Genomic DNA, 144,179 nt, shown 5'->3' on the forward strand with positions numbered 1-144,179 from the left:
TGCTGGATGAAAAAAACAAGACCCAACTATAAGTAGAAGGATGGTGAAAACATATACCATGCATATGAATCAAAAGAAATGGAGTTGTTACAATAACATCTTGACAAAGTACAATCAGAGCAAAGAATGTGATCAGGCGCCAGGTGTGGTGGCTCACACTTGTAATCCCAGCACTTTGGGAGGCCGAGGTGGGCTGATTGCTTGAGCTCAGGAGTTTGAGACCAGCCTGAGTAACACATAGAAACCCTACCTCTACAAAAAAATAGAAAAATTAGTTGGGTATGGTAGCATGTGCCTATGTTCCCAGCTACTTAGGAGGCTGAGGTGTGAGGATCACTTGAGCCTGGGAGGTTGAAGTTGCCGTGAGCCGTGTTCGTGCCACTGCACTCCAGCCTATGTGACAAAGTGAGATCTTGTTTCAAAAAAAAAACAAACAAAAAGAAATTATCAGGATAAAGAGAGACATTTCACTATTTAATTGCTAACTCATAAAAGGATGTGCAAATCCTAAATGTAACCACAATCAATAACAGAGCTTCAAAACACATGTAGTTAATTGACTTTTTGTTTGATGTTGTTAAACTTGTTATTTTATGAAGTTTTAGATTTACAGAAAATTTTTGAAGATAATTCAAAAAGATTCCATATATTTTGCATGCAGTTTCCCCTATTATTAACATCGTCCACTGAAATGGTACATTTGGCATAATTAATGAAACAATATATTAACATTACTGTTAACCAGGGTCCATAATTTATTCAGATTTCCTTCATTTTTACCTAATGTCCTTCTTCTGTTCCTGGATCCTATATCCACAATACCACATTCCATTTAATTCTCAAGTATCCTTAGGTTCTTCTTGGCTGTGACAGTTTCTCAGACTTTCCTTATTCTGAATCACCTTGGCAGTTTTCAGGAGTACTGGCATTTTAAAGAATACCCTTCACCTATAATTTGTCTGATATTTTTCTTATGATTAGACTGGAAAAAAGACCCAAGAGGTAAAGTCACATTTTTATCATATCATATCAAGGGCACAGAGTATCAACATAACTGTTGATGTGAACCTTGACTGCCTTGGCTGAGGCAATGTTTGTTGGGTTTCTTCAGTGTGAAGTTACTTGGGCAATTACATTTTCATAAAGGTGCTAAGGTGACTTAATGGAGGAGACAGAAAGACTTTTCAATAAAAGGTGCTTGAACAATTGGATATACTTATGGGAGAAAATGAACCTTGACACCTATAGCACATGTAAAAATTAACTTGAAATGTATCATAGACCTAAACATGAAACCTAAAAGTATAAAACTTCTAGAAGAAAATCTTTTTGATCCTGAGGTACGCAGATTTCTTAGAACACAAACATCACAAAAAATAAATTTTAAAATTCATAAAGTTGACGTCATCAAAATTTTAAAACAACTCTTTGAAAGTTGCTAAGAACATGAAAAGGCAAACTACAGATTGGAAGAAAATATATCTGTCTCCTTGATACAGGTCTTTATCCAGAATAATTCTTTTAACTCTTACAATTCATTAATAAGGCAAACAATCCAATTTTTAAGTGGCAAAAATTTGAACAAATACTTCACCAAAAAAGATATGCAAATGACCAAAAAACACATGAAAAGATGCTCATATCATTAGTCATCAAGGAAATGTAAACTAAAACCACAATAAGATCCCATTACATACTCATTAGCATGGGTAAAATTAAAAAGACTCACCATATCAAGTGTTGGTGAGAATGTAGAGTAATGAAAACTTTCATTTTTCTCTGGTGGAAAAGTAAAATGAAGCAGTGGATGCAGTGGCTCATACCTGTAATCCCAGCACTTTGGGAGGCCAAGGTGGAAGGACCATTTGAGGCCAGGAGTTCCATACCAGCCTGGGCAACATAGTGAGACTCTGTGTCTACAAAAAATAAAACAATTATCTGGGTGTAGTGGTATGCACCTGTAGTCCCAGCTACTCAGGAGGCCAAGGCATGAGGATTTCTTCAGCCCAGGATTTCAAGGCTGCAGTGAGCTACGACTGTGCCACTGCACTCCAGCCTGGGTGACAGTGAGACCTTGTCTTAAAAAAGAAAAAGATAAATAAAATGATGCAACCACTTTGGAAAAGAGCTTGAAAAATGTTAAACATACATTCACTATACAACCAATCAATATTACTCATGGAGTTTACCCCAGAAAAATAAAAACAAATGTCCATCTAAAGACTTGTACACAAATGTGCATAGCAACTTTATGCATAATAGCAAAAAACTAAAAACAATTCAAGTGTCTTTTAACAGGTGAATGAACAAATTGTGATACATTCATAAAATGGAGTAGCACACAGCACAAAATGATATGAACTTCCTATACATACAACAGTTTGGATGAGTCTCAAAAGCATTATGCTGAGAAAGATGCACCAAACACAAGAGTGTACAGACTGTATGATTCCATTTCTAGAAAAGGTCACTCTATATGGACAGGAAGCAATGGTGGCCCAGGACCGAGGGAGTTGACATACAAGAGGGAACACTTGGGGGTGATAGAAATGTTCTTTATCTCGACGTTGGTGGTGCTTCAAACCTCATTGAATGGTAAACTTTAAATTGATGTGCTTTATTGTCTTCCTCGATTAAGTTGATACAATGCAGTATCAGAAGTCAAGAAGCTCTGCTCCCGGGAGTTGACGGCAGTCCAAAGTTTTCTGTGACCCTTGGCTCCACCCCAGGAGGTCATTCTTTCTCCATTATCATCCTCTTTGGCTGCATCTGAAGAGAACATTTGAAAATATGACCTCCTTAGGGGCTCAACAGAAGACAAAGGCCTCCACTATTGTTTTAGGTCTGGCACAGTCAGTCTCCGGTAGCAACAGGACTCTCAAACATTCAACCAAAGGCATCTTTTATTTCGGTTGGAGCTGCGGCAGTGGGTGTGATCACCACCTCCTTGATTTGGTACTTACCACCTCAAAGAGATTGAACCAGCCTTTGTTCCTCAGGACACTTCTTCCTTCTTCTGTTTTATCTTCTTGAGAGTGACACATTACTTCTGCTGCATTTCAAAGGTCAGAGCAGGTCACATGGTATCAACTTGGGGGAAAGAGAGTATAATCTTCCTGAAACAGGAGAGTTCCCTGATTCCCTTTGCAGGACATGTGACAGGGGTGTGGCTCACCTGTTTGGTCACCCTGCAGCTCAAACCCCCAGGGGGAGCAAGCAGATGGGCAGGTGCAGAGGCTGGGGTGAGTGCTTTGGGCTCTCGGCCCCCACAGTAGTGTCTAGGGGTGGGTGCCTGCAACCCCAGTGTTACCAAGCTCTTCCAGCTTTGTGGTCTGCAGATGGCTTGTGTGTTAGTCAGCTCAATAGACCCTCTGCCTTATCGCAAGGGCAGAGGGCCAGTATGACAGCCTTCTGCATCCCGAGCTCTTGTCCAGTGTCCTGAAAGAATCCGGTCATATGCAGGCTGAAAGGATGAGTGCAAGGTTTAACTGGTGGTAGAGAGGGCTCTCAGCAAGATGGGTGTAGAGCCAGAAGGGAGGATGGAGTGGGAAGGTGGTCTTCCCCTGGAGTCGGGCCACCCAGCAGCTGGACTCTTCCCCAACCGCCCTCAGTCAAACTCCCCTGGCATCCAAACATCTCTCCTCTTCTCTTTCTCTTCCGTGTCGTTCTACCATCACTGGTCTGCTGGTCTTGACATTCAGCCACTTGCGTGTGTGCCCGCTGAGCTGTTGGGTTTATATGGGCACAGGAAGGGTGGCATGGCAGGTCAGAGTGGTCTTGGAAAATGCAACATTTGGGCGCAAAAAGAGGAGTGCCTGTTCTCACTCAGGTCCATGGACACAGTCCCGAGGGTGGAGCCCTCACTAGGGACCCTGCCCTTCTATACCCTTCACTTCCCTGTCCCATTCCCATATCATTCCGCCCATGGACGGGCAGTGGATTTTTTTAAACAACAATAAAATCAACCACATTCACCAAATCCTAAAATAGGAGTGTACCCAAGATTCTGTTTATTATTTGCAGTGAGGTAAGTTTTGGATAAATAAAATTAAGATGGCATAAGCCAAATATAGAGTTTGAACAAATCTTATAAATAGGTCACCTATCTTACAAATAGGTCTGTAACCAGGCTGTGCAACATAATCCCCCAGGAAACTTAGAATCATATAGGCCCCAGAGTCTGATTTAGTAAGTCTGTTGGGATACCAGGAAATCTGCATTTGTATAAAGCTCCCGGAACTCCTGGGACATCCGAGTGCCACCAGCCCTGCACCAGCACTGCTGCCAACCCCCACATCCACTGTCTGGAAACCACTGCATCCTCTGATCCAATTCACACCCGGCCCCTCTCATGCAGTGCAGGATGCTACTACCTTAAACGGGGGTATCAATGAAAAATAGAAGTGAAGTCAAATAAGACCTGAACCACAAATCTATAAATCTCAAATGGCAGCATAATGGGAAGCAGTGATGAGAACCTGAGGACTATGAAAGGGTCTTTAGTCCTGAGATTATGGCAGCCCCCCCATTGGCATTGCATGGGCACCAGAGCCCTAGACTGCTGAACACAGATCCAGAGAGCCAAGTAACTTTTATAAAACCAAGTAAGGAAAAAAATCCTGAGTTGGTATCCTAGCTGCAAAAAAAGGCTAGCAAATGTCGTCTTTTAACTGGATCTTTTTCTACCCAAAATAAGATTGGAGTTCTGTTGCAATTGAAAAAGGTGAGAAGACGTATGGAGTAGGGAAACTCCATAATATTGGTTGAATAAATGAGTTACAAAGAAATGAATAAAATATATTGATATATTTCCTTGGGATAAACATTTTACTGAAATATTAGGTTTCTGACATTCTTAATTGTGTCCAGGTAGGCTGGTTCAGTAAGAAGCAATTAAGTTGGCTGGGTGAGGTGGCTTAAGCCCGTGACCCCAGCACTTTGGGAGGCCGAGGTGGGTGGATCACCTGAGGTCAGGAGCTCAAGACCAGCCTGGCCAACAGAAACCCATCTCTACTAAAAATACAAAAATGCTGGCCGTGGTGGTGCATACCTATAATCCCAGCTACTCGGAGGCTGAGACAGGAGAATCACTTGAACCCAGGAGGCAGAGGTTGCAGTGAGCCAAGACAATGCCACTGCACTCCAGCCTGGGCAACAAGAGCGAAACTCGGTCTCAAAAAAAAAGAACAAATTAAGTTGAAAACCAGAAATAGTGACGAATACGTGGACATCTGTTATTTTGTGGATCCTTAATCAGCAAGATTTTAGCTGAGTCATGCCCCAATCACAAACTGGAAACAACCCGCTTACTACCTGTACTAAGTATTGTTTAGGTGCTACAGAAAATACAGAGTATTCTTGCTGTAGCCTAAGTTCCCTCTTACAGAATCCCCACCTTCCTAAGCAGAGCCCAGCTCCTGCTACAGAACCTAAATGTGCCAAATCTCTGCTTTCCCAGCCTCTCTTGAGGCCAAGACAGGCACACATGATCTTTGCTCTGCAACCACGGGTACCTGATGCACTTCGCTTTGTAGTCAACAGAAAGAAGTGGGGACTGTAAAGAATCTGGGCCTGTGACAGGGCAGGCAGCAAGGACAGTGATCTAGCAATAGCATCCAGGCCCCAGTGTGTGCCATGCGGGAAAAGCTCACTGTGAGTCTGAGTTCAAGCCCAGCAACAGCAGTGAGGACTCCACCAGACCAAATCTGCAATGGCATGAGGGGCAGTTCCTTCCTGACTTTGTGGACGCTAAGCCTGGTTGTCCTACTCTAGAGAATATTCTGATTACTAAGCTGTATCCTTGACATAAATTTCTTATCTGCCTAAATTAGCTAAAGTTGGTTTCTTTGCTTACTAGATAAATCATGCCCTTAAGGAATTCATATTCTAGACAAGAAGCATAACACAGACTCCCTGAAACAAAAGGAAACAAAAAAGAGTAATTACACAAGTAAACTGGGCAGAATAAACCAGAAGCAAGAGGGATCGTGCGGTGATCCAAGGATTTTGACAAAGGCTTAGTGTGGATGAGCCATTATCAAAGTAGGAAGTGAGCTAGGCTCCTTCCCATGGCCACAGGGCTGTGAGAGCTGCAGGCCCAAGGACCACCCTTTCCCTGAGGGTCCAGAAGAACAATATCAGAGCATCCATTGCTCTTCAGAGCCAGAGCTTTCTTGGCAGTCCTGGGATGAGCTGGGGTTCACTCCGGGCAGCTTCTTAGGGCTCATTCACTGAGCAGTGCTGCTGTGATCTGGAGAACCTGCTAATTTCATCATTCGAGGGAGCACAGCCCCCTCCCCAGAGCAAGTTCTTCCCAGATGTCTCTATTTCCTACAGGTCACCCTGGTATGAAAGTAGCACAGCACTGAGAGGGACACAAGCTCCTCGAAGAGAAAGGTTCCAGTCCACCCATCAACACATCTCTAGGAGTACATACAACAAGCAAGCACAAGCTAGATTTCATGTGTGGAACACTGTGATGATGTGAAATAATTTAGAAATAGATATTAGATCTTCCTCTCCAGCTCCTGGTCAGAGTTTCTAGAACGCTTATGATTTTCTAAGTGCCGAAAGTGGAAGGAGCATCTTTTGTTATATTCAGTTTTGTCCCCAGTTCCTGAAATAGCTCCAGGGTGATAAAAGTGAGAAGGGTGTCCTGTTATTTTCAACCACAGCTGAGTTTACATTAATGAAATGATTTTTGGGAAGCCCCTAAGGATGGGGGAGCTGGTTGCCAGGGGAACCAACCACATGATGAGAGGACTGGATTTAGTTTTCCCCTCCACCTCCAGGGCTGGAGATTTACTTAATTACCCATGGTCAATGATTTTGTCAATCACACCTTTGTAAGGAAGCCTTGGTAAAAACCCTGAACAACGGGGTTTGGTGCCAGGACAGTTGTGTGAGTAGGTAAAGATAAACTTTTTTTTTGTTTTTCTTTTTTAAATTTTAGCCTACAATCCCAGCACTTTGGGAGGGAAAGGCAGGAGGAGGGGGAAGATTGTTTGTGCTCAAGAGCTCAAGACCAGTCTCCAGCTGTGTGCAGTGGCTAATGCCTATAATCCCAGCACTTTGGGAGGCCAAGGAGGGTGGATCACTTGAGGTCAGGAGTTCGAGACCAGCCTGGCCAACATGGTGAAACCCTGTCTCTACCAAAAATACAAAAGTTAGCCAGGCATCATTACATAATGGTAAAGAGATCAATGCAACAAGAAGAGCTAACTATCCTAAATATATATGCACCCAATACAGGAGCACCCAGATTCATAAAGCAAGTTCTTAGAGACCTACAAAGAGACTTAGACTCCCACACAATAATAGTGGGAGACTTTAACATCCCACTGTCAATATTAGACAGATCAATTGAGGCAGAAAATTAACAAACGTTAATTTTTTTAAAATATTTGGGACTTGAACTCAGCTCTGAACCAAGCTGACCTAATAGACATCTACAGAACTCTCCACCCCAAATCAACAGAATTCTTTTCAGCACCACATCGCACTTATTCTTAAACTGACCACATAATTGGAAGTAAAACATTCCTCAGCAAATGCAAAAGAACGGAAATCATAACAAACAGTCTCTCAGGCCACAATGCCATCAAATTAGAACTTAGGATTAAGAAATTCACTCAAAACCGCACAACTACATGGAAACTGAACAACCTGCTCCTGAATGACTACTGGGTAAATAACAAAATTAAGGCAGAAATAAATAAGTTATTTCAAACCAATGAGAACAAAGACACAACGTACCAGAATCTCTGGAACACAGCTAAAGCAGTGTTTACAGGGAAATTTATAGCACTAAATGCCCACAAGAGAAAGCAAGAAAGATCTAAAATCGACACCCTAATATCACAATTAAAAGAACTAGAGAAGTTAAGAGCAAACAAATTCAAAAGCTAGCAGAAGACAAGAAATAACTAAGATTAGAGCAGAACTGAAGGAGATAGAGACAAAAAAAACCCTTCAGGCTGGGCACGGTGGCTCACATCTGTAATTACAGCACTTTGGGAGTCTGAGGCAGGTGGATCACGAGGTCAGGAGTTCGAGGCCAGCCTGGCCAACATGGTGAAACCGTGTCTCTACTAAAAATACAAAATATAGCCAGGCATGGTGGCAAGTGCCTGTAGTCCCAGCTACTTGGGAGGCTGAGGCAGAAGAATCACTTGAACCCAGGAGGCAGAGGCTGCAGTGAGCCAAGATCATGCCACTGCACTCCAGCCTTGGCGAACCCTTCAAAAAAAATCAATGAATCCAGGAGCTGGTTTTTTGAAAAGATCAACAAAATTGATAGACTGCTAGCCAGACTAATAAAGAAGAAAAGAGAGAAGAATCAAATAGATGCAATAAAAAAAAGATACAGGGGATATCAGCACTGATCCCACAGAAATACAAACTACCATCAGAGAATACTATAAACACCTCCATTCAAATAACCTAGAAAATCTAGAAGAAATGGATAAATTCCTGGACACATACACCCTCCCAAGTCTTAACCAGGAAGAAGTTGAATCCCTGAATAAACCAATAACAAGTTCTGAAATTGAGGCAATAATTAATAGCCTACCAATTAAAAAAAGTCCAGGACCAGACGGATTCACAGCCGAATTCTACCAGCGATATAAAGGAGCTGGTGGCATTCCTTCTGAAACTATTCCAAACAATAGAAAAAGAGGGAGTCCTCCCTAACTCATTTTATGAAGCCAACATCATCCTGATACCAAAACCTGGCAGAGACACAACAAAAAAAGAAACTTTTAGGCCAATATCCCTGATGAACATGGATGCGAAAATCCTCAATAAAATACTGGCAAACCGAATCCAACAGCACGTCGAAAAGCCTATCCGTCACAATCAAGTAGGCTTCATCCCTGGGATGCAAGGCTGGTTTAACATACGCAAATCAATAAATGTAAAAATCCATCACATAAACAGAACCAATGACAAAAACCACAAGATTATCTCAATAGATGCAGAAAAGGCCTTTGACAAAATTCTACACCCCTTCATGCTAAAAATTCTCAATAAACTAGGTATTGAGGGAACGTATCTCAAAATAATAAGAGCTATTTATGACAACTCCACAGCCAATATCATACTGAATGGGCAAAAACTGGAAGCATTCCCTTTGAAAACCGGCACAAGACAAGGATGCCCTCTCTCACCACTGCTATTCAACATAGTATTGGAAGTTCTGGCCAGGGCAATCAGGCAAGAGAAGGAAATAAAGGGTATTCAAACAGGAAGAGAGGAAGTCAAATTTGTCTCTGTTTGCAGATGACATGATTGTATATTTAGAAAACTCCATTGTCTCAGCTCAAAATCTCCTTAGGCTGATAAGCAACTTCAGCAAAGTCTCATGATACAAAATCAAAGTGCAAAAATCACAAGCATTCCTATACACCAATAATAGAGAGCCAAATCATGAGTCAACTCCCATTCACAGTTGCTACCAAGACAATAAAATAAAATACCTAGGAATACAACTTACAAGGGATGTGAGGGACCTCTTCAAGGAAAACTACAAACCACTGCTCAAGGAAATAAGAGGGGACACAAACAAATAGAAAAACATTCCATGCTCACGGATAGGAAGAATCAATATCATGAAAATGGCCATACTGCCCAAAGTAATTTATAGATTCAATGCTATCCCCATAAAGTTACCATTGACTTTCTTCACAGAATCAGAAAAAAACTACTTTAAATTTCATATGGAACTAAAGAGCCTGCAGAGTCAGGATAATCCTAAGCAAAAAGAACAAATCTGGAGGCATCGTGCTACCTAACTGCAAACTATACTACAAGGCTACGGTAACCAAAACAGCATGGTACTGGTACTGAAGCAGATATATAGACCAATGGAACAGAACAGAGGCCTCAGAAATAACACCACACACCTACAACCATTTGGTCTTTGACAAACTTGACAAAAACAAGCAATGGGGAAAGGATTTGCTACTTAATAAATGGTGTTGGGAAAACTGGCTAGCCACATGCAGAAAACTGAAACTGGACCCCTTCCTTACACCTTATACAAAAATTAACTTAAGATGGATTAAAGACTTAAATGTAAGACCTAAAACCATAAAAACCCTAGAATAAAGCCTCGGCAATATCATTCAGGACGTAGGCATGGGCAAAGACTTCATGTCTAAAACACCAAAAGCAATGGCAACAAAAGCCAAAATAGACAAAGGGATCTAATTAAACCAAAGAGTCTCTGCACAGCAAAAGAAACTATCATCAGAATGAACAGGCAACCTACAAAGAAAATTTTTGCAATCTATCCATCTGACACATCCAGAATCTGCAAGGAACTTAAACAAATTTACAAAAAAAAAAAAAATACCATCAAAAAGTGGGTGAAGGATATGAACAGACATTTCCCAAAAGAAGACATTTATGCAACCAACAAACATATGAAAAAAAGCCAATTATCACTGGTCATTAGAGAAATGCAAATCAAAACCACAATGACATACCATCTCATGCCAGTTAGAATGGCGATCATTAAAAACTCAGGAAACAACAGATACTGGAGAGGATGTGGAGAAATAGGAATGCTTTTACACTGTTGGTGGGAGTATAAATTACTTCAACCATTGTGGAAGACAGTGTGGCAATTCCTCAAGGATCTAGAACCAGAAATACCATTTGACCCAGCAATCCCATTACTGGGTATATACCCAAAGGATTATAAATCATTCTACTATAAAGACACATGCACACATGTGTTTATTGCGACACTGTTCACAATAGCAAAGATTTGGAACCAACCCGAATGCCCATCCATGATAGACTGGATAAAGAAAATGTGGCACATATACACCATGGAATACTATGCAGCCATAAAGAAAGGATGAGTTCATGTTCTTTGCAGGGACATGGATGATGATGGGAACCATCATTCTCAGCAAACTAATACTGCATGTTCTCACTCATAAGTGGGAGTTGAACAATCAGAACACATGGACACAGGGAGAGGAACATCACACACTGGGCCTGTAGGGGGTAAGGGCCTGGGGAAGGGATAGAATTAGGAGCAGTACCTAACGTAGATGACGGATTGATGGGTGCTGCAAACCACAATGACACGTGTATACCTATGTAACAAACTTGCACGTTCTTCACATGTATCCCAGAACTTAAAGTATTAAAAAAAAAAAAAAAAATTAGCCAGGCATGGTGGTGCACACCTGTCATCCCAGCTACTCAGGAGGCTGAGGTAGGAGAATCGCTTGAACCCGGGAGGCAGAAGTTGCAACACGGCACTCCAACCTTGGTGACAGAGCAAGACTGTCTCAAAAAAAAACCAAAAACAAAAAATCCTAGCCTGGGCAACATGGCAAAACCTTGTCCCCACAAAAAATACAAAATATTAGCCAGGCAAGGTGGTGCAAACCTGTAATCTCAACTACCTGGGAGGGTGAAGTAAGTTGGATCACTTGAGCCTGGGAAGTCAAGGCTGCAGTGAGCTGTGATTGCTCACTACACTCCAGCCTGGGCAACAGAGTTAGCCCCTGTCTCAAAGAAAAATAAAAAAGTTTTTTATTTTAACATGAAGTGTAAAGTACACTCCATGCTCTCTGAGAACTCATGGGTTGCAGAGAGAGGTGGTTTACCTAACAAGCCCACTATACAAAACAGGAGTTAAAGGAGGCTCTGAAGAGCCCTGCAGGCTACTTCATGGTCGACGTGGACTTTCTCAGAGTTCTACAGGAACACCACGGGCACGGCAGCAGTCACAGGTGTCCCCAGCCCTGCCCTCTTCCTATGCTTCTATAACCTGCACTGCCCCTGATTTCTGCCTGAAGCAGCAACTGCGGCAGCTGATGTGGACCATGGTAGCTCTGCAAGTTTTCTTCAAGTAAATGCTTCCCCAGTGGTCCAGCAGCCCTGGGTCCCCAAACCCACTGGAGATTTGTAAAAGGTTGTTACTGTCACAACCATTCTAGTTCTGAAGGTAGAGAGTGGGTTTGTGGGTGCTCATTTTACTATTACACTGCATGTCTTATATATTATGTTTTTATTTATCAAGCATTACACAGTATGTATGTATATATGTACATATGTATGTATGTATTTATTTATTTTGGGATAGAGTCTCTGTTGCCCAGGCTGGAGTCCAGTAGCGTGATCTCAGCTCATTGCAACCTCCACCTCTCAGGTTCAAGCGATTCTCTTCTAAAGTAGCCTTTAGAGGCTACTTCAGCCTCTAAAGTAGCTGGGATTACAGGAGCACACCACCACACCCAGCTAATATTTTTGTATTTTTTGTAGAGAAGGCATTTCATTATATTGGCCAGGCTGGTCTCAAACTCCTGGTCCCAAGCAATCGATCCACCTTGGCCTCCCAAAGTGCTGGGATTACAGGCATTGAGCCACCACCACATCTATCCCAGCATCATTTTAATTGTTTTAAATTGTTTTAAATGCCAATAACTATAGCCAAAGGGGTTGTTTGCAAAGTTCTAAGGAATTTTGCAAAGGATACTGTTGGCACTAGAGCTCTCATGGCTGATCCTCCTGCCTGTCAATCGACTCCTGCTTGTAGCCTGCGTCAGATGATGGCGATGTCAGCTGTCCCTGCCGCAAGGACGAGTGAGACAGATTCTGTCCCTGCTGAAGTCCTGCTTCCTGGGCCCGTCAGTAGATACTTGTGGAGAGGCTTGACTGCCTTCCCTAATTGAAATCCCCTACTCTTACTATACCTGCTGTTACATTTCTGTTTCAGGGATGTTTTAGATTTTCCCATTTCTATGTGTTTTCACTGGCAACTCACTAAGGTCACATCCTCCAACTCTTGCTTTCACCTTTTTGGTCCCAAAGAAGGAAACCTCAAGAATGCTGTCACTGATGGTGAAGAGATGTCCACAGATGATAACTATGAGGCAGCCCTAGAGAAATGCTAGTCCTAATTGAAGCTCTAAGATGGAGGGCCACCTCCAGAAGAGTCACTTAATGAATGGAACTGAAAGGTTGTCGGATGTGACTGACCGTAATGAAGAAATTTTACTATTCTGTTGCAAAGTTGGGGGCTCAAATAAGAGCTACACAGAAAAACAAGCAGATGAACATATTGAGGCAATTAACTTCCAGGAAAAGGCAAAAAAGTTGTGTAAGAAAGAAAATTTACAGAGGTGGCCCAGCTGTGAATAATGAATTAATCAAAAGTTATGATTTACTTTCTTCAGTGAATGGGTAATAATGGTGGTAGTAGTGATACAAGAGAGCTAACTCATCATTTTCCAGAGTAAGAAGTCAGTAGATGTCTACATTTAATAATAAAAGAACAGAAGAAAGATATGGCAATATGAGTATGCTATTTACAAAGATGAAGATGTAGGTTAACCCAGAAAAAACAGCTAAGAAACAGGAATGGGAGTGGAAAATGGGGAGGTAAGAGACTGTTGTCTTTCATCATAAGCCTCATAGTAATGACTTTTTAAAATTAAAACTTTGAGATAATTATAGATTCACATGCAGTTCTAAGAAATTATACAGAGAAATCCCAGGTACCCTTAACACAGTTTCCCCCAACAGTAACATCTTGCTAAATGCTAGTACAATATCACACCAGGGTATCCATATTAATAGAGTCAAGATAGACAACATTTCCATCCCTAGAATAATCTGTTACCCTTTTAGATTCACACCCACTTACCTCCCATCCTATGCCATCCCTTGGCAACTACTGATCCGTTCTCCATTTTTGTAATTTTGTCATTTCAAGAACATTTTGTAAATAGAATAATCCATCCTTTGGGAATGGTTTTTTTCACTCAACATAATTCTCTAAATGTTCATCAAGGTTACTGCATGTATTAATAATTTGATCCTTTTTATTGCTGAGTAGTATTCCATGCGTGTATTACAGTTTATTCAACCATTCATCTGTGAAGGACATCTGTGCTGTTTCTAGTTTCTAGTTGGTATAAATAAAGCTGCTATAAACATTCAGGTACTTTTTTGTATTTCTCTGGGATAAATGCCCAGGATTACAATTGGTGGGTTAAATGGTAAGTACATATTTAGTTTCTTTAAAAGGAACTGCCAAACGGTTTTTCAGGGTGGATGTACCATTTTACATGCCCACTAGCAATGTGTATATGTGGTCCATTTTCTCTGCATCCCCACTAGCAGCTGTCACTATTTTTTATTTTAGCCTCCCTGATTTATGTGTGGTGATACATCACTGTGGTTTTAATTTGCATTCTTCTAATAGCTAGTGATGTTGAACATCTTTTCATGTGCTTATTTGCCATTTGTACATCCTTTTTGGTGAAATGCCTTTTGTCCATTTTCTAATTGGAATTTTTTTATTGTTGAGTTTTGAGAATTCTTTATACATTCTAGACAGAAGGCCTTCATTGGATATGTGGCTTGTAAATATTTTTTCCCCATCCAAAACTTGTCTTTTTATCCTCTTAACAGGGTCATTTACAAAGCAAAAGTTTTCCATTTTGATGAAATTCAATTGATCAGTTTTCCCATTTCTGAATTGAGCTTTTGGTGTCAAGTCTAAGAACTTCTTGATTAATTCCAGATCCCAAAGATTTTGGTTATTTTCTAAAAGTTTTATAGCTTTAAAGTATGTAGTCCATTTTTAGTTCATTTTTGTACAAGGTATAAGACTTGGGTCAACATTCATTTTTATGTGTGTCCACTTTCTCCATCACCATTTGGTGAAAAGGCTAGCTTTCCTCCATTGAATCGCTTTTGCATCTTTGTCAAAAATCAGTTGTATGTATTTGTGTGGATCAATTTCCGGGTTCTCTTTTGTTCCACTGGTCTATGTGTCTATCCCTCTGCCAATACCACACAGTCTTGATTACTGTAGCTATAATATCTTAACATCAAGTAGACTGATCCCTCCCACTTTATTCTTTTTTCAACATTGTTTTAACTATTCTAGTTTTTCTTTACACATAAACTTCAGAATAATCTTGTTTGTATACAAAAATATCCTATTGAGATTTTGGTAGAAATTGCATTAAGCCTGTTAATTTTAATAAAATTGAGGGAGAATCAACATCTTTACCATGTTGAGTGTTTCAATTCATGAACATGGTTTCTCCATTTATTTAGATCTTTATCAGCATTGCATAGTTCTCAGCATGTAAATCCTATACATGGTTTTTAGACTGACACCTATTTCTTTTTTTAAGTGGTTGTAATTGGTATTGTATTTCTAATTTGTGTTCACACATTCATTGCTAATAATAGAATTTTTGTCTGTAGAGCTTGTATCTTGTGTCCTTGCTGGACTCATTTATTCGTTACTTGTTTAAAAATACATTCTTTGGAATTTTCTACATTGATAATCATATCATCTGCAAATAGGAACCATTTTGTTTCTTCCTTTCCAATCTGTATTTCCTTTTCATGCCTTATTACACTGGCTAGAACTTTCAGCATTATTTTGAAAAGAGTAGTAAAATCAGACATCCTTGACTTGTTCTCAATCTTAGGCAGAAAGCATTCAGTTTTCACCATTAGGCATAAAATGTTAGGCGTAGGTGTTTGCTGGATGCTCTTTATCAAGTTGAGGCAGTCTCCCCCATTTCTATTTTTCTGAGTTTTTATCATGAATGGTTGTTGGATTTTGTCACGTGCTTTGCCTGCATCAATTGATATGACAACATTTTTCTCCTTTAGTCTGACAATGTGGTGGGTTAGACTGATTTTCAAACATGAAGTCTGGGATTCCTAGAATAAACCCCACTTGCTCATGAGGTATTTTTTTTTATAGGTTGCTGAATTCCAGTTGCTAATGTTTTGTTAGGGATTTTTGTGTGAATATTCACAAGGGATATTGATCTGTAATTTTCTTTTTTTTGTATTATCTTTGAGTTTGTATTAAGGTAATACAAGTATCATAAAACGATTTGGGAAGTGTTTCCCTTTCTTCTGTTTCCTGGAAGACTACAGAATTGGTGTTATTTGGTAAGAATTCTCCAGTAAAACCATCTAGGCCTGATATTTTTGGGATTTTAAAATTAAGAACCTAATTTCCTTAATAGTTATAGACACTCAAATGATCTATTTCATATTGGATGAGCTATGGTAGGTTTTCAAGAAATTGGTGTTTCAACTAGTTTGTCAACTTATGTGCGTAGAGTTGTTTGTAGCATTCTCTTATTATCCTTTTGATGTCTGCAGAGTCTAGTGATCTCCTGTTTCATTCCTCATATTGTTAATTTGTCTTCTTTGTGAGTCTTACCAAATGTTTTTCCAATTTTAATTTTTCCAAATAACAAGCTATTTCATTGGTTTTCTCTAATGCTTTTGCTTCAATTTTAGTTTCTGCTCCTATCTTTATTTCCGTCTTTTGGCCTGCTTTCAGTTAATTTTTTTTTTTTTTTTTTTTTTTTTTTTTTTTTTGAGACAGTTGCACTCTGTCACCCAGGCTGGAGTGCAATGGCACAATCTCAGCTCACCGCGACCTCCATCTCCCAGGTTCAAGCAATTCTCCTGCCTCAGCTTCCCAAGTAGCTGGGATTACAGGCATGCGTAATCACGCCTAGCTAATTTTTGTATTTTTAGTAGAGATGGGGTTTTCACCAGGTTGTTCAGGCTGGTCTCAAACTCCCGATTTCAGGTGATCTACCTGCCTCAGCCTCCCAAAATGCTGGGATTACGGGCATGAGCCACTGCATCCGGACTTGCTCTCCTTTTTCTAGGTGCTTGAAGTGGGAGCTTAGAGTATTGAGATTTTCCCTTTTTTCCCTAAGGTTTGCATTTAGTGCTATAAAGTTCTCTTTCAAACTGCTTTTGCCATATTCCACAAACACTGGTGTTTTATTTTCATTTTCATTCAGTTCATGGTTTTGTTAACTTCCCTTGAGACTTCTTTGACCCATAGATTACTTACATTGTTTTAAGTGTTTGGAGATTTTCCTGTTATCTTTCTGTTGATGATTCCTAGTTTGATTATATTGTGGTCAGAGAAAACTTTGACTTCTTTTATGCTTTTTGAGTTTTGTTTTATGGCCCATGATACGCCCTATCTTGGTTTATGTTGTTAGCATTTGAAAGATACATGAATGTTGCTGTTATTGGATGGCTTATCCTATAAATGTAAGTTAGATCTTATTGGCTGATAGTAGTGAGTTCTTCTATATTCTTGATTTTATGTTTAATTCTATTGATTGCTGAAAGAGAAGTATTATAGTCCTCAAATATAGTTACGGATTTATCAGTTTTTTTTTTTCTCCACATATTTTGCTGCTCTGTTGTTTGGTGCATACACATTTAGGATTCCTATGTCTTCCTCATGGACTGACCCTTTCATCATTATATGTTCCTCTTTGGTATTTTCTTTGCTCTGAAATCTATTTTGATATTAGTATAGCCCATTACTGTTTTCTTTTAATGTTTACCTTGTATGTATCTTTCCATACTTCTTTCAGCTTGCCTTTATTGTTAAGTGAGCTTCTTGTAGACAGTATACAGTTGGGTCATGTTTCTTGATCCATTCTGCCAGCATCTTTTAATTAGTATACACCATTTCTATTAATGCAATTATTGATATGTTAGCATCTAAGTCTCCCATTTTCCATTTACCTTTGTTCTGTTGTTTCTGTGTTCTTTTTCCTGCCTTATCCTAAGTTACTTTTTGAGAATTCTCAACATTTTTGAGAATTTCATTTTGATTTATCTGTAATGATTTTGTGTATACATCTTTGTATACTTTTTTCAGTAGTTGTACTAGGAAGTTCATTATATATTCATAACATCACAGTCTACTATTGTCATTTTACCAGTTTGAGTGAAATGTAGAAAACCTATATTCCTATAGGTTCTTTTACTCTTACCTGTTTATAATTGTTTTAAATATTTCCTCTGTATACATTTTGAACCACCTCAGGCAGTGTTATAATTTTTGTTTCAACTATCAAATGTAATTTAGAAAACTCAAGATGAGAAGGAAATCCTACTTACCCATATTTTTGCTTACCATGTTTTTTGGGTGGTGTTTTTTTTCCTTCCTGATGTTCCAACTTTCCTTCTATCATTATTTCCTTTCCACCTAGGGAACTTCCTTTACTACCATTCAATTAAGGTAGGTGTGCTGGCAATGAATTCTCTGCTCTCCCTAAACCCCTCCTGTCCATCTGTCTGAGATCCAGTGGTGGCCCAAAAAACTATCAAAATATAGATGTGGATGCCACTCCGAAAGTAGGTCAGAACTAATGGAATTATTCTTTTAGAATACAAAGGGCTGAGGAGAAAGGGCATTACAATTTATCAGTGAGACAACAGGGGTGGGAAAGGTTTGAAGAAGTGATGGAGATGTCCTCAGCTTTGAGACTGCCATTTGTAGGAGAGTTGTGATGTGGGAGGAGATGGAATTAAGCACAAAGAATTAAGGGGCAAGAGCAGAAGGCAGAGAAACACACAACTGCCCTTTCTCCTGAAGTGCTCCACAAAGGAATGTTTTTCCTTTTTCTCAACTGAATGCTAACCTACTCTCCTCTTCAAGTTCTGGCCTAAAATACTCTAAATTTCAGGTTAGCAAACAGGTGAGAAGAAATCTCTCAGCGCGATAAACTCTCTGAAACTCACATCAGCAAGCTTAGAAATCAAATGTTGATGTGGTCATGTTACATACAAGCCATTGCCATAGAAGCAACTTACCTGACCACCATTCCCCTCCCATTGACCCCCATTTCACAGAGAAGGCAGATGGAAGAGAAACAGCTTTCCTTATCCTTAGCTGGGCAATGAAAGGGTCTCCAATTTCCAATTTGTACCTCTCCTTTAAGCATCCTGGTTCTCATAATCCCCTAGCACCCATCTCTCTGATCACCATCACTCCACCTTCTCCTTTTAAAAATGAGAAAAGAATGGGGATTGTTATTCCAGGGTCATATTTTAAATGTCACATTTCCCCTTTCAATGGTCACAAGGCAATAAAGGAAAATGCTGACCTAAAGTTTGAAAATTCTCTAAGTGATTAGAAACTCTTTCCAGATCCAAGACATCCACAAGCTTAAGAAAAAGAATGAGCACATAATGATTTAGTTGGCTTTCTCTTTTAATCAAAAACATACTTTGTTACAGAGTTCTCAAGAAAGGTTCAACTATTTTTTAGCCACAGACTTTAACCAGGCAAAAGTATACAGAAAGCCACAAACGAACTCCTGGGACTTTCAACTGACCAGTTGTCCCAAAAGCAGAAGCTAAGAGTGGCTCTTCTCTGGCTTCTGGCATAGCTGCATTCCTCTGAATTTAGGGGAGGAAACAGTTGGGAAATACCACCACCAAATCTGTCTCCAACCCCCAACTCACTTCTTCTAAACTGGGCTCTGCAGCCCACCAGGTTTTCATCATCTATAAGCATTCACACTTTTCCCTTAAATCACATGTCCAATGCATTGAACAGAACTCAATACTTGAAGAAAGTTTGCCAACTCCATGTATAGTCTTAATCAATCCAAGCCCATGAGTCCTTCTATCAATGACAAGCAGCCTTTGCAACAGCAGCTGGTTTCATCGCTTCCTCTCCAGCTACCACAAAGCTGGCCTCTACCAGGACTCCCCAACCCCCCACCCTCAACCTAGCCCCAAGGAAGGCTCCCAGGTCCTTGAAAATACCACGTTCATTAATTGTACTCATCCAAGGTAGACTAGAAGAGAGCTCTGAATGATCCAGCCAAAAGTCACTTAATCAAAATGGACCTAAAAAAAGCCAAGAATAAAGTTAATAATCATCTACTGGTATTGTTTTCTTGAGTCATATAAACCAGTTTAATTGACGTGGTTCAGGGGAATTTCCTTGTTTTGAGCATAATATCACTAGGCATTAACAAGAGGTTTTAAATCCATTTTCACTGAAAAAAAAAAAAAAAATTACCAGCACCCATCACTTAGGAGGGTGGTGTCACACACACCAACTCGAAAGCTAGAATGTCATGACTCAAAGAAAGCCTTAATAAACTCTGACCAGAGATGACAGAAAAATGAAAGCTTTTCCCTCTCAGGGGTGTGTGTGTGTGTTTGTAAAGTGTTTATTGCAGCTGCTAAGGTGGTGCTAGGCCTTTGGTTAAAATTAAGTCTTAAGGGCATACTATGTAACTTTTTGTCCATAGAAGAACAGTAATAAAATATCAAGCCCAGTCTCCTTTGAATAACATGGAAATAAGTAAAAAGCCCCCTCAAATAGCAGAACAAAGATAAGGAAGAAATCCAAAACTGCTACAAGGTAGCCAAGGTCACTTAGAATTTCAGAGCTGGAATAATCAATCTACTCCAACTCCCTCATTTTACAGATGAGGCAGCTAAGGCCCAGAGAAGATAAATGACTTGCCCAAAGGTCACACATCAAATTCGTGGCAGAGGGCAAACTAGAGAGTGTAACTGTCTGGCCCAACCCAGAGCCATTATTTTCAGGTTGAACAAGAACACTGGCTCTGGACCTATTGAGAAAGCATTTAAACAAACAGTGTAAAAAGTATCCACATCAACAAAGAGAAATGATTGTCTTCACCAAAGGTTTTCCTTAGTCCTTATTACATTAAAAAAAAAAAAAAAAAAAAAAAAAAAGGAAAAGAAGTTTCATTCATTCATTCAAGTCTGATGTTAAAAATCCCTGAAAACACTAACAATTACTTTAGCTACTCCTTGGGGCAGGATGTCAGACCCTCAATTCTCAAAAAGGCACCTATAGGTCAAAAATATCTGTACAGGAGTAAGGCCAGAAGGCAGGGCTTAAAAGGGGACACCAAAACAAAACAAATGGCCTTAGTTTCCCAAGGTTTGTTTTGTTTTGTTGTGTGTTGTTTGCTGGTGTCCTCCAGGCAATGGTATTGCCTCTGGCTACTGATGCTAATTTAGTAACCCTTGTAACCCCAGTTTTTGGAAGAGCAGCATTCAAGTGGAAGCAATGAAACCTTTCAAAATATGATTCTAAGGGGGAAAATATGAATATGACTCACTTCTCTCTATCTCAACTACCTGAAACTCAGCAAGAATCAGGAAGCACTCTAAGCTACATCAAACTGGTATCAAATGCCAATGCAATGAGGTCCTTTTCAGCACTTCAGAAATGTCTTGGGTCCTGTCCCAGAGTTTGTACTTGTGTTTTAAAGAAAGTTCTACTAAGTTTGGTTATCTGGTTTCCTGCCTAAGCAGTCAGAAATGAAGAATCAGAAAGAGAAAAGGAGACACACTAACACCCACATATGAATGGTAGCTATCAGAGAAGGAAGAGACCAGGAGGGGAGAAGTGGGTTAAAAAAAAAACTAAAAATTAAAAGCATAGCTGTCTGAGACCATTTAGTAAAGGCAACACAGTCCTGCCTGTTTTAGAAGCCCCTGAAGTCCACGAAGATAGCCAAGCACAAAAAGAAATGTTACATGTAGTATATCCTCTGATATGCATATTAAATAACTCCGCCAAAAAAAGGCTAAAATTAAAACATTTTACTGCTTAAATAAGGCAATTCTGGATTATGTGGAAAATTTCATTCCACAGTGATTCCAGATAAACAAGATAAGCAACCTAGCAGCACTGGGACAACTGCTAGGGATAAGGCTGGGCCTAGGATGCCACTTTGCAGATGAATGAGGCCATGGACTTTTTACATACTTCTTGGTATATTCAAAGAAATTACTTAGTTATCACAGAAAAAAAAAAATGGAAAGGCTTGCACAAGATTCTCATAGCCTATTCTCTATAGTCTTTGCAAAAGAGGATATAAGATTATTTAGATAGCTATCTGCAACAAGATGAATTCTGCCTTTAAGGAAAAAAAAAAAAAGCATTTGTTTAAGCTGAGTGTACACCACCTACAAAATAATTGTTAACTGGCTTTAGAGGTAATTGCTTTCATACACTTATTTACCTCAGTAACCTAAATTTACCATTTTCCCAATATGCTATCATTAAATAAAACGCCAATAAAATTGGCAATAATGAAGGGAGCAAACTAGAAATTGTCAACAAAAAGAATTCTGTTCCACTCAGAGAATAAAACTGCTTCTCCCAAAAGGCTCTCAGAAAGGGTGTGAACTAATATGACTCTGCATAAAATAGTAACTATTAACCAGTTACCATCAAACCAGGCACAGAAACATTTCTTTACCACTTTATTCTTTAACCTCCATAGACACTTAAGGAGCATTATAGTAAAATGTAAAATTTTCCTTCCCCAGATGACCACAGTCAAAGATACCTGCAACACACCTTCCTAAAATTAGCAATAAACTAAAAATAATAAGATATATATCATCTGGGAGACAGGACATTTTATTTTGCCTTCAAAACTTGTATTACAAACACCCCCCTTTACACACCACACCCTGCCCCACAAAAATGGATTTTAAGTCTGAAACGCAGCACAGCTAATATGAGTTCCATTTACTTGGATGTCTCAAGTATGGCTCTCCTTAAGCCAGACCATGCAACCTGTAAATCTGCACTGTTCACAGGAGGAATGGGATAGGCAACCTAGTTAGTGGTTACAGCAATACAAATGAGCCATGTTTCTGGAAAAAACAAGGTTATATGGCAGTGATTTATTGTCATTATCTTTGCATACCAGGGGCAGTAAACTATTAAAAATGAGACAGACCATATCCCACAAAAGGATCTACTCCCCGGAAAACAAAGGCGACACCATGAAGGATTTCCTTTGATAATGAACTGAAAGGCACTGGACAAACGTGGAACGAGGTCTTACGGTGGGTGAACATGGCTCATCTCTCATTCAGCTTGCACTGAAATTGAACATTTTGAGTCTTTGAGATATGAATTAGCTAGAGAAAACCCACCCAGAACCATATCCTCATAATTTTACCCTTAAAGTAGACATAAAATTTTAAACCTGTGAGAATCTTTAGTCTTATTCATCAAAGATGACTACCACTAAGAAATAGAAATATAGATTAACCACCAAGCTCTCAAGAATAGCTGATCATAACATACTAGATGTTTTCTCAAAAGCATGTGAGTAAATCTAGTACAAATATAAGCACTTAACAACTAGAAGTATTTCCATACTTTATGGCTCTTAGTAGAAAGAAACCAAGACAGGTGGCTTGGCTCCAAAGAGATACTTCTTAACAAATATTTTCCACATACTTTCCCCAGATGATTAAACATGAAAACTTTCCTTAAAGTAGAAAAGGGAGCAATGAGGCCACCACCACCACAGGTACGGCGGTGGCTCACGCATGTAATCCCAGCACTTTGGGAGGCCGAGGTGGGCAGATCACTTGAGGTCAGGAGCTTGAGACCAGCCTGGCCAACATGGCAAAACCCCGTCTCTACTAAAACTACAAAAATTAGCCAGGCATAGTGGTGGGCACCTGTAATCCCAGCTACCAGGGAGGCTGTGGCAGGAGAATCAGTTGAACCTGGGAAGTGGAAGTTGCAGTGAGCTGAAATCATACCACTGCACTCCCGCCCGGGCAACACAGCAAGACTCCATCTCAAAAAAAAAAAAAAAAAAGATGCAATGAATTATATCAATGTATGATTAAAGTTTTAATCAAATCATCTGGATTTTTAAAAATCTGTTATTCTAAAACTCACTCCTATTCCTCATTCACAGTAAAATGGACCTAAAGTTAGCAATTTCTAGAGAAGATGTCTTTTTATAAAACTGCCAATAAAATTTAAATCACCAAACTTTTACAGAAGACAATTAGGCTTTTACTGAAAGAATTTGTAAGTACTCAAGAGTACAAATGAGTTGGTAGATAAGTTATTTAAAAACAAAGGTCATGTAACTTGGATCAAGATCTATGTTTAAATCACAGAAATAAGCAAACTCAGTGGTTTCCAGGATGGTCTATTTAAAAGACCTTCTGAGCAAGGCAGTAGAAGCTGTGTTCATTCCAGACGATATAAGGAGGACTATCATCACACAAGTGTTTCTATAGCTAAAAGTCCTCCAGGCAAAAGTAGAAGCATCTGAAAGATAATCCTTGATTTTATTTCACACTATTTATCCTGTAGACAATCTATTTATCATCTTGTAGACAATCAGGCCTATTTCTGCTATAGTAAAATAAAAATTCCAAAAATAACCAACTCTACACATGATACACAATGTCCACGGGGAAGTCCTGGTAGAGCGTGAGGGAAAAAAACAAAGCTGCCCAATAAAACTGGCTGTTGCCTGTCATTTAGTAGAAGGTACCTCACCACTGAGATTGGACTCAAAAGTGCAAAAGAAAAAAAATCTTAAAAATCAAACCTAGAATTCAACTTTGTATGTTGAGATTCAGTTTTATTTATGCTACCAGCTAGGTAAAAAGCATACATATTGTGTCTGTGGTACAGTCAATACATCTGCAACTTTTCTACTTAAATTCTCTATACAAAGTCACTGCCAATTGATATGATCATTGATGGCAAAGGGCTTAGAATAACCAAAAGATATAAAAAAGTTTGCAGTCTTGCCCCAAGATACAAAAACTGAATTTTAAACAATATCATAACATACATGATTTAAACATTATACCAAAAAAAGTCACATCAAATCAAGTACAAAAATATCCAAACTACCTATTATGAACTGTAATGTTTCCATTATTCTGCACAGTATTTAACATAGAATTTAGCAGTTTCCAAAATATTCATTATTTAGTTTAAGCATTGCCACGTTTGCAGAACAGTGAGATATTAGGTAGAGTGACGCTGCTTTTAGTGTTTTAAAAAATACAAAATCTTTCCCTATGAATGAAGGAAAAGAAGTTCCTCTTATAGGCTTCTTAGCAACCAACCTTGTGCCTAGAAATACAGAAGAACACAACTACCGTTTCACAGGGGAAAAGTATACTTCTTGATAAACAGTCATCCATTAGGAATAACAAATGTAATTTTAAATGACTTTTTTTGTCTGGTAATTTTAAGGGATTCTCAATATACACACAGATTTGACTTTTTTGCCTTAGCAAAAATAAAACTGAGGTTGCAAGACAATCTGAATTGAAATCATCTTCACTAATATAACTTGCAAAAAATATTTTGGATGAAAGATTACAATACATTATTAACTTACTTTTTAAACACAGAGTAAAGTTACTCTTGGTAAAATTAACTCACCCACATGGCACATTATTTTTGAAGTATGTTCAACAATAACAACTTGTACACAAAATAACATAGGTGAATTAACTTTGAGAACTTCTCTGCCTTTAAAATCAGCAATACTGGATTTATTCTGTAGAATGATATACATATCAATGTTCTGCAGATAAAAGGCTCTAAGACATTTTAAAGGGCTAAATTTTCTAGCACTGGAATGATTCCTTCATACATAACAGGTGAAGAATTAATAAGAATGTGTTTCTCCTAATCTTCAAGCTCTGAGCCATGCCTGAAAAGTTCTAAATAGGAAAAAAAAAAAAAATTGTTTTAATCCAGTTTCTGTCTGCTAGGAGCAAGGCAGCAAACACATTTTCAACCCTTTATGAAAAGATAAAGCAGAACAAAAGTGAAATATATCTTCAGATTATAAACAGGATTGTATTTTGTAGTCCACCATCCTGATAAGGTTAAGGGCCCCAACGGTAAAAGACACTCAGTCTAAAGGTTGTGGGTCTGCAATCGGCATGGTGTGAAGTACTTCGTCTAGGAGCTGGAGGGCCCGGTGTAAGTGAATTTCAATCCAGCAAGGTGTTTCTTTGATGCTCTGTCTTGGGTAATCTGGTCCCCAGCCTTTCACAAAACTCATCCTGAGTATGCATAAGCGACGAAGGTCATCAACACCGATTCCAGCAGCAGCTGACAGACCTAACAGAAAAGATTTGGAAGACATTAGAGGGACAGGGTGATCTCTTCCATCCTCCCTACATTCTAAATTAATCAAGTGACCAGCTTTCTGTATTTCATTCTCCTCGGCATATAACTTTCTCTGCTAAAGTGCCAAGAAGTAACAGTAGATCTAAACGTTATCAACAAGTTGAACACTTTTGGTTAAGGAACTTTACATTCCACATGTGTCTACTAGCTACAACCAATTATAAAGTAAATTACCACAATCCACCAACACCTCACCTATTTTTCTCTTTAGAAGTGGAGGTGAAGGGATAAGAAACAACTTGTTTTTAAGAGATAGTGCGTGTCCACAGGTTGCTTCTAAAAACCTTACTGTCTGAATAGCCTAGTTCAGTATAAGATATAACTAATAATGAAGTAGTTAATATTCTTAGTTCCACTAGGACCTCTTAGATGACCAAGATGAAGTCTCTCTCTCAATTTCAAAGTGTAACAGAGTAATACACTATTACTCAGTGGTGGCAACTGATGAGAATATGAAATTTAATAATAGTTCTGGATTCTTCAGTAAAAGCACGTTTATAACACCGAAACTAGCAAATTAATGGTTTAGATCCCCAAATTTTAAAAAATCAAATTATCTCAATGAATATGCCTCATCTACCTGTAAATTGTAAACTCCTGAACATAAGTCACAATGGAGACTGCATCTAATTTTCCAGTCAGAACATACAGTCATATAGTCCATCTGCATTCATCAATATTACAACGAAACTAATGGGAGGAATTTGCATGTACTGTAGAGAAACCTGCAGGGCCACTGCAGTTTTCTTAGCCAGTGTGATTTGCTTACCACACTGAAGAGGTTAAGAACAGGGGTTGAATGAATCACTAGTTATGCCTTCAGACGTGGAAGATGGGTGCCACGTGTTTCCATCATAAAAGTCTATAGTCAGGAGTTTAACTCTGCAGTAAAAAATTCCCCATCAGTGTGAAACCTGGCACACAGTTCAATTTTACCCTAAAATTAAAAAAAAGTCTACAAGTTATCAAAATACCACCCTCACTTAGTTTTCTCTCCACGTTTAGCACACTTTAAAAAAAAATTGGCAAGGTGTCCAATTCTGAAATTGAAATATGCTTTCCTTACTAGAATAATGCCAAGCACTTCGGTGATTACAACCCACCCTGGCTGGTGAGGCAGGAATTATAATAAGCATCAACAAAAAAGGAGGAGATGGAACAGTATAATATAATATAATCATCCCCTTTCTCCTTTATCCCATACTCCATTTTTGATACAAAAAGAATGCAAACAGGGTCACAGGCAAAAAGCAACTATTATAGAAGAACAGATTTCACCAATTCCAAAATGTTATCGTCCCAGTAAAAAGAACTTTAATTTCTATTATTGCTCAAAGAAACTAATCAACTGAGTAAATCAAGATAAAAATTTCAACTATTACACCTTAAAAAAAAAAATCAAAAGCATACTTACTGATAGCTGGAGCTATTCCACCTACTGATCCCGGGCCAGGGATGTTTCCTGCCACGGCTGCTGCCTGGGCAGCTGCTGCAGCTTGTGCAGTGGCCGCCTGCTGCTGCATCTGTCGATGACACTGACGCAAATCAAAGACCTTTTAAGAAAAAACATTTCATGAGTCCATAAAGAAAAATTCCATACATCAAAAACCAATGCCTGACTTACTTAAAACTCAGTTTCATTTTACCTCTCACACGAAAATAATTAATTAAAACATGTAAACTTTTATGTACATTATGATGGTCTAAAACTAGTTAGGAAAGGTGGCTTGGAGCTGACCAAGAAGATCATGTCAACATCATGATGGCTTTGGCTGCCACACGCCTCTGTATCTTTTATCTAAGATGTTCAATGTGGGTCAGCTGTTACTGTCCTTGTGAAAATCTGTGTAAAATGAATAACTAAGAAGTCCCCCTCCCCGTTTTATAACCAAACTGCTGAATTTTCCTTAGGCTGGAGTTGATAGCTTTGCTCGCCTGGCCAACTTTTTGTCTTATTTTTATTTGGAGGAGTTTAACAAAATGGCACTGTCACTATATAAGAGACATCAACATTTTTCAGAGATGCGTGCTTTAGCAAATAGAAGCAAAATAATATCCAGGACTTGCTTTAAAATACTTAAGAAACGAAAAAAAAAAAGACTAGATCAAACAAATATAAAATCATAACTACTTAATCCGCAGGATGGGTACATGGAATTTCATTAGTTTCTCTTTATATTTGTTTGAAAACGTTCATAATTTTTAAAGAAAAAAAAGTCCAGTTTTAAATCCCATCACTGATATCTACTAATTATATGGGTTGAGTTTCTTTTATCTATAAAATTGGAATGCTAAGTGTACATACTCTCATGAGGTTGTTGCAAACTTGGCATAGTATACAGTTACTTATTTTGTTTTTAGCCTCCCCTGTAATCATTTATCTTTCAGGATGAGTTAAGGAGTTAATAAATAATTTTACTTTTATCAACCAAGTGAAGAACTGGCAAAGTAAGGAAGGGGTTGCTATATCTACCCTTATATTCATGAAAAGTACTGGAATTTTTTTTAATATGGAACAAATTACAGATAATAAATCACATCTTTTTTTCTGGGGAAAAAATCTTCCTAAAATATTTGCTTATTTGCATTTTTAAAAAGCATTGGAAGATTACACAAAAATAATTTGTAGGAAAGGAGGACAAGGACAGGGTAGAAGCAAGGTTGCTCAATGTCCACTGTTTTTAAATCACTTTAATTTCTGAATCATGTGGCTATACTCCCTATTCTAAAAGGACATGAATATTTTTTAAAGTCCTATTATGTACATATGGGGCCCAATATAAGCAAGCATAATTAATCTTGAAAATAAGAGAAATCTGAGAATGCCTAATTTATTAGTTGATAAACAATAGTTTTTGAACTTAAACCATAATTTTCAGACGCTTGAAAAAATTCTATCTTCAACCGTGGTATTTACATGAACCACAAAACATACAATAATATGCTCTCTCCAAATAACAAATCGCATTCCTACTTACTCCTATCTCTCTACTCAGTGTCCACCTCCTCAAAAAACCTTTCCCAATTAGCACCAGTGAAGGATAACAGTCAGACTACCCCATTCTTTGAAGAGATACGAATGTGTCAAATATACATGTATGTATTTCCTGGACTATTAGGTCCTAAAATACTTTAGTAAAGAAAGCAATGATAGGGGCATTGTGGCAGATGCCTGTAATCCCAGCACTTTGGGAGGTCCAGGTGGGAGGATCACTTGAGCCCAAGAGTTTAAGATCAGTCAAGACCCCATCTCCATACAAAAAATTAAAATTTAAAAGAAAGAAAGCATGACAAAGTCAGGTTCCAGAAATCAGAAAGCCCACAATACCCAGAAGTGAAATCACTACTTTCTTGGCATTACCCAGTACAGAACAAAACAGAGACTCAAACATTTGAAAAGGTAAATAGCTCTACAACCACTTTTTTAAAGAAGTAAATTAATGAACTTTACTTTTTAGAGCAGTTTTAGGTTCACAGCACAATTGAGCAAAAAGTACAGAGTCCCTGTCCCCACATACAACCTTCCCCCACTATCAACATTCCCACTACAGTGGCACAATTGTTACAATCAACGAATTTATGCTGACACATCATTATCACCCAAAATCCAGTTTACATAAGGGTTCACTCTTGATGTTATACATTCTATGGGTTTGTACACATTTATGATGCTGAATATCTTTTCATATGCTTGTTTGCCATATGTGTATCTTCTTTGGTGAGGTGTTTGTTCACGTCTTTTGCCCTTTTTTTGTTAAAATGGGGTCTTGCTATGTTGCCCAAGCTGGTCTTGAACTCCTGGACTCAAGCAATCCTCCTGCCTTGACCTCCCAAAGTGCTGGGATTACAGGAGTTAATCACTATGCCCAGTCTATTCTGCCCATTTTTTAACTACATTGTTTTATTTTATTGTTGAGTTTTAAGAGTTCTTTGTAATTTTTGGATAACAGACCTTTATTAGATGTGTCTTTTGCAAATATTTTCACCCAGTCTGTGCCTTGTCTTCTTGTTCTCTGACCCTGTCTTTCACAGAGCAGAAGTGTTTCATTTCAATGAAGTCAGGCCTATCAATTCTTTCCTTCATGGATCACGCCTTTGATGCTGTATCTTACAAGTTCTTGCTTTTCCTCTTGGCTGGACACAGTGGCTCACATCTGTAATCCCAGCACTTTGGGAGGCCATGGCAGGCGGATCACTTGAGGTCAGGAGTTCCTGACCAGCCTGGCCAACATGATGAAACCCTGTCTCTACTAAAAATGCAAAAATTAGCCAGGCGTGGTGGCGCAAGCTTGTAATCTCAAATACTTGGGAGGCTGAGACAGGAGAATCCCTTGAACCTGAGAGGCAGAGGTTGCAGTGAGCCGAGATGGCGCCACTGCACTCCAACCTGGGCAACAGAGCGAGAATCCGCCTCAAAAAAAAAAAAAAAAAAAGTTGTCACTTTTCTCTCATATTATCTTCTAGAGGTTTTATAGTTTTCTGTTTTACATTTAGGTCTCTACAACCACTTTTTTTAAATCATCACTAACCAAGTATGGTATCTATATATAATGTTATTTGGGAGTGGGGAATAAAACTTAATTATAATATCCAAGATTCAAGTATGCCTTTAACATTAACACTCCCCCACCCCCACCATGAGTCATTTAAAAAAATAACCAAGTAATATGTCACACATAGGCTCTCTCCAATGTGTTGCACATAATCGCGATTAGGATTGTTTCAGCCTGAATCTATGCGAACGTCAGCAGCACATATTATAGGTTACCCACACGGATTAAACTTTATGACCTGCATCTGCAGATGTAGTAAAAATGATTCATTAGGCACCTCAGCAAACCTCCCTTCCACAGATTATTTACTTAATTATAGCACTCAAACCAGAAGACCTAAAATTATTCAGTTAGGCTCACTACTAAAACCTGAGTTGCCTCCTGACTTCACACTGTAACTAATCCATTGATAACTGATACCATAACAGATTCCATTTGTTACACTAGATGATAAAAATTACAGCTATTATTGAAATGCTACCGTCTTCCTTTCATAATTTGACTAAATTGTTGAAAAAGGCAATTCAAAGTAACCAAAGGCGTAAAATATTCTTTTTGGCTCAGATCCAAAAAATATTTCTGACCACCATTCCTGAGCTAATTTCTGCTTTAATTTATTTAACCATGTTTTGTGAATTTATTACAAACCCATTACTTAACAAAGACGCATGCCTCATAAAGATTACTGTCAACATCTTTAGGTCATTGTCTTTTACAACTGGGAGTCAAATTTTGCCATTTTCCTTTGACAAGGCTTAACTGCAATACTATATAATCTTAAATTAACATTAGGAAACAGTAATCCAGAATGAAAAATGCACCTGAACATAAATAAGATTGCACTAAGGACATTCTAAGTTCTGCTTGACTTACGGAATCACAATATGTGGTAACTGGGAATAAATTTAAATGAGGTTCATAATACCCTCTGACCTAGCCCACCAGTGGTTTAGAAGCATCCACTGTCCCTTCCTTTAAAATAAATGTGTTCAAAAAAACAAACCCAACTCAGTATTATTAGAGAAAGTTTGCAAATCAAAACTACCATAGTAAGATTATACTTCATACCTACTACAACGGCTAAAATAAAAAAAGACAGTTAACAAGTATTGATGAGAATGTAGAGAAATTAGAACACTTGCACCCTGCTAGTGAGAATGTAAAGTGGTGCAGCCATTTTGTAAAACAGTTGAGCAGTTTCTCAAAAAGTTATACATAGAGTTACCTTACAATCCAGCAATTCCACTCTTAGGTATGTACCCAGGAGAAATGAAAACACACAAACACTTATACACAAATGTTCATAGTAGTATCCTTCAGAATATAGCCAAAAAGTGGAAATCATGTCCATCAATGGATAAACTGATGAACAAAATATGTGTGGAGTACTATCCAGTCATAAAAAGGAGTGAAGTATTGATATGTGTTAAATGGATGAAGCTTGAAACATTATGCTTAGTGAAAAGAAGCAAGTCATAAAACACGACATTACATAATTCTCTTCTATATAAAATACCCTGAGTAGGCAAATCTATAGAGACTGAGAGTAGAATAGTGGTTGAATAGAGCTAATGGGCATGGAGATTTGGGGGTGATAGTTAAAAGGGTATGGAGTTTCTTTCCACAGTCATGAAAACGCTCCAAAATTAAGAGTAGTAATAACTGCACAAAGTTGTGAATATACTAAAAATCATTGAATTGTACAACTTAAAAGGGTGACTTGTATGTCATGTGAATTATCTCTCAAAATCTCAATAAAGCTATTATAAACCTGGAACGCCCAGTGCTAAACAACACAAAACAGATTTACTTTTGAAAGCAAAAGAACAAAACCACTTAAAGAGAATTCAAACGTGCTTCATTTAAAGCTTGTAAAACATCATTTCATTACATCAGATTTTCATAAGTATAAAATGACTACTATGTCATGAGAGAATCAGGGAAAAAAGTCAACTTAGAAGGGGAAAAAACCACAATTGAGTACTAGCTTCTTGGCTTATAAAATGAAATTATGGCTCTCCAAGTCTGTTTTCCTCATTTTAATTAAAAAGTGTGTGTGTGTGTGTGTGCGCGCGCGCGCGCATGCGCGCACGTACGTGCCCAGGTATGTGTACTCAAAGTGTGGGCACTCCTTCCAGGGATGCATGTTATCTACATACAATTTACCCCAATAATATCATCTCCCATGAAAATCTGACAACCTACAAATCCCTTAGTTACTGCTACCCAAAAAACAAGTGAAGAAAATGCCAATGGTTAAATTTTAAGGTATACAGTAGTCCTCCCTTATCCATGGGGGATATGTTCCAAGACCTCCAGTGGATGCATGAAACTTTAGATAGTACTGTGCATATACTATGTTTTTTCCTATACATACATACCTCATAAACCTCATAATAAAGTTTAACTTACAAATTAGACATAGTAAGAGATTAACAATAGGTAATAATAAAACAGAACAATTTTAACAATATCCCAGCATCATTACCCTTGCACTCTGGGACCATTATAAACTAAATAAAGGCTACTGGATGACAAGCACTGTGAGACCATGAGAGTCAATCTGATAACTGAGCTCGCTACTCAGTGACTAACGGGTGGGTAGTGTAGGCAGCATGGATTTGCTGGACAAAAGGTTTTATATTCCAGGTAGAATGGAGTGAGATTTCATCATCTACTCAGAACAGTGCACATTTTAAAACTTATGGAGCTAATATCCAGAACCTACAAAGAACTCAATCAAATTTACAAGAAAAAAACACAAACAACCCCATCAAAAAGTGGGCAAAGGATATGAATAGACACTTCTCAAAAGAAGATATTCATACAGCCAAGACACATGAAAAAATGCTCATCATCACTAGCCATCAGAGAAATACAAATCAAAACCACAATGAGATACCATCTCACACCAGTTAGAATGGCAATCGTTAAAAAATCAGGAAACAACAGGTGCTGGAGAGGATGCGGAGAAATAGCAACACTTTCACACTGTTGGTGGGACTGTAAACTAGTTCAACCACTGTGGAAAACAGTGTGGCGATTCCTCAAGGATCTATAAATAGAAATACCATTTGACCTAGCCATCTCATTACTGGGGATATACCCAAAGGATTGTAAGTCATGCTGCTATAAAGACACATGCACACGCATGTTTATTGCAGCACTATTCACAATAGCGAAGACTTGGAATCATCCCAAATGTCCATCAGTGACAGACTGGATTAAGAAAATGTGCCATATATACACCATGGAATACTATGCAGCCATAAAAAAGGATGAGTTCATGTCCTTTGTAGGGACATGGATGCAGCTGCAAACCATCATTCTCAGCAAACTATCGCAGGAACAGAAAACCAAATACCGCATGTTCTCACTCATAGGTGGGAACTGAACAATGAGCTCACTTGGACACAGGAAGGGGAACATCACACACCAGGTCCTATTGTGTGGAGGGGGAGGAGGGAGGGATAGCATTAGGAGATATACCTAATGTAAATGACGAGTTAATGGGTGCAGCACAACAACATGGCACATGTATACATATGTAACAAACCTGCACATTGTGCACATGTACCCTAGAACTTAAAGTATTAAAAAAAAAAAACTTACGAACTGTTTCTGGAATTTTTCATTTAATATTTTTGGACTTTGGTTGACCATAAACACCCGAAGCCATGGAAAGTGAAATTGTGGATAGGGGTTGTACTTGTAACTGTCTCTTTCTGACTAGTAAGACTCTTCTAAAGAATAGTAATATACTTGGTAAACAGAAATAATTATTTTAAAATCTTAGTTAATATAACCAAATGAGATTTTTTTTTAACTTCAAATATCTTGTCCAACAAGATATTTATCTACCGTTCATGGTAAAAGTATGAGATCACTATTAAGACCTGTCCAAGACAGTGGTTTATCAAATGATGACTTGTCTCACACTTTGGGGCCTTTTCAAAGGCCATCTGTACCAAAATATAAATAAGTCACAATATATTTATTTGACAATCCAAGAAATTACACTTGCAAGACTCCACATTTTAAGCCCAATTGTTTTAAATACTACTCCATATCTGATTAAGTTTATAAATACTATCTGGCACATGGTATATATTCAACACTGTAGTTCTCTATCCAGTCATTTTAAATTACATAAGTAACATAAAAGACTTCTCAGTCAAGATGGGTAAGTGGGTATACGTAATCACCTTCTCTCTCTGCTCCAACCACATACAAATAACAGAAAAACTATTTAAAATAGTTATCCTCTCCAAAATGATCATGGAATTCATACAGAAACAACCCATACATCCAAACTGATGATAAATAAAACCCACAGTGGAGAGCAGAGACTAAAGATAGGAGGTACTAGGAGTACCAAGACCATAAACAAAGGGCAGGGGACAGGAATTTGACTTCTTGGAATAATATGGAGAGAGACAATAGTCAAACTCTCTGGGGGCTACAACTGGGCACCTGCCCATAAATCAAGTGCTGGCAAAATACAGCCAATTCAGAAGTACACCTAGGAATAAAATACTTGCCCATGGCAGGAAAAAGTTTCAGAGAAATCTAGGCAATTGGGAATTAGGCCCCAAGCATACCTGCAGAATGGAACTCAATTTCCTCAGGAGACAAAATCCCCCTACTTCCTAAATTTATAAGATTTGGTTCTGAGATGTGAATCCCAGATGCCAGGGTAAGGCAAAATTGCCACATGGGGTGAAGCAATGACAGGAAGAAAAAATAAAAAATAAAATGACTGAATTCTCTCAAAACAACCTTGGCCAACAAATACAAAATGGACTACAAAACATATAAGGAAATCCAAAGCCATTAAAAAATAATAACAACAGGCTAGGCATAATGGCTCACACCTGTAATCCTTGCACTTTTGGAGCCGAGTTGGGCAGATCACTTGAGATCAGGAGTTCGAGACTAGCCTGACCAACATGGTGAAACCCCATCTCTACTAAAAATACAAAAATTAGCCAGGCGTGGTAGCGCACACCTGTAATCCCAGCAACCAGAGAGGCTAAGGCACGAGAATCACTTAAACCCTGGAAGCAGAGGTTGCAGCGAGCCAAGATGGCAACACTGCACACCAGCCTGGGCGACAGAGCAAGACTGTGTCTCAAAAATAGTAATAATAATAAAGCATAAATAATCAATATAAAAATTTCTTGTGAAAAAAACTGCAAAATACAAATAATTTCCACCTCACAGAGACAACTGCATTATACATGCCACTCTAGACTTATGGGTACGTATAAACAAATACAAATACCATGACATCATTTAACAAAAATGGGATCATAGTCTATGTATTGTCTATTTACTTATTTATTTATTTTTGAGAAAGGGTCTCACTCTATCACCTAGTCTGGAAAACAGTGGCATGATCATGGCTCTCCGCCATCTTGAACTCCTGGGCTCAAACAATACCTCCATCTCAGTCTCCCAAGTAGCTAAAACTACAGGCATGCACCACCACACCCAGCTGATTTTTTAATTTTTTTGTAAAGATGGCGGGTTATCACTTTGTGGCTCACGTTGGTCTTAAACTCCTGGCCTCAAGCAATCCTCCAACCTCGGCTTCCCAAAGTACTAAGATTACAGGCATGAGCCACTGAATCAGGCCTTATGTATTGTTTAGTAACTAACTTTTCTATACCATGGATATCCTATCAATAAATATAATATTTTGTTGTTTTATTCTATTGTTCTAACAGACTAAAACTATAACTAATGCTCTATCGTTGAAAATTTTAACAGGTAATTGATGCTAATTTTATTAAGTTTAATAAACAGCACAGAGATTATGTTTTTCAGAAGTCTGTATAGATTTGTGAGTCACACAGAAATATTTTATGAGTGACTATGCTGTTTGAAATTGGCTTTCAACGATGCCAGGAAAAAAAAATTGGGGGAGAAACACATTAAAGATTGGTAAAATGCTGATAATTGTTGAAGCTGGATGACAGGTACAGGTGGTTTATTATTTTGTCTATACTTGGTATGTTTTAAAGTGTCATATAAAAAAATTCCAATATTCTTTAACTGAACTATAACTGGAAATGAGAAACTGGGATTGCTGTTGTAAGACAAAAGGCAATTCCATTTTTATAGATGCTATGGGGCTATATTATTTTTACCCTAAGCAACCTCCTGGGAATAAGTTATGAGATAGAGTTAATTCCACCAATTTACAATCACTGACAATGAAAATGCTGAGGATGATGCAAAATTAAAAATATATTTAAGCTATCTAATTACAACTATCTCTTTGAAAAACAGGTTATATTATAAAGTAAAATTCAAATAGGTTGAATATATAATAACTAGTGAAAAATATTTCAGGCTCATCAGGTTCTTAATTTGAAAAGCTATTAATTTTAGAATTCCCTTCCATAAAATCCTGAAGACTGGCTAAGATGAAAGTCCAGAGTCTGATTCTTACAAATTTCAAGTTAAAGGAATACAACTTTGGAAATTTCACTCAGTATTTTCAAGAGCCTTTGTATTACTATAAAACATGTAACAGGCCTGGTGCAGTGGCTCACGCCTGTAATCCCAGCACTTTGGGAGGCCAAGTCAGGAGGATCACTTGAGGTCAGGCGTTCGAGACCAGCCTGGCCAACATGGTGAAACCTCGTCTCTACTAAAAATACAAAAATTAGCCAGGCACAGTGGCATGTGCCTGTGATCCCAGCTACTTGGGAGGCTGAAGCACGAGAATTGCTTGAACCTGGGAGGCGCGGGTTGCAGTAAGCCGAGATCACGCCACTGCACTCCAGCCTGGGCGATGACAGCAAGACTCTGTCTCAAAAATAAATAAATAAATAAAATAAAAAATAAAACATGTAACAAACTGGCAACCACCAAACTAGATTACTGATCATGTCAATAAATGCCCTCCGAAAATGTGCTTTATACTTAAAACAAACGTTTTTCCATTCCTTCCACCTGGATTTCAATTCTTTTGACAACAAATAGAGCTTTAAGTCTAAACTATTCAAATAAAATTGTAACTAACCTTTATATATGCACTTGGGTAGATCTTATGAACAGCATCTCCAGGTGCACGCCCAGCTTCTCTGTCTAAGTAGTAACTCTGTACAAAGACCGCGTGGTCGCTAAGGCACCTGACCCAAACATCACCTTCACCTTTACATTCCAACTGCACACCTTTGCCTATGTGCAACCTTAAGAAGAAAAAAGAAATTACATTTTATCTTGATAAATACTTAAGATTAAATTTTAGTTCAGACTGTATAGCATGCTTAATATTGAAAAATTAAAAATGATCATACAAAACCAAAAGACAGCTATTATTAACATTTTTGTATATTTCCTTCTTTTTTCTTTTCCTGTTCATATCTAATAATGATGCACATATATACAACGCTTACTATGTGTCAGGAGCATGTAGTATGAATTCTCATTAAACCCTTACAACTCAATAAGTACTATTACTATTTTTTTAGATAAGGAAACTAAGGCATACTGTCCAAATTGATAGCTACTAGCCACATGTGACTATTTAAATTAAATTAAAACTAATTAGAAATCCTATTAGTCAATCAAGTGAGCTATAATTTAAGTGCTCAATAGCTACATATGGCTAGTGGCTACTGAACTGGGCAGTGCAAATATAAATCATTTTCTTCATCACAGAAAACTCTATTAGCCAGAAGTGGCTTAGTGGTTAGATAATTTGCCAAAGTCAGACAGCAAGTGATAGAGCCAAGATTATGTTCTTTAGCACACACATCCTTAAAAAGCTGAGATCATACAGTAGCTAAAATGGTATGTTCCTGTAGTATTTCACTGTAAGCATTTCCATTTCATTATATAAACTTTTTTTTTTTGAAATGGAGTCTCATTCTGTCACCCAGGCTGGGGTGCAGTGGCACGATCTCAGGTCACTGCAACCTCTGCCTCCCGGGTTCAAGCAATTCTCCTGTCTCAGCCTCCTGAGTAGCTGGGATTACAGGTATGCACCACCACATACGGCTAATTTTTGTATTTTTAATAGAGATAAGGTTTCACCATGTTGGCCAGGCTGGTCTCGAACTCTTGACCTCAAGTGCACTTCCCAAAGTGCTGGAATTACAGGCGTGAGCCACCGCACCCAACTTCATTATACAAACTTTTAAACATTTTAATGACTATATAAAAAATGAAAAATTTATCATAATTTACTTAACCATTTCCCTTTTATTACCAATGCTTTTAACATTGTAACTAAAACTTTCAGAAACGTGTTCTCTTTTAATATTACTTCCTTTCAGTAATTTGTAGAAATGTATGATCACAGAAAACAAAATTTTCAAACTAAATTCCAAAAGGTATACTTACTATTTGAAACAGAAATCTACTAACATAAAAAAGGCTATCTTTTATCATTATATATTACACAACAAAAACATCGACAATGAAGATGGAGTGCTTACAAATTCTGAATTTTCAACATGACCTTTATTCTTTTATTTATATTTAAGAACACATATAATGTAAATGGGAAAACATAACTTTGAATAAAAGACAATGTATTATGCTAAATTTTTAAAGTAACTATCTGACCATACAATCAATACCTTGCTCTCTCAATGGCTTCCGTCCTGTGGACATTGGAGAGTTGACCCAAACAAAAGCGATCTCCTCCAGAAGGGTCCACGTATCCATCAACAGTAACAATAGGGCAGCTTGAAGGAACCTTAAATGTCTCTCCTACCTGAACATCCATTTCAAAGTAAGCAATGGAACACCAATACTCAGGAGCTATAGGAAATAAATGGGAAAGAACATCCTCCCATGAGAGAAAGGTATAAGGCTTTCACTTGCACTCCACAACACAAAGCTTTTCCTAAAAGAAAGGGTGAAGGAAGGGGAGAGGAAATGTAATGCCCCCAAAACAACTGGATTAAAATAACATAATGCATTAAAAAACAGGAATTCCCATGTCTTCTATTTTCTAGCTGAGTACCTAGCACTGTTCTTAAAACCCTAAAGTCATTTCTTTTTTAAATTTCTAATTACCACTCATCCTCAAGTTCTAAAAGTCATTTTTTAAAATCTGGAATTTGGTTCTTACCTCAAAGGACCAGGTCAACTGAGAATTTGAAGAAACAGAAATAATCAGAATCTAAAATAAATTATTTTACCATGATGTTTCATTTGACTACTCATATTCTCTATGTAGCCTCAACTTTCATTTTTTAAAAACACACTGACCCTATGATGTATTCCAAGGAACTGTCCTTGAATAACATCGATTCAAGACATGTTTTTATAGATTCCCTAATTGAGAGAAAGTGCATAAGCAAATCAGCTATCCCATCCCTGAGTTAAGGTTAATTATACTCTAATCGCACCGTTGTTGTACACACAGATTCTCAATTGTCTCTTGGATAGAAGGACATTTGTCCCATCTATGCCATAGCAAAAGATATTTTTAGTGAAGTCAGGTCACGTTAACTACCATAATTTTAACTTTGAAGACGTATTTAGTGTATTCATTTGAACAGCAATATACAATTTTAAATAATTGGGAAAAAAAAGAGGTGCTACTTTGGTTTGCAAAGACAACTGATCAAGTACTTCTAATTTTTATTTGTATACAATAATTATTACATCAAGCCCAAATACATAAAAATTATTTGGCTTTCCTGTTTTAACTCATTTCACAGATATCTACAGAGTATGTAGGGATCTTTCTGGGCACTGCATACACAGTAGGAAACAAAACAGCTACAGTCCCCGTTCTCACAGAGGTGCAGGGGCAGACAAATAAGCTAACTAATAAAATAACTCAGGTAACGATGAACACTGACTGTGAAGAAAATAAAGCAGGGCATGGAATAGCAGATGACTGGGAAGAACACTTCAGACTGGATGGTAGGGGACATCCTATCTGAAAAGATGAGATCTGAATAACCTTTTATCTATGTAAAGACTGTAAACAGATTTCAGAGAGGAAGCAAATAGCAAAGACCCTAGGGTGGAAATGGGTTCGACATATTTAAAAGATTTATCTGTATCTCAATATGCTGTTTATGAACTTTAAACCAGAATTTGAAGCAATAAAACTTTCAACAATCTTACTTTCAACAAAGTTACTTAGAATGACAAAAAAGAAACCCAGATCTTATGGGGAAAAAAAAAATAACCTAAAATGAAGTATGATTGATGCTTAAAATTTTTTAAAAAGAAAACAACTTGTAAAAGCTATGTACCCTAATTACTTTTCGAAATGCTGCCAAGCAATAAAGTACTTTCCAATGAGGACTTACCAAAACAGATCACATGAAGATTGGATAATTCAAAAACTTAAAAACTCAAATGTTTTGCCATGTCACGCTAATGAACTCGTCACAAAGATAAATATTTGTTTAAATATATTTCATTATGATTAGAACACAAAAACCAGTGATACATTAAGTGTCTTCACTGACTGTCTTCTTAAAAAGCCAGTTTTGAAGTATTTATGAAATTATTTTCAGCCGGGCATGGTGGCTCATGCCTATAATCCTAGCACTTTGGGAGGCCAAAATGGGCAGATCACTTGAGCCCAGGAAGAAGGCCAGCCTGGGCAACATGGTGAAACCTCATCTCTACGAAAAATAGAAAAATTGGCTGGGCATGGTTGTGTACATCTGTAGTCCCAGCTATGGGAGGCTGAGATGGGAGAATCACCTAAGTCTGGGAGGTCAGGACGGCAGTGAGCCATGAGAGTGCCACCGCGCTCCAGCCCAGGCCACAGAGACCCCATCTCAAATATTAAAAAACAAAAAAAAAATTATTGTCTATAGAAAATGTAACGTGAAGATATCACATTATGCTATGGACAAGAAGCTTCAGCGAACAACTGATAGGTATACTGGTTAAACCAAAACTACAGAGATTGTCTAAGACATCAATCACCCAATGTTTTGGCGGCCAAAAAAAAAACACAGCAAAAAAACAGTAACAGCACTTAAAAGTGGTCTTTACACAATCAGTCCAAATGTTAAATTTAGTTATAAACAAATATTTATAATACTAGGTAAGAAGAAAATGAGGGCCAGGCGTGATGGATCACGCCTGTAATCCCAGCACTTTAGGAGGCCAAGGCGGGCCGATCACGAGGTCAAGAGATGGTGACCATCCTGACCAACATGGCGAAACCCCGTCTCTACTAAAAACATAAAAATTAGCTGGGCATGGTGGCACTGGCACACACTTGTGGTCCCAGCTACTCGGGAGGCTGAGGCAGGAGAATCACCTGAACCTGGGAGGTGGAGTTTGCAATGAGCCAAGATGGTGCCACTGCACTCTAGTCTGGCAACAGAGTGAGACTCTGTCTCAAAAAAAAAAAATATGAGGTCCAAGTACACACATTTCCTGGTTTATACCGAAAGATACTAACCAGAAGCAAAGTTCCATGGTAAGCAATGTTTTTTCTGTGAGAGTCAATTCGGGGGATGGGAGGTAAATGGGAGTTTTATAGCCTCCATGTTTAAGAAAAATACGTTTTTTGGAAGGAGGGGGGAGATGGGAGTCTCACTCTCTTGCCCAAGCTAGAGTACAATGGCACGATTACAGCTCACTGCAGTCCAAGCTATCCTAAGCTATCCCGGGCCCAAGCTATCCTCTCACCTCAGCCTTCCAAGTAGCCGGGGATACAGGTGCAGGCCACCATGCCTGGCTAATTTTTTAAATTTTTTGTAGACATGGGGTTGGGTCTCCCTATGATACCCAAGCTGGTCTTGAATTTCTGGTCTCAAGTGATCCTCCTGCCTTGCCCTCCCTACGTGTTGGGATTACAGCTGTGAGCCACCACACCGGGCCTGAAAAATGTATTCTTATCATCATTATTTATAACATTTGCAACTGCACCTAAACCTTACTTTATTATTTCCTACTCACTAAAGTAACTGTTTTTGTTTGTCTTAATAGTTCAGACACCATCAAACAACAGTGGTTATCTAAAGCTGCACTCTGAACAGGTTTAGTTTGAGTTGACACACTAGTACTGGGGAGACACATTTTAGGAGACTTGAGAATAAAAAGAAACCAGCATAGGAGAGTTGTACCACCGATCAGTGACTTAAAAAGGCCTAGGAATGCAAAGGTAAGTGGGCTACCACTTAGGAGGACACAGAAGGCTAGAGCTCATCTAAATGAGTCCTAGCAAATCTGACAGTACTGAGATACAAAGCACTATGTGAAGAAATTTTTACTCCACTCTCAATTTGCTAATCAGTCAGAAGGGATCATTCTTATTTTAAAAACAGGGGAGAGTAATAGGAAACAACTATTAAACTTTTCTAGAATCTCTTCACACTTTTGCCTGCAAGGACTAATGCCATATAATGACAACTCTGCAGTTCTCAAAACTAGTATCAACAGAAGGCTGGAATTATTCAGCACAGAGTGGGCTTTCTGAATGCCCCAACTCATTTGAAAGGGAGTAAGATAGTTAAAAGCTAACTTTGATATTTTTATTTTTTTGCTCCTAAATCAGTGAAGTTAAGCCAGTCTCATGAAGCCCAAAACAGCTCATCACTGGCCAAAGAAAAGGTTTTAAAAGACTGAGTTAACAAAAAAATTGTTTACAATGAAAAAACTTATCTAAATACCTTTTGTAATGGGGAAATTATAAAGTACCGTCTTATCAAATAAATGCTGTTAAATTATAATGAAAGATTTAGATCTCCAAGGTATTGTCTTCAATTTTTTGTTTTCAGAATTTTTACGTATTTTTTTTTGAGATGCAGGCTGGAATGCAATGGTGCAATCATGGCTCACGCAACCCTGACCTCCCCGACTCAAGTGCTTCTCTCACCTCAGCCTCTAGAGTAGCCGGGACTACGGGTGCACACCACCAGGTCTGGCTAATTTGTTGGTACTTTTGTGTAGAGACGGGGTCTCGTTATGCTGCCCAGGCTGGTCTCAAACTCCTGGGCTCAAGCGATCCCCTGGCCTGGGGTCTCTGAGAGTGCTGGGATTACAGGAGTAAGCCAAAGTGCTCTGCCTATCTTCAATATTTTAAATAAAAATAAAGTCATTCCAAATAAAGTGTAAAGATTTGCTTAAAGCACCTAAGTGACTCGCTATGAATTATTACCTTTATTATTAAGAAATGGACGAGATGCCCGGTGAGAATCTTTTATTAATACAAAAAGGTACTCTCCAAAGTTTAGAACACACCTGAAGTTGGAAATTTGTGGGTTTCGAATCCATTTGTTAATCTGAACAAAATAACCTCAGACACTGAAGAACTCTTTCACTTTAATTTGCAATCAATATTCAATTTGGTGAATATACCTCAGTTTTAAGAAAAAGCAAAAACAATAAGTTGGTAAAAAAGAAATGAGGTGATTAAACTTTTCCAAAGTCAACACATGGAATTACCAAGTATGCTGCCTATCTGAAATCTTTTAACACCAAGGTAATTACGACCAATCTTTATTTTCATTTTCTACAATTATATCATCTATTTCCTAAAACATTTATGTAACTATCTTCAAAAATAATTTCTCAAAATAAATTTACTATATATTATTGATGATTTTTACACATACAAAAGATTCAAAGGTATATGTATATTTCCTGTTTAAATAGCTCTAAATCTATGGTAGAATATTTTAGCACTGCTTCATCACACCGTATAAGGGTCTACACTAACCATATACCTACACAAAGTTTTAAATTTTGGCTTCTTTTCTACATTAAGCAAGGATAGCAGACATGTAAACTAGTAATTATAATTTAGTACAATTATCAAGTACTAGGTAGCAGGGAACAAAGGATTAGGAAAGGCTTCCCATCAGTAGTACACTTACACTGGATTTTCAAAGAGCTCACCACATTTGGGAGGATAGGAGAGCACGGGACCATTCACGATGACCCCCAATGATTCTCACCTCCTGATATTCACATCCTTGTGTAGTCCCCTCCCACAGGACATGGACTCTTACAGATATGATGATGTGACTCTGAGGCTAAGTATTTAAAGACACCAAGACTCTGTCTTACTCTCTCCTGATCACTCGTTAGCTGTCACATTATAAGGATATTCAAGCAGCTCTACAGAGAAATCCACAAGAAGAGAAACTGGAGCCTCCTGCCAACGAGACCACCACCCAGACCACTAACTTGTCAGGTATGTCAGTAAACGACCCTGAAAGTGAATCCTTCAGCCTCTGAAAATGCCTTCAGTTGATGGCAGCCCCAGCTGACAACTTTAGTGCAACCTCATGAGATCCTGAGCCGAAACCACCCAGCTAAGCCACGTGTAGATCCCTACCTATAGAAACTAAGTGATATGACAAATTGTTATTGTTTCAATTTGCTAAGTTTTGGAGTAATTTGTTGCGGAATAGATAACTAATATAGAGTACGAGAAAAAAGCAGAGGGATGATATATCTAGGTTAAAGCATCAAGAGATGAGGCTAGAGAAGCACACAAGGACCAGGACCAGAGATTCTTTTCTGCCTAGCTAAGGAATTTGGACTTTATCCTATGGCCAAGCATTGAGTAGGGGAACAAGTTCTTTAGCAAAGAAAATAACTAGATTCAAATTTTAAAATAAATATTGAGTAGCAGTAGAGATACAGTTGAGAAGGAGGGTACTAGAACTGGAAGCTCTCCTAACAGGGAAATCAGTTATAATATTCTTGAAACAGTACAAAAGGAGAAATGAAGAGGAAGAGTTGTGAGCTAGAACTCTTCAAGGGCCCATTAGTATCCACAGCCAAAGACCATTTGGGTTCTACCTGCTAACTCCATCAAAGGTGTGCATGCAGAGCAAATCCTCTGCGGCAACTACCTCAACAGAGACCTTTTCAGGACAGCCTCACCAATAAATCACTTCCTTATTCTATCTAAAGACAGAGGCCCATAGTGAGACCTGGTTTCTTAAAAAAAAAAAGACAGAGGCTTTAATGTCAATGCACACTACTATAAAAGCATAGCCTCAACTGATTAATACTATTTTCTAACCAGGAGATGTCGGGCCTAAACACCAGTTCTACCATGAAAAGAATGAATTAAATCTACCAAGAGGCCAAAGGCAAGTACTGAAGAGGTCCAAATGACTAGCTAAATGCAGGGTAGGTCTTTCTTCAGAGCCTTGATTACCCTCACTGCTGCAGACTACCTCCCACTAAGCTATATGAACACTGAGATCCCCAAATTGCCAGGAGCCACTAATGACTCTCAAGGATAGCCAGCAAAAATTCTCATTCTTCAGACTCTAGATTTTCCCCTCTTGTCACAATATATTCACACACACGAATCAAGATCCTGATACAGTAATTCCATTTATATAATTTAAAAAACAAGTAAAGCCAGATTACTAGACTGTTTAGGGATGTCTTCATCACTTTAAAACAGCATAAAAGGGCCAGGTGCAGTGGCTCATGCCTGTAATCCCAGCATTTTGGGAGGCCAATGGGGCAGATCACTTGAGGCCAAGAATTCAAGACCAGCCTGGACAACATGGTGAAACCCTATCTCTACTAAAAATACAAAAATTAGCCAGGCATGGTGGTGGGTGCCTATAATCCCAGCTACTCGGGAGGCTGAGGCAGGAGAATGGCTTGAACCCAGAGGTGGAGGTTGCAGTGAGCCAAATTGCGCCACTGCACTCTAGCCTAGGCGACAGAACGAGAGTTCATCTCAAAATAAATTTTAAAAAATTTAAAAAATAAAGAAAAGAGAAAAAAAAAGTGCTTTTTATCCATAAAAAGCAGGACAGTGGCTACCTCTGGGGAGAAGGAAAGAGAAGGTTTTGACAGAGACAAAATTCATGGGGTAGGAACGTTTCTGGGATGCTGTAATGTTTTAGTTCTTGATCTGGGTAGTGGTTACATGAGTACTGGTTTTAGTGATGTCAGACTATATACTTATTTGTGTTATATACTTTTCTGTGTATTACATTTCTCAAAAAAAGTGTTTTATGAAAAGGCTAGACCCCTTGACCTACAAAAATGTTTAAAATCACAACACACAATATAACACAGAAAATCCGTTAAAGAAGGTAATAAATATATATTGTTAAAAGAATGCTTCTGCTCCACTAGCATCACTTTTTTCGTAACCAGAACAAATATTTGCCTCTTAAAGCAGCAGAAAGTTTATTAAACTATCACATCTACTGCTAGCCAGCACAGTAACACTGGTTCTCACACTCTGATGTCACTGTAATATGGCCTTTCAATCTAGAAATTCTATAAATCTCTTAAACTAAAATATGAGAAAAGTTATAAACACAAAGATGTTCCCTTCTATTTTTTTAAACAGCTAGAAGAAAAACTGAAACCAACACAATCAATAACAGAACATTATTTACACAGAGAAAATTATGTGGGCCTATTTAAGAATTGTATGTTACCCTTTAAATTAATCATTATGGGCACTGTGTTTGTGTTTTTAAAAACCTTTATTGGAAGTATATACTAAGATACACATAAAACTATGCTATAGGATTTGCTTCAAAATAATATAGAATGAAGAAAGAGAGTATGAATGAAATAAGTTTGGTCATTAAGTTGATAATAGCTGAAACTGAGGAATGAGTACAACGGGGGAACTTCCTGTACTATTCTGGTATGCTTAAAATTCTTTATGCTTGACTTATACACAGTGGAGTACTGTTCAGCTATAAAAAATAATGAGATTCAGTCACTTGTGACAACATGGATGGAACTGGAGGTACTACGTTAAGTGAAATAAGCCAGGCAAAGAAAGACAAACATCACATGTTTTTATTTGTGAGACCTAAAAATCAAAACAATTGAACCCATGGAGACAGAGAGTAGAACGGTAACCCAGAGTTACCAGAGCCTGGGAAAGGTAGTAGAGAGTTGGGGGAAGGTGTGGATGGTTAATAGTACAAAAGGTAGTTAGAATGAATAAGGTCTAATATTTTAGAGCACAACAGGGTGACTGTAGTCAATAATTTAACTGTACACTTTAAAATAACAGAGTATAGACTATAACACAAAAGGTAAATGCTTGAGGGGATGGATACCCCATCTTCCATGTTGTGCTTATCATGCAATACATGCCTGTATCAAAACATCTCATATGCCCCATAAATATACGCATCTCCTACGTACCCAGAAAGATGAAAAATAAAATCATTTAAAAAATTTTTTTAATTCTTCAAGCTTGGTGTGGTGGCTCATGTCTGTAATCCCAGCACTCTGGGAGGCTAAGGCAGGAGGATCACTTGAGGCTAGGAGTTCGAAACCAGCCTGGACAACATAGCGAGATCCCATCTCAGCAAAAAATTTAAAAATAAATAAATAAAATTATTAGCAGAAGGATTGCTTTAGCCTAGGAGTTCGAGACCAGCCTGGGCAACATGGTGAGACCCTGTATCTACTAAAATACAAAGATTAGCCAGGCACGGTGGCACCTGCCTATAGTCCCAGCTACTCTAGAGGCTGAGGCAAGAGGATTGCTTGAGCCCAGGAGGTCAAGGCTTCAGTAAGCTGAGATCATGCTACTGCACTCCAGTTTGGGCGACAGAGCCAGGCCCTGTCTCAAAAATAAACAAGTAAAAATAAAAATATAATTCTTCATAATAATGTTACTTTAATTAGGAGGAAAATTGAGTTTATAGTTGCCAAAAAATTAAGGTGATCAGTTGAAGTAATATATTTGCATCTTTTTATGCTAAGAAAAACAGATATGAAGGGATGAGAAAAAAATTCAAAATCTATGTTTGTGTTACAAGGGACTTTCAGTATTTCATTTTCAAGAGTTTTCTGTTTTATTATCTCTATAACTTCAAAAATTATACACAAACTTTGAACTGAGGAAAGCTATATAGCTATTTACTCTTTTGTATACAATTTAATCAAATAGTTTCTAAATTCCAGTTAACCAGAGATCCTGAATAATAGAGTGAATTATTTTTCTTTTCAGCATGTACTTAAGATTCTTTCCTGGCTTTTTAAGCTATAGTTTTACAGCTGTTCTATTTTGAAACCTAGTTTTATTCTGCTGCATATGTATGTATTCAATGCTGAAGCCAGCATTTCTGTAATTCCCATTTTAGCTGAAAAGATAGTTCTTTTCTTTCGGGGACAGTTAAACTGAATAAAATATAGACAGCCTATGTGTGACTGTATCGGCTATTCATACTGTTGATTAACTCATGTCATGATGAGTATTGTACTTATCTGAGAAGTGACCCTATAATTCTATTAAAGCCTGTGTTTGCACGTTTCAATCACCACTAAATCTAAATACAGGAAATCAATTTTGAAATACACTTACCAGGATGATTGGAAATGGGAGGCTGGAATGCAAGCTCATTGTGAACAGGCCCTAAAGAAAAGACAACAAAAATTCCATTTTTATTTATTAAAAGTTGTCTAATGCTAAAACTTTTAGTAAATCTTACTTAAATATAACTATTATAGGTTAGGAATTGTTGAAAACAAGCTTATGCAATGTCTAAGGACTTAAAAGTTTACTTTACAATAAGCAAATAGTCTTAAACTATTAACACTTTTGTGGATATTTAATAACTAACATTTTAGTGCCATCTGCCAAGTGTTATTATTACACAATTTACACATAATTTTTCATCCAATATTTAATACAGATCATAAATGAATTATTCGTGTAACATCCAATACAGTACAATTTATAATGCAATGTATAATAATAAACTATTAGGTCTATTCTAAAAACAAGTGCTTACATTAATTAAGGATGTTTATTTAATGGAATCATAGCTAACATAATTGGAAACTTGTAATGTGTTAAGACACAGTGCTAAACACCTCACATAAATTATTACATTTACTTCTTACACCCCTTGAGGTAGATACTGCTATTACTGCTCCTGAGGCTTAATGAGGTGAAATAACTTGCCAATGGTCACACAAGCCTGTTAAAGGTCCAAACCCAGCACCCTTAAACACTATGATGGCCTAGGCAGCCATTAAAAAATTACATTCTTTTAAGAAATGGAAAAAATAGTAACATAACTGAAAAGAAGCAAGATATATACAATACACATAGAGTAGGAGCCCCCTGTCAATTTACATATACCTGTTTATATGACTGGAAGGAAAATGACAAAATATTAGAAGTGGCTATTTTTGAGTAGCAGGATTCAGGGTAATTTTGCTTTTCTTATTTACACTTTTCTATGTTTTCTAAGTTTTCTTTGGTACTATTAATATTATAACGAGAAGGAATTTAATGTATATAAAAGAGTTATACTCTTGATTTTACTAAGCCATATGAACAGTGCTCCTATTCTACCTGAAACTATAGGCTATCTGTAGGGTATTCCTCCCAATCATGCCGGCACAAAGTTATCTACAGATTCAACATTATCCAAAGTACACTGAATACTACGCTGAGGAAAACCTTGAGAACTCAGTGCTCAAAGGGTTTCAATCCATTATGGGTGGATATACAAGACACAGATGAGATCTAAGAACATATACAAAGTAAACAAACAAATGAATGGAAATCAATGTGATGTTAATGAAACATTAGCAACAGAGAAATAAATGTATTTAGCAAACATCACTCCTCTAAAATAAAAAGGTATGATAACTACGAAAAATAATACTGTTTACAAAAAATACTGAAAAGCACTATTTAATGAAACAAAATCACAGGATGAATAAAAGATGTAAAAACATTTTTAAAAAATAGAAAACAAAGCCCTACCAAAAAAAAAAAAGGAAAAAAAAAAGAGCCCTTACAACAAAAACAAGAGCTTACAGTAATGTCCGGGATGGGGCGGCATAGGCGGGTGGTGCTGAAGATGGCCGTTTTGGTGGTGAGGCAAATTAGGTGTGTATGGTGCAGTCCTACTTCCAGTCCAGGTGGTAGTGCTGTCTAAAAATTAAGGCCCACATGGGTTAATTTGCTTTTATAAAGGCTGCCTACTTTTTTCTCAACTATTTAAAAGATTTTTTTAAAGTATGTACATACTATGATGGTAAGTAGCTGGCTGACCAGTAAATCCGTTCTGCTGCTGTCCTGGCTGAGGCCCTGATGCTATCTGCAACAGTCCTTCACTATGGCTGCCCCCCAGTATACTGGCAGGCTGACCTAGAGGAACAAGAAGACATTAACATGGTACATTCATAGATGTCATCTTACGATTTCATATACTAAATGAAGGACTAATTTTATCTGATAATGTACAACCACAAAGATGGGCAAAAAGTGTAACTCACCCATGGCCTATCAGGTTAAAAAAAAAACCTAAAGTCATCTATAAAGACAAACCTTAACTTGAAGAAGCTCAAAATTATTCCATTTTAGGTAATGTCTTGCGAATTTTAGTGGCTTAGTTCTTTACAAACGTATTTCAAATGCCAGCAAAACACCACTGTATGTCTGGCCTATCATATTAACTTCTTCAGAAGTATATCAGTTCATCCTGGCCACTCCAACCACTTCTCTCTCTGGACCTTTCTGATTAGGACTCCAAAAATCCAGGCTCAAGAAAATGTTGAAAACTGAAAAATTAATCATTATCAGCACTGGTACTAGTAATGGCAGAATGCTAGGGTTTGACAGAGAAAAGCAGAGCAGAAAATTATTTTAAATAGGATGTGATGGTGAAGAGGAAGAAGTTAAAAAGATCTAGCTCTGCTGTCCAATGAATATACCATTTACTGGTTAAAAACAAACAAAAAAACTATCACTCTACTTTCGAATGTTTTCAAGAGCTTTTATAAACCAAGAATCATTTCTTTTCAACAACACCATCATATTCCCAGATTTACACGAAATTAGTTGCCCTCTCTGTATGCAATATACCAAGAGAAGCAAACTTCTCCTGGCTTCTATTCTATTCAAAAACCATCCAATGATATTGCTTACTGTCCTACATTTTTAAGGCTTTTTTTTTTAAAGTGGAAATTTGATTTCTTAAAGAGCATTAATTAAGTTGATTGTCTACCCCATTTGGAAAGCACTAAATTTATAATTATTTATAACTGGCATCACCTCATTCTTTTCTAAATGGGAGTATAATCAGATGGAAGACAGCAAATGTCACCATTGCTCAAACTATCAAAGAAAAGGAATATTTTTCTTTTCTCTACATATCACATTTCCTTAAAGCTAAGAATTACAAAACCAAAAGCTAAAGAGAATATTTCAATACTCCCCAAATTATTTATCTGTAAAAATGACATTTTAGCAACCTCCCTTCCTACTCATCCCCCAGATTCTGCAAGTTATCTTTAAAGGTTAATTATGGTTTTGTTCGTGTTTTTAATAATTATACATGCAATACTCTTAGCTAACTTACAAAAATTGTCATTAACTACACAGGATAAATTATTTTAATTTACAGGTATTTAAAAGGAAATTCTTAAAATATTCAGGTGTCAAATGAACATAAATTGTAAAGTGACCCATTGTAGTTATCCATACTGAATACTTCCCTTATACAATTCTAAGTATGTAAAATAAAGTTAAACACTACGACTATATCAGCTCATGTAAAATAGCCTTTCAAATCTTCTATTTTAGTTCAACTTTTTTGTTCATTTAATTTTATCAATATACTTTTTGAGATCTAAGGGAACATTTTGACACAAGTTCTAAAACTTACAGTATTTACAGTATTTGATTATTAAAATCTACCCAAAAAATACCAGGATAAAATTAGCTGCATTTCATTTATATCACTTTTTCTAATCTTTGAATAGGACTCAACCTTAGGGAACAAAACAGTCAAAATGAAGTCACTTTAGTAAGCATTAACAAAGGCACAGAAATTCAATCTCCAGATAATATAAACAGAAGCAGGTAGCTGTGCTCTAGCACTAATCTACATTCAAGCGGCTATAATGTACCTTCTTTTATTTTCTATCACTACCCACTGTTTGTCAACCATATTCCTAATTTGGTAAATAAAAAGTAGACAGATAACAGAAGCACCAAGTGATTTAAGGATCTGGGTTCTCAAGTGCTTAACCTATGTGACTCATTTAGAATATGCTGCCTATAGTGAGATTGTCATCTCTTATATAGCAAACCAAAAACATATTGCTTTGAAGTGGTGTAATGAATTAAAGAGGGGAAATTTTGGTATACTTCACTTGAAAACTCACAATTACAGAAATCAGTCCCCCATTTATTCCAAAGATCAAAATTTCTATGTTGAATCTAATCTGATAGTAAAGCAAATAGAATAATGGTACTTTTGGCAGCAACTAACACAGTATTAGACCAGAGCTGTCAAAAATCTATTCTGATGTAGGTTTACATACAATTCCTTTAGCAATTGCATGCAACTAACACCATACACATGCCAAGACAATGCACTATGATTAACTGGAAAAAAAAAAAAAAAGCAAAAAAAGCTACTTCATTTGCCAGGCAGCAAACTATCAAACCTTTGGTTACTGTGAAAATAAGTAACAGAACCAGGTCATATCATCAGGCCCCAAAAAACCTAAACCTAGCAGCCCCTTTGCCTCCTATGATATGGCAGAAAAGAAGAATCCTTCTGAAACAGACTAATTTTTTAAAAATATAGACAAATATTTTTAAAAGAGATATAGAAGTTAGCTTACATCAAAATTGACTTAATTACTTAATGTCTATCTTGAGCAATACAACACAAATTTGTCAAGATCCCTTTGCACAGTGAGAAAATAAGACAACTACTATAAGGTAATATTCTCCCAGATAAACCAAAATAAGAACACTGGATTAAAAGAAAGGTTGCAATTCCATTAACACAGACCTTCATAAACATCCTGGATCAAAACTACTTGTTAATTATTTAAATATTTCTCCAAAATCTATCTGAGAGCTTAAGAGGCTACTTACTTCTACATGTAATAGTAAAGTTCAGATCAGATCACTAATTTGAATCAATATTCTAATCAAAGCCATTAAATTCCAAGCGATTGTACATACCTGTCTAACACCTGTTTACCTATGAAAGATACCACAGTTACTTTTAATGTTTACTTACTTGGAGTTTCCCCCCAAATGACTACACATAAATAAGCAATGATTAGGAAAACTCAACTTGCTGACTACATCTGATTCTAGAACTCACTTGTGGAAGCCACAGGAATGTTGGGAAAGTTGGCAGTGCTGGTAGCATTAGACTCAGATGGGGCTAACAGAGCTGGGGTGCTGTATGTCTCTGTCGACGCACGATTACTTGGTGGATGCTGGATGGTTTGAATCGAATGTCCTTCGGTGGACAACGATGGCTGTCCCTCAAAGTCATGAACATATTCATCCTTCACCATCATACTTGATGGAGCTATGTAGAAAATTAAACATATTTTAAATTTTTATAAGCTTCTATCCCCAGAAAAAAAAAAAATCTTATTAGCAAGTAATATAACATCTAAAATCAATTACAGTGTAAATAACTTTAAATCAGAATTTTTTCATATTATTTTAAAAGCATACTACTTTACCAGCAAAAGTCATTATTTAATGGTAACAGTGTCAGATAAACTTTATCCATCAATCTGACTCTCAAATTCGAAGCTAGTCTATGTTCCAACAGCCTCCAGCAACAATCCTAAAAAGGTACTCCTCAGTTTCTTGATAAACGTAGAATAATAATCACCTAAATACATAAGGTAGGCAAAAACCAAATGGCTAGAAAATGAGTATCCAGCTGAGAAAAACAATTATTCGGTCTAAATCGAGATTGAGTATTTAACTACATCCTTTTGCTAATTTCACACTGTGGAGATATGAGTGGGATCTGACAGATATCCAATTCCAGGATCTAGAATTATTGTTAAGCAACATATTCTTTAAAAATGAAGTGTACTGAATGTCCCCTATAGATTTAGAACCAAACAGAAAAATTCTAAATGAAAAGTCAAGCTGAAATTTCCCTCTAGAAACCCAACCCAAATAAGAATATTTGATAAACATACGGTGTGAGAAAACTCAGTAATCAATCTTTCACCTATGTGGTTACACCTTCATAAGTAAAGCTAGATTCCAGCTGATATAGCATAACACCTTTCCATTAACAAACCAGGAAATAGTTTGCTCTATTGTATGAGAAAAAGAAAACTGAAACTGAACTGCATAAATGTTAATTGTCTGCCCGGAACCTTCCTTTTGGTTTTAGGTTATTGTTTTAAGGTTTGCTTTTTATCTTTAACAACCAATCCTTTATTGCTTCTGAACTAACACTACTCCAGAACTTAACAATCCACTGAACTAATAGTAGGTTCTCTTCTTAAAGCAGTAAATTAGTAGACCACAAAAAGACATTTCCTTTTTCATTAAGAACCAGCACATCATTTCCCTTATCTTTCCCTATGTCAACCTTTGAAAAAAATCTACATGTAAATATCAGTTAAGTTACATGGGTATTTTTTATTAAATTGAGACTATTTCAAGGCAGTAATAATCATCCATTGTGCAAGCTTCTATGTGCAACCTCTTAAAAACCTCTTAAGAAGTACGTTCATGCATCAAAAGTCATAAAGATGATATTCTGAAGACCCATAAATCCCATTCCAAAGTTCCTCTTTAGAAATTTTATGGAAACAAAAAGATAATCAAAAGGATGTTTAACAAATTATGTATCAATAAAAAAACTGAACACAACCACTCATCACTAACACTGGCCAAATTATAAAAATAATAAAAAGAAAAGAATTGTTTGGGGCATAAAATTGGTATGTCTACACTTATTCAGCCTTGTATTATACCCTTCAACAAAGTTCAATGATTTTCTTCATATAAATCCTGACATCTCTAATTAATTCCTGGACATTTTAGGTTTTCTGTTGTTATAATGACCAGGATCTTTTTACCAACTTACTGGTTTTGCTATCTGATTTGAGGACACAACTGGTCAACTTGGTACTCACTGCTTTTGCTTTTCAGGTGACTCTTCAGTGTAATCAGCAATCATAACATCTTTAAGTACCTACTGCATTCTGCTTTTAAACAGTTATGACTCATAAATCTTTCTTGCCTTAAATATGCTGGCTAAACTTCCCAAATGTAAGTTCGAAACTTCTACTGGTCTACAGATTTCTTTAACCCCAGATAATCCATAATGTTTCTCAGGTAAAACTGAAGGTATCAACAAGGATAGAAGTCTGCAATATATTTTTGCCAAGAGAAAAAAAGCAAGTTACAAAACACTATTGTACACTATGATCATATGCATGTTTAAAAAATCATATACTCTAAGTAAAAAAGCAAGGTCCAGAACAGTATGCACAGTATACATTTCGTGTAAGAAAGGAGGTATGTATTTTTTGCATATAGAAACCCTGGAAGGAAACACCAGAAACTAAAAAAAGTGATTACCTGAATTAGGGGGGAATGGGGGCAGGGGTGGGAGCACTTCTTTTCACTGTATACCTTTTTATAGTATTTTGATTTATGGACCATGTATTGCCTATTCAAAAAAATAAAATTAAAAAAACATATAGTATATATTTTTTAAAGTCCAGAAAAACAGACACCAAACTGTTAAATATTTCTCTTTATGGGCTAGCATTCAACAAATTCATTCACTGAAAAAATATTTCTTGAGCACCTATGTTCCAGGTACTGTTCTAGTACTTGGGATATAGCCATAAACAAAACAAATATCCCTGCTGTCATGAAGTCTGCCGTCTTTTGTAATATTTTCCCATTGTTTAAATATCTAATAGCAAGCACACATTACTCCAGCTTCTCCTAGTTGTCTATTCTTGGGCAAGTTCCTTCACCTCTCCAGGTAGCAGCCCCTTCACCTGTTAAAGTATAAATAATCCCACCTCCCATGTAGAAGTATCATGAGAATGATGACACAATACTCAGAAATCATTTAGCTCAGTCTGACCTGACACACAATGAGTACCCAGTAAGTGTCAGCTATTATTATTTAACCATATTTTTAAAGTAGTTTTACATATATATAGTGATTATAAAATGTTCTAAGAGGGCTGGGTGCAGTGGCTCACGCCTGTAATCCCAGCACTTTGGGAGGCTGAGACAGTGGATCGCCTGAGGTCAGGAGTTCGAGACCAGCTGGCCAACCTGGTGAAACCCCATCTCCACTAAAAATACAAAAAATAAATAAATAAATGCTGGGCATGGTGGCTGGCGCCTGTAATCCCAGCTGCTCAGGAGGCTGAGGCAGGAGAATCACTTGAACTCAGGAGGCGGAGGTTGCAGTGAGCCGAGATCCCACCATTGTACTCCAGCCTGGGCAACAAGAGCAAAACTCTGTCTCAAAAAAGAAAAAGAAAATGTTCTAAGAGGGTCAAAGAATATATTCTCTATAGGTGACAAAAAAGCTGAAACCACTGGGCCCACCCTAGGTCTGTATTCTTTATCATCACCAGCAGCCAGAACATAGCACCTATCTGATGGTATTATCACTCTCTTATTTACTTTTTCTCTCCTCCACTAGACTATAAGCTCACTTGAGCAGACAAAACATACCTTATTATCTTAGCATCCCTGAAACTAACACAGTACCAGGCAATACATGCTCATTAAATATTTGTTAAAATGAATACACAGGTTGACGTGGTCATAGAAAGTTTCATGAAAGATTAAAAGGCTGGAAATGACTACCATAAGACATTAACTCAAAAATGAAGTTTTTGAGTTTTCTTAACTTTTAGTTACCTGGTCTTATATTATTCCTTTGTCCAAATCTAGAAGCAGCTGTGAGAAATACCAGTTGTTTTCTGAGGAAATAAGGCACTGAAGACAGCCTTTACAAAACCACCACTAGGGGGACCTACAAGGCTGAATACAGTCCTACAGTAACTAAAGAAAGGCTAAAAAACCCATACAATCCCATCAGTAACAGTGCATCAATAATTTTAGAATGGGGAGGTGTGTAATGAGCATTCAGAATTTGAACCCCCTCACAAACAGCCCCATAGAGAGATTCAGATACACTTAACATTGCAGTCTCCCAACCTTTAACACCCACTGAGCCAAATGTTTTCTCCAAAAACATGGATGGAAAACGATGAAGATATGAAGCGTGTTTACTTTCAAAAAAAAGAAGTGATATAATATCAATGTCTGCACAGCAAAGAGGCAGAGTTTTAACCAATCTTAAAGCAACCCTTCCCAGACCACCACAACAGCTCCTAACAATAAACCCACCTTGTCAGAAACCTACTAGTCACTAACGAGCACAACAAGGCACTGAGTCTTCCTCCATTACTAGTGATATGGGAGAAAGGTGGAAAATAAAATTAAGTAGAACTGCATACTCTTCCTAAATTTTGGTTAAGGTCACCTAGTATTTCTGACCCACCTATAAAATTCTGCAAACAAAAATGTGCTAAACTACTACTAATTTCCCTCCAGAACAACAGCACACCTTTCTAAGATGACAACGGTTCCTTTTTTTTTTTTTTTTGAGACAGAGTTTCACGCTTGTTGCCCAGGCTGGAGTGCAACGGCGTGATCTCAACTCACTGCAACCTCCACCTCCAGGGTTCAAGCGATTCTCCTGCCTCAGCCTCCTGAGTAGCTGGAATTACAGGCGCCCACCACCACATCTGGCTAATTTTTTGTATTTTTAGTAGAGACAGGGTTTCACCATGTTGGCCAGGCTGGTCTCAAACTCCTGACCTCAGGTGATCCACCCGCCTCAGCTTCCCCAGGCGTGAACCACCGTGCCTGGCTGACAGTGGTTCTTTATAAGAGTTTCTCCACAAATAATTAGTTCTTACAGAAATTTGAGTTTATTAAGTTCTAAGTAACAGAGCTAAAGATTTAATAAAACTCCATTCTCAAATATTACAATAAAAAACAAAAACACACACCCCCATTTGCATTTCATTTTCTCAATCACCTTAAAACACTTTTTCTTTTTAAGAATACAATTAGGTAAGCTGTGATGGGCATATGCTTTTAAGTAGCCTTGATTTATTTACTCAAAATGTAACAAGACTGAAAAAATACAAATGAGCGTGATTTTAAACCATTCTCAACATTATCATTCATAAAAATGTTAGGCTGAAATGAAGGAAAATTAGAATACTGGCATTTTTAAGGGATATGTTATACATGATTCCAAATTACCAAACGTTCTGGGTACTTAACATCCATTAAAACTGGTTCTGTGAGATTTTCTTCAAAAATGGGTCTTAACTCAAAAAACATTCTTTGTATTTGTTTTTGGTACATTCCTCTATCATGTTTTACAGTACTTTAGTTCATAAATTGCAGTTCATATACAAAGAGCAAATAGCCAATTTAAATCCAGTTTTAAATGCTGACATGCCCCCCAACCCCAAAATCTAAATTTCCAAATCAGTAAGTTATTTTCTTGCTAATGTTACTGCCGCCCACACAAACTAATTCTAGGTCAACAAAAAAACAGAGAGGATAGGACAAAAGAAACAGAAAATAATAAGAAACAGATTACCTACCATTACTCTGCAGTGTTAATCCTGAGAGATCTTAATTGTTTAAAAGGGAAAACAAATGAAACATTAATCATTACAATGAAAATATTTTCCATTTAACAGAGAATGTCAAGTTAAACCAGAGATTACAAAAGTTCATGAACCATTTCAATTCAGAAGTAGCATAAATATTAACAATACATACACTAAGTATTCAAATTTATAATGCTTTCCATCTTATTTCTCAAAAACAATGTTCTAAATGGGCAAAATATCAACTATAATACTTGGTTTTAGCAGTCAAAATATAAGTTTGTTCCTAAGTTCAAATTTAAACACGTATATTAAAAATGTCTGATTCTTTAACCTTATTTAAAGTCGTGGGCTATCTTCCAAATTTATAATTTAACTTACAAAAATTAAAACACTATTGAGATCCTTTTCCCTTTATGTTTCTTAGGATGAAAGCAAAGTCTACTTACCAATTCCAGGTGATACAACTCGTTCATAGTGATACGGATTCACACAGACACTATCACATTTTAAGTCAAACGCATACTGACAATATTTAACATGTTTTAGTTCATTTTTGTGAAGATCAGGCCACCTCCAGAGACGGGCATAGATCACATGAGGAAATCCTTTCCGGCCAGCCACCTAGAAAAATAAACGACCAATTATTCATCTGTCACATTATGCAAGACACTGTTATATATATTCTGATTTAATCCTCATAATCCTACCAAGTCAGTATTACAATCCCCATTTCATAAATGAGAAAACTAAAATTCAAAATAACTAACTTGGCCATGTCATGCATCAGACCTAGAATTTAAACCTTGGTATAATTTCAAGGCCTGTGCTCAGGTTTCAAAAATGCAAAAAAGTGGCTGGGCACGGTGGCTCACACCTGTAACCATATCACTTCGGGAGGCCAAGGCAGGAGGATCGCTTGAGCCCAGGAGTTCATGACCAGCCTGGACAACACGGCAAGGCCCTTGTCTCCACAAATAATAAAAAATTACCCAGGTATGGGGGTATGTGCCTGTAGTCCTAGCTACTCAGGAGGCTAAGGCAGAAGGATTGCATAAGCCCAGTAGGTCAAGGCTGCAGTGAGCCATGTTCACACCACTGCACTCCAGCCTGGGCAAGAGTGAGACCATGTCTCAAAGAAAAAAAATGAAATAAACAAATATTTTAAAAGACTGTGTTGTAGAAACCATGTATAAAGTCTTGAAATAAAACTTTAAAATCTAAGACATAAAATGTCTGTAAGATTTATTTCAGCAAGGGAGATTATGAAGTTCTACCTGAAAAATGTGATCAATGAAACATTTGGTAACAGTGAAACATATCAGATTTCTAAATTATAAAAAGACTAAGTGTAATCCAATTGTTTAAATGTACATACAATATCAAAAAAGAAAGCAACATGGCTGGGCACAGTGGCTCACGCCTGTAATCCCAGAATTTTGGGGGGCCAAGGCGGGTGGATCACCTGAGGTCAGTGGTTTGAGACCAGCCTGACCACCATTGTGAAACTCCATCTCTACTAAAAATACAAAAATTAGCCGGGTGTGGTTGCACTCGCCTGTAGTCCCAGCTACTTAGGAGGCTGAGGCAGGAGGATTGCTTGAACCTGGGAGGTGGAGGTTGCAGTGGGCCAAGATTGCACCACTGTACTCCAGCCTGGGTGACAGAGCAAGACTCCATCTAGGGGGAAAAAAAAGAAAACAACAGGCTACAAAAATGAAAACCAAAGTGCTAAAGGTAGTTCTTGCAAAGTGTGGGTTTTCTTCTGCTTTTTATATTTATTTTCCAAATTTTCTCCATTGAACATTTTTCTGATAGAACATTAAAAAACTTTAAAATTTTATCTTTTGCATATTCTTCCACAAATTCCCATAATGCATATTTGTATAGGATGCACAGTATCTGAAGAGATGGAGCATACATTAAATTACCCTGTAGTAGCTTGAAAGGAAACTTAGCAAGTTTTTAAATCTGCCAACACAGAGGGTATAGAAAAACTCTTGTAAGACTAACCTGAAGCCTCCCATCCAATGTTCTCTGTATAGTAACACATTTACTAGGATGAGCTCCATTTGTAGTTATAGCTGTTATTAAAGAATCCAATTCATCTTTTTTCTCCTTCAGCTTCTTTACCAAACTTTCAATTGCCCTTTTTGCAAATGTTTCACTCTCTCCACCTTGTCTATGGCACATCAAACTATGCACAATGCTCAGACAGGCATCATTACTTGTTGGTGTATTCGTAATAGACATATTGTCCATTTGTTCAAGTTTTTCCTTTTAAATCAAATATGTCTCCAATTTCTGGAGCAATTTTGATCTTTTGGGAACAGTGAAAAACAACAGCTAAGGTTGCAAGGAAAATTGTTAGTCATGTATTCAGGATAACCTAAAAAAGAAAAAAAAAAAAGACACACATGAGAACACATTTCACGAAGTAGATTCAACTACTTGGGAAAAAATGAAATTGCTCTGGTTAAGTCAGAGATTCAATGCACACAATTAAAATTTGATGCTCAGAGTTGAAAATTACTTAATATTCTTATAAAATATTAACCATTAAAAATAATTTTAAAAACTACAATTACTTAATTAAAATGTCACTGTTTTTGACATTCCAAAAATATTAAAGTTAGGTCTTCTCATTATGATAGTGGCATACTCAATCAAGTCTTACTGACTTTACTAGTCACCCTAAAGGAAATCTTACCAGCACTTTTTTAAAGGATTACTTATGAGGATCAGCACTAGTTACACCTAAAAGTCTATTACTAATATTTATGAAAAATTTACCATCCCCTGATATTAAATGCTACCTAGCAGTTAACACTCACCTTTGTTAAAAGAGACTGATTAAAAAAAAAAAAATTTAGAAATGAACAAAAGGATTCTAAAAGATATTTCTCCAAAGATTATGGCCAGTAAGCACATGAAAGATGCTCAACATTAGACATCATGGAAATGAAAATCAAAACCACAATGAGCTACCACTTCATACCTACTGAGATGGATAAATCAGAAAGACAATAAGTACTGAAGAAGCAGAGAAACTGGACCTGGGATTACAAAATGGCACAGGTACTTTGGAAAACAGTCTGGTATTAATACAAAATGTTAAACAGAGTAAATATGACCCAGCAATTCCACTCTTCATACTCCTACTTGAGGGAAATAAAAACCTATGTCCACACAAACCCGTACATGAATGTTCACAGCAGCGTTATTCATAATGGATACAACTCAAATGTCCATCAACTGATGAATGCATAAATAAAATTCCATACAACGAAATATTATTCAACCATAAAAAAGAATAAAGTACTAACACATTATAACATGCATAAGCCTTGAAAACACATGTTAAGTGAAAGAAGTCCCTGACAAAAGGTCACACGTTATATAATCCCATTTATATGAAATATACAGAATAGGTAAATCCACAGAGACAGAAAGTAAATCTGTGGTTGCCAGGGCCTGGGAGAAGGGGAATGAGGAACGACTGCTAATGGGTACGGTGTTTCTTTGTTGTAATGAAAAACTCCTAAAAATTGATAATGATGATGGTTGCACAACTCTGACTATAGTAACAATCACTGAATTGTACACTTTCTAATAGTGAATTTTATGGTACGGAAATTATATCTCAATACAGCTATTCTTTAAAGAGATCACTAAATTCCTCAAAAGATTTTACCTGTAAAAGCATCAGGGTAAATTATTTTCAAAAAACTTAAAATAACAAAAAGCAAAGATTAATAAAGAATCCATTCAACAGGTAGAAAACTAAAGTAACTTATCTGACCCCAAGACCCCACAGAGAATAGGAAAAGGCCATTAGCCTAAGAAGAAGACAAAGCAGGACTGGAGCCTGTACTGTGTATGCTTGGTTGTATTTTATTTGTTCACTGAAGTTGCATTCCAGACTCACTTTGCTTTCATTTTCTTTTGCTGTATAAAAGCATCCTCCCACAAGATTAATAAAACTCATCATACTACCAAAATCTCTTCCTCTTCTGAAGACCTTTGTTAAAGTATCGGTTCCACTCAATTACCCAGCCTTGGAAAGCTTTGCAAAAGATCTTTGACCTGCCTCTTTCTTTCACTATCCCTACATTCCCTCACAGTTACAAGATTCTTTACCTCAGTCATTTCTATCTCTCCTTCCATTCTCCCTGCTGCTGTTGTAGTTTGGAGCCTCTTCAGAATGTACATCACTTGATATTTAAGACTTGCTTCTCCCTCTGTTGTTATCCCTTTTACATAAATGTCTGTCTCAACTCATAAACCCCATGCAGAGAAGCAGTTTTTCACATGTCTTATAGCACTTGCCCACATTCAATACACACGCTGAAGGTACACTTTCCAGATAACCAAAGATAACCCACATGGGAGATTTTGGAGTCAGAGATCTGGATTAGAATTCGTTTTCACAGTAGTCAGAAAATGAAGTTACTCTGAATCTGGGTTAAAAGGAGGGTATACAGAAGCTCAAAGGAAAACTTCTACATAATGTGTCTGATACATAGTGTTCAGTGAAAAAGATAGATTATGGAAGTATGGTAGGCAACGGCATAATATTGATATAAATAAAATTATATATTCTTTTTTTTTTTTTTTTTTTGAGACGGAGTCTCGCTCTGTTGCCCAGGCTGGAGTGCAGTGGCCGGATCTCAGCTCACTGCAAGCTCCGCCTCCCGGGTTCACGCCATTCTCCTGCCTCAGCCTCCTGCGTAGCTGGGACTACAGGCGCCCGCCACCTCGCCCGGCTAGTTTTTTGTATATTTTAGTAGAGACGGGGTTTCACCGTGTTAGCCAGGATGGTCTCGATCTCCTGACCTCGTGATTCGCCCGTCTCGGCCTCCCAAAGTGCTGGGATTACAGGCTTGAGCCACCGCGCCCAGCCATAAAATTATATATTCTAAGTAAAGGTCTAGCAGCATGACTGAATGTTAACATCTCTTTCAATTCTCTCATTTATAAAATGAAAACATCTGCCCTGCCAACTTTACAAATTTACTGTGGTAATTAGATGCAACAATGTACATAAAAGAAATCTGGGAAACATAAATTGACCAATTCAACGAACACTGTATATACAAAGCACTACAGATACAAAAACAGGTAGCCCACAGTAAGAAAGTGGGTCTGGACTCTCTCAGAGCAACATCCCATTTTTTTCTAACAAATAGTTTATCTTACCACCTTAGCTTTACTGAAACAAAATTCTAAACAATTTACACATATTTTGAAAATTTAACAATGCCCTAACTATAACAAAAAGGAGGAAAAGCTTAATATATAATATGTACTTTCACCTATACTCAGGTATGCCAACTAAGTTAGAATGTGTAACGAAGAAGTTAGATGCCAGCATTTATATACAGAATCATCACAAATATAACAGCTACAAATTCAGGCCTTCCAAGACAAATGTGTTATACTGGCAAGTCAAATAGCACAATGGCACTGCAGTCAGTAACATGGATTTGCCCAAATGGTGAACTCTTAAACAACCTGAACTAAGAAAATGAATTAACAAGAGGCTGAGGCAAGAGGACTACTTGAGCCCAGGAGACTGAGGCTGCGGTGAGCTATGGCTGAGTCACTGCACTCCAGCCCAAGTGACAGAGTAAGACTTGGTCTCAAAAACAAAAAACAAAAAACCAAAGGCAGGGTGGCTCATGCCTTAATCCCAGCACTTTTAGAGGCCGACATGGTTGGATCACTTATGCTCAGGACCAGCCTGGCAACAAAGTGAGACCTCCTCTCTACAAAAAATACAAAGAACTAGTGGGGCATGGTGGCACATGCCTGTACTCCCAGCTACTCAGGAGGCTGAGGTGGGAGGATGGCTTGAGTCTGGGAGGCAGAGGTTGCAGTGAGCCAAGATCACGCCACTGCACGGTCCCAGCCATTCAGGAGGCTGAGATGGGAGGATGGCTAGAGCCCGGGAGGCAGAAGTTACAGTGAGCCAAGATCATGCCACTGCACTCCAGCCTGGGTGACAGAGCCTGAAGGAAGGGAGGGAGGGAGAAAGGAAAAAGAAAGAAAACAGAGAAAGAGGAGGGTGAGAGGGAGGGAGGCAGGCAAGAAAAAAAATGAATTAAAAGAAATTTAACTCCTGGCAAAGTGAATATATATTATAGAGTTAGGTTTTCGGCTAATTATGTTTTCCTCCTACATGAATTTCTGGGGCATCTGAAAGTCTTGTGGGATGCAAGATAACTACTCACTCTCACACTGCAGGATGGCATCCCTGGCCCCCAACCCACCAAACCCATCCACAAATTTCCACAACATCCCTTAAAGAGCAGTACTTACTCCACTGAGAACTACTAATCTGGAAGACCCAAACATATTATTATATAAGTAATAAATGCTAAAAGAAGTAGGTATCAGGGCCAGGTGCGGTGGCTCACGTCTGTAATCCCAGCACTATGGGAGGCTGAGGCGGGCGGATCACAAGGTCAGGAGATTGAGACCATCCTGGCTAACACGGTGAAACCTCACCTCTACTAAAAATACAAAAAATTAGCCAGGCGTGGTGGCAGGCACCTGTAGTCCCAGCTACTTGGGAGGCTGAGGCAGGAGAATGGCGTGAACCCGGGAGGCGGAGCTGGCAATGAGCCGAGATCGCGCCACTGTACTCTAGCCTGGGCCAAACAGTGAGACTCCATCTCAAAAAAAAAAAAATTAAAAGGAGGTATGTAACAAATTCAGTTTTAGACATCCTGAGTTTGAAGAGATGAGTAGAGAAGTTAGGCCTATCTGAAAGGCACTAACATATACAGGTATTACAATCAGGCAAGTAAAGAGTAATAAGAGGCAAAGAGTCAGCAAGAAGAGACAGCTGATTCTTGTACCTGCCTGCTGTGTTTTTCCTCTAGCCTTGCTATTAATTGTAAGCTGTCACCTGATGTTGACCACAGGTATAATAATCAATGGACTAGAAAGCCAAATAACCAAATTAAGATACTCTCTAAAATTAAACAAGCTGAATACTGGCCTGAGAGAAGCTCTCATGTAAATTCATACATTTTAGGTAAGGAGTGTTGACATTTTTTCTCAGATGTTTATTTTTGAATTGACTGTATTATATGTGTCAAACATATTTTCTAGAAGTTATAAGTGTCTGTTATTGATCAGTGATCAATAAACTACTTACTATGGGAATATCTGAGAAAAGTGCTTAAATTTTTTTTTTTTTTTTTTTTGAGACGAAGTTTCACTGTCGCCCAGGCTGGAGCACAGTGGTGCGATCTTGGCTCACTGCAACTTCTGCCTCCTGGGTTCAAGCGATTCTCCTGCCTCAGCCTCCCCCCGAGCTGGGACTTACAGGGGCACACCATCACGCCCGGCTAATTTTTGTATTTTTAATAGAGACAAGTTTCACCATGTTGGCTAAGATGGTCTCAATATCCTGACCTTATGATGCGGCCACCCTGGCCTCCCAAAGTGCTGGGATTACAGGAATGAGCCACCATGCCCAGTGGAAAAGTGCTTAAATTCAACTAGGGGAGGGAGAAAAAAGCTGGGTCTGGTAATATATCACTAGGAAGAAACTCTAAACTTAGGTTTACCAACAGGAAAAAAAGGTGTTCATGGTTAGTGCAACTGTCTGCAGCACAAGCTAAAGACTAAACACTAGACAGCAAGTTGAGGTTCTTCAAACTGAGGGCAGTTGGCAAACTTCCAAGAGCACAAAGGATTTATAAAGCAATAAAAGTAACCAAAAGATTTGTTTTTAACTTTTAAGATGAATTACAAAGGACAAATTGAGAGGTATGCTTCTTGTTTACCCATGAGTCTTAAGTTTAAATGTCATTTTGGTATGCCACCTTCAGTTTAAATGATCTTATTTAAAAATCACCCTTTTTGGACTAATAAATTAAAGGCTGTTAAAAGAAGAAATAACAAAGTACTATTGGTGGACATCAGTTTTTGTGTACCAGCATATATTTCCCCATTTGTAACACAGCCGTCTGATTTTCCAAGGAGAATCTCCCAATCTGGCCAGGTGGGACAATTCCCAGACTAATCATGATGAGCCACCCCCTGGCCACAGTGTTGTTTCTGATGAAAAAGAACCCAAGGCAGGCCAGTGACATGGCGCCAGCACTTCCGATAGAACTACAGAGAAAAAAAAAAAAAAAAAAAAAAAAAAAAAGGCCCTCTTCATGCTTCCTTGAAGCTGGGAGTAGTCAGCCTGCAAACTACCTGAAAGGAAGCAAAGTCAAGAGCCCTGGTGATGCTGCTTGAAACCCTGGATATAGCAATCTGAGGTCAACTCTATCTCCAGATCAAGCCAATGAATTCCCCTTTTTACTTAAGTCTACTACACATTCCCTGATAACAGAAACTGAATGACTAACATCCTTAGAAATAACAGCAATATAGTATAAACCACATAAACAATTAAATCAATCAGGAATTTAGTCGAGAATACATAGAAATAGTTACTTTAAAATAGCAGCTGTCAAACTCTCTGATCTCAGGATCCCTTTATTCATATTATTTTTCTGAGACAGAGTCTCAGTCTGTTGCCCAGGCTGGACTGCAGAGGCATGTTCTCAGCTCTCTGCAACCTCCGCTTCCCAAGTTCAAGTGATTCTCGTGCCTCAGCCTCCCAAGTGGCTGGGATTACAGACATGTACCACCACGCCCAACTCTTTTTTGTATTTTTAGTAGAGACAGGGTTTTGCCATGTTGGCCAAGCTGGACCTTTATTTATATTCTTAATTATTAAAGACATCAAATAGCTTTTATGTGGGCTATATACATCGATATTTATCACATTACAAATAAATACAACTACTAAAATTTTTGGTATTTGCTTTATTAATTCATTTAAAATAATAAACCCATTACATGTTAATATAAATAATAAGTTTATGAAAAACAGAATTTTCTAAAACAAAAAAGTTAAGAATCAGAGTAACACTGTTTTACACCTTCGCAAATTTCTCTTAATGCCTAGCTTAATAGGAGACAGCTGGATTCTCCTATGTGCTTCTGCACTAAATCTGTTATGATATGTTGTTTTGGTTAAAGTACATAAAGAAAATGTGCCTCACATGCACAGCTAATTGGAAGAGAGGAGTATTTTAATAGCCTTTTCAGAAAACAATAGATATTCATCTTTTATTCAACACCAAAACTCAAGTGGCAATTCTGAAAAGTTAGTTGCAATGTGGAATTCACTGTATCAATGAACTTTTTGGCTCTGGTATGTAAAAATCCATTTGCCTATGTTGTACTTTGAATGGATCGCCTACCCGTGCACGATTTTATAACATGAATTGGTCATTTGGGAAAATACTGGTCCAAAGAGTTACACAGATCTTCGCAGTGTTGACACACTTCCTCATATTGCCCCCCCCCCCCCCCCCCCCCCCCCCCCCCCCACACACACACATACAGTCTCACTCTGTAGCCCAGGCTGGAGTACAGTGGTGCGATCCTAGCTTACTCCAGCCTTGAACTCCCTGGCTCAAGCAATCCTCTCACCTGACCCTCCTGAGCAGCTAGACCTACAGGCACATGCCACTACACCTAATTTTTTATAAGTTTTTGTAGAAACAGGGTCTCGAACTCTTGGCCAAAAGCAATTCTCCCACCTCCGCCTCCCACAGTGCTAGAAATATGGGTGTGCACCATTGTGCCTGGCCCAACACATTATTTTTAATCCCATTCCTTAATATCACCATCCATCTCATCAGAAAAGTCTTTAAGTATTAAGAAACTGGCAAGTCATAGTGATAGGAGTTTCCCAAAAATCTAATTTTCACTTGAAACATTAGATTTTAGCACTGGCTATGTTTTCCTCAAAGTGGCCGGCTCACTTTATTCATTTCCAAGGAATTACCTGCCAAATACTCAAATCTAAATAGCTATCTGAGCTTATCTATCATCCTGTTAAATAAAAATGGTGTCCCACTAAAAAGCAGCTAGTTCAGCTTGCAGCTCAATCACACAAGTGCCTTTCCTAGAAAAGAACACTGTACTTCAATGTGCAGAAATGCTTTATGCATACTTCCCATTTAATCACACTGAATATTAAAAAGACAAGTACTCCAGGGTAGAGATTTTTTAAATTACACCTTTTTACTGCTGCAGCAAGGGGATTATTAAGTGAAACCGGCATTTTTTTCAAACGCTTAATGTGTTTGACTATAAAGACTCATACATTTGGCACAACTGCCTAGAGTCATTTTAAAGTGCCAGCAATTTACCCACCACTGTTTCTTTACCATCCATACAAATGTCCTCACACTGAAAGGGCAAATAACATCTCAGTTTCATTATGAAAATAATTTTGATTTTGTGAACCCCTTAAATATAAGGATCCTAGGATCTCCAGGATTCTGTGGACCACACTTTGGGAACCACTGTTTTAAAAGATGGCGGAAACCAAACTGAATTTTAATAACTGATAACTGAAAAATACATTTCATAAAACTTTTCTTTTTTTTCTTTTTTTTGGAGACAGTCTCGCTCTGTCGGTCAGGGTGGAGTGCAGCAGCACGATCTCGGCTCACTGCACCTCCGTCCACGGGCTCAAGCAATTCTCCTGCCTCAGTCTCCCAAGTAGCTGGGATTACAGGCATGTGAGTAACTGGGATTACAGGCGTGTGCCACCATGTCTGACTAATTTTTATATTTTTAGTAGAGACAGGGTTTCACCATGTTGGCCAGGCTGGTCTCGAACTCCTGACCTCAGGTAATCCCCCCACCTCGGCCTCCCAAAGTGCTGAGATTACAGGCGTGAGCCACTACACTCGGCCTCATTTCATAAAACTTTTAAATGAATGACACTTTCAAGTCATCTAGCTTATTCCTTCAAAAGGGGATGTATCAAAATCCCCTGCAGGTTAGGCCAGCTCCACTAACTAGAATCAAGGGTGGGGCTGTACCTTTAAAAAGCACTCTGGAAGGCCAGGCACGGTGGCTCATGCCTGTAATCCCAGCACTCTGGAGGGCCGAGGTGGGTGGATCACGAGGTCAGGAGATCGAGACCACGGTGAAACCCCGTCTCTACTAAAAATACAAAAAAATTAGCCGGGCGTGTTGGTGGGCGCCTGTAGTCCCAGCTACTGGGGAGGCTGAGGCAGGAGAATGGCGTGTACCCGGGAGGCGGAGCTTGCAGTGAGCCGAGATTGCGCCACTGCACTCCAGCCTGGGTGACAGAGCGAGACTCCGTCTCAAAAAATAAAAATAAAAAAAATAAAAAGCACTCTGGAAGTCTGAGGTACTGTTAGTTTTACAAAGCATTGATCTAGTCTACAATCTTTACAAATTAAATACCATAAATATACACAACTGATTAAAAATACTAATTACATAGAAGTTGTATCATTTTTCCTTACAATTAGCCAGCCCTTCATTATTGCAACATCTATACACGTTCTTCCTTCAACTAGTTTTAGTAGGCATATTTATGACATAAGACACACCTAATGTGTTTATGTACAATAACTCCTGGCTTAGCTTACCCCATTATTTCCAGTCATCCTTTCACTAGATTATTCAATTTTTACAATGACTGGCCATCTACTGATAACATATGCTCTAGAATTCACTAGTGAATATCACTGACAAATATCCTTAATTCAGTTTATATTTAGAAATACATTTTTACTTGAAAAGACCTAAATAGCATACCTTCATCCATATTAAGATACAGAAATAATACCTTCCTATAAAAATAAATATTCAGTAGCAGTGCTAGTTTTAAATCATAAATAAGATTTGGCTAGCCTGGGCAACAAAGCAAGACCCCTCATCTCTACAAAACAATTTTAAAAAATCAGCCAGGCGTGGCGGTGCACGCCTGTAGTCCTAGCTACTCTGGAGGCTGAGGTAAGATCTCTTGAACCCAGAGGTTGAAGGTTACAGTGGGCTATGATGGTGTTACTGCACTCCATCCTGGGCAACCTGTCTCTAAAAAATAGATAAATAAAGCAATAAGGATAAGCATACTAAAATAAACAAAACCTTTAGAATCAAGAGGCACTTTTTAAAAATAACACAGATTCCCATGCCCCCTCCACTCCATTCCCATTCTGAAGCAAAATGTGTGTTGAAATCAGGTGGGAAAAAAATTTTTATTTTTTTAAATAGCTCTTTCAGAGACAGCGATGAAACTACTCCATAGCCCAGCACTTGGGAACTACTTCAGATGACGTAAATGGAGAGCTGAACATGCCCTAGATGATCCCTAAAGAAACTAGCTAGCTAGCCTAGCTGAGCAACTGTCTTGCAGTGTATAAGACCTGACGGAAAAGGCCCAACGCAACCTGCCTCTCAGAAACCAGTTAAGTGACTAGTTAATTGGAGGCGCAAAAACGTATGGTTTACCAAGTAGATTAACCCCCTAAGAAGACAATTTGCATTGGGAGTTTGTTTTATTTATTTATTTATTTTAGAGACAAGGTCTCACTTTGTTGCCCAGGCTGGCCTTGAAATCCTGGGCTCAAGTGATCCTCCTGCCTCAGCCTCCAGAAGTGTTGAGATTATAGATGTGAGCCACTAGACCAAGCCCACAGGGAGTTTAGATGCTAACTTGGGGACTTAAAGTAATTAGTCTCTAAAAGGAGTACAAGTAAGCATTTGAGAATATACTTTAAAAGAAGACCAACTTCCTATTTAAAATAGTGATGATATATTATTAACTTCTCATCATGGGAAATACAGCTTCCTAAAACTTACTACCAGACAGTTCAAATAAACTGAATGCAAAGAAAGAAACAGAGGAGAAAGGAATAGGTGACAGGAAGGGAGAGAGGAAGAAAGAAAGAAAAGAGACAGACACAGAAGCAAAGCAAATGTGGCAATACTTTCAAAAGACGTGTTAAGATAGACGTATGAGACGACTACACTGTACATGTATATATCACTGCATTAAAGAATGTAAAGCTAACACAAGTGAAACAGCTCAAAAGAAAAAGTCAGAGGACCCTAATGGCTCAATCACTGTGGAGGGCTAACCTGGCTGCACCCCAGACCAACCAAATAATAATTTCCGGGGCTAGAATTCAGGCATCAGTATTTTGTAAAGCTCCTCAAGGGATCTAAAAGTACAGCCAAGACTGAAAACTACTTGCCAGGCATGGTGGCTCATGCTTGTAATCCCAGCACTTTGGGAGGCTGAGGTGGGAGGATCACTTGAACCCAAGAGTTCAAGACCAGCCTGGGCAACAGAGGGAGACCCCGTGTCTACAAAAAATTTTCAAAAAATTAGACAGGTGTGATGGTGTGTGCCTGTAGTCCCAGCTACTGGGGCAGCTGAGATGGGATTGCTTCAGCCTGGAAGGTAGAGGCAGCAGGGAGCTATGATTGCAGCACTGCACTCCAGGCTGGGGCACTGAGCAAGATGGAAAGAAAAAGAAAAAAAAAGAAGGCTGGGTGCAGTGGCTCATGCCTATAATCCCAGCACTTTGGGAGGCTGAGGCAGGTGGATCACCTGAGGTCAGGAGTTCAAGAATAGCCTGGCCAAAATGGTGAAATCCCATCCTCTACTAATAATACAAAAACATTAGCTTGGCATGGTGGCGCACACCTGTAATCTCAGCTACTCGGGAGGCTGAGGCAGGAGAATCGCTTGAACCCAAGAGGTGGAGGTTGCAGTGAGCCAAAATCGCACCATTGCACTGCACTCCAGCCTGGGCGACAAGAGCGAAACTCTGTCTCAGGAAAAAAAAAAAAACAACAACAAAGAAAATAAAAGAAGAAAAAGGGAGGGAGGGAGGGAGGGAGAAAGGGAGAGAGAAAGAAAGGAGAAAAGACCATTGCCCTAAACGTTGGGAGTAAGAAAGCAATAAAAAGATGAATTCAACACATTTACAAATTTTCCAAACTGCAAAAAAATTCTCATTTGAAATATAAATATTCTCATTTGAAATATAAATAATGAAATACTCTTTGAGCTGAATGGTCTTTACTGTTACCGCCAATTTTAAACTGATTAAAATGTTAACAGACCCTCTTTACGATTGGTCTTTGGTACTTATCTGATCTATGATATAATTTGCAGTAGCAACTTATCAAGGCTTAGATTATAAGACCCTTATAAACTGTAAGAATCCGACTATGCATCATCTTAGTTTTACATATGTAAGCATTACCCTAGTTTTCATTCACTCTCATAATTAAACACAAATATTCCCGGATGCCAATTATACCATGCAATAGTGTCAAGGTGACACAACCTAAAATACCTTGTTCCTGAGAAACTGGAATTCAGTCAAATTTCCCATTACCAAAATTACACATTTTAGAAAGAGAAAACAAAATCCAAAAATTCTAAATCTGACTTACGATCAAGCATATGCTTGGCATATGTGATAATTTTATAAAACTGAATTAAATGCTGTATTATAGGACAGGCACAGTGGCTCACACCTGTAATCCCAGCACTTTGGGAGGCCACGGCGGGCGGATCACCTGAGGTCAGTTATTCAAGACCAGTCTGGCCAACATGGCGAAACCTCATCTCTACTAAAAATACAAAAATTAGCCAGGTGTGCTGGCACATGCCTGTAATCCCAGCTACCCGGAAGGCTGATGCAGGAGAATTGCTTGAACCTGGGAGGTGAGGTTTGCAGTGTGTGGAGATCATGCCTCTGCACTCCAGCCTGGAAAACAGAGCAAGCCTCCATGTCAAAGAAAAAAAGAAAAAAAAAAATGCTGTGTTATGCTGGTCTAAGTCTTTTAACTGTAGAAAACAATGAAACATTTTAGTCAGGTTACTTTTAAACACGATTAATGGTCAACTCGCAGTCACCATTCATCATTGCTTTAAGAAAAAAAATTTTTTGGCATAACTACACAGTCTTCTAGATCAACAAAATAAGAGAAATCCAAACATACATAATGAGCATTGAAATGGCTAATACAAGATGCTTAAAGAACCAGTCACTCAAAAAAAAAATCACTGAATTAAAAATGAAAAAAATGGTTAGTCATGAACTAGAGAGGGATAAAATGAACTAAGTTTAACCATCGGCAGAACAATATGTTTTCACCAAAATAGGCAAAAATTTAGACAAGCCTAAATATGCAATTTAAATATAATGAACCCTGCAGATTCTGTAGGGTTAACCTCCCTAGTAGAGGCCTCAGTAATTCACACCTCAATTAGAATAGTGCCTAATGATGTTACTATAACACTGGCTCAATCAGAAAAAAACTGCTTCCAAGTGGGAGAGCTGGAGTGTGACTGGGCAGCGTAAATTAGGTTAATTATTGCTCCTTAATTGGGGGGGGAAGAAAAACTGAAGGGGAATACAGAAAAAGAATTCACACAAATGTAGCTTAAGAAAGTGAAGCACAGGCTTTTAAAAATTATTCACATAAAACTTATTCCACTTTTTTTTTTTTTTTTGAAACGGAGTCTCACTCTGTCGCCAGGGCTGGAGTGCAGTGCCGCCACCTCTGCTCACTGCAAGCTCCGCCTCCCGGGTTCACGCCATTCTCCTGCCTCTGCCTCCCAAGCGGCTAGGACCACAGGGGCCCGCCACCAGGCCCGACTAATTTTTTGCATTTTTAGTAGAGAGGGAATTTCGCCGTGTTAGCCAGTATGGTCTCGATCTCCTGACCTCGTGATCCGCCAGCCTCGGCCTCCCAAAGTGCTGTGATTACAGGCGTGAGCCACCCCGCCCAGCCAACTTACTCCAAAATATTTCAAAGTGACTTTCTCAGCACAAATTTTCATTAAGTCTGAAAAACATTTGCAGTTTGGTTTTTTCTAAACTCAAGATTTACACTGAAGGCAGTTACCTAAACAAACACTCCCACTTCAAAAATAAAAAAACTAAGATGCAATAATTCTTTAAAACTCACCCAAAAACCTGGAAAGCAAGGAAAAAGCCACTTCTATTAATAGAGTCACACAATGTTACAACAATTTTTATCTAAAGAAGCTTTTAGTTTTAATTCCAACAACTTAAAACCTACATAATTCACCACTATCTTTAGATCTAAAGTTACTCCAAATTATAAATGCTTGGCCTATCTATCTCTATTACATTTGTTGTGTAACAAACCCATTTAAGTAAACAAAATCATGACAGCATTATGGAAGAAACACTAATTTTAAAAACTGTATTTTTAAATGTTAATCATTTTACAGTTTGGAATATTATGTATTAATCATATCAGAACTTTCCAATATAAAGTCCTTAGCATTAAAAAAAAGTACATTTTAGAACTTTCTATATTTCAACTGAAATGTATATATCTAGTCTCCGCAGGGTATGGCAAAAGTAATTTATGAAATCCACCATAAAAATTATTCTAAATCTAATTATGAAATTACGCATTTCATTTTTTTTTTTTTTTGGAGACTAAATGGTTTTTGCCAGCAAAAAGTAGTGAACCTACTTCTTAAACACCCGAGGAACCAACCTGCTACTAAGACTAAAAGGATGCTAATTCTGGCAAAAGTCAAAGGTTATTAACAAAAATTAGCTAAGACCATATTATTGCAGAAAGGCAATTCAGGATAATTCCCCTATTATCTTGTTGTATTTATTATTCCTAAATAACTGGCAATTCCATCTTAAACTACGGTGCCAAAACTAAATGCATTAAGAAACTAATTTGGAAATAATAGTTTCCAAATTATAATGCATAAAAAATTTTTTAAATAAAAACAAACGTACTTAGGTTTTTGAGTGGAAACAGCTATCAATCTTCAATAGGGCTTTTTAAAGCCTCTGCACCGGCAAATAAACCTTTCACGTTAACTCTACACTTGTCGCTTTGAAAATCTAGTTTGAGAAATCCTAACAGTAGTTTGGGACAAGTGATGGAGTCACCGCCCTCCACCCTACACCAATTTCACTCTCAGTACATGTAATGCTAACAGTAAGATCAACTATGTCTTTTATTAGGAAGCATGTTTTATTGGGGGCAAGGAGGGGTTCAGTTAGGTGCTAAGAATGTGTCCTGCATACCGCCGTCACTCTCAATACTCAAAAAGTAAACATATCAAAGCCAGAAGCGTAAACTGGCATGACGAGACTAGGAAGAGAAAGTAGGGGACAAAGAGAAAACCGAAATTGGCTGGAGAAAATAAATTAAGACAAACAATTTACAACTTTCATTTAGACCCTAAGGCAACACATTCCAGCCGACCCAACGCGCTCAGCCCGGGCGACCGTGAAACTACCCAAGAACAACAAAGAGGAGCGGCGGCCGCGGCAGGAGTCCCGTCTGACTTTAACTTGATTCTCCCACGAGCTGCAAGCGGAGGTGGGGGCCAGAGGGACGCAAGGCACCGCCGCGCGGCCCAGCCCGTCAGGCGGCCGCGGTCGCCCTCCCAGCGGCTTCCGCGCGCTCCCCGCCGCCGCCGCCGCCGCAGCAGTCGGGAGCCCGCCCCGGGGCGTGGAAGCCGAGGGCGGGGTGCGCGGGCCCGGCCAGGGGAAGGGGAGGGGACATGGCGCGGTTACCTGGGCTCGGGCGGTGGCGAGGGGAGTCCGCTCTCCCGCCGCTGCTGGTCCGCGGACGCGCCGGGCCCGTCGCTTTCCCCGGCGGCCCGGAGAGCTCCTCGGCCCCCGCCCCGAGGCGTCCCGGCCAGGCCGCCCCTCCTCAGCGCCGCGCCGCTGCCCGCGCGGGCCGGACTGCCTCGAGCTCCCGGGCCGCCCCGCGGCGGGGGGCCTCTCTCGCTGGGCGCCTGGCTCCCCTCACCCGCTCCCACCCCCTGGGCGGCCGCGGAGCAGAAGGGAGGGCGGGAAGGGTCTCCCGAGGAGAGCGGGAGAGCGCGAACGCAGGCTCCGCCGCCCGAGCCGCTCCGTTACCGCAGCAGCGACGACGACCAGGGCCGTGTTGTTGCTGCCAACTTGTCGAGAACACACTGAGCATGCGCGAGCGGGGACCACATCCGGGTAATTTCAGGGTTTGGCCCTTTTCCCCCGCAGCTTTCCTTTCTCCCGGCTGTCGCCGCCTCCCGCCCCAAGTGACGGTGAGAGTCGCTCTGCGCAGGCGCCTGCAGGGCAGCGCCAGCCGAGGGGCGGCTCTGAATCCCGGCCTGGGCCTGGGCCTGGGCCTGGGCCTCCGCGCGGGCAGAGGCGAAGGCCTGCTTGAGGGAGTGGTCGCCGGGAAAATTGGCATCTCTTGGCAAAAAAGTTCCCAAGGAGCGCCGGAGAGCTCGGCGTAGAGTGGGCGTCCAGTAAGTGTTTGTAAATAGCTATTAGCCCGGCCTTCGTTGTTTTTTTGTTTTGTTCTGTGTTGAGGACCTGCGTAGGCACAAAAATTGGCCTTCAACCACCGGTCGACAGCTCTGGGGAGAAGGTGGCTACGTTGTAGGAGTTCACTTAGGGAAGAAACAGACGCTGGCCGCACGCACCTTCCTTCCCTTTCTGGCAGCCCCAAATCACGAGCCCCAGAGGTGTTTGAACTCGAGAGACGCACAGAACAGTCAAGGAATCACATATTGAAGAGCCTTGCCAGGCGTTGCAAGTGTGAGTGGATTTTGTTGGAAGAGATGTAGGCGCACTCTCTGAGCTGGAGGGGAACTTCGAATCCTAGGACACACCTGTTAACTAGGTTACCTGTTTGGTGGGGGAAGGCACAGGCTCTGCTTTTGACTTTATGCTTCTTTTATTTCATATTTTTTACAAGACGCATGCATTTCTTTTTCATTTAAAACACATTAGTGATTTATTTTCACCAACCAGGAACTACTTTGGAACTACTTTTAGTCCCTCCAAAACTAATGATTAGCCAGTTCTAAAGTCATTTCTTAGGTCACGTCGCCCAGAAACTCTCTACACCCACCACACGCCTTCACCATTCATACTCAGTGCTTCATTCTATCCTCCACATCACTGCCTGGGCCATCCGTCTTTTACCAGAAAGCTCCTTAAGCTCCAAACTGGTGTTCTCTTACTCCTGGGATTTATGAAGACCAGTTTTAAGGGAATTCATTTCCACATCTTCCACTGCTGTATGATCTATTTTCTAAAATTGCCCAGCTTAAGAAAGGAGCTGAGGACACAGCATCCCCTTTCAAAACTGTCCTCCCACCTTACAAAAGAAAGTCAAAATTCTCACCCATTACTAATGTGCATTGGATCGATGCAGTACTTCCCCAGCAATCCAAAAGGGACAATGCAAAAATCAGTATCTATGCTGAGAAAGTAAATGACCTTAGTGAATGGATATTAAATTATTTTTCAAGTCAGATAGTTTTCAAGTCTTTTCTGTCAACGAAACTGAAGGAAGATCTGTCAGCTGATAGATTACAAAACATGATTTGGTAATAGATCAATATGTGATTCTTAGGTAATATACTTCAGAAGAAGTTTTTTAAAAATTGAGACATAGTTATAACTAAACTTCTTCCATTCCGTCTGTATTAGTTACCTATTGCTGTATAACAATATCACCACAAATATAGAAGCTTGAAACAACAAACATTTATGATATTACAGTTTCTCTGGGTCAGGAGTCCAGGCATGGCTCAGCTGGGTCCTCTACAAAGTGAGGCTGGAACAAAGGATCTGCTTCCAAGCTCATGTGGTTGTTGGCACCATTCAGTTCCTTGCATGCTGCAGGACTGAGGGCCTCGGTCCCTTGCAGGCTGTTGGCCCCTCTGTTCCTTGCCATGTGGTCCTCTCCATAGGGAAGCTAACAATATGGCAGCTTGCTTCTTCAAAGCCAGCAAAGGGGAGAGTCTCAGCAAGACACTGATTTCAATCTTATGTAACATCATCACATACACAGTGTCACTCATACTGTGTCACCTTTGCCATACATTGCTGGCCAGAAGCAAATCACAGGCGCCACCTACACTGAAGGGGAAGGAAACACAAAAGCTTGAACACCAGGAGGCGGGGATCATTTGGGGCCTGTTTAGAATCTACCACACCATCTATTTATTTATGCAAATGATATTCCCTATAAGCTCAACCTCTTCTCAGAATTTCCCTTCAGGTTCCCTTCACCTTTTTACTTAAGGGAAACCCAACTTTGCCCTGGGACACTGCGCTTTCTTCCACCTATCAAGTAGTGGCAACGGTGTTTTCAACCTTCAGCCTCTTAGTGCCTGGAGGTAAGGTAGGTTTCCTTCTTGCTTCTCAACATTGCTTCCAGGCCGTCCCCCTCCTCCTCTAAACCAGCAACTTTAAATCTTGCTATCCAATACCTCTATCGCTGACCTCACCCCACTTCATCTCTGCACAATTTGCTCCTGTCAGTCACTCCAATGCCACTTCTGTCCTAGTGCTAGGTGGTTATAAGATCTTCCCGGCAGGCCGGGCGCGGTAGCTCAAGCCTGTAATCCCAGCACTTTGGGAGGCCGAGATGGGTGGATCACGAGGTCAGGAGTTCGAGATCATCCTGGCTAACACGGTGAAACCCCATCTCTACTAAAAAATACAAAAAGCTAGCCGGGCGAGGTGGCTGGCGCCTGTAGTCCCAGCTACTCGGGAGGCTGAGGCAGGAGAATGGCGTGAACCCGGGAGGCGGAGCTTGCAGTGAGCTGAGATCCGGCCACTGCACTCCAGCCCGGGCCACAGAGTGAGACTCCGTCTCAAAAAAAAAAAAAAAAGATCTTCCCGGTACCCTGGCCTCTCACTTCCTTTTATTTTTCAAGGATCTTCTCTCATTGCTTCAATTTTATGATCTTACAGTTTCTCTGGGTCAAGAGTCCAGGCATCACTTGGCTGGGTCCTCTACAACGTGAGGCTGGGACAGAGGATCTGCTTCCAAGCTCATGTGGTTGCTGGCAGCATTCAGTTCCTTGCAGGCCTCAGTCCCTTGCTGGCTGTTGGCTGGAGACCCCCCACCGTTCACCATTAACCTCAGGTAGACCATTAGTGCTGTCCAACAATTCTCTTACACTTCTCTGCTCCACTCTTCTGGATTTTGTACCTTCTCTGTCCTCTAACTTATACATCCTCGCCTTGATCATTCTGGATTTTGTACCTTCTCTAACTTCTGACTTGCACATACCCTAACTAAGCCACTTCCTCCCATGGTCATAATCACAGTAGCCTTATCGAACTCTGCAACTTCTTCATTATCTCAGTTTCAAACATCTCATACCCTGATCACCACCTCAGTTTTCCAGGTCACTCCCTGTAGTACTCTAACTGCGACAATTCTTGAACCCCTCATATCTGCTCTCACTCAGCCTCAACCCCTGGCCAATCACAATCACTCTTACACATGCCCTCAGCCCCCTTGCCTTTCTCTCCCTTTGTTGTGCTTGCCTGGCAAAGCCACAACCCTGATGCAAGCTAGCACCCATGCATCTGAATGTGGCAAGAGAAGAACGCAATCACACTGACTACTTTCACTTTAATTTCATCACCAGGAACCTCAGGCAGACCCTTAGTGCTGTCCAGCAATCCTCCTTCCCTCCTCCATTCTTCTGGAGTTTGTACTTTCTCTGTCCTCTAAGTTGCACATCCTCCCCTCCATCATTCTCAATTAATAGCCTGTTTGAGAAAATTGAAGCAATGAGAAAAAAAATTCCACAGAATCTCAGCATCACCCACACCCACATGCCAGCCTCTACTTTGCCTTCCCCACCCTCACATGGTTGAATTGCCATGCTCCTAGCTAAAGGAGCATTGTCACCAACACATAGATTCCAGTCCTATCTTGCCTAATCAGTATCCTCACTGTCACTCCAGCAATTATCCCCCTATTCTGTATTATCAATATTTCTCTACTGGGTCATTCTGGTAAGTTTACCAGCAGCTGTGATTTTTCCAATCCTACAGATTCTTCTCTTGGACCTATTTCTACTGTCAGCTATCACCCATTTCTCTACTCCCTTTACAAGAAAACTTCTAAAAGAGTTTTCTATACTTTATCTGCAGTTCTTCTCCCATTCTACAACAGCAGAATACATCCCATACAATACCATTTATATAAAGTTCAAAAACGTCAAGCATGATACGTATGTTAAGACTCCATACATACGTAGTAGAATCATTACATGTGAGGTACACATGTGGCGTATTTTAGGTCATCAGCTGAGTATTAGGTCTCCCATCCTCTCTTAAACTCCATTCATGCTTTCATCCTTACCACACTATCAAAACTACTCTTGTGAAGGCCAACAAAGAACTTCACACTGGCTAAACCCAATGATCTAGTCTCAGTTCTCATCTTGATTGACTTATCTGTAACAGCTGACACAGCTAATCACTTGATTCTCTTTTATTAACCACATCTTCTTGGTTTTTGTCCTTCATTCATGGTTCCTCCTTCCCTGTCGTCTTTGCTGGATTCCATCTCTTCTCTCAAACCCCCTAACTGGGGCTCATTCCTTGAACTCTTTTTCTTTTTTTTTTTTTTTGAAACAGAGTCTCTCTCTGTCACCCAGGCTGTAGTGCAGTGGCACGATCACAGCTCACTGCAACCTCTGTCTCCCAGATTCAAGCGATTCTCCCTGCTTCAGCCTCCCAAGTAACTGGGATCACAGGCACCCGCCACCACACCCGGCTAATTTTTGTATTTTTAGTAGAGACAGGGTTTCGCCTTGTTGGCCAGCCTAGTCTTGAACTCCTGACCTCAGGTGATCTGCCTGCGTCAGCCTCCTAAAGGGCTGGGATTACAGGCGTTAGCCACTGTGCCTGGCCCCTTGAACTCTTTTTAATCTATACTCATTTCCTTGATGTCATCCAGTCTTCTGACTTTCAATACCATCTAAGATATATGATATCATCATATATGATGACAACTAAATTTATATCTCCAGCTCACACCTCTTACCTGAACTCTAGATTCTGATATCCTCAAACACATCACAAACTGAACAATATTCTCCCTCAAACCTGTTGAGCCCACTAGCTTTCCGATCTCATTTGATAACTCTATTGTGCAAGTTGTTCAGACCAAAAACCCTGAGTAGTTTCACTTTAATTTCATCACCATGAACCTCAAGTAAATCCTTAGTGCTGTCCAGCAATTCTAGATTCCCCTCGTTTTCTCACACACATGTCTAATCCACAGAGCATCCCTAACCACCTCCACTGCTACTCCCTGGTCTGAGCCACCATCATCTCATCTTTGGATTCATCTTCTAAAAGCTCTCCCTGTTCTCATGCTTGCCTCTTCCCAACATAATAGCTAGAGTGATGGTTTTAAAACATAAGTCAGGGCTGGGCGCGGTGCCTCATGCCTGTAATCCCAGCACTTTGGGAGGCCAAGGCGGGTGGATCATGAGCTCAGGAGACTGAGACCATCCTGGCTAACATGGTGAAACCTGGGTCTACTAAAAAATACAAAAAAATAGCCAGGCGTGGTGGTGGGCACCTGTAGTCCCAGCTACTTGGGAGGCTGAGGCAGGAGAATGGCATGAACCTGGGAGGTGGAGCTTGCAGTGAGTGGAGATTGCGCCACTGCACTCCAGCGTGAGCGACAGAGCGAGACTCCATCTCAAAAAAAAATAAATAAGTCAGATATCTTCTCTCTGCTTAAATCCCTACATTAAATGATCCTCATTTCATTTAGAGTAAAAATCTACATCCTTACAATAGTCTAAAGGGTTCTATAAGATCAGTACCACCACTCCACCCCAGAGCATTACTTCTCTAATCTCATCTCCTATCAGCCATTCTCCAATATGTTCTAGCCTTCCCAATCTCTTTTCTGGTCCCTAGAAGATGCCAGCCATGCCCCCAAGTTAGGGCCTCTGCACTGGCTGTGCCCTCTGCCTTGTACATGTTTCCCCCGATATCTGCATTGCCAATTCTCTCACCCCCTTTGGTCAAAAGTTACCTCATTGAAGCCTACCCTGACCTTTTAAAAGTCACAGCCCATTCTTAACTTTCACAGTACACCTAAAGCCCCTTTACCCTGCTTTCTCTTTTGCTATAGCACTTCTGACATACTATATGATTTACTCATGTGTTGTGTTATTGCCTATTACCCCCGACTAGAATGTAAGCTCCATGAGGGCAAGGATTTATCTGTAGTGTTTATCAGTGTATCACAAGTGCCTAAAGTAGCTATTGACACATAGGAGATGCTCAGTAAATATTTGTTGAATGAATGAACAAGGTATTTTGTGTTTCTATCCGTAGAAGTGAAAACTAGGACTAGGTTTGACCCAATTCTATTTCATTCAGCAAAAATATCCTTTAATTTTAATAGATACCAAAATATGTAATACTTTGTGTCATTTAGATCAATTAGGTATTAAAATTATGCAATCAAAATGAACTTTTTAAGCTTATCAGAGTCAGTCAAGAATTTTCTTTAAAAAAAAAAATTGTAGGGAAATGCGGTAGGTTGATCAATAAAAGACTCTCCAGCTTAAAATATTATATTAAAATGTTCAGGGGTAACTGGAATGGAAGTACAAGATAAGAAAAATAAAGACTGATGTAAAATTTACTTTAAAGAAAAGCTTGTTCATGTATTTTTTAAATGGATGATAGATGCATTATGATCTTTAAATTTCCTTGGATACATTTAAGGAATGATGTAGCAATCTTATTTTAAAATGCCAATACTTAAGCCAGAAATAACAACCCTTATTAAATAATAGGTTTGTCAAATAATAATTTAAACTTGTGATGAAACATTTTAGATATGACCTTTAAAAGCACAAGAAGAAACAGTTTTAGCCAAGCATGATGGCTCATGCCTGTAATCCCAGCTACTCAGGAGGCTGAGGCGAGAAGATTGCTTGAGCCCCGGAGTTTGAGGCTGCAGTGGGCTGTGATCATGCCACTGCACTCCAGCGTAAGTGACAGAATGAGACCCTATCTCTTATTTAAGAAAAAAAAGAGAGAAGGAAGGAAGGAGAGAGAAAGAAAGAAAAAGGAAAGAAAGGAAGGAAGAAAGAACAAAACACCGTTTTTCAAATTTCTTGTAGGAGAAAAGCAAGCAAGAAATCTTGAAGACCATAGTTCCAAAGCACTCAAAGGGAGCCAAGCTACTGCCAGTTCCACATAGATCTCTGATAGGGGCAGGCAAAGGCTTGAAAGGTTTATTTTCCTTTTGTTTTATTTAATGGTTTCACCTCTTATGAATAGGAGCTTTCTAAGGGTGAGGAGAATATAGAAGTTTAATCTTTTCATCCTAGGGATGGAGACAGAGTGCTCTTCCCTCAAGCAAAGGACCTCCTGGCACATGTCAGCATCATGATATTTTAGTGTCAACCCAATGTTTTGGGTTTTGTTTTGTTTTGTTTTTTAGAGATGGGGTCTTGCTGTGTTGCCTTGGCTGGACTCAAACTCCTGTGTTCAAGTGATCCTCCTGCCTCAGCCTCCTGAGTAGCTGGGGACTACAGGCACGCACCACTGCACCCAGTTTAACCCAGTGATTTTTAAAATAATTCGTTACTCCCGAAAATTACTTAACATCGATTAACCTAAACATTACAAGTGATTCCCACATTCCTAAAAGCACTAAAATAAACTTTGTCATCTCTTTGTTTTAAAGTATACAGCCATAGAAATGTATTACCTATTCAAAATATTAGGTTGAAACTTGATTCAAACTTGAGATTCAAAATGACTGGAATCCAGGCTGTGTCTGGAACATCTTTGTTCCTGTCCTTAGGATTCAGTGGTCCTCTAGGAAGGGTGCCCTGCTATGTCAGAGTTGGCTGCCCTTTCTTTCTGCTCCCAGACTAGGCTGTGAGTTCCCTGAAGATAGAGGTTCTCCTTCCCCCACATTCTCTGAGTGCCCAACACTGGGCTTGCCCATGGCAAGTGTCAGAGAAGTGAGAGATGAGGCTGGGAAGATGGATCTGGGGCCAGGCAACAAAGGAAGCTGTGCTGATGAATTGAACTCCATTCAGGACCAGATATGCTTAGATTTTTTTCTTCTTTTTTTATAATCTTATTGAGGTATAATTTACATATTATAAACTTGACACAGTGGACAATTTGATGCATTTGGGCAAATATATCCAATGTGCAACCACCACTACCAATCAAATATTAGAACACCTCTATCCCTCCAAAAAGTTCCCTTATGCCCCTTTGCAGTCAGTGCCACCTCCCAGCCATATGTTCCTGTCCCCAGGCAACCACTGCCATGCTGTCTGTTCCTAAGGCTTTGTTTTTTCTAGAATTTCACATAAATGGAATATTTCCATATGCAGTCTTTTGTATTTGGGTTCATTCACTCAGTGTGTTGTTTTTGAGATCCAGAATGTTACTGTGTATCAGTAGTTAGTTCCTTTTTATTGCTTAGTAGTATTTCATTTTATGTATATGCAAATCCACAGAAACAGAGGTAGATTAACAGATTAGTGGTTGTCAGGGGAATTGGGAGTTATAGGGTTTCTTCATGAGGTGATGGAAATGTTCTGGAATTGGATAGTGCTGAGAGTTGTACAACATTGTAAATATACTAAGAGACACTGAATTATGCACTTTGCAATGGTTAAAATGGTGAACTTTAGGAAAATTTTATGCTTAAAAAGCTAGATTTTTAGCAAAAAAAGCGAGATTTTAGCAAGCACCACAAGCATGTTACAAGCGAATAATCTTTGCGGTCTCACTGACTTGATTCAAGTCCCCATGTCACTCCTTACTAGCTATGAGACCTTGGACAAATGATTCTAAGTCTCAGATTCTTCTTCTGTGAAGTAGGGGTAAAAATACAGCCCATCTCGCAGAGCTGCAGTAAAAACAAAATGAGACAATGCGTGTGAAGCACTTGGCATGGTGCTGACAAGTACCCGATCAGTGGCAGCTTCTTGTTTAATCCACCTGCACCTGCCATGTGTGAAGCCCATTACGTGTCTTCATCTATTTGATTCAACATGAAGGAGGGACTATTCCCAATTTAATAGTGATGAAACCAAACCATTAAGAGATTAAAAAGTAACTTGTTCCCATATTGAGGGACATTCTGTAACATAACTAGTCTATAATTTTCAAAAATGTCAATATCATAAAAGACAAAGGCTGAAGAACTGTTCCAGATTAAAGGAGACTAAATACACAGGATCTGAATTGAATCTGGGGAAAATTTTTGCTACAAAGGACCTTATTGGGACAATAGACATGATTGGAAAATAGCTTATAGATTAGACTATAGATATATAATAGATTATAGATTAAATATAATAGACTACAGATTAGATAATAGTATTGAGTCAGCGTTAGGTGTTTGGACGAACGGAGGCAAGATGGTGCACTTCCGGGTTCTTCATCCCCACCCCCCAACTCTTCCCGCGCGCGCGAAAATGCAGCCGGCGACCCGGGAAGGTGCAGACCAACTGGGCATGCGCCAGGTGACATCAATCCGAAGAGACCAAGATTTACCTGGTCGCACCTACGGAATGCCCCGGACACGCCCGTGCCCCGCCTATTGCCCTCCCACTCCTAGAAAAGCCACTCTTAGCCAGTGAGCCACGCGGCCTTCTCACAGCCCCAGTCCTGTCGGGATGTCGGGACTGTGGGAAGTCCGTCCGAGAGCCCCACGGGGGGACTCTGCCGGCCTCCTTCGCCGGAGGCCGACAGACTTCTCCCCCACACCTTAGGTGACCAAAAATAAATGTGCAGTTTTGCTCCTACACTTGCCTACCCGCTGGTTCTTTTGCGCCCGCTCGGCTGGTCTTAGAAAAAAACAAATCAGTTGGTGCCGAAACCCGGGAGGAGACCCCTCCTCAGGCCTCTAAGGATTGAGGAACCTCCTCCTGCTTCCACACCACAGACGGACCAGGACCTGAGGCCCGCTTCCCTCACTCTCACGGCCTCTCTGGGGTAAGTGCCCTTGTCTCCTCTTTACCTCCCTCGGCCAGAAATCCTGCGCAGGTCCGAGGTCCATTTTGAGCCACCAAGTGGCTCGGGAGACCCCTTCAGGACGGAGACGTCCGCCTGAAGGTAATCTCCACTTTGGCTCCATGAGCCTCCAGTCTGTCTCTGCTGGTTCCAAAGGACGCTTTGAAGCCAGGCAGAGATCCACTTCCATTTCCATTGTGTCCATTGTGTCCATTGTGTCCCTCGGCCAAAATCCTGCGCAGGTCCGAGGTCCATTTGGAGCCACCAAGTGGCTCGGGAGACAATTTCAGAACAGAGATGTCCGCCTGAAGGTAATCTCCACTTTGGCTCCATGAGCCTCCAGTCTGTCTCTGCTGGTTCCAAAGGACGCTTTGAAGCCAGGCGGAGATCCACTTCCATTTCCATTGTGTCCATTGTGTAAGTAAAGAGGAAACAAACGGGAAACCCCCCAGTCCAAATTTCCAAAGAGCACCCCCTTAGGGTGCCTCCTAGACAATTTAAAAACCTTACAGCTTGAACAAAACCTTAGGAGGAAGCGGTTAATTTTCCTTTCCACTGTGGCGTGATTGACCTCAGCAATTTCTGCCAGCGGCTAGGCAAGTGGTCCGAAATTTACATACAAGGCTTTTGGGCCTTGAGCTCTCGTCCCTATACTCCTCCTTCTCTCCACCCCCTCCCTTCCTGCCCAGACTCCTCCTCCTTCCCCCATCCAGACTCCTCCTTCCTCCTCCTTATCTACTAGTAATCCACTCGGTCCCGTGCCTCCTTCGGGGCCCCCAACTGGCTGTCTTGAGTCCCCTATCTCTGCCCACACCCTCCTACAGTGTTAGCACCTTTGTGAGAGGTGGCTGGGGCGGAGGGGGTAGTCAGAGTACATGTCCCTTTTTCATTGGCCGATCTTTCCAAAATTGAGAAGCGTTTAGGTGATTTCTCAGCTAATCCTACCATATACATAAAGGAATTTAGACACCTTTGTCAGGCCTGTGACTTAACTTGGCATGACCTCCAGGTTATCCTAGCGTCTATCCTAAACTGACTGAGGTTCTAACCCAATATACCCGGTTAGATCCGGCCTCCCCCACAGGGGCCACCATTTTGGCGTCTTATTTCATTTCTCAATCAGCTCCTGACATTCGTAAAAAACTTCAAAAGGTAGAGGATGGTCCTCACACCAATACAAGACCTGGTTAAATTAGCCTTTAAGGTCTATAGCTCCAGAGAGGTGACGGCTAAGTTACAGCTCCTAGCAGCGGCTTTACAGCCCAGTCGTAACCCCAGGCCAGAGAGCACATACTCCACAGACTCCAAAGCTACAAAAGGAGCCTGCTATAAGTGCGGCAAGGCAGGACACTATGCCAACAGGTGTCCGCAGGGTCCCCGAGTCCCAACGCAGCCTTGCTATAAGTGCAAGGCATCAGGACATTGGGCCAGTGAATGTCCTAACCCTCATCCACCAGCAACCCCCCTGCCCTGCTTGCCAGCAGGGAGGAAACTGGAAGTCTGATTGCCCCACCCTGAGAACAGGTGCCGCGTCTCCACGTGACCCCCTTTCCCAGGATCCTGGGAGCTCCTTCCAGCTCCTACATCTCTACGATGACAACTGAAGGTGCCGAGACTCGGGGACCCCCATCACCCTCGCCGAGCCGCGGGTAACTCTCCTGGTAGCGGGTAAGACAATTACTTTTTTAATCAACAGCGAGGCTACCTATTCTGTTTTGCCATCCTTCTCTGGACCTAGCCTTCCATCCAATATCTCTGTAGTAGGAGTAAGTGGAAAGCCATCCACTCCACGAAAAACTCCAATCCTTAATTGCTGCCTGGCCAACAAGTACTTTGCGCACTCATTCCTCATTCCCAACTAAAAAGGGCCCCTACCGAAAGCAATCAGTGGAAATCAGTTTGGCTTTCCCCCACTCACCTCAAACTTACTAAATTGTCTTAACTATCTCATACTCCCCAACCTTGCCAGGACTATCCTTCTGGGTTTTGCCCATATTCCAACAAATGCTTCCATTCCTCATTCCTATACTAATACTGTGCCTTATTTTATTTTTCATCCGTGCGTCCAAATACCAACCATGGGCCCTGACCTTAACGACGCCCCTTAACAGCAGGAAGTAGCCAGACAGACCACGGCGCCCCTTTATCACTATTATCAATAAAAGGTTGGACTGTTTGGACGAACGGAGGCAAGATGGTGCACTTCCGGGTTCTTCATCCCCACCCCCCAACTCTTCCCGCGCGCGCGAAAATGCAGCCGGCGACCCGGGAAGGTGCAGACCAACTGGGCATGCGCCAGGTGATGTCAATCCGAAGAGACCAAGATTTACCTGGTCGCACCTACGGAATGCCCCGGACACGCCCGTGCCCCGCCTATTGCCCTCCCACTCCTAGAAAAGCCACTCTTGGCCATTGAGCCACGTGGCCTTCTCACAGCCCCAGTCCTGTCGGGATGTTGGGACTGTGGGAAGTCCGTCCGAGAGCCCCACGGGGGGACTCTGCCGGCCTCCTTCGCCGGAGGCCGACAGACTTCTCCCCCACACCTTAGGTGACCAAAAATAAATGTGCAGTTTTGCTCCTACACTTGCCTACCCCGCTGGTTCTTTTGCGCCCGCTCGGCTGGTCTTAGAAAAAAACAAATCATTAGGTTTCCTGATTTTGATAACTGTAGCATGCAGGACAGAACTAGGGCGAGACAACAGAGGTTCCTAGGGTACAAAGTTGAAGGAAGCCCTCTTGAAGGGCCACCCAGGCTCAGGCCTTGTTAGCCTCCCTCTAGTTCTAGCCCTGGTGTTGTGTAGGAAAATGTCCTTGTTGTCGGAGCTACACACTGAGGTCTTGAGGGTAAAGACATGCCAGTATATACAATTAACTCTCTAATAATTCAGGAATAATCATCATACATAGGTAGAGAAAAAAAGATAAAGTATACATTGCAAAATGTTAATAGTTGGTGAATCTAGGTAAAGTATTTACAGAAGTTCTTTGTACTATTCTTGCGACTTTTCTGTGAGTTTGATTTTTTTTTTTTTTTTAATTTTAGGTCACTTGTCCCTGTGATGAAGTTCACAGCAGAGCTGGAATTTGAACTCTCTGCCCACAATGTGTGGCATGGTGCCACCTTGCAACCCAAATAGCTCTACCCTGAAGCCAGGGCTGGGAGGGCCTCCTGATCAGATGCTCAGAGCAGCATTTCTCCTACTTTAACATGCACACAGATCACTTGGGGAGCATGTTAAAAAGTCCATCCTGATTCCTTGGATCTGAGGGTGGGCTGGAGACTCTCCATTTTTAATAAGCTCTCAAGTGAGGCCAATACCGCTGGTTCCAGAGGCAAAGCCCTAGACTCCAGGGTCTAGACCTATGTAGGGCCTAAAATCCAAAATGTATTGGGAAGGGGAATAATGGAACACAAATTATTTAGTAGACAGTTCACAGTCATGATTCTACCCACCTAAAATGCTTTTTGATAAAAGTTGAATTTTCAGACATCATTTCCATTGAATAAACATGTACAGTGATCCTACTGGGTGCCGTATCTTAGAATTCAGAATTGAATGGCAATGGATATGAACTGAAACAGAGTTTACTCAGTCTTTCCCTTCCCCCAGTAGATGCCAGATCAGACTTACATCTAGACAGATTTTAGTCCCTCAGGTGAATTTGGCATCTAACAGTTTCCCTCAGTGTCACAGGTACAAGAGAGAATATCGCAAGCAGGGAGTGCTGGAAATGACAAGTTCATCAAAAACAAAAAACCTGCCAGGCACAGTGGCTCATGCCTGTAATCCCAGCTCTTTGGGAGGCCGAGGCAGACCATTTGAAGTCAAGAGTTTGAGACTAGCCTGGTCAACATGGCAAAACCCCATCTCTGCTAAAATACAAAAATTAGCCAGGCATGGTGGTATGTGCCTATAATCCCAGCTGCTCAGAAGGCAGAGGCAGGAGAATCACTTGCGCCAGGGAGGCGGAGGTTGCACTGAGCTGAGATTGCACCACTGTACTCCAGCCTGGGCAACAGTGCTATGGCGTCATTTCAGTGATAAAATCTAATGAATATCTGTGTTACTTTTTTTAGCTTTCAACTCTGAGGAGGAAAACAATCTACCTAAACAACACCAAATTATTTTCATATTCTTTAAACATTTTTCTTATTTATTTATTTATTTATTTATTTATTTATTTATTTATTTATTTATTTTTGAGAGAGAGCCTCACTCTGTCACTCAGGCTGGAGTGCAATGGCGCGATCTTGGCTCACTGTAACCTCTGTCTCCCAGGTTCAAACAATTCTCCTGCCTCAGCCTCTTGAGTACCTGGAATTACAAGTGCTCACCACCACACCCAGCTAATTTTTGTATTTTTTAGTAGAGATGGGGGTTTCACCATGTTGGCCAGGCTGGTCTTGAACTCCTGACCTCAGGTGATCCACCCACCTCGGCCTCCCAAAGTGCTGGGATTACAGGCATGAGCCACTGCGCCCGGCCTCTTTAAGCATTTTTCTTGGGAGACAACCTTCAGGAAAAATAATTAGCTTAGACCGAAATCACAGTTACTATTTTTTTAAAACTTTTAAGAATAATCAAGAGTTACCTTTTTGAGGTAAGAATTAGGCCCAGCAGATGGGTATTGAAGAGAGAAGGAGACTGTGAGTTCTTGGGTGAGCACAGACCACATGTCTGCTCCTCAGGACAAGCTGTGTATAAGGGGCAGAGAAGGCGGGGGATTCCAAGATGGAAAATCCATCACTGCTCTGAGGCTCCCAGAACACTTACCCTTCTTAAGGGTCTGTTGTCCCTTTCTCCCAGAGCTGCTGCTGCCTCTCTGCTTTTCCTTCTTCCCCTTTCCTTTCCCTAGCCAACATTCGCTTCCCCGGCACTTCTGACACGCTTCTCCCAGCTGCTGCCCTTGAACTGCCACCCCCTTCCTTCCCTCTGTACCGGCTCCCAGGATGAGCTGGGGCACAGTGCTTTCTCAGGTTGAAGCAGCCTCCTCCAGGGCTCAAGTACCAAGGCATCTACATCTTTAATCAGGAAGGAAATAAGAGCACCACATAACCCTGGCCATAGGTGTTTCCCTCCCTCCTCTTCAGGGAGGCTGGTTCCCAGGTCACCTCCTACCTGGTTTAAAAATAACATTCCTCATCTTTAAGAAAAATGCTGTGGTTCAAAAGCCCCTCTGGGCCCAGCTGCCTTCCCCAGTACACAGATCATCCCCATTGCCAGGGAGCTGCAAAGTGGCTCTGAACTTGCCGGAGGCTACACTCTTTAGTTAGAATGCGGGTCCTGACTGCAGGCCTAACCACAGTCCACAAAAGCTCTTCAGAAAGTGTCCTTTGTTGGTAGGTATGACACAAAGGCCCAGGAATGAGGCTTACACAGTCCTGACCCTACAGCTGGCCCTCCATCCTCACTGCTCTCCCAGGAGAAGGTGGGAACTGGCTTCTTCAGCCAAGGACAAAGCCACGGTGGACAATCGCAGGCCCAGGCCCAAGGTTTGCCCTCCCTCCTGCCTCCATCTTTACAAATCTCACTCATGCATGAGGCCAACTCCCTTCCTACTGATGACTCCATCTCCTCCACTGATCTCATCCAAACAACCTCAAGCCAGTCCACTGGCACTTGATTTTGTAGTCTTGTGTGTATACATTCCACTTCATTATGAGACAGTAGAATAGAAGCTAAGATAATGGATGGGCTTTGAAGTCAAATGGACAAGCATTCAAATCCTGGCTCTATCTCTGTGCCCTCCTGGCAAGTTACTGAACCTGTCTCACCTTCAGTTGCTTCAGCTATAAAAGGAGGTATAACACTTGTTCAAATTTTTATTTTCCTAAGATTTAAATGAAAATTCTCATCCAACAAAAATTGATTGAGTTTCTACTATTTTCCAGGCACTGCTCTAGATGGAGATATAGTGTGAGACAAATTCCTGGCCCTTAAAGAACTTATTAAATACATTTTTTTTTTTTTTTTTTTTTTGAGATGAAGTCTTGCTCTGTCACCAGGGTGGACTGCAGTGGCGCGATCTCGGCTCACTGCAACCTCTGACTCCCTGGTTCAAGCGATTCTCCTGCCTCAGCCTCCTGCGTAGCAGGGATTACAGGCACATGCCACCCCACCCAGCTAATTTTTGTATTTTTAGTAGAGATGGGGTTTCACCATGTTGGCCAGGATGGTCTCAATCTCCTGACCTCATGATCCGCCCACCTTGGCCTCCCAAAGTGCTGGGATTACAGGCATGAGCCACCATGCCCGGCCACTTAAAGAACTTACTAAATACATTCTTTATAAAGACACATACATGCATATGTTCGTTGCTGCACTATTCACAATAGCAAAGACATGGAATCAACCTAAATGCCCATCAGTAATAGACTGGATAAAGAAAATGTGGTATATATACACCATGGAATTCTATGCAGGCATAAAAAGGAACAAGATAATGTCCTTTGCAGGGACGTGGATGGAGCAGGAGGCCATTATCCTTAGCAAACAAATGCAGGAACAGAAAACCAAATACCAGATGTTCTAACTTATAAGTGGGCAATAAATGATGAGAACACATGGATATATGGAACCACACGCACTGGAGCCTGTCAAATGAGATGGGATGAGGGGAGGGAGAGGATCAGGAAGAATAGCTAATGGATGCTGGGCTTAATACCTGGGCGACGGGATGATCTGTGCAGCAAATCACTATGGCACATGTTTACCTATGTAACAAACCTCCACATGCTGCGCATGTACCCAGGAACTGAAAATAAAAGTTAGAAATGAAAAAAAAAAAAGAACTTACATTCTAGTGGGTGATACATATGATGAACATGTGGCCAAACAGATAACATAATCTTAAAGTGATAATTGCAATCTTATTAAAAAAAAAAAAAAAAAAGACCATAGAGAATGATTAGATTGGGGGAGGAGGTGGAGTACTATTTTAGATAGGGCAACCAGGAGAGTTTCTCTGAGAGGGTGACATTTGAGTAGGGATCTGAATGATGGAGAGCTATGCAAAAATCTGGAGAGGGCTGATGTAAAGATTCTGAAGCAGAAGTAAGCTCAGTGTATTCACATAACAGAATTAAGGTCAACACAGTTAGGGCAGGATAAGAGATGAGTGAAGTAGGGGGTGAGATGGGAGAGGTAATATGTGTAGAAGAGGCTCCATAAATATTCTTTTTTTTTTTTTTCTTTTTTTTGAGACAGTCTCGCTCTATCACCCAGGCTGGAATACAGTGGCACGATCTTGGCTTATTGCAGCCTCTGCCTCCTGGGTTCAAGTGAGCACGTCCAGCTAATTTTTTGTATGTTTAGTAGAGATGGGGTTTCGCCATGTTGTCCAGGCTGGTCTCAAACTCCTGACCTCAAGTGATCTTCCTGCCTCAGCCTCCCACAGTGCTGGGATTGCAGGTGTGAGCCACCACACCCAGCTCAGAAAAACTGGAAACAATCCAAATGTCCATCCATAGGTGAATGGATGAATAGATTGTGGCAAATTCATCAGTGGATGTTTTAGTCCATTCTGTGTTGCTAAAACAGAATACCTGAGACTGGGCACTTTATAAACAATAGAAATTTATTTGGTTCATGGTTCTGCATGCTGGGGAGACTAAGAGTATAGCAGCAGCATCTGGTGAGGGCCTTTGTGCTTCATCATAACCTTACCTCTTAATGCTATCACAATGACAAATTTCAACATGAGTTTTGGGGGGATGTTCAAAACCATAGCAATGGAACACTAAACAATAAAAATGAAATGAGTTACTGAAACATTCAAAAACATGGTGGTTGGGCCACCCAATTGGGGCATCTATATATTATATACAGTTAAGTGATTAGTTAGGCTTATATAATATTGAGAATTTTAATGTTTGGAATATTTATGTTGCACTTGTGGTGTTAACCATTCCTATGGTGCTGAAGCGGTATCATTGTCTGGGGTAAACACCTGGGGTTCATTGTCTCGTGCTAAGAAGATTAAGGACACCAACACACAAGTAGTGAGTTTGGAAGCAGAGGTTTAATAGGCAAAAGAAAGAGGAGAGCAGCTCTCTTTTATGTGAGAGAGAGAGAGAGAGAGAGAGGAGAGAGAGGGAGAGAAAGGGAGAGAGAGAGAGAGAGAGAGAGAGAGAGACTTGAGGAGGTGGTGTCTGATTTACAACGAGCCCACAGATTGGTTTGACCAGGTGTGATGTTTACAGAGCACACAGGGATGGCTGGTTGCCCCACCCTAATCTTATTATGCAAATGGCTTTCCACTTGGCCAGTGCCATCTTGCCTGCTCCTTACTGTACACATGGCTAGCAAAGAGAAGGAAACATGGAGCTGCCATTTTAATCATGCCTAGTCCCAGGTAGCCTTTTCCTATGGGCACAACTGCCGGCATTCACCCATGCAAGCTTCCAGCTTGCTTGTCTATGCCTGCAGCTCGATTTTACAGGCTGCTCTTTGTTAGAAAAGAAAATGATTTGGGGGCTGCTTTTCATTAAAAGGAGAACCTTACCAAGGACTTCCTTACCTTCACAACCTGCATAAGTAATTTCTTTTTAACTTCTTTATCCGTGTTTCTCAGATTTACCTGATAATAATTACCTGGTGCAGTAGGCTGAATAGTGGCCCACCATGTCCATGTCCTAAACCTTGGAACATGTGAATGTTACCTTGAATAGTGTTTTTGACTGTTTTCTGTTGCTATAACAGAATATCTAAGGCTGGGTAATTTATAAATAAAAGAAATTTATTTCTCACACTTCTGGAGTCTGGAAAGTCCAAGAGCATGGCACCAGCATCTGCTCAACTTCCAGTGAGGGTTTTCATGGTGAAGGGCATCATATGGCAAACGAGCACAGACATGCAAGCTCAAGTCTCTCTTCCTCTTCTTATAAAGCCACCAGTCCCATCATAGGAGCCCCATCCTGATGACCTCATCTAATACTAATTATCTCCCCAAATCTCTGCCTCCAAATAGCATCAAGATATGAATTTGGGGATTTCGTTTTCAACACACAAAATTTGAGGTACACTTCCAAACCATATAGCATATGGCAAAAGGGAGTTTGCAGATGTGACTGAGTTAGGATCTTGAACTTGGAGATTATGCTGGATTATCCAAGTGGACCCAGTGTCCAATGGTCATTGTAAAAGGAGCACAGAAGGAGTCAGAGTTTGAGGAGAAGGTGATGTGATTATAGAAGCAGTAACTGGAGTGATGCTCTTCAAAGATGGTGGAACGGGACACACAGGCAGCCACCAGAAGCTGAAAAAGGCAAAGACATGGATTCTCCCCTCAGAGCCTCCAGAAGAAACCTGTCAACACCTTGACTTTAGCCCAGTGAAACCAATTTTGGGTTTCTGACCTCCAGATGATAATAAATCCATGTTGTTTTAAGCCACTAAATTTGTGTTACTTTGTTACAGTGGCAATAGAAAACTAACACACCTGGGGTACTTGCTAAACATACAAATTACCATCCTTCTCCTATATAAATTCTGATTATGGAGGTCTAAGCTGGGCGCCAAAGAATCTGTTTTTTAACAAGGGTCCAGGGGATGTTTATCTTCAGGTCAATTTGGGAACTGTTGCTGTAGTGAACTGGGATAGCTCAGCCAAATTCTTTACCACTTTTCTGGTGATGGACTCCATCTGCTTTGGCTACAAGTGTGAAGACATAACTAAGGATTGGCCAGTCCTGGCACTCCATTGCTCAAGAGCTTGAGACTGGTTCACGGGCAGACATGTGGTCCACACTGACCAATCACAATCCTTCTCTAAGACATTATACATTTAAGCCATCAGAGAAAAGTGTTCTTTCTTTGTGCTGGGATTTGGTTTAACAGTGGTACCCTAGCATGGAGTATCGGCCTGCCACTGCTGGCAGCCAACTTCTCTGACTACATTGAGGAAGCTCATTTGCAGTAGGAAAGAAAGTAATAAACAAGAAAGCAGAGTAGAAAGCCAGAAGGAGAGAGAGGGAAAACCCTGTGATCCTTTGAGACAATTGCATTTGATGCTGGTACCATCCCTGTTTTTTTGACCTATGAGAATCAATACATCTTATTATTTTTCATTGAATTGGTTTCCAGTCTCTTGAAATATATGGGCTCCTAACTCTCACAATGGGGTGTTATCTGGAGTGGGAGGGGAATAAATTTTTTACATTGTCTGGCTTTCTTTTCTCCCATTTCTATGTCCAACATCAACTGCTTCATATTTGTCTATGCCAATTTACACTAGTCTGATCAGAATTTACATACTAAAAAAAGAATTTATGTAGTAATTGTGTAGAAATTTTAGTCACTCTGTCTCTACCACTCATACTAATTCCTTACAGCATAAACATTTTCTGCCCCAACCACATAGTCCCCAGCATATGTACGTTCAGGCTGATTCTCTTTTCTGCTTCTAACTCCCGCTCCCTCCCATCTATTCAATGACAAGAAATTCTAGAGCGGCGGCTCTCTTCCAATAAAAACAAACTGTAAAACTCCTATGATTGCTTTTGTGCAAAGTACTACCTACAAAATGTCTTCTGTGATTATATTATATGGAGTTGTATAGGCATCTTTAGCTTGAAATTTAACGACCAAGAAGATTGAGTGTTGACTGGAAGATTCTCTCCCATTATTTGAGTTACTTCACTGATGATTCTTCTTTTGATTCCAAAGTTTGTCAGCTCTAGCACATGCAGCTAAATACTGTTATCTGCAACATTTTCCTGGTATGAATCCTCCTTGCCACGGGGATGGTTCTATAACATTTACAAATTGGGATTAAGCATACGAGACCCATACCTTGCCGAAGGCTCACAACAGACCACCCTTGGCAAGGTTCTTTGTAGAGTCAGGCTGTAAATATCGGTGGAAGAAAATGAGAATTCCTAATACTTTCCTCTACCACTAAAGTAAAAAGGGCATTGGGCTACCAGTCAAGAAACCCAAGTATGATCTTGACTCTGCCATTTGTTACCATGTAGTAAACTTAGGCAAGTCAGTTAAAACCTCTAGGTTTTAATATCTTCATCTGTAAAATGGAATTCATGATACCTCCATGCCTGCTTACCTCACTGAGTGGTTGTAAGAATTAAATAAGGTATACAAACGTAAGCTATTATTATGCATTATACAAATACAAGGTGTAATTATGATGCCTTAGTCATAGACATCTTTATTTATCTTTATTGGATTGTGACTATTCTACTTACCAAGATGGAAAAAAGTGAATTGCTTCTCATAACCTAATTTATTTAATATCCATATGTTATGAGTTAGGAATTATGCAAGCCCATGTATAGCATAGTAGCAAATTTGGAACATCAGTTAGGATACTACTATACGCAAAGGGTTGACAGTTTAAAGTATGGAAACACATAATAATGTAAATAGATGCTATAAATTTCTGCAAAACATGCCTAAAAATGGTCTTTAGCATATGCTTCCAAACTCTCTCTGGATGACAGCTTTCAAAGAAAACAAAAAACCTAATGGATTTGGACCAGAGATCTTTAAAACCTCCTCCACCCCCACAACTGGCTTTATTTAGTACTAAATTTAGAGCAGATGGAAAAACCAGCAAGCAAGACGATGCTACATCTATAATATATTAATACTGCTGAGCCAAGCAACTAGAAAAATCTTGAGTGGTCTGTACATGTTAGCACAGCTACAAATAATGCAAGGCTCCTGCTTTTGAGGAATTTATAATTTATATGATTTAGACATAGTGTTGTTAGCTAACATTTATTGAGGATTTACTATGTGTCAGGCACTATTCTAACTGCTTTACTCAAATGGACGCATTTAATCTTCCTAACAACCCTGTAAAATAAATAGTTATATTATCCAGTCTACAGGAACCTACTGAGTCTCACAGAGATAGTGACTTTGCCCAAGATCACCTGGCCAGTGACACAATTGGGATTCCAAAGCTCACACTCCCAACCATATGCTAAACTGCTCCTTTAGAAAGCCACAGATAGGGCCAGGCATAGTGACTCACTCATGTCTGTAATCCCAGCATTTTCGGAGGCTGAGGTGGGAGGATAGCTTGAGCCCAGGATTTCAAGACCAGCCTGGGCAATATAGCAAGACCTCATCACTACTTAAAAAAATTAGCTGGGCATGTTGGTGCACACCTGTAGTCCCAGCTACTGGAGAGGCTGAGGCAGGAGGATCACTTGAGCCCAGGAGTTGGAGGCTGCAATGTGCTATGACCGTGCCTCTGCACACCAGCTGGGGTGATAGAGCAAGACCCCATCTCAAAAAAAAAATAGAATTAAAAAAAGAAAGACACAGATAGGAAGAAATAGAATGCCCTATGACTTCATTTCATACTTACCATGTATTATTTTTTAGAAGGGCAACCTACCCCAGTTAGAATGCTCTACAGGTCTGTATCATAGCACTTAGGGTAACCCTTGCATACAGTAGGTGCTCAGTTAGTATATATATTGATTTGATGACCAACAATATTATTTTAGATCCTTAGGTTGCTTTGAACATAGAATTATCACAAGAATTTAAAGTAGCTGATCGATGTCATGACACACATCACATCTCTGAATTCTGGCAAGTCCCGTATCCAATACATGTGTTCGGACTGCATTGCCATTGCCATCTTCCTTTCTGCTTTCTCCTTGAAGGTTGTAAGTTCCTTGAGGGCAAGGATAGTGTCCAGGTCATCACTACATCCTCAGTGAACAGCCTGGTGCCTGGTGCATATTAATGAGGAGTTTTAATCGTAACAGGAGTTCAGTTGGTATTTAAGTTGGAAGGATGCTGGGAAACTCCTAGGTTCCTGCATCCTGGAACTGCAGGAAGAGCTGCAGGAAGCAGAGGAGCTCCAGAAACTGGACCCAGGGCTCCATGCTGCTGGGACTTTCTTTCAAGCCATCTCTTTCTCTGCCGGGGAAAAACACATCCCTCAGAGCCCTTAATTCACAGCCTTCTAGCTCAATAATGTGACACATGTCAAGGGGCTACTTCCTCTTCCCTAACTCCAGTGAGAATGATCTTGAGGAAGTCATGGATTGGCCAAGCTTAGGTGGTGAGCTCATTTCTGACCAATCATCTGGAGCACACCACTTGGCCATGCTTAGAGTGTGTGCTTATTCCTGGGGATAAGTGGAGTGCGGGATTAGAGTAAGAATGATGTGGAAGCATGCCAGGTAGCCAAAAATAGTAGCTATTACACACCAGTAGGTAATTGAGGTAACTGATAATTGACGATATGGGCTGGGAGTGTGGAGTGAATTATTTCCTTAAAGAGTTGATTCCATATTGAAAAATAATAAGGCTTCCTTGTTATTCAACTTATATTCACTCATTCAACCAATAGTTTTTAAGTGTCTTATCAAGGGCCAGGCCTAGTTTTAGGTGCCAGGTGTACTTAAGGAGACAAAACAGTCCCTATCCTCCTGAATTTCCATTCTAAAGAAGGGAGACTGACAATGAACAAACAAATGTGTAAACACAGAATATGTCAGCTGGTAGTGTTATGAGAGTAATTAAAGCACAGTAAAGAGAATAGAAAGCACAGAAGTGGGTTGCTGCTTTTTACAGGGAGAACAGGGTAGGTTGCTTTGATGAGGTGACATTTGAGCAGACACCTGAAGATGAGAGGGTGAGCTCTGTGGACAGCTGGGTATGGACCATTTCAAGCACAGGAAAGACCGAGTGGAAAAGCTGTACAGTGGGCACCGGCATGGTGAAAACAAGAGTAAGGATGCAGAAAGAGAGGGGAGGTCAAAGGCAGTGAGGTCAGAGTTTCAAGGCTCCCCTTAGCCTGGGCAGTTATTGTTGGGGTTGTGGAGAATTCTAGATGGGGTAAAAGGGAACCAAGTTGCAATCTGGAAGCATTCTTCCAGATATATATTCTTCCATATATATATATATATATATATATAAGGGAGTTTATCAGGGAGAATTGGCTCACATGATAGCAAGGTGAGGTCCCACAATAAGCCATCTGCAAGCTGGAAAAAGAGAGAAGCTGGGAGTGTGGTTCAGTCCAAGTCCAAAAGCTCAAAAGCAGGGAAGCCAATAATGCAGCCCTTAGTCTGAGGCTGAAGGCCCAAGAGCCCCTAGGAGGCCACTGGTGGGGGTCCCAGGGTTAAAAGGCTGAAGAACCAGGAGTCTGATGTCCAAGGGCAGCAGGAGAGTAAGCAAGCATCCAGCACACGAAGGGAGAGAGCAAGAAGACTCAGCAAGCTGCTTTGTCCCCCTTCTTCTGCCTGCTTTGCTGCAGCCTCTGTTGGCAGCTGATTGGATGGTGCCCACCCACACTGAGTCCCAGTCCAACAACTCAAATGTCAATCTCCTCTGGCAACACCCTCACAGACACACGCAGAAACAATGCTTCCCCAGTCATGAAGTCATCCCTCAATCCAATCAGGTTGACATCTCCGTTAACCATAACAAGTCCACCCCTTGTCAACTTGGCACTCACGCACACCTTCTTAAATCATACTTATCTCCAAATAAAGACAATAACAAGGTCATAATTCCACCCAACATAATGTAACTATCCTTTGTACAATTGAAAATGCACTAATCCTTAACTTAAATACTATTACATAAAATTAACAACACTTAAGTGCTGATGTGAAGTCAGTAAATCTTATGTTACATCATAAAGGAACAAGAAAAGACATAAAACAAAGATCTGCTTAATACAGGTGTATATATGCACAAACGTATTATTAACAACGTAAGGAAGTATACTCATGACAATTACAGTCCTCGTTTCTGAAATGGGTCATGTAGTGGTAGCTGGTATTGATAACTGTAAGGTTAGTAGAAAGAAAGGATGAGAGAGAGAGAGATAAAGAGACCCAGGGTCAGGCAAGGAAGTTCATTAACCCATCGGGTTGTTAACACCACCATAGTCAGAGGAGGCAGCCCGGAGCTTACAAAATGAGGGGTTTATACAGGGGAGAGAGACCTGGGATTCTTTGTCAGTTAACTTTACCACATATCATCTCGTGACTGTGACCGGCTTACAATATATTGTCTTGTGAAAATAGGAATTTACAAGAGGGTGTAACTTAGGTTTCTTGTGACCTCTCCAGTGCCGCCCGGGGGCCTATAATCAGGGTTTGCTCAGCAAGTCTGGTGACCTTACTGTGGCGCCTAGATAAGGGTTCAGGAATTCAGCTGCAGAGTATTCAGGGTAAGGGTCAGCTGCATTGCTGGGGAGGGTGGGGGGGAATCCCTGGGGCAGCTTGTCCCTAACAATAACTACCTTCTTCTACTACCCATTCTGTATTCCCTTTGCTATCAGCAAGCACCTCAGCTGGTTGTGGTTTTTTTACTTGGTGGTGGAACCGAAACTTTCATTTCTGAACTCTGGGCCATTTGTAGTCCTGCCTGGATTGGGTTGCCGTAGTTTCCCATTGAGCTTAATTACAGGGCAGGGTGATACTAAGAGACACCCCAAGGGATCTCCTAAATTCCAGACATTCTTCCTTTTTTCCATTGTGGAGTAACAGTCTGATTTCATCTTGACAGTCTGGGTGAATTGCCCCAGGCAACACTGTAAGGCTCTTCTTTTTTTTTTTTTTTTTTTTTTTTTTGAGACAGAGTCTTGCTCTGTCGCCCAGGCTGGAGTGCAGTGGCCAGATCTTGGCTCACTGCAAGCTCCGCCTCCCGGGTTTACGCCATTCTCCTGCCTCAGCCTCCCGAGTAGCTAGGACTACAGGCACCCGCCACCTCGCCCGGCTAGTTTTTTGTATTTTTTAGTAGAGACGGGGTTTCACTGTGTTAGCCAGGATGGTCTCCATCTCCTGACCTCGTGATCCGCTCGTCTCGGCCTCCCAAAGTGCTGGGATTACAGGCTTGAGCCACCGTGCCCAGCTGTAACTCTCTTCTTAACCTGTTGACTGGGAAGCTTGAGGAACCTAAAGTATCCAGTGGCAGTCTTAAATTCCAGTTCAACACAATTGTATTGTGTCTCCTGGTGGCAGCATTTCTCCCTCTGGAACTAAGACCTCTAGGCAGCAGAACATGATGTCACTGGAACAAGAAGCAAAAATTTTGCTAGTAGGTCACTAGGGGTGACGGTGAGTGGTGCCACTTCCACTTCCACTCCTTGGTTCCCGGACCTGTGAATTCTGGCTATGAGAGAAGCAGTACCATATACTAGACACTGATTCAGAGCATATACAGCCTTCCGGAGAAGAAGTCCCATAAAGTATTGTCACCTAGTTGGCATTGTAATTGCAACTTCAAAAGGCCATTCCGCCATTATATCAAGCCAGCTGCTTCAGGATGATGGGGAATATAGTAAGACCAGTGAATTCCATGAGCATGAGCCCACTATTGCACTTCTTTGGCTGGGAAGTGAGTTCCTTTGTCAGAAGCAATGCTGTGTGGAATACCATGGCAGTGGACAAGGCACTCTGTGAGCCCACAGATGGTAGTCTTGGTAGAAGAATTGCATGCAGGAAAGGCAAATCCATATCAGAAGTAACCGTCTGTCCCGGCTGGGCACGGTGGCTCACGCCTGTAATCCCAACACTTTGGGAGGCCGAGGCAGGCGGATCATGAGGTCGGGAGATCGAGACCATCCTGGCTAACACGGTGAAACCCCACCTCTACTAAAAAAAAAATACAAAAAATTAGCCGGGCGTGGTAGTGGGCGCCTGTAGTCCCAGCTACTCGGGAGGCTGAGGCAGGAGAATGGCGTGAACCCGGGAGGCGGAGCTTGCAGTGAGCCGAGATCGCACCACTGCACTCTAGCCTGGGCGACAGAGCGAGACTCCATCTCAAAAAAAAAAAAAAAGAAAAAGAAGTAATTGTCTGTCCCAACAAGGATAAACCGCTGCCCCTTCCATGATGGAAGTAGTTCAATGTAATCAGCCTACCATTAGGTAGGTGGCTAATCACTCCAAGGAATGGTGCCATATCAAAGGCTCAGTGTTGGTCTCCACCGCTGGCAGATTGGGCACTCAGTGATGGCTGTAGCCAGGTCAGCCTTGTGGGGTGGAAATCCATGTTGCTGAGCCCATGTGTAATCTCCATCCCTGCCACCACGGCCACTTTGCTTATGAGCCCATTGGGCAACTATAGGGGTGATGAGGAAAGAGACTGAGTAGTGTCCACAGAATGGGTCATCCTATCCACTTGACTATTAAAATCCTCCTCTGCTGAAGGCACCCTTTGGTGAGCATTCGCATGGACAAATATCTTCCATTTATTTATTTTTTTTTTTTTTTGAGACGGAGTCTCGCTGTGTTGCCCAGGCTGGAGTGCAGTGGCTGGATCTCAGCTCACTGCAAGCTCCGCCTCCCAGGTTCACTCTATTCTCCTGCCTCAGCCTCCCGAGTAGCTGGGACTACAGGCGCTCACCACCTCGCCCGGCTAGTTTTTTGTATTTTTTAGTAGAGACGGGGTTTCACCGTGTTAGCCAGGATGGTCTCGATCTCCTGACCTCGTGATCCACCCGTCTCGGTCTCCCAAAGTGCTGGGATTACAGGCTTGAGCCACCGCGCCCAGCCCATATCTTCCATTTTTGACCACTCAGAGAGGTTCATCCATATACCTCTTCCCCAGATTTGTCACCAATTTTCCAATCATGATCCTTCCAAGTTCCTGACCATCCAGCCAAACCACTAGCTACATCACATGAATCAGTATATAGTCACACATCTGGTCATTTCTTCTTCCAAGCAAAGTGCGCAAGCAGGTGCACTGCTCGGAGTTCTGCCCACTGAGAAGATTTCCCTTCACCACTGTCCTTCAGGAATGTCCCAGAAAGGGGCTGTAGTGCTGCAGCTGTCCACTTTCAGGTGGTGCCAGTATATGGTGCAGAACCATCTATAAAGCAGGTATTCTCTTCTCTTCATATGTGAACTGATCTTAGGGAACTCCTCATGAAGTCATAGGTGCAGGTTGGGAGAGAGAAGGCTGGGGTCACAGGAGTGGGAACCATGGGCATTTGGGCCACTTCCTCATGTAACTTACTTGTGCCTTTAGGACCTGCTCAAGCCTAGTCATGTATGTACCACTTTCAATTGATGATGGAATGCTGCTGTGCACGCCCAACTTTACGGTTAGATGGGTTAGAAAGCACCCAGGTCATGATAGGCAGTTCAGGTTGCATGGTAACTTGGTGACCTGTGGCCAAATGTTCAGTTTCTACCAAGGCCCAGCAGCAGGTCAGAAGCTATCTCCCAAAAGGAGAGTAGTTACCTGCCGAAGAAGGTAAGGCTGCCCTTTGAAATCCTAGAGGCCACCACTGTGATTCACCTATGGGGGCTGACCAAAGGCTCCAGACAGCACCTCTATCTCCCACTGACACGTCAAGCACCATTGGATCTGCTGGATCATATGGCCCAGGTGGCAGAGCAGCTTGCACAGCAGCCTGGATCTGTTGCAGAGTCTTAACCTGTCCTGGGTCCCACTCAAAACTAGTAGCTTTCTGGGTCACTCAATAAATGGGCCAGAGTAACACGCCCAAATAAGGAATGCATTGCCTCGAAAATCCAAATAAGCTCATTAGGTGTTGCACCTTTTTCAGAGTTAGAGAACAGGCCAGATGCAACAATTTATCCTTCACCTTAGAAGGAATATCTCGACAGGCCCCACACCACTGGACCCCTAGAAATTTCACTGAGGCAGAAGGCCCCTGAATTTTAGTCAGATTTATTTCTCACCCCCGATATGCAAATGTCTCACCAAATAAGGCCAGAGTGGTTGCTACTTCTCACTCATAGGTCCAATCAGCATAATATCATCAATGTAATGAACTGATATAATATCTTGTAGAAGGGAAAAGCAATCAGGGTCTCTGTGAAAAAGATTATGACATGCAGCTGGAAAGTTAATATACCCCTGAGGTAGGAGAGTGAAGGCAAATTGCTTCTGGTGGGCCTTATGGACAGCAATGGAGAAAAAGACATTTGCCAGATCAATAGTTGCATACCAGGCACCGGAGGATGTGTTAATTTGGTCAAGCAACGAAACCACATTTACTATAATAACAGCTGCAACTGGAGTCACCACTTGGTTAAGCTAATGATAATCCACTGTCATTCTCCAAGATCCACATCTTCTGCACAGGCCAAACAGGAGACCTGAATGAGGATGTGGTGGGAATCACTACCCTGTGTGTTTCAAGTCCTTAATTCACTATTTTCCCAGGTAGAGGCATTCTTAATGGCCTTTGGCCTTTCCCACTGTAATAGCCCTCACCCCACAGGCCAGGGAACCAATGTGGGGATTCTGCCAGCTACTAAGAATATCTATTCCAATTATGCATTCTAGCACTGGAGAAATGACCACAGGATGGATCCAGGGACTCACTGGACTCAGTATATGTCAGACCTGAGATAAAACACCATTAATTGCCTGACACCTATAAGCCCCTACTCTAATTGGAGGGCCACAATGATTTTTTTTTTTTTTTTTTTTTTTTTTGAGATGGAATCTCATTTGTCACTCAGGCTGGAGTACACTGGTACAATCTTAGCTGACTACAACCTCCACCTCCTGGGTTCAAGTGATTCACCTTCCTCTGCCTCCCAAGTAGCTGGGACTACATGTGCATGCCACCAGGCCCAGCTAATTTTTTGTGTTTTTACTAGAGATGGGGTTTCACCATTTTGGTCAGCCAGGTCTTGATCTCCTGAACTCAAGTGATCTGCCTACCTCAGCCTCCCAAAGTACTGAGATTACAAGTGTGAGCCACGATGCCCAGTCCCACAGTGATATTCTGGCTCCCCTAGAATCAATGACAGTTCAGAGCCAGCATCCAGTAGCCCCCCAAAAGTCTGATCATTTCTTTCTTCAGAGCACAGTTACCCTGCTAAAAGGCCAGAGGTCTCCTTGAGGAAGGTTAGGAGAAAGATTAACAGTATAAATTTTCAGTAGTATAGTGGGGTCCTTCCTCAAGTGGACCTGGCCTCCCTTTCATTCAAGGGGTTCTGGGTCTGTAAACTAGCTCAAGTCTGGAAATTGATTGAAGGACCATGATTCTCTGTTTTTGTAATTCAAATTGGACTGCTGTTCACTTGACCTGGAAGTTTTCTGCTTATACAGATCAGGTAAGAACATAGTAGGCTGCCTGTTGACTTCACTTCTAGAAAGACCATGATAAATTAGCCAATGCTAGAGCTGTACAGGTTTCAGACTATTCTGATTGCTGCTTTGCCTCTGCTGTCCATTACTAACCATGCCCACCTTGCCTTTGATGGTTGAGTACTGCTACTTGGCCTCTGCCACCTCGGGATCCAATTATTCCCATTGCATTTAAGTTTTCCAATTGAGTGGCTGCGGTTCCCACTGTAAGATCTGGCTTACAGAAAAGAGCAATCACAGAGCACTTCAAGGATGCTGGTGCTCCCTTCACAAATCCGTTTCACAAAGTACTGGTGAAAGGTGTGTCTTCTGGACCCTCCCAGTTGGGATGAGTAGGTCCTCACTGACAAATCCACTCTAACATTTCAATCTCCCTAAGCCTTTGAATCCTTTCTCTGCATTAAACCAAGGGAGATCAGGCATTTCCAGCTCACTCACAGTGGGCCATCTTTTGATCCATATTTCAGCAAACCAAGCAAATAAAACTATTAGAACCCTTTTTAACTCCCTGAGCTGCAACATTAAATGCAGAATCTTTAGTGGACCCATAGCAATAAGTTCAGCCTGATCCAACTTCATGGTCCTTCCTCCATTATCCCACACTCTTAATATCCATTCCCATACCTGTTCCCTGGATTTCTTCTCATGTAAATTAGAAAATTCGAGTAGTTGGAGCCAGCATCCAGTAGCCCCCCAAAAGTCTGATTAGTATTTGAAGCGTAACATGCCTTCTCATGAGTCATAACCTGAACCTCACCTCTAGGGGCCTGTAGGAACTGGAGTCCAGTTTGAGTCCAGAGGCAAAGATGGGTGGGGATGGGTCCCGAGGAGAACCAGCATTGTCTTTCCTGGCAGCTGCCTCAAGGGAGGACATCACTGTTTCCCCGGAAAATGCAGGGTTAATCTCAAAGATAGAAAGGCTAGTACTGGAGTGCGTGGGTAAAAGCATGTTGCCACTACTGGGGGTGGAGACGCCATTTCCTCTGGCAAAAAAGGCTCATCAGAATTTAGTTGTTCAGGTGTCCCCAGCTTCATCAGAGTCCCCCATATTCCCATCCCGACTTACAGGGTCCCACTCTTTCCCAATCAAAGCCCTCCCTTTGACAGTAGACACTTAGTGAGGCTGAGCATGAACCTTCCATTACAGGTCAGCCACTTGCATAAGAGCTTGTGTCTGATTTTCCGCAATTTCAGCTCTTTGTCCACAGAAAAGAAGACTCTTACCTAGGGCACCCTGAGGAACTTTTGGGCTGTGTATGTGTATCTAGGACCAGGAAATAGAATCCCTGAGCTCATCTTTTTCCCTCATCACTTTGCCCAGTGAACTTAGGAGCAACAACCAACTCCATCATATTCCTTGGTTCTCCACAAATGTTCAAAGGTATCATGTATAGAGTCACCGAACTCCTTGCCTCTTAGGAACAGGGAATCAGAATATCAAATGCATGTATTTTGCATAACTCTCTAAACAGTTCAAGCCAAGGACTATTAGTGCTGTCCATACTATTAGAAATAGAGTGTTTAGCATTTGGGTCTAATCAGATTAGATATCCAACTCCAGAAACCCCAAAACCAACAAAGGAAATTTATGCTTAAAATTATGTTCCTCTAGAACCACTCCTGGTACCAAAACCTGTATTAGGGTTCTCCAGAGGGACAGAACCAATAGGATATATGTGTGTGTGTATATATATATATATATTATCAGGGAGAATTGGCTCACAGGATTAGCGAAGTCCCATGACTGGCTGTCTGTAAGCTGGAGAAAGAGAGAAGCCGGGAGCATGGCTCGGTCCAAGTTTGAAGGCTTCAAAACCAGGAAAGCTGACAGCGCAGCCCTCAGGCTGAGGCCGACGGCCCAAGGGCCTCCAGGAGTGCAGGTCCCAGAGTTCAAAGACCGAAGAACCTGGAGTCTGATGTCCAAGGGCAGGAGGACAGGAAGCAAGCATCCTGCACAGGAAGAGAGAGCGCCGGAGAGGACTCAGGAAGCTGTTTCTTCTCCCTTTTGGCCAGCTTTGTTCCAGCCGCTCTGGCAGCTGATTGGATGGTGCCCACCCATACCGAGGGTGGGTCTTCCTCTCCCAGTCCAGGGGACTCAAATGTCAATCTCCTCTGGCAACACCCTCGCAGACATATCCAGGAACAATGCTTCCCCAGCCATCCAGGCATCCCTCAATCCAGTCAAGTGGACACCCAATAGTAACCATCACAGTATCTAATTCCAAACTCATAATCTGGCTGGGTGCGGTGAATCATGAAACCCCGTCTCCACTAAAAATACAAAAATTACCCAGTCTGTAATCCCTGCTACTCAGGAGGCTGAGGCAGGAGAATTGCTTGAACCCGGAGGTGGAGGCTGCAGTGAGCCAGTATCGTGCCACTGCACTCCAGTCTGGGGGACAGAGCAAGACTCTGTCTCTAAACAAACAAATAAATAAATTCATAATTTGTACTCTTTTTCTTAGCAAGAACCCATCTTCATCTCCCCTTCCTTTCTCCCATGATGTAAACTTCAGGTTTTGCAAAATCTGGAACTTGATTTATACTGAACCTGAGAGAGAGGGGGTGGGGTGGAGGCTGATCACACAAGAACTGGTAGACTTTGATCTGGATTTTGACTTACTCTTGAGTGAGATCAGATATTACTGGAGGGTTCTGAGCAGAGTAGTGACATGATCTGAATTGTATCTTTAAAGAACCACTCTGCTGGCATTGAGAAAGACTGTCTAAACAGCTCTGTCCAGTTGAAATACAATGTGAGCCACATAGGTAATTTTAAATTTTCTACTACCCACATTAAAAACTGCAAAAAGAGACAGGTGAAATTAATTTTAGTCATGTCTTTTATTTAACCTGATATGTCCAAAATATTATTTCAACCTATAATCTAGCTGTGGCTAGTCCACATTAAGATGTGCTGTAAGTGGAAAAAGTTACTGGATTTTAAAGACAGTATGCAAAGAAGAATGTATAATAATAGTTCAATCATTTTTTACATTGATTACAGGTTGAAAAAGTATTTTGGACATATCAGGTAGCACTATCTTACAAACATAAGATCTGTAGCAACATCTCATTTTTCATTCCTGATATCGGTATTTTGTAGACAATATTTTTCATAATCTATTATTGGATCAACTGATGAACGGATAAATAAAATGTGGTATCTCCACAGAATGGAATATTATTTGGTCATAAAAAGGAATAAAGGACTGATACAACATGGATACATCTTGAAAACATTATACTAAAAGAAGCCAGTCACGAAGGACCACATAATGTATGACTCCATTTATCTGAAATGTCCAAAATAGGCAAATCTATAGAGACAGCAAATTAGTGGTTGCCTAAGGATGGTAGGTTTGGGGGATGGAGAGGAGTGGAAGTGAGTGCCAATGAGTATGGGGTTTATTTGGGGGATACTGACAATGTTCTAAAATTGACAGTGGTGATGGTTGCACAACTCTGTGACTATATGAAAAACTACCAAATTGTATGGCATGTGAATTACATTCTCCATAAAGCTGCTTAAACAAATCTATCATTGGACAGATTAGATCCTCCTTCAATTTTGTTCAAAACAAGTTGGAGACTACCTGACTTATAAAAGAAGGTGTTAATCATTCATTTTTTTCAACCTCAATATCAGTATTTCAATTATCCCTTTCACTGGTATCCCAGAGGCTTTTCGTTCTGGAACAATACACAATACTACAGCAAAACACTTTGATTGCAATAGTTCTCAGGAAAATAAACTTTGGGAAATATTTCATATGAGAATATGCCTATGTATCCTTAGAAAAGTCTTTACATATCTCCAGGGATACTATTACCTAGCCTGAAGACCACTCTACTAGGCTATACTGCCTCTCGGTATAGGCATGCTAGGGAGGATTGTGCCCTATTATCTGCTAGCTGTGTGAAAACGTATTCCATGGGAAGGCCCTTTGTATGCCAGTTGGGATCAGCATTTGAGTTGTTGACCCAGACATGGGTACTTCTAAGGTACCCATGTCTGGGTCAACAACTGTAATCCCAGCACTTTAGAAGGCAGGGTGACAAGGTCACTTCTAGCCCAGGATGTGTCAGGGAGACATAGTCAGACAAGCCTACGATGTCTGGAAGCCACAACAATGTAGAAAACAACCCAGATAACCTTGGTTTCATTTGGTGACAGTGAACTAAACATTGTGTAGTTCTCTACCCGAGGCTGCCTGAACCATTTCTGGCAATTAAAGGTAGATTTATGTAGCTGGAAAACTTAATTCCTTGCCTTTCCCCTTTTACTTTTTCGTGGGTGCATGTCATCTTTGTACCTTCCATTTCTGCTGGGTGTATAATTAGCATCCTGACATCTGAGCAGCAGTGCTTCTCAGCTAGCTTTATTTAGGGGTGGAAATATTTTTTACTTTGGATAAACTTAGGCACTGCTTCCCTGCAAAAAACTTCCTTGTTATACTGGATATGACAGCCTTTTAACCCTTGAAACATATCAAGGACACAGAAATATCTGTGTCTAGATGTCAGGTGGAGTTACCCTGTCCTTTAAGATACACATGAAATTGGCTTAACCCCGACACTCTCGTTCCATAGACTGTGTTAAGGTAAATGTCCTCCTCACAATTTTCTGAAAATAACTGGGAAACACTGGTTCATGTAATCACCTCTGACTTCAGCTCCTGTGAACTGTATGAGTTTGGGGATTGTCTCACTCTCTTCCTTGCTGTCCTTTGCCCCCCGCCAGGTCAACCTAGTCATGGAATTTAGAACTAGTTCTCTTTTGGTGGTGTGCAGGGCGGGGAAGCAATCCCCAAGTCATGTGTGTAGAGCAGACTTCAAAGAAAGTTAGGTAGAAAGTATGGATTTAATTCCAAGCAATGCAGGAAACATGAAATTGAGTATCAGATAGCTGCATTCTTAAAGTTTTCCCACTTTTCCTACCTGCACAGGGCTCCAGACTCCTGCCTAGGGCTTGGCTGTCTCCTCTCTGTTCTGATTTCCCTACACATTGCAAAAGCTAACATCCCAACTTTTTAGGCAGAGTAAATCTTTTTTCCAACCCTTCCCATGGGTCCAGGTTTCTGTCTGCATATCGTATGACACAAAACTAAAGCTTTAAAATTAGTACTTAAAAGGATTCACCCCATTACAGTCACAGACCACCATTATCCTCCTTCCCACTTTTATTTCAGAGACTAGGGATGGAAATTTTGTTTGTTTTTAATATTGATCAGGAAGAATTCCTAGGAAAACAAGGCACTGCATATTAACTGAATAACAGGATGACAGGGAAAACCGAACCAGTCAACACTATTTATTGAGTGCCTAATATGTTCCAGGCACCAAGCTAGGCACAGAGGGAAACAAAAGACACAGTTCTGCTCTTGAGAAGCTTACAATGCTAATGGGAAAGAGAAACATCGCTCACAGAACCAACATGAAAATAGTAAGTGCCAAGCACCAGGAAGGTCAGGTGCAGGTGCTATAAGAGTAATATGCGGCCAGGCGTGGTGGCTCACGCCTGTAATCCCAGCCCTTTGGGAGGCTGAGGCAGGCAGATCACAAGGTCAGGAGATCAAGAACATCTTGGCCAACATGGTGAAACCCCGTCTCTACCAAAAATGCAAAAATTAGCTGGGCATGGTAGTGCACACCTATAGTCCCAGCTACTATGGAGGCTGAGGCAGAAGAATCGCTTGAACCCGGGAGGTGGAGGTTGCAGGGAGCAGAGATTGCACCATTGCACTCCAGCCTGTTAACAGAGCGAGACTCCGTCTCAAAAAAAAAAAAAAAAAAAAAGAGTAATATGCTACGTAGTGGGGAGGCCAGGGAAGATTTCCATGAGGCTGTGACTATAGGGCTGTGATCTGAAGGCCCAGTAAGGGTTAACTTGGGGAGAGGAGAAAGAGCATTCCAGGCAGAGGGAGCAGGCCTAGCAAAGGCTTCATGACAACAGAAAGTCCTGACAAAGGACTGAAAGAAGACCCACGTGGTTGGGGCTGCAGAAGTATAGAGGAAGATTAGATTGGGAAGGTGGGTAAGATATGGCCACTAAAAAGTTTCAAGCAGGGGGAATATGAGACTCAAATGTGCATTTTGAAAAAAACAAAACACACAGACTCAGACTGCAGTATGGAGAATGGGACTGGAATGTTACAAAGGCTTGAGAGCAGCTGCTAACTGCCTGGAGTACCCATGGGGAGACATGCAGTTGATAAGATTACTCAGAGCAGCATCTTATCTGTGTATGTGTTTTAATGTAATTTTTGAAGTAAATGAATATACACAAATAGTTTAAAATATCAAATAGTGCTAATATTATTTGGCTAATAAAAAATAGCAGTCCCCTGACCATCCCTCCCCACCCCTTGACCCTTCGATCCCTTCTTCCACTCTTAACTATTCTTCTGGTAGTCCCTCCTCCCCTCCTTCTGCTTTTTAAAAACATACTATGCTTAGAGTACTATTTATTTTTCACTTTTAGACATTGTTTACTTCCTACTAAGGAAGAAACGAATTTTGCGATCTTACCTGACCCCTGTCCCCCGCTTCCCCCGCCCCCCCGCTCTATTCTTATCCTGCCAAGAGGGAACATTCAAAGCATTACCAGCGCTTCCTATCTAGTCTTCCCATGTAAGAAAAATACTGACTCATTCATTACCTGAAAAATCCATCAATCAGTAAGGACAGAACCAGCACATTTCACGATAAATTTATACCTTTGTTAGTAAAAAAGTACCTTCACTGTACATCTGTCATGGACATATTTGAAGCAGTAAGGATTTTTACCCTTAAAGTAAAAACTACCAAATTTTTAAGTTGGCATAAGAATATTCAAGGAAATTACAATACGTCCTACTTGCAAGACATAACAAAGTTATTTGCACTGGGAGGTGAAAATAATCTTCATAGGACTAACGTCTTGGGGAAGAAGAGTTAGCAAGGTCATGAGCTGATGATACTCCATATCATCTCCAGATAGAATACCGCGACAGGCCACTCCTATTCACTGCTGCTAGGAGTGTAAAAGAGCATGGAAACCAGTGGGCAATTCCTACCCAGAACCTCCAAAAAGAAGTCAGATTTTCACCCTCAGATAAATCAATTCTAAGGAAGGAAATACTCAGAGATAAAGATTTATGCATAAGAATATTCGTGATAGTATTATTTATAATAATGGAAAACAATCTCACTGCCTCCAAATAAAAAAAATGGTTAAATGATATTGTATCTACAGAATGCAATAATAGAAAATCATTAAATTCATGCTTTCAGAGAACACTTAATGCCGTGGGGAGGCGCTCATATATGCTAAATGAGAAAAACAGTTGAGGTCAGCCTACATGTAAAAATACACATGTGTACATGTGTATAATGTACATATATACAAACATAGGTAGAAGCACATACAAAATATGTAAACAAACACAAAACTTTAAAATGCATAGAATACACAGTTTCTTTCTCCCAATATGGTCTGCCACTCATATACCTCACAATCACCTTGGGGGCTTATTAAAAATGCAGATTCTTGGGTATTACCCCAGACCTAGTGAATTAAGTCTTTGAAAGCAGAGCCTAAGGATCTCTGTCTACCTACACACCCTGAGTAATTGTCACTCACCCCTCAGTTTGGGGACCACTGGATCAGAAATAACAGCTCTCTGTGGGTAAAGGAATTATGAATACTTGTCTTCTTTTATTGAATGTTAAAAAAATTCTCAGGCCAGGCGCGGTGGCTCACGCCTGTAATCCCAGCACTTTGGGAGCCCAAGGCAGGCGGATCACGAGGTCAGGAGATCAAGACCATCCTGGCTAACATGGTGAAACCCCACCTCTACCAAAAATATAAAAAATTAGTTGGGCATGGGAGCGGGCGCCTGTAGTCCCAGCTACTCGGGAGGCTGAGGCAGAAGAATGGCGTGAACCTGGGAGGCGGAGGTTGAGCCTCGACGACAGAGAGAGACTCCATCTCAAAAAAAAAAAAAATTCTGTACCAAGCATACACCGCTTTTATAATTCAAAGTTCATTAAAAGTGCATTAACGAGGCATGAGTATTAAACAGAGCTGATTTAAGGTCTATTTGGGAAAGTGTAAACAATTTTGGAGAATTAAAACATGCACTTTTCTCTTGAGACAGTCTTGTTCTTTCGCCCAGGCAGTGCAGTGGTGCGATCTTGGCTCACTACAACCTCCGCCTGCTAGGTTCAAACGATTCTCCTGCCTCAGCCTCCAGAGTAGCTGGGATTACAGATGCCAGCCACCACGCCCAGCTAATTTTTGTAGAGATGGGGTTTCACCATGTTGGCCACGCTGGTCTTGAACTCCTGTCAAGTGATCCGCCCACCTTGGCCTCCCAAAGTGCTGGGATTACAGGTGAACCATGGTGCCCACCTTGGCCTCCCAAAGTGCTGGGATTACAGGTGAACCATGGTGCCTGGCTGCAAGTGTACATTTTTAAAATCTAAAATACAGAGCAAGACTCTGTCTCAAAAAAAAATAGTAATAATAAAAAAATCTAAAATAAGTAGGTATCTATGGATTCCTCACAATTGAGTCAGTTTAGGACAAAGGAAGTAATATATTAAGTGTAGACATGGAAATCATTACCTCAATAAATTGTGCAGGTAAAAAATATAAATAGAATAATTTTGCGACATATGGAGAATGGCATTTCTAAACTTCTAAAGTTCCAAGATCTTCCTTGGCAAAAAGAGGATTCAGTAATCAAGTAAATTTGGAGCACAATGCATATTATGGTCACCCTCCCCACTTAAGAGTCAAATCCTTGGGTAGATTACAGGTTCTGAGAAGTCCAATATAAACTTTTTTCTTAATTCTAGCTCCACAAATTCTTAGAATGTCCCTATCATTGAAAACAAATTTTAGCCCAGAAGAGGGTCTAGAAAAAGTTATCATCATGGACTGATACTCTACACTTGACCCAACATATTGTTTCCACATTCCCATGGCCTTTGAGGGCTTTGCCCATATGTATTTATAGAGCCTGATTCTAAGGGCATGGCTCAAGTCAGCTACCAAGCAATGCTCAGGAACTGCAAAATTCGAGTGCCCAGGCTACAAGATTAGAACATGTGAAGCAACTACAGATTTACTTTTATCTACTGGTCTCTTTCACTAGGCTGTGCGCTTAGGGCTGGAATTTTGCCATTTGTCTATTCATTTATGTACTACCAACACAATAGTCTGGCACTTATTTAGTACTCAGTGAATGAGGCACCACCAAACCGGTGGTTTACATTCTTTCTGGTAAGTTCTGCAATGAAATGGGCTAGTTTCATTACTGAACTTAAAGCATTTCTGAGTACTTACTATAAGTAGGCATTTTCTTCTTTTTTTTTTTTTTTTTGGCAGGGGGTGGAATGCAGTGACATGATCTCAGCTCACTGCAACCTCCACTTCCCGGGTTCGAGCAATTCTCGTGCCTCAGCCTCCCGAGTAGCTGGGATTACAGATGTGTACCACCATGCCCAGCTAATTTTTGTAATTTTAGTAAAGACTGGGTTTAGCCACGTTGCCCAGGCTGGTCTCGAACTCCTGGCCTCAAGCAATCCATCCACCTCGGCCTCCCTAAGTGTTGGGATTATAGGTGTGAGCCACTGCTCCTGGCCAAGATGGAGTCTTGCCATCTTGCTACGGACTTAAACCCCTGGGCTCAAGTGATCCGCCCACCTCAGCCTCCTGAGTAGCTGGGACTACAGGCACACACCACTGCACTCATCTCTAGGTGGGCATTTCTAAGGATGTGGCGGTGACTAAGACATAATCTCTATCTTCAGGGGCTTCATGCATTAGAGATACTCATCTAAGCCATTCTAGTCCTAGAGCCATTCTAGTCCTAGCCTCTTGCACAAGTTTGGGTACCTATTAAATGTCTAATGCTTATTTGGCATTTTCTGGGGGCAGTCTACAGTAAGACAGACCATTCTAGAGACTACATCAGGATGATCATATCTTAAGTAACCAGACCTATCTTGATCATTGCTTTTTTCTTTTTTTTTTTTGAGAGAGGGTCTTGCTCTGTTGCTCAGGCTGGAGTACGACAGCATGATCATGGCTTACTGCAGCCTCAACTTCCCCAGGCTCCCACCTTGGCCTCCTGAGAAGGTGGGACCACAGGCACACCACCATGCCTGGCTAAGTTTTGTATTTTTTGTAATGATGGGGTTTCACCATGTTGCACAGGCTGGTCTGCAACTCCTGGGCTCAAGCAATCCGCCTGCCTTGGCCTCCGAGTGCTGGGATTACAGGCATGAACCACTGCCCCCAGCCGATCATCACTACTTTGGAGTCTCCACAACTAGCCAGGAGTCAAAAATTTTGGCCAGAGAAGCCCCAGAACCCAGAGGAATCGAACAGTAAGTACTACAACAGTGTTTCCAAATATGTGTGCTGTAAAGCTCCCCAGGTCCCTGAGATGTTAATTGGTAGTACCTGGTGAAATAGGACTGAGAAAGGGGTTCAATAGAGCTGACAGGCCTCTGTACTGCAGGATTTCTCAACACCTTTAAGCAATGTGCTATACCCCTTATATATGTTGTCTTGTTTAACAATCTATGACATGGGTCTTACTGTTTTTCCCATTTTTGAAATGAACAAGCTGAAGAAACTCGGAGAGTGAGTTACCTGCTCCAGACCACACAGAGGTACCACCATAAGTCACAGAATGGGACTGTAGGATCAGGTCTTTCTGGCATCCCACACTGGTTTATGATCATTTGAAGCAATACTGTTTTTAATACGTTGACAGGCACTACACCACTCCTAGAAGGACAGACAGCAATAAAGTGTTTCCCAAACTGATTTGACTGAGGAGCCCCTCTGAGTGAATCAGCACTCAAGACCAGCTTTCCATGGAGCATGTTTTAAGAAACATTGTAGGGCAAATAATGTTTATTAATAGGGACACATAAATGAAACCTCAGTTTAATAGATAAGCATTTTTTACCTCCAGGTTCATAAGCTTCACTTGATGGCTCATTTCTTTTGAATGCTATTTGGTATGACATTGCAATTCTAACATATTCAGTCTTTTGGATTTGACTAGTAATTTGACTCATTATGTCACTAATTTTGGTAAACTATATTCACATCACGAGTATAAACTTTAACTTGCTGTGTATCTCAATGGGTCTGCAATTTGCATTTCGGGGTGAGATGATTCTTTTTTTTTTTTTTTTTTTTGAGGCGGAGTCTCGCTCTGTCGCCCGGGCTGGAGTGCAGTGGCCGGATCTCAGCTCACTGCAAGCTCCGCCTCCCGGATTTACGCCATTCTCCTGCCTCAGCCTCCCGAGTAGCTGGGACTACAGGCGCCCGCCACGTCGCCCAGCTAGTTTTTTTTTTTGTATTTTTAGTAGAGACGAGGTTTCACCGTGTTAGCCAGGATGGTCTCGATCTCCTGACCTCGTGATCCGCCCGTCTCGGCCTCCCAAAGTGCTGGGATTACAGGCTTGAGCCACCGCGCCCGGCCTGAGATGATTCTTTATTGTACATTACTGACCAAAACTTTGCAGGACATCTAGCATCCCTGATCCCTGCTGACTAAATATCAGTGGCAGTAGTACCACCATTACCACCACTACCACCACCACCCACCCCCACCATACTCAGTCGCTGTGACAAGAAAACATTCCCATAATTTCAAACCTGCTTCCAGAGGAGCAGTGTCACCCAAGCTGAGAACTATGGGTTAAGAGTCAAACAGAAAGTTCAATAAAATGTTAAAACAAACACCTAGCCAAACCCTGCATTCAGTATTCCAGCAAAGCTATGGTCATGCTATCGTCAATCCTGCGTGTCCAGCGTTTCATGACATTTCTCCTTATTCTGTTAATAACACAAACAGAATCAATACAAACTGCCAAAATACCATTTTTAGCCACGAGGGCTGAGTCCTGTGCTCTTTGCCAATAGCAGCAATAAAGCTGGGCAGAAGCTAAACCTAGGACTGCATGGAATATTGGCTACCTGTGGTAGCAGCACAAAATGAGACATACACCTGAATAGTCTATCATTTTGTCAAATCTGGACTTTAAAAAGGATCCTGGGGTTTTTTTTCTCTTAAAAAGATTTATTATCAAAAAGCTTGCTCCCTTTAAATACTGAGCCAATTCATCAATGCAGCTCCATTCTTTTTAGGATTATTAAGGCCCAAATAATCCCAGACTAAAACAAGAAATAAAAAACTGGACTGTAGGTTCAGTAACATATTCACAGACATGTCAGTATGCACCCAGGAACACTGGTTTCATTTCTTGATTGGAATGCTTATTACCATAAAATCTTCTGCTAGAGTCACTTCTTGGAGATCTAACACTGATTCAGCTTGCTTTTTTAGTTCTACAATGCCATCTGTTTCTCCTTCTCTGGCCAAGGCAACTGGTTTGTACCTCTGACTGAAGTGAGTCAGAACCAGCCTCTTTGCACGGCACAACTTTGCAAATGTCGCTGCCATCTGTGGTGTGCTGTGGCCGTGCTCCTTTGCTTTGTCCATCTGGGCATCATCCAGGGTCGCTTCGTGGATCAACAGGTCTGCTTCAAAGCACAGCTTTACTCCTCCATCACCCACAACCCCAGAGCAGTCACCCAATATGCAGATTTTTCTTCCAACAATAGGCTTTTTTAAGACATCTTGGGGAGAAATTGTAACCCCATTTTCCAGAACAACAGAAATTCCATTTTTCAGCTTCCCATAGGCAGGACCTGGTGGAACACCTAATGATGAAGGCAGATAACATTACATCATAGGAATGGAATTTATGACTTTTCAAGAGTCTATTTTAACAGCATCGCAAATAGCTAATGGAAAAGGCATCCATAATTGTTATAAATGTTTACTACTTGTGGAAAACTGGGATTATTTATACATTTTTAAAGTTTCAGTGTAGATTGATATTAGCAATGCCTTAGTACTTAAAACATTTCCCATGCATACATGTCAGACAAGTTTTAGTCTCCTAAGTATCACTAGGACCTTATTGTACTCACTATAACATCCTTGATTCTCTGTTGTGCAAGGAAACAACAGTTTTTGAGAGTGCTTTATTTAATTAGCTCACTTTTGGGTAAAATTTGAGAGTGCATTTAAATAATGATATAATCAGGCTGGGCACAGTGGCTCATGCCTGTAATCCTAGCACTTTGTGAGGCCAAGGCAGGCAGATCACTTAAGCTCAGGAGTTCGAGACCAGCCTGGCCACATGGCGAGACCTTGCCTCTACTAAAAATACAAAAAATTAGCCAGGCGTAGTGGTGCACACCTGTAGTCCCAGCTACATGGGAGGCCAAGGCATGAGAATTGCTTTAACCCAGGGGGCAGAAGTTGCAGTGAGCGAGCTGAGATCACACCACTGCACTCCAGCCTGGACAACAGAGTGAGACTGCTTCAAAAAAAAAAAAAAAAAAAAAAACCACACACACACGATATAATCAACACCTAGTCAAAACAAGTACCTACAAAGTAACTTAATAAAAAAATTGTTAGTGAAGACTGCTTGTATTACAAGATCAAGGGGCATTTTTTCAGGCAATTGTACATTATTAATCTTCTTGGCAGACAGGGGCAGTTCCACACTTAATCAAAGTGGGCTTAAATCTCATATTAATTTAAAATAAGACCTGATCATCACTATGGACAATACTTACAAACTAGTATAACACGACCACCAATTCCAACACAGATCATGTTTAAAGTTTCCAAATATAATAGTATTTCCACAGGCTTTCAGGTAATAAAAGTACCATTAACCTAAGTCATTTTTCCTCATTATCTAGCATTTTGTTTTAGTTGAGGAAGAGATCGCATAAATAAAAAAACAAACACACACAAAATGCCACCGTGCTTTTTACAGGCACTGCCACACCATGCCCATGACGGCAGTGAGACTGGAGATATAATGTACCTGGACTCCACCTCGCAAGAGGTGCTGAAGATCCCCTCATGCATACTGGCTTAGCATGGAGGAGGTGTGAAGCCTTAGATGGGCCCCAAGCCCACCTCTGCATGCTTGCTTTCCAATGTAATGAATCCTGGTATATCAAACTGGTTGAGGTACAGGGTTTTGAATACCAAATTAATTTAATGAAGGTTAAATTAGTAAGCAAAGTAGATAGAGAAGGAAACTCTGAAAGCACATGGTTGCAGTTGTAAGGTTAAGATCAATGGCAAAAATTCTCAGACCAAAGATGTCATCAAAAACACATATCAAAGGGAAGACGTGAAAAAATAAAGCCTGGACCTAAAGCCACCACCACGACCACCCAAATCACCTTGCCAACCACGATAGTATAAGAAAGAATGTGGATCCAGGGAGCTGAAGACAGGATTCAAATGTATACTTGGCTTTTGCTCTAAATAGCATTTTTTGGTCCCATGGATTTTCCTTAATAAGCAAACTTTGGGCAAAGGGACTAAGTGGAGAAAATGTCAGTTTTAGGCCTGGGATAGAGGAGTGGAAGTTTACTATGACATTTTTTTTTTTTTTTTTTTTGAGACAGAGTCTCACTTTGTCACCCAAGCTGGAGTATAGTAGCGCCATCTTAGCTCACTGCAGCCTTGACTTCCCGGGTTCAAGTGATCCTCCTGCTTTAGCCCCCTAAGTAGCTGGGACTACAGGCGCATGCCACCACACCCAGTTAATTTTTGTATTTTTAGTAGAGATGGGGTTTCGTCATGTTGCCAAGGCTGGTCTTGAACTCCTGAACTCAAGTGATCCGCCCGCCTCGGCCTCCCAAAGTACTAGGATTACAGGCATGAGCCACCACTCCTGGCCTTACTATGACACTTCTTACAGCTTCAGTTAACAGGAGCCCTACTGATGAGAAGGGGGGAAAAAACAGAAAAACAAAAAAAAAACACTTACCAAGGTCTTTTAGTTTCTGTGCATTGAGTTTACCTGGGCGTTTCTTTTCCACGACTGAAAACCCAAATGAGGGAATTCTGTGAAAGAGGCGAAATGCTTTTACAACAAACTGTTCATCATCAAACAGAAGGTACGAGTTTTCTTCTGAGTCTAATAGGATAGTTCTTCCTTGTTCCTCTTTGGGAGGACTGACTGCTCTATTCACACATGCAAATTCTTTTAATTCTTCTGCAGGACATTGATCCGCTGTAGGAACCAGTTCATGAACCACATAATGGAAGACCAGCTCCGTGTGAGAGAGTTCCATGGTTCGCCAGATAAAGTCCCGAAGCCCTACAGGGCCATAGATTTCAATAGGCTGTTTGGACACCATGGAGCCACTCTGCAGGCTGATTGTGCAGAGGAGCCCAGGAAGGCCAAAGAAATGGTCTCCATGAAGATGTGTGATGAAGATCTTGGTAATTCTCCCTTTTGATGAAGATAGAGAAATACATTTGGAAATTTTTCATTAACTAAAAACCCATACAAAGCTATCTGAAACAAGCCTAACACTTTCCATTAAAAATAGTAAATTGAATTTAAAAGTTCTACTTACCATCATAAACTTATTCATTTACATTTTGCTACATGATTCCAAAAACAAGACAGGCCTTATTTCATCAGATGGTTTTTTGTTTGTTTGTTTGTTTGTTTTTAATAGTTTTTTTAAAGAGACAGGTCTTGCTCTGTCATCCAGGCTGGAGTGCAGTGGTGTGATCATAGCTCACTACAGCTTGACCTCCCAGGCTCAAGTGATCCTACTGCCTCAGCCTCCCAAGTAGCTAGGACTACAGGAGCCTACCACTATGTCTGGCTTTTCTTTTTTTTTAATTTTGTAGAGATGGGGTCTTGCTATGTTGCCCAGGCTGATCTCAAACTCCTGGCCTTAAGCAATTCTCCCACCTTGGCCTCCCAAAGTGCTCGGATTACTGTGCCTAGCCTCGCTAGATGGTTTCAGTAAGATATAACACTTTTCATAAAACATCTTCATATTACATAGTTTTACAGCTCTCAGAGTATTTTCATACATTTTCTGCCACATAAAAAAACAAGTAAAATATATAAGTGTACCAAAATAATTCACTTAACTATTAAATAGATAGGCCTCAAGTATCAAAAACATCTAGCAATTATATTGCTCCCTACTGCTCCCTCTGAGAAAAGCAAACATGTATTCCAGGAAAACAAAATGTTCCACTGGCTCCAACTGACTGGACCAGTGCCTGAACCCAAAATTGCCTTTTAAGGACTCCCTATGCTGGACAGGGATTAATCAATCAGGTCACAGCCTGCTTGTCTGGGTGAGGTTGAAGAAGATAGAGAAAAAGGAAGGAGGGTGAGGAAGGCAGGGGAAAAGGAGGAGGGAGAATGGAGGTAGGAGAGGAACAAGGTGAGGAACTGAGAAGGAAGATGGGCAATAGATGCCAGAATGCAGGAAGGCCAATTATGTAAGGGTACTTGGGTCCATTCTTCCTTTCAGTCTGAACTAACACAACAGTTTTTTCAGTGCATATGGGCTTAGGTTATAACTTGGTTTAGCCAATGGTAAACTGAATTTATTGCTGGAATGTGGCGGGATGCCACATCAGCATTTTCTGAGAGCACCACATGGCATTTCAAAAGTAACAACCACAATTAACACATTTCTAGTACAAAAGAGGCTTCTGGTCCTTTGCTCAAGGCCCACCTATTTTAAATACTTGATGCTATAAAAGTACAGAAACAGTTTATTGATACCATAAAAGAACAGGAATAGTTTACTATAATGTGATTTGTTCCATAATATCAAGTGTTCTCCAAGGAAGTCTTCCCAGAATTACAACATCAAGCTCAGGCCCCAGCAACAGAGAGAACAATAGATTGGCACAGGCTGATTGTGGAACTTGTGAATCCCCAGGAGGCACTCTAGAAGTTTCCTCAATATGCTCTTTTTGTTTTTTTTTACTGCCTGAATCCCTCATTTCCCCCCGTCTCCCTGTCCAGATTGCCAAGCCACCTCCATGCGTGACCTGAGGACTCTGCAGACAAAATAACTACAGCAATAGGGCCAGGCGCGGTGGCTCATACCTGTAATCACACTTTGGGAGGCCAAGGTGGGCGGATCACCTGAGGTCGGGAGTTTGATCAGGCGGATCAGCCTGATCAACATGGAGAAACCCTGTCTCTACTAAAAATACACAATTAGTTGGGTGTGATGGCGCATGCCTGTAATCCCAGCTACTCGGGTGGCTGAGGCAGGAGAATCGCTTGAACCCAGGAGGTGGAGGTTGTGGTGAGCCGAGATCATGCCATTGCACTCCAGCCTAGGCAACAAGAGCTAAACTCCATCTCAAAAAAAAAAAAAGAACTACAGCAGTCACTGAGTCCAGATCCCCCAGTGGCCTAAAAACTGCCAGCATCTGACTTTCTGGGCCCTTTCCCTATCTACTCTAAAACAAAGCCAAACTGAACACCAAAACAACCTGTGAACCCAAAGTGAGGCAAATTAAGTTAAAAACTGCTTCTTACAGTTATCATAGTTTCAGGGAGACAAACACTTCATTTTTCAAGAAACCTGATTTCAAAGGGAGAAGGGATGGCAACCACAATTATCAAAGGTATGAGGAAGCTCTCAAATGAAGACACAAAAATGCCTGAGTTCCCTTTCCCTTGGAAACAAGAAGTTATGGGGGAATATGTCATCCACAGAGGAGTGGAATACTGAGCATTCTCTAAAAATGAAGACAAAGGTATATTTACTGGATTTGGAAAAGCTGCAATATATGGTTTGTATACATTGTTCAGTTGAAAAAAAAAGCAGGTTATGCCAAGAGCAGTATAATTCTATGTATGCAGAACTATACACACACTCACACACACACTCTGTACTGTCACCATATCTATAATACATAGAAAATTCACCTATGAGGGGGTACTCGGGGGTACTCGGGCTTTTCTTATTTACACTTTTCTGTTTTCTTTGAGTTTTTACAATAAGCATTTATACTTTTTATATCATTTAAAAAATCATGCTCTTACAATACTTTTTCTTTTTCTTTTTTTTTTTTTTTTTTTTGAGACAGAGTCTTGCTCTGTCACCCAGGCAGGAGTGCAGTAGCTTGATCTCTACTCACTGCAACCTCCAACTCCCAGGCTCAAGCGATTCTCCTGCCTCAGCCTCCTGAGTAGCTGGGATTACAGGCGTCCGCCACCATGCCCAGCTAATTTTTGTATTTTTAGTAGAGACAGTGTTTCACCATGTTCGAGGAGGTCACCTCACACTCCTGACCTCAGGTGATCCGCTCCGATCCTCGGCCTCCCAAAGTGCTAGGATTACAGGCGTGAGCCACTGCGCCTGGCCTATAATACTTTTAATAATCATTTCATATGTGCACATGAGTATAGGGTATAGAATAATATACATGGAAGACTTGGAGGAGTGGGAGGGTGGCTGGAGGATGAGGGATGATTAGTTACCTGATGGGTGCAATGTACATTATTTGGTGATGGGTACACTAAATCCCAGACTTCATCACTATGTAATATATCCATGTAACAAAACTGCAATTGTATTCAAAATTTATTATCCCTGGAGGTAGTACAAGCTGAAAGGGTTTCAACCTATTATGGACCTAACGATAGGTCCATAATAGGTTATGGAGAGAAATTAGTATGTACTGAGGGTGCTTCATTCCAGTTTGAGACTGGGGGCATCTGAAGTACTAGAGAGTCACAGTTAATGCTCTGGGATTACTATCTCACCTTCCTCTCTAAGGCCAGAAATTTTTCTTTTTTTTTCTTTTGAGATGGAGTCTCGCTCTGTAGCCCAGGCTGGAGTGCAGTGGCGCGATCTCGGCTCACCGCAACTTCTGCCTCCCAGGTTCAAGCAATTCTCCTGCCTCAGCCTCCCAAGTAGCTGGGATTACAGGCACCTGCCACCACACCCTGCTAATTTTTGTATTTTCAGTAGAGATGGGGTTTCACCTTGTTGGCCATGCTAGTCTCAAACTCCTGACCTTGCTCGTGATCCACCTGCTTTGGCCTCCCAAAGTGCTGGGATTAGAGGTGTGGGCCACCACTCCTGGCCTCAGAAATTTTTTTTTCTAAGCCTATAGAAATGTAGTAAACTAAAGGCTCCTTTGGGCTTTTGGGGGGTTTTTTTTTTGTTTGTTTGTTTGGGTTTTTTTGGCCAGGATTAGATTTACCAACTATATGTATGAATGCATGCATTCATGCTTATTTACTTATTTGTTGAGACAGGGTCTTGCTCTGTCACCAGGCTGGAGTGCAGTGGCTCAATCATGGCTCACTACAGCTTTGACCTTCTGGGCTCAAAGGATCCTCCCGCCTCAGCCTCCTGCTGGGACCACAGATGCAAACCACCACACCCGGCTTTTTTATTTCTTGTAGAGACAGAGTCTCTTTATGTTGCCCAGGTTGGTCTCAAACTCCTGGCCTCAAGTGATCCTCCTGCCTTGGCCTCCCAAAGTGCTGAGATTACAGGCATGAGCCAGTGTGCCCAACTCCAACTGTTTATTTAAATCCTATATAGACTGGGCACAGTGGCTCACACCTGAATCCTAGCATTTTGGGAGGACATGGTGGGCGGATGGCCTGAGCCCAGGAGTTTGACATTAGCCTGGGCAACATGGCAAAATCCCATCTCTACTAAAAATACAAAAAAAAAAAAAAAAAAAAGCCAAGTGTGGTGGTGTGTGCCTATAATCTCAGCTACTCAGGAGGCTGAGGCATAAGAATCACTTGAACCCAGGAGGCAGAGGTTGTAGTGAGCCAAGATCACACCACTGCACTCCAGCCTGGGTGACAGAGCAAGACTCTGTCTCAAAAAAAAAAAAAAAAGAAAAAAAATCATATATAAAGGAACTGTAAAATTGTGGTGGATATTTTAGGTGGTCCCTGTGGCCCCTACCCCTTGGTGTTCACATCCTATAATCCCCTCTCCTTCAGTGTGGCCAGGACTTGTGACTTGTTTCTAACCAGTAGAATATGGCACAAGAATGCAATATGAATACGTTATGGGACATAAGACTCCATCTTGCTAGCAGACTTACTCTAGTCTCCTTCTCCCATGCTGGCTATGAAGAAGCAAGCTACCATGAAGCAGAAACCCACAATGCAGAGAACTCAAGGAGCTCAGGGCAGACTGTCCTACCACTGTATGGGTTCTGCCAACAACCTGAAAGAGCTGAGAAATCTTCCCCAGCTGGGCCTCTGATGAAATTGTAACCCCAGCCAACACGTAGACTGCAGTCTACTGAGACCCTGAGGCAGAAAACCTAGCTAAGCCAGGCCCGAACTCCCTAACCCACAGTAACTAGGAGATAATAAATACAAATAAGCCACTAAATTTATAATCTGTTATGCATTATTAGATAGTATCAGATAACTAACACACGTATTAAATAAAAAGATGTATTCCCACAGCCAAACCTCTGGTACTCACTGTTAACAATTTCTTCTTTCTATTTTAGTACACCTTGCCACCTCAACTCCTACTGTCTGAAATGTTATCAAGTCTCTACTCTGACCTGTGCCTGCCTGGAGGGCTCTCATGAAGGTTCTCATGAAAGGAAAATTGTACAATCCAAGTAAAGCAAAGAGTAGCACCTAACTTATCTCAAAGTTTCAACACAAGACAGTATATAATTAGGGTTCAGCTGTACATACCTGAAGGCCACATGTCCCAAACAATATGCATTAGCTCCTTCCTCCAACAACTCTTTTCCTGACTTCTTCTCTAAGTCCAGGACATCACCATCAGTAACTTGTATTAATTCTTCACTTCCTCACACACTAGACATTCAGTGACCACCTCCTCTTGGCTCTACAAATATCTCTTAACTTGAATCTCTCATCTCCATCTCTATACTTCAACATCCTCATTCTCCCTCTCACACACACATACACAGTGATGATATGGTTTGGCTGTGTCCCCACCCAAATCTCATCTAGAATTGTAGCTCCCATAGTCTCCCACATCATGGGAGGGACCTGGTGGGAAATAAATGAATCATGGGGGCAGGTTTTCTCATGCTGTTCTCACAACAGTGAATCAGTCTCATGAGGTCTGATGGTTTGATAAAGCGCAGTTCCCCTGCACATGCTCGCTTGCCTGCCACCATGTAAGACATACCTTTGCTCTGCCTTTGCCTTCCACCATGATTGTGAGGCCTCCCCAGCTATGTGGAACTGTAAGTCCATTAAACCTCTTTTTTTTTTTATTAATAAATTACTCAATCTTGGGTATTTCTTCATAGCAGTATGAAAATGGCCTGATACAGTAAATTGGTATTGGTAGAGTGGGATAATGCTATAAGGATACCTGGAAATGGGAAATGACTTTGGAACTGGGTAGCAGGCAGAGGTTGGAACAGTTTGGAGTGCTCAGAAGGAGACAGGAAAATGTGGGAAGGTTTAGAACTTCCTAGAGACTTGGGAGGGCTTAGAAGACAGGAAGACGTGGAAGTTTGGAATTTCCTGTTGAATGGTTTTGACCAAAAAGCCCAGACTGAGGTGGTCTCAGATGGAGATGAGGAACTCATTGGGAACTGAAGCAAAGATGATTCTTGCTATGCTTTAGCAAAGAGGGCAGTATTGTGCCACTGCCCTAGAGATCTGTGGAACTTTGAACTTGAAAGAGATGATTTAGGGTATCTGGCAGAAGAAATTTCTAAGCAGCAAAGCATTCAAGAAGTGACTTGGGTGCTCTTAAAAGCATTCACTTTTATGTATTCACAAAGATACGGTTTGGAATTGGAACTTATGTTTAAAGGGAAGCAGAGCATAAAAGTTCAGAAAATTTGCATCCTGACGATGTGATAGAAAAGAAAATCCCATTTTCTGATGAGAAATTCAAGCTGGCTGCAGAAATTTGTGTAAGTAATGAGGAGCCAAATGTTAATCACCAAGACAATAGGGAAAATGTTGCCAGGGCATATCAGAGGTCTTCCCAGCAGCCCCTCCCATCACATGCCCAGATGTCTAGAAGGAAAAATGGTTTCCTGGCCTGGGCCCAGGGCCTTGCTGCTTTGTGCAGTCTCGCGACTTGGTGCCCTGCATACCAGTGTGGCTTAAAGGGGCCAAGGTATATCTCAGGCTGTTGCTTCAGAGAGTGCAAACCCCAAGCCTTGGCAGCTTAGATGTGGTGTTGGGCCAGTGGAAGAACAGATGTCAAGAATTGAGGTTTGGGAACCTCCTTCTAGATTTCAGAGGATGTATGGAAAAACCTGGATGTCCAGGCAGAAGTCTTCTGCAGGGGTGGAGCCCTCATGAAGAACCTCTACTAGGGCAGTGTGGAAGGGAAATATGGGGTGTGAGACCCCACACATAGCCACTGGGACACTGCTTAGTAGAGCTGTGAGAAGAGGGCTACCATCCTCTAGAACCCAAAATAGCAGATATATTGACAGCTTGCACTGTGTGCATGGAAAAGCTGTAGACACTCAACGCCAACCCATGAAAACAGCCAGGAAGTGGGCTGCACCCTGTAAAGCCACAGGAGTGGAACTGCCCAATATAATGGGAACCTACCCCCTTGCATCAGCATGCCCTGGATGTGAGACATGAAGTCAAAGGAGATCATTTCAGAGCTTTAAGATTTGACTGTCCTATTGGATTTTGGACTTGCATGGGGCCTGTAGCCCCTTTGTTTTGGCCAATTTCTCCCATTTTGAATGGGTATATTTACCCAATGCCTGTACACCCACTGTATCTAAGAAGTAACTGACTTTCTTTTGATTTTATGGGTTCATAGGTGGAAGGGATTTGCCTTGTTTCAGATGAGACTTTGGACTGTGGACTTTTGAAGTAATGCTGAAATGAGTTAAGACTTTGGGGGACTATTGGGAAGGCATGATTGGTTTTGAAATGTGAGGACATAAGGTTAAAGAGGGGCCAGGGGTGGAATGATATGGTTTACCTATGTCCCACCGAAATCTCACCTTGAATTGTAGCTCCCATAGTCCCTACATGTCATGGGAGGGACCTGGTGGGAAGTAATTGAATCATGGGGGGCAGGTTCTCTCATGCTGTTTTCATGATAGTGAGTAAGTCTCACGAGATCTGATGAGTTGATAAAGGGTGGTTCCCCTGCACATGCTCTCTTGCCTTCCACCATGTAAGACATGCCTTTGCTCTGCCTTTGCCTTCCACCATGATTGTGAGGCCTCCCCAGTCATGTGGAACTGTGAGTCCATTAAACCTCTTTTTTTGTTGTTGTTTTAATAAATGACCCAGTCTTCGGTATTTCTTCATAGCAGTATAAAAATAAACTAATACAAGTGAATTGCAACTGCCTTGGAACTGGTCTCCCTGATGCTATTCTCTCTCTCCCAATACATGTGCCATCAGAAAACTCTGTCCTAAAACACAAACAAGATCGCATTATTCTCCCCTTAAAAACATGAATGGTTCCTTTTTCCCAGTAAAATAATAAAGTCTAAATATCTTACTATGCTACAGAGGACTTCACAGTCAGCCCTCACCTTTTCAGCATTCTTAGTTCCATCTAGCCTAGCTAAGTACTCAATGCTCCCCAACATGCCAGTTGTTTCCTGGAAACTTCCTTACTTGTTGCTTACTTTGTTGTCTGTTCCCTCAATGTCCATCTCTACTTCTCTCTCAGAAAAACTTCTATTTATCTCTTGGATCCCAGCTCAACTGTTAACAATCTCTAGGATGCCTTCTCTTAATGAATGGTTAGTTACTTCCCCCTCCTTTGTGTTCCAAAGTACTTAGAAAATACCTCCATTATTCTGCTTATCAGATTACATGATTGATTACCGTCCGTTTGCATGTCAGTTTCCATCACTAGACCAAGAGATCCTTGAACACTAGAAGTATCTTTAGTCACCAAGTGCCAGGTGCTGTGATGAGTTGTAGGAATAATGATTTCAATACTATTTATCAAGACCTAATAAGTGACAGGCACTATGCTAAGTTGCTTATCCATTCACTAAAGTAAAGTAAGTTCCATGATCATTTACATACTTAGTAAGATGCCTAGCTAAATACATATAGTACATATAGCTAGGCATCTACTAGGGATATAAATGATCATGGAACCTACTTTACAGTATGGGGAGATAAAGAACCCAGAAACAAACTAAATAACATAATTTCAGACACTGATGATGCAAAGAAGTCAATAAAAATAAGACTGGGGTGAGAGAGGAACTACTTAATCCAGGAGGATCTGGTAAAGCCTTTGAGAAGATGGCATTTGAGCTAAGATTCAACTGAGAAAGAGGCAACCACACAGAGAATAAATGATTACATGTAATTCTCATAACACCCTTTCTAAGTAGACTTTTTATCCCCATTTGCAAGATGGGGAAAGTAAAGTCGAAGTTTGCTGATCTGCTAAGGTCACAAGCCCAAGACACAGCCAGGACTAGAACCCAGGTCTGCCTGACTCTGAGCTGAAGCTTTTCACCACTGGACTGCTCTGTCTCCCAGGTGCTGGCCTCTGCACACTCCATTCCCTCTGGCTGAAATGCCCCTCTTCTCCTCAGCCCTGAAATTCCTCCTCCTGCTCTGACAACTGACAAGTCAACTTCTCTGAGAAGTTTGCCCTGATAACCTCAAGAGGAAAAGAGCATCTCCCTCCTCCAAACATTTCCTACCCTTTGCATCCTCTCAGGAAAACTATCTCCTGGTGGAAGTAAGTATGTACACTGCTTCCTTGCTAAAGTAGTGTTCATCTAATATGCCTGGTATATCCCATGACATTTCCCAAACCCCAAGCCTACATGAACCCTTGCTCTCAACATCCACAGGATAAATGAAAAGCAAGTAAATAAGTAAATGAAGTCCAGTGGATGTGGCCAGATGCCTGCAGGCCTTCCAAGTCTCACCAGGATCTAGCATTGAAGTGGGATGCAACCATCAGGGCTGTTTCTGAACAAAATGTGCAAGGAGAGCCAAGAAAATGAAGCAGGACAACAAAAAAACTTAATGAGATAGCTGAGGGCACACTAACCTGCTTTAAGTTGGCTTTTCATAAGCTGTGTCTGTGTTCCCTCCCCACAGTCAAAGAGCCAGCACTCGCCTTCACACCGAAGGACCACAGCAGAGGCACCCCGGGTTGGAGATGGATATGCTGCACCCGTCCCCAGAAATGTCACATCCATAGACATCTTCCACCCTGCAACAGAAAGATCATCTGGGGATTATTTAATATCACTGCACCAAAAACACATTCCTGTAATATTTATCATTATTATTACTTTTTAGTTATTTAGAAGTCTGGATTCTTGTTCTCTCATAGTATTCCACACATATCCACAGTAAGATTTTAAATAACTTGGCAAAACTACAAGTTAACAAATCTTGTATAACTGTTCACACACCCAAACAAACAAAAATAACCAAACCTAGGCAATTAAAAACTAGAGTTGAATTTTAACTATATGATGTTCTCAAAAAGGCAAAACTATGGAGACAGTAAAAAGAATAGCCCTTGCTAGTGATACAGGGGGAAGGAAGGAGGAATGAACAGGTGGAGCACAGGGGATGTTTAGGGCAGTGAAACGATTCTGTATGATATAGTAAGACAGACATACGTCATTATACATTGGTCAATTGTATACAGAATGACCAACACTAGAGTGAATGAGTTCAATGTAAACTTTAGTTGACAGTGTATCAATATTGGCTCATCAACTGTAACATGTAGCACATTTTTCTTTTTTTTTTTTCATGAGCCCTTAAGCTTCTGAACATGTACCACATTAATGCAAGATGTTAATACAAGGGAAACTCAGGGGTGAGAGATAAGAGAGTATATGGGAACTCTCTGTACTCTCTACTTATTAACTATAAAATAAAATTCCTTCTAATAAACACTAAACAACGACAACTCTAGTTGAGATACTGGGCAAGAGATGGCATTTAATGATGCCTACCAAATGGTGTCTTTGATGCCCACAATGATCAGCCCTTTCTCTAAACAATCATAACAGTAATGCCCTATGATGCTCTACAGTCATGCTGATATTTCACAATAATGCTGAACAAATGTCTCACTCCCTACGTGACATGGTCCATGACTCACGAGAACTTGGGACTCTACTATTTTAAGTGATCAGCAGTAACCTGTTGAATGTGCAGGTTTATTCCAACTCCTGGCAGTATTCCTTTCACTATTTCCAGGCGCATCTGACATCGCTGATATACTTATGAGATGGAAGATGTGTATCAAACAGAATAAATTAGAACGAACTGAAACTTATACATAACCGATTATAGATTATCCACATTGATGTCAGGGAAGAAAACAAGCTTAAGAAAAACTACTATAAGATCATTTGACCAACAGCTGGATATATAAGATACAAAAACTTCAATAACTCTTCTCAGTCTTAGCAATAACAAGATAAAAACAGAAATGTGGGGGGAACCCATTCCAAGAGCAAAAACAAAATTACCAGAAATAAAGTTAGCAGAAAAGGAACAGTACCCAAAAGATTCACACAAATAAGAGATACACATTACGTCCTTGATAGGATGACTTGAAATCACAGAGACGTTCATCTTTCCTAAGCTAATGTAGATATATTTGGTGCAAATTCTATCAGATTTCCAGTGGGATTTATTTTGGAACAGAAACAATCCAAAAATCATATGGAAGAAAAAATAAATGTCTGAGAAGGGGCAAGAAAATTCCAAAAAGCAGTGAGTAGTGACCTGCCTTTCTAGGTATTAACATTTACTACAGCAATCTGACATAATTAAAACAGAATAGGCCGGGTACGGTGCCTCATGCCTGTAATCCCAGCACTTTGGGAGGCTGAGGTGGGTGGATCACCTTAGGTCAGGAGTTTGAGACCAGCCTGGCCAAGATGGTGAAACCCTGTCTCTACTAAAAATACAAAAATTAGTTGGGCATGCTGGCGCACACCTGTAATCCCATCTACTCAGGAGGCTGAGGCAGGAGAATCTCTTGAATCTGGGAGGCAGCAGTTGTAGTGAGTCAAGATTGTGCAATTGCACTCTAGCCTGGGTGACAGAGTGAGACTCTGTCTCAATAAATAAATAAATAAATAAATAAAACAGAATAATATTGGCACAAAAATAGAGATAAAAGGGAAGGGAAAGTTCAGAAATAAACCAACTACCTATTGGAATCAATACAGTATACAACAAAGGTGTAAAAAGTGTGGTTTCTTTAATGAATGGCACTGACATAATTGGCTGTTCTAGCAGAAAAAAGCAAAGCAAGATGCTCACTTTGCATTGTATATAAAAATACATTTCACATAGTTAAGAAATTTCAATGTAAAAAATCCAATAACATGTTCAAAAGAATTAGGAGAATGTTTACACCTTTAACTGTGGAGATGGGAAGCCCTTATTGGCAAGACATAAAATCCAGAAATTTTTAAAAGACATTTTAACTAAATAAAATCTTTTATACATATCAAGACTCATAAAGTCAAAGGACAAGGAAAAAAAAACCTGAAAAAAAGTTTGGACCCCCTTATGAGAGGGGGTTAATGGTCCTAAAAAAAAGTTTATGCAAATGCATTCAAAATACAAAAATACTGGTGCAACAGAAAAACAGGCAAAGGATATATACACACACACACATGCATGCACACACACACACATATATATGAATCACAGAAGAAATCCAAATGGCCTATAAGCATGAAAAAGGTTCAAACAACTATCGTGTATCAATTTAAAAAATTAACATTAATAAATAAATGATAAGGGTTCAGTCTTTTTTTTTTTTTTTTTTTTTTTTTTGAGACGGAGTCTGGCTGTCACCCAGGCTGGAGTGCAGTGGCCAGATCTCAGCTCAATGCAAGCTCCGCCTCCCGGGTTCCCGCCATTCTCTTGCCTCAGCCTCCCGAGTAGCTGGGACTACAGGCGCCCGCCACCTTGCCCGGCTAGTTTTCTGTATTTTTTTAGTAGAGACGGGGTTTCACCATGTTAGCCAGGATGGTTTCGATCTCCTGACCTCGTGATCCACCTGTCTCGGCCTCCCAAAGTGCTGGGATTACAGGCTTGAGCCACCGCGCCCAGCCGGGTTCAGTCTTCAGGTAGTTAGTGGAATGCAAAATAAAGAAAAAAGAGGCTGGGTGCAGTAGCTCATGCCTGTAATCCCAGCATTTTGGGAGGCTGGGGTGGGAGGATCGCTTGAGCCCAGGAATTTGAGACCAGCCTAGGCAACATAGTGAGACCCTGTCTCTACAAAAAAATTAAAAACAAATATCAGCTGGACATGGAGGCATGTGCTTGTAGTCCCAGCTTGTCAGGAGGCTGAGGCAGGAGGATCATTGGAACCTGGAAGGTTAAGGCTGCAGTGAGCTGTGATCTCACTGCTGCACTCAAGCCTGCGTGACAGAACAAGACAGAACAAGACCACTCTCACAACAAACAAACAAAAAAAGCGACCATTTACCACACATCAGCTGGCAGGCAAGTATCAATGGAACAATGCTAGCCAGTGCTAACCAGGATGAGAGTAAATGGGTACAGTCACAAACTAATGGTGATAAAGTTATGAATTGCGATTATGCTTTGGGAGAATAATTTGGCAATATATATTACCAGTAATAATGATGCTGTTGATAATTATATGCTTTCACCCAGCAATTCCCATTTTTCGGAATCTACCCAAATAATAAAGATCTATGTACAATGACGTGTATTGTGGTGGTCTCAAGTTGGCTAAAATATGGAAGCAATCTAAATGTCAATAGGAAAATGGCTGAATATTTTATTGTACATTTGTATTATTGTTTATTCTACCAACTATTTATTCTGCAGCTAATAAAGTCTTCTGTAACTACTGTCATGGAGGGATGACAGAGAAAAGTTACAGACGGCTATGGCACGATCTCGTTTTTATAACAATACCCCAAACCCCTACATTTATGTAAGACAGAGGAAGTCTGATGTGGGAGAGGATACACACCATCCTGTTAATATGGGTTATCTCAGGGGTGATTAAAGTGATGGGTTGGGGGCTGCATGGGGGATTAACTTTTCTTGTAAATCTTTGGATTATGTTTTAATGAGTGGCATTTTATTTAATTTTTTTTAGATTTATATTTACTTAACGCATAATTTTTTTTTTTTTTTTTTTGGGAAATGTGTCATACGCCCAAACATGCTTCTCTAACTACACACCACCTAGTCTTCCCTTCCATTTTGGGAAACAGCTCCTCCCCATATTTCCTGCCCCCAACCCTCATACATAAGGTGGTGCATCTCTACCTTAAGCATGGCCTTGAGGTTATTGCCAATATCCCTTCCATGTGTTACTCTACATTTTCACCTCCAAGATCAAGTCTTCCTCTAATAATAAAGGAGCTTTATTTGCAGAGGCTTCCTTATTGATTTGCAAGATATGGAGGGAATAAATAGAATGCAGAAAGTTAACATTTGTAAAAGCAAATGAACTGCCGAAGGAATAATAGAATATAATCACTTTGTCATCCCTAACAAAAAATGGATTTAGATCAGTAGTACATAACCCCGGGGGCATATTAGAATCACCTGGAGAGCTTTTAAAACATACCAGTGAAGGTATGGTGGCTCATGCTTGTAAACTCAGCATTTTGGCAGGGTGGCTTGAGGCCAGGAGTTCAAGACCAGCCTGGGAAACACAGCAAGACTCTGTCTCTATAAAAAATTAGCCGGGCATGGTGGCATACACCTGTAGTCCCAAACAAAACAAAAAACCACATCAATAATTGGGCTCCATCCCAGAACATTTAAATAGGAAATTCTGCAAGTGAGACATGTTTCAGTATTAAAAAATAAAAAATAAAAAAAAATAAAAAGCCTTCTCCTGTGATCCTAACATGGAGGCAGATTTGAGAACCACTTAGTGAAAAGGCTAACAGAGAACTGCAATGGATGGATCAGGTTGATCTAAACTCACCAACTAATTAATCTTTTTAAAAGAAGTTTTATTCTGAAAAACTTCAGACGCATATAAAAGTAGAAATTAGCATAATGCAATGCCACACACCCATCATCGAACTTGTTAACTCATGGGCAATCATGTTTCATCTATACACACCAACCCCATTACTCCAAGAATACTTGATAAGACAAACGTGTGCTGTCCGATGGAAGCACCCCATTAGGCAGCACGCATTGTCTAGCTGTCTCTCTTTCTGATGTTAACAGCCACTAGTGATCACTGCCAGAATCCATTATTTCATTAGAGGTTGCCAAAAGGTGATATTCTCTCATTTCTTTTGCATGTATTTGCTGGCATTCCCTGGTCAATTGTTACCCTATGATGCTAAAAGGTCCACAAAGAGGCAAGATGCTATCTAACTCCTGGCGTGATACAGTGTGAAAAACACAGTAAGCCCCCATTAAGCTCTCTTGCCAAAAAAATAGAACCTGACCTGAACAAGGCTACAGTTCTAAATACCTCCTTATTAAAGGAGATGGAAAAAGCAAAATCCTGGATGTAGAAAACGTGAACCGTACAAATGACTTGTTCTTCAAGTAAAATACAGGGAACAAAACAGAGACAGAGGGGAAAAGATTAAGAGAGATCTAACAGACATCAACCAAATGGAACGTGCGTAGTTTGTTTGGATACTGATGTGGACAAACCGGGGAAGAGGAGAAAGACAACTAGGAAAATGTAAATGTTGACTGGACAGTAGAGGGTAAAATGAGGTGCTAATTACACTGATAATGGCTTTATGTTTTAAAAGGTGTTATTGTGTTTTTTAAACATGAACAAGATAACAGATGGAATGGTACATTTCAGATTTGCTTTCAAATACTACAGTGGGGGAGAGGGTAACAGATGAAACAGGATTGATCATGAATTGGAAGTTCAGTATACTATTCAATTTTCATATATGACTTGAAGGTTTCCATAATAATTTAAAAACAAATATAATGAAAACCCTCCAAACAGCTCGGGAAATAATTAGAAATTATTTCATCAATGGTGCATGTTTTGGGACATGCACCATTCTAGGCACTAGGAATTAAATGCGAGCAAACCAGATTAGGTCCCTGTCTTCTTGGAAAAAAAACAAAAACAAAAACCCAGCTGCTTGCTTTCTCAAGACTGTGATCCACATTCGGCGAAGTGCACATTCCAGTCGTGATCACAGTACTGTCATTTCACTCTGGGCCTGTGGATCTCGGTCCTGGCCACTGATCACAATTCCCCGGTGATGATGGGGCATCAGCATCTGGAGGCTTCCCAAGCGATTCTACTGGCTGCCGGGTTGAGAACCGGAGCTCCTTCGTTTTCAGACAGGCAGTGTCAACCCTGCAATTACCCTGTGGTGTGCATAGGGCAGGGACCGCCGTCCTCCATCTTAGAGCTGAAAGAACCGGGGCCGGGAAGCAGAAAGTGAGAGGCCAAGGTACAGGCAGGGCCAGAGGCCAGACTTCCGCCTCTAGAGAGCTCAGGCTCCCCCATGAGACCGCGTTAGCCTCGAAAAAGGCGGGGTGTGCGGCGGCGCCGGGCGGCCGAAGCTCCGGCCCGGGGCGGTGAACGAGGCGCGTCCTCGTTCCCGGGCGCTCCCCAGGCTTAGGTCCCCGGCGCCAGGCCGGGCTGGTCGAGCCGGCGAGTCCTGAGGAAGCGCGCCCGCCCCCCTCTGGCATGCCCACCGCACTCACCCTCTCCCCGAGGCCCGCGCCAGGAGCCGAGGGAGGCGCAGGCCCGCACCCTGGCCCAACCGTCCGCGGGGCTGCAATGCGCCCGGGCGGAAGTGCGCCGCCGGCCGGGTCCCGCGAGGCCGCTCTAGGATGCGAGGGAGGTCCGCGCTCGGTGGCACCCGCCCGGGGCCTGGCTCTGGGCGCGCTTCCGGGCTTCCCCGGGGCAGCGAGGGCAGTGCCTGCGTTTACCTCCTTCCCAGGTCGCTGTGTGTCAGGTGGTAACGGTCGACCTGAGGACCAGAGCGGGCTAAACCAAAAGGGAAAAAGTGACTCTTCTTTTGTTTTCCGTATAATATTTTCCACACAGGAGTGTTCTTCCTGATGTTTTGCTCTTATGTGTCTTTTTTGGTCTTTGGGTGGGATGAATCTTTACGGTCTTTCATCCACTAATATCCTTTGCCTGATCATTCACCTTCATAAAGCTCCATCCATATTCCATTTTCCTACTCCAGGTTGGAATAGTTGCTTAACATCTGAAGCTGATTGTACCGTACTCACTCCAAGCCTTGCAGACGTGTTCTCTTAGGTAGTGGACGTGGGATTGAAAAAGCCCAGGCTGGCCGTATACAGAACAGGCACGTGGCGGTTATAGACCGCCGGGAAAAACTCCTTCAGTTTGAATAACAACTTTTAAAAAAGTATTTCAGTCTCCTATGTACTCCCAGATGCACTGATTTCGTGCTCAGTATACTTGAAGTGGTCAAAATATCCAGCAGCTGGCCGGGCACCGTGGCTCACACCTGTAGTCTCAGCATTTTGGGAGGCCAAGGAGGGCGGATTGCCTGAGCTCAGGAGTTCGAGACCAACCTGGCCAACGTGGCAAAACCTCGTCTCTACTAAAAATACAAAACAAGGGAAAAAAAATTATCCGGGTATGGAGGCACACGCCTGTAGTCCCAGCTACGCGGGAGGCTTAGGCATGAGAATCGCTGGAACCTGGGAGGTGGAGGTTGCGGTGAGCCAAGATCGCGCCACTGCCTTCCAGCCTGGGCAACAGAGCAAGACTCTGTCTAAAAAAAAAAAAAAAAAAAAAAAATCCAGCGGCTTCAAAATAGGAATCGGAGTGGGGTTTTTTGAAACTACCAGGACAGAGAGACCAGCACTGGTTTAAAAATCATTAATTGATCTTATTGGACTCTTTTAACCTTTATTCAAATATTAATGGAGCTCTGACTTTGTGGATAGTATTATTTTTGGTGCTGAGAGATTTTTAAAATTTGTCATGGTCCCTGGTTTGTTTTTGAGATAGGGTCTCACTCTATCACCCCGGTTGGAGTGCAGTGACGCGATCTCAGCTTACTGCAACCTCTGACTCCTGGACTCAACCAATCCTCCCACCTCGGTTTCCCAAGTATTAGTAGCTGGGACTACAGGACTGTAACCTCCCAAGTAGCTGGCACTACAGGCAAGTCACCACACCCAGCTAATTTTTTTTTTTTTTTTTAAGATGGGGTTTCACTATGTTGTCCAGGCTGGTCTCAAACTCCTAAGGTCAAGCGATCCACCCTCCTCAGTGTCCCAAAGTGCTGGGATTACAGGCGTGAGCCACCGTGCCCTGCCGGTCCCTGGTTTTAAAGAGCCTATACGCAGGCTGGCAGAAGTTGTGAGGAAACAATCCACTGAAAAGGATATGGAAAAAGGGAGATCACTAGCTAAGAGATCAGTGAGAAAGAGGTAGAATTTGAGCTGGGTCTTGTAGGATAGATGACACTTGAATTAATGTGGAAATGAAAAAAATAAAATGGACTTGGTCAAGTGGGGTCTAAATTAGCAAAGCATTGAACACTGAAACTTGAACTTACCTATCCTGACACTTGCCTAGCTAAAAGTTCCTTAAGGAGACACATAGCATTCTACAGCTTGGTCTTGATCACAATCAGCTAGGACAGCAGTCCCCAACTTTTTTGGCACCACAGACCAGTTTCATGGAAGACAATCTTTCCTTGGGGGCAGGGGGTGGGGGATACAGTTTGGGGGTGAAAGTGTTCCATCTCAGATCATCAGGCATTAGTTAGATTCTCATAGGGAGCATGCAACCTAGATCCCTCACATGTACAATTCACAATAGGGTTCACGCTTCTGTAAGAATCTGATGTCCCAGCTGATCTGACAGGAGGCAGAGTTCAGGCGGTAATGCTTGCTGGCCTGCCGCTCACCTTCTGCTGTGTGGACCAGTTCCTAACAGGCCACAGACCTGTACTGGGCTGCAGCCCAGGGGTTGAAAACTCCTGAGCTAGGGGTCTCCCAGAGCAGTATTCTCCATAGACCTGGCTAGGACTTATTTCTGCCCTGCCATCAAAGCTTCCTACTTTCTTCTCAGAGGTTATTATACTTTTAGAGAATAGTAGATAGAACTATTTGTTCATTTAAAAAAATTTTTATTGTGGGAAATTTCAAACATATAAAAGTTGAGAAAATTATGAATGAACCTTTATATATAATCATCACTCAGCTTCAACAGTTAGAAACATCTGATCCATCTTGTTTCACTTATAATTCCTCTGTATTAGTCCATTTACATTGCTGTAAAAAATACCTGAGACTGGGTAATTTATAAAGAAAAGAAGTTTATTTTGGCCCCCAGTTTTGCAGGCTGTACAGGAAGTGTGCTGCCAGCATCTGCTTCTGGTGAGGGCCTCAGGAAGTTTACAATCATGGCAAGATAAAGAGGGAGTAGGCATGTCACATAGTAAGACAGCGAGGAGGAGGGGCCAAGCTTCTTTTAAAGTTCTGGCCAGCTCCCCAGTGAACTAATAGAGTGAGAACTCAGATATCACTAAGGGGATGTCACTAAGCCATTCATGAAGGATGCACCCCCATGATCTGACACCTCCCTCTAAGTCCCACCTCCAACACTGGGGATCACATTTCAACATGAGATTTGGAGAGGACAACCATCCACAGTATCACCCTCTCTCTCCAAAGGCAACAACAACAACAACAGTAACAAAACCTTGGATTCTTTTTGGGCAAATTCCAGGCAAAATATCATTTTGTTCATAAATACCTTTATGAGCGTTTAAGGACCCTTTTAAAAACTCTCATCACTATATAATGATGGTGAGTATTTTAGTATGTAAATATATGTAAAACATAAGGACTTTAAGAATAGAACCATAGTATCATTATATTGTAAAAATAAGAAAATAATTATTTAATATCATCAAATATCCAGTGACTGTTCAAATTTTCCTAATCATCTTATAACTTTTTTAATTTTTAAAAAATTTTTTAAAATTTTTATTGGTCCACGGTAACTGTATATATTTATGAGGTACATGAGATATTTTGATACAGGCATACAATGGGTAATAATTGCATCAGGGTAAATGGGATTTTACCCTGTTCTGTAATGTTTTGTCATTACTTTCTTTTTTTTTCTTTTTTTTTTTTTGAGACAAAGTCTCACTCTTGTTCTCCAGTCTGGAGTGCAGTGGTGCGATCTCAGCTCACTGCAACTTCCGTCTCCTGGGTTCAAGCGATTTTCCTGCCTCAGCCTCGCGACTAGCTGGGATTACAGGTGCAAACCACTACACCCAGCTAATTTTTTTGTATTTTAAGTAGAGACAAGGTTTCACTGTGTTAGCCAGGCTGGTCTTGAACTCCTGACCTCAGGTGATCCACCTGCCTCGGCCTCCGAGGCATGAGCCACCCTCCTTGGCTCTCAGGCGTGAGCCACCGCGCCTGGCCGTCATTACTTTCAATGTTAAAAACCACAATTACTTTTGTAGCAACCTAATAATTTACATTCCCACCAACAGTGTATAAGAGTTCCTCTTTTGCATATCCTTGCCAGCATTCATTATTGCCTTTCTTGAGGATAGAAGCAATTTGAACTGGGGTTAGATGATATCTTACTGTAGTTTTGATTTGCATTTCTCTAATGATCAATGATGTTGATCACCTTTTATAGACCTCTTGACCATGTCTTCTTTTGAGAAAAGTCCTATTCAGATCTTCAGCTCATTTTTAATTGATTAGATTTTTTCCTATAGAGTTGTTTGTGTTCCTTATATATTCTGGTTTTTAATACTTTGTCAGACGAGTAGTTTGCAAATATTTTCTCCCACTCTGTGGTTTTCTCTTCACTTTGTTGGTTGTTTCCTTCGCTGTGCCAGAAACTTTTTAACTTGATGTAATCTCATTTGTCCATTTTTGCTCTGGTTGCCTGTGCTTTTTGGATATTACTCAAGAACTCTTTGTCCAGATCATTGTCCTGGAGAGTGTCCTCAATGTTTTCTTTTAGTAGTTTCCATAGTTCTATGTTGGGAGCTGAAAAGACCAAAGGGATCGTGACCAACTCAGCATTCCACTGGAGGCTATATGATCGAACAGAAAACCTTCTATCGTGAATGCAGGATGTGGGCAAACTCATACTGCGCCTGCTGCTGGAAGGTTTGCTGAGGGCGGTCACTCCCTGGCACCTGGCTCCTTGAGGTTATCTGCTGGGACATCTAGAGCTTATTGTTTGAGGAATGCAGTCTTGCAAGCCTACTCTAGACCAAGCAGCTGACCTTTTCTGCCACCCCACTTCTCACTATCTCTTTTACCAATAAATACTAAGGGCTGTGGAAAGCCTGGGCCCTTGTCCACTAGAGTCAAGGTGCCCCCTGACCCCTTCTTCCAAATATACTTGTTTGTCTTTGTCTTTATTCCCGCATTCACTCTCTTTGTTCAGTCCACCAGGGATCGAGGTCGGTAGCAGTTTTAGGTCTTAAATTTAAGAACACAGTTTCAGTGTTATAATATTCTTTATTTGTCTGTGTACTTACTGTTACCAGTGAGTTTCCTACCTTCAGATGATATCTTTTTTTTTTTTTCTTTTTTGAGACAGGGTTTCACTCCCATTGCATAGGCTGGAGTGCAATGGTGCCATCTCGGCTCACTGCAGCCTCTGCCTCCTGGGCTCAAGCGATTCTCTGCCTCAGCTTCCCAAGTAACTGGGACTATAGCTGCACACCACCACCCAGCTAATTTTTGTATTTTTTGTAGAGACAAGGATTCACCATGTTGCCCAGGCTGGTCTCGAACTCCTGGGCTCAACCTCCCACCTCAGCCTCCCATGGTGGTGTGAACCACCATGCCCAGCCCAGATGACATGTTATTGCTTGTTAATATCCTTTTCTTTCAGATTGAAGAACTCCCTTTAGCATTTCTTGTAGGACAGGTCCGGTGTTGACAAAATCTCTCAGCTTTTGTTTTTCTGGAAAAGTGTTTATTTCTCCTTCATTTTTGAATATTTTCATTGGATACAATATTCCAGGATAAAAGTATTTTTCCTTCAGCGCTTTAAATACATCATGCCATTCTCTCCTGGTCTGTAAGTTTTCAACTGAAAAATCTGCTGCCAGACATACTGGAGTTCTTTTATATGTTATTCTTTTCATTTAAAGGAAGGAAGGAAAGAAAGAAGGACTCACTAGGCCAGGCACGGTGGCTCACCCCATGTAATCCCAGCACTTTGGGAGGCTGAGGCAGGTGGATCATGAGGTCAGGAGATCGAGACCATCCTAGCTAACACGGTGAAACCCCATCTCTACTACAAATACAAAAAATTAGCCGCGTGTGGTGGCAGGCACCTGTAGTTCCAGCTACTCAGGAGGCTGAGGCAGGAGAATGGCATGAACCCGGGAGGCGGAGCTTGCAGTGAGCCGAGATCATGCCACTGCACTCCAGCCTGGGCAACAGAGCGAGACTCTGTCTCAAAAAAAAAAAAAAAAAAAAAAAAAAAAGAAGGACTCACTAGAGGGGCCCAACAGTTTATTTTAACTAACAAAAGAAAGAATTAGCAAATTTGAAGCTAGGTCAACAGAAATTATATGATCTAAATAATAAAGAGAAAAAAGAATGAAGAAAGATAAGTAAAACTCAGTGACCTACTCAGAAGAATGTGGATCATGGCACACCAACGTCGGTGTATTGAGAATATCAGGAGAGGGGGAAAGGAGCAGAAAAAAAGAAATTATGACTGAAATTTCTCCAAATTTATTGAAAAGCAATAATCTTCACATCCTGAAGCTCAACAAACTCCAAATAGGATAAACACAAA

General features: G+C 40.8%; 3 protein-coding genes across 13 annotated transcripts; 1 reads left to right on the forward strand and 2 right to left on the reverse strand.

The window, feature by feature from the left end:
* Positions 1–19,030: 19,030 nt before the first annotated feature.
* SMAD4 (SMAD family member 4) lies at positions 19,031–76,360 on the reverse strand. Its single transcript, XM_023207526.1, has 12 exons — positions 76,224–76,360; positions 60,787–61,162; positions 59,223–59,397; positions 58,765–58,794; positions 53,436–53,648; positions 50,336–50,455; positions 50,123–50,239; positions 48,653–48,703; positions 38,976–39,159; positions 37,412–37,580; positions 27,240–27,378; positions 19,031–25,756 (listed from the first exon to the last, which is right to left on the reverse strand). Exons 2-12 carry the CDS (start codon positions 61,033–61,035, stop codon positions 25,545–25,547), a joined length of 1,659 nt encoding a protein of 552 aa, XP_023063294.1. The 5' UTR covers positions 61,036–61,162; positions 76,224–76,360; the 3' UTR covers positions 19,031–25,544.
* LOC113225010 (translation initiation factor IF-2-like) lies at positions 76,199–90,003 on the forward strand. Of its 9 annotated transcripts, none has more exons than XR_004228593.1 (3): positions 76,698–76,942; positions 79,407–79,581; positions 89,521–90,003. XR_004228593.1 is itself a non-coding variant. In XM_031934571.1 (2 exons), exons 1-2 carry the CDS (start codon positions 76,211–76,213, stop codon positions 89,535–89,537), a joined length of 465 nt encoding a protein of 154 aa, XP_031790431.1. In that variant the 5' UTR covers positions 76,199–76,210; the 3' UTR covers positions 89,538–90,003. The 9 variants fall into 9 exon arrangements, 1 of the variants encoding a protein (XP_031790431.1); XR_003309627.1 differs by lacking the exon at positions 89,521–90,003 and adding an exon at positions 88,034–88,090; XR_004228595.1 differs by lacking the exon at positions 76,698–76,942 and adding an exon at positions 76,949–77,234.
* A 28,617-nt stretch (positions 90,004–118,620) lies between these two features.
* On the reverse strand, positions 118,621–138,241 carry ELAC1 (elaC ribonuclease Z 1). Of its 3 annotated transcripts, XM_023207528.1 has the most exons (5): positions 138,092–138,190; positions 137,749–137,793; positions 131,454–131,618; positions 121,436–121,903; positions 118,621–119,288 (listed from the first exon to the last, which is right to left on the reverse strand). In XM_023207528.1, the coding sequence occupies exons 3-5, from the start codon at positions 131,608–131,610 to the stop codon at positions 118,822–118,824; spliced, it is 1,092 nt and encodes a 363-aa protein (XP_023063296.1). In that variant the 5' UTR covers positions 131,611–131,618; positions 137,749–137,793; positions 138,092–138,190; the 3' UTR covers positions 118,621–118,821. The 3 variants fall into 3 exon arrangements, with proteins under 3 accessions (XP_023063296.1, XP_023063295.1, XP_023063297.1); XM_023207527.1 differs by lacking the exon at positions 137,749–137,793 and having other exon boundaries at positions 138,092–138,241; XM_023207529.1 differs by lacking the exons at positions 137,749–137,793; positions 138,092–138,190 and adding an exon at positions 135,701–136,091.
* Positions 138,242–144,179: the final 5,938 nt, after the last annotated feature.

Source organism: Piliocolobus tephrosceles, chromosome 18 (genome assembly GCF_002776525.5).
Source record: "Piliocolobus tephrosceles isolate RC106 chromosome 18, ASM277652v3, whole genome shotgun sequence".
Lineage (NCBI taxonomy): Eukaryota > Metazoa > Chordata > Mammalia > Primates > Cercopithecidae > Piliocolobus > Piliocolobus tephrosceles.

What these genes read in the sequence shown, in the direction of transcription:
- SMAD4 (XM_023207526.1), bottom strand. Translation starts at nt 61,035, where the DNA reads ATGGACAATATGTCTATTACGAATACACCAACAAGTAATGATGCCTGT. An exon ending in CATTCCTGTGGCTTCCACAA is followed by an intron (nt 50,456 to 53,435) that starts GTGAGTTCTAGA and finishes TTGTTCCTCTAG; the next exon opens with GTCAGCCTGCCAGTATACTG. An exon ending in GCCAGCTACTTACCATCATA is followed by an intron (nt 50,240 to 50,335) that starts GTATGTACATAC and finishes CTTAATTTTTAG; the next exon opens with ACAGCACTACCACCTGGACT.
- ELAC1 (XM_023207527.1), bottom strand. Translation starts at nt 131,610, where the DNA reads ATGTCTATGGATGTGACATTTCTGGGGACGGGTGCAGCATATCCATCT. An exon ending in GAAAAGCCAACTTAAAGCAG is followed by an intron (nt 121,904 to 131,453) that starts GTTAGTGTGCCC and finishes CTTCATCAAAAG; the next exon opens with GGAGAATTACCAAGATCTTC. An exon ending in ACAGAAACTAAAAGACCTTG is followed by an intron (nt 119,289 to 121,435) that starts GTAAGTGTTTTT and finishes CTTCATCATTAG; the next exon opens with GTGTTCCACCAGGTCCTGCC.
- LOC113225010 (XM_031934571.1), top strand. Translation starts at nt 76,211, where the DNA reads ATGGCGCGGTTACCTGGGCTCGGGCGGTGGCGAGGGGAGTCCGCTCTC.